This window comes from Ammospiza caudacuta, chromosome 8 (genome assembly GCF_027887145.1).
Source record: "Ammospiza caudacuta isolate bAmmCau1 chromosome 8, bAmmCau1.pri, whole genome shotgun sequence".
Classification (NCBI taxonomy): Eukaryota; Metazoa; Chordata; class Aves; order Passeriformes; family Passerellidae; genus Ammospiza; species Ammospiza caudacuta.
Window position 1 is genome coordinate 37,709,200 of NC_080600.1, and position 135,570 is coordinate 37,844,769.

General features: G+C 41.7%; 4 protein-coding genes across 5 annotated transcripts; 2 read left to right on the forward strand and 2 right to left on the reverse strand.

Moving 5' to 3' along the window:
- The first annotated feature begins 456 nt into the window (after positions 1 to 456).
- On the forward strand, positions 457 to 80,488 carry R3HDM1 (R3H domain containing 1). 2 transcript variants are annotated; one of them, XM_058809961.1, is made up of 27 exons: positions 457 to 593; positions 28,446 to 28,654; positions 29,486 to 29,696; positions 36,685 to 36,726; positions 37,173 to 37,262; positions 42,473 to 42,587; positions 44,619 to 44,697; positions 46,199 to 46,258; positions 46,340 to 46,480; positions 48,943 to 49,051; positions 49,148 to 49,243; positions 50,532 to 50,569; positions 50,652 to 50,702; positions 50,854 to 51,065; positions 54,314 to 54,571; positions 57,088 to 57,242; positions 61,888 to 62,136; positions 62,450 to 62,570; positions 67,190 to 67,344; positions 67,897 to 68,045; positions 70,472 to 70,575; positions 71,170 to 71,337; positions 74,220 to 74,383; positions 75,186 to 75,336; positions 76,599 to 76,678; positions 77,433 to 77,517; positions 79,005 to 80,488. In XM_058809961.1, the coding sequence occupies exons 3-27, from the start codon at positions 29,526 to 29,528 to the stop codon at positions 79,343 to 79,345; spliced, it is 3,384 nt and encodes a 1,127-aa protein (XP_058665944.1). In that variant the 5' UTR covers positions 457 to 593; positions 28,446 to 28,654; positions 29,486 to 29,525; the 3' UTR covers positions 79,346 to 80,488. The 2 variants fall into 2 exon arrangements, with proteins under 2 accessions (XP_058665944.1, XP_058665945.1); XM_058809962.1 differs by lacking the exons at positions 36,685 to 36,726; positions 37,173 to 37,262; positions 54,314 to 54,571.
- Positions 80,489 to 87,224: 6,736 nt separating this feature from the next.
- Positions 87,225 to 101,635, forward strand: UBXN4 (UBX domain protein 4). Its single transcript, XM_058809386.1, has 13 exons — positions 87,225 to 87,365; positions 92,713 to 92,815; positions 93,640 to 93,668; positions 94,481 to 94,599; positions 95,175 to 95,340; positions 95,781 to 95,883; positions 97,409 to 97,463; positions 97,627 to 97,791; positions 98,575 to 98,702; positions 99,409 to 99,511; positions 99,846 to 99,977; positions 100,254 to 100,462; positions 101,026 to 101,635. Exons 1-13 carry the CDS (start codon positions 87,287 to 87,289, stop codon positions 101,162 to 101,164), a joined length of 1,530 nt encoding a protein of 509 aa, XP_058665369.1. The 5' UTR covers positions 87,225 to 87,286; the 3' UTR covers positions 101,165 to 101,635.
- A 516-nt stretch (positions 101,636 to 102,151) lies between these two features.
- LCT (lactase) lies at positions 102,152 to 118,506 on the reverse strand. The gene is made up of 17 exons (XM_058809740.1): positions 117,894 to 118,506; positions 116,923 to 117,002; positions 115,602 to 115,685; positions 114,810 to 114,912; positions 114,364 to 114,439; positions 112,955 to 113,642; positions 111,924 to 112,569; positions 109,057 to 110,613; positions 108,444 to 108,712; positions 108,007 to 108,297; positions 107,010 to 107,208; positions 106,187 to 106,389; positions 105,717 to 105,826; positions 105,047 to 105,181; positions 103,974 to 104,197; positions 102,999 to 103,235; positions 102,152 to 102,363 (listed from the first exon to the last, which is right to left on the reverse strand). The coding sequence occupies exons 1-17, from the start codon at positions 118,504 to 118,506 to the stop codon at positions 102,152 to 102,154; spliced, it is 5,727 nt and encodes a 1,908-aa protein (XP_058665723.1).
- Positions 118,507 to 120,054: 1,548 nt separating this feature from the next.
- On the reverse strand, positions 120,055 to 133,108 carry MCM6 (minichromosome maintenance complex component 6). The gene is made up of 17 exons (XM_058809556.1): positions 132,957 to 133,108; positions 131,941 to 132,087; positions 131,269 to 131,379; positions 130,538 to 130,787; positions 129,701 to 129,866; positions 129,476 to 129,621; positions 128,410 to 128,560; positions 127,862 to 128,003; positions 127,447 to 127,588; positions 127,202 to 127,309; positions 126,490 to 126,645; positions 125,346 to 125,474; positions 124,330 to 124,491; positions 123,137 to 123,272; positions 122,710 to 122,877; positions 121,658 to 121,797; positions 120,055 to 121,048 (listed from the first exon to the last, which is right to left on the reverse strand). The coding sequence occupies exons 1-17, from the start codon at positions 133,067 to 133,069 to the stop codon at positions 120,935 to 120,937; spliced, it is 2,481 nt and encodes an 826-aa protein (XP_058665539.1). The 5' UTR covers positions 133,070 to 133,108; the 3' UTR covers positions 120,055 to 120,934.
- Between the last annotated feature and the right edge of the window lie 2,462 nt (positions 133,109 to 135,570).

The following is a 135,570-nucleotide window of genomic DNA, read 5'->3' on the forward strand; positions in this document are numbered from 1 at the left end:
GGTGCGGGGGCCGTGCGGCTGCGGGAGCACTGGCACGGAGACTGAGCGGAACCAGGGAGCTTCTGCTCGGGGTACACCACAGGCCAGGGATCAGGGGAGCAGCTCAGGCGCGGGTGAAAGGAAAGCGGCCGGGGTACGGAGCGGAGGCCACTAAGATCCCGCACTGCCACAGCCGCGGGATCGCTCCATCTGCCCGCGGCCATGGGCTGCACGCAGAGGGCGGGCCTTGCGGTGCCGGTGCGCCGCTCTTACTGGTGCTCATGGTTGTCTGTCAAGGCGGCCGTGCCCCCCGATTGGCCGTCGCTTTCCGGGCGGGTTCAGTTTCGCGTAAGCGCCGAGCGGCACCACTCCGCAGCAGCGCCGGGGGGAGGGCGCCGCGACGTTTATTGGTCCGCGGGACCGTCAATCAGTAGCGCTCCGCGCAGCCATTGGTGTGGCAGTCCGGGGGCGGGGCCTCTCTCCCCGCCGCGGCAGCAGCAGGAGGAACCCGAGCGGCGCTCGGCGCTGGGTTCGGCGCCCCTCGTGTGTGAGGAGCCGCCACCCGCCGGGCGCGGCGTCCCGGGAACGAGCCCGGGAAGGAGCGCTCCGCCCCGGTGAGGAGCCCGGCATGCCGCCGGGGAAGGCGCTCCGGCGGGCGGGGGTCGCAGTGCGCTGAGGGAGGAGGGGGGGGCCGCGCCCGCAGTGCGCAGAGCGGGGGCAGCGCTGAGGGAGGGGGGGCGCGGCCGTGGGGCCGGGGGGTGCAGCCCGGCCGGGGGTCACGGTCCGGCGGGGCCAGCCCGGCCCTTCCCCTTCCCTAATATAGCCAGGGCTGGCCGGAGTGGGACGCAGGGCTCTTCGTCTATTATGTTTCCATTTTCTTCAAATTTCTGCCGCATGTTGGATAATTTTGTATGTGCGTATATCTACCATGTTGTAGTGTAAAGTGTAAGTGGACTTGAGAGCAAACTACGTCACGGCCTGGTTTTTACCATGTCTTTTAAAAACGTTTTAAAATGAGTTTTCAGCACCGAAGAAGGGTTTCACTTTGTGGGGAAGATGGAACGAGGTACAAGAAGTGAGGAATAGCTGTTTCTTATATGGGGTCTAAGAATTATTCAGGTTATTCACGTGAAGAGATTTGCACACATCCTACATGTTGATGGATTTGTGTGATGCCTATAGAAAGCTGGATTAGGAGGTGATGGAAAAAAAGCAAAAAGAGTGATGCACGCTTTGCTTAGGGTGCATTGCCGCATAGTACAGCCTGCCTTAGTGTTTGTTATCTTGGCGTGGATTTGCTAATAGTCTTTAAATTTAAATTTTGATGCTCCTTTCTCACTGACCTGAAACCGAAGAGATCTTGTGTGCCCAAAGCAGAATAGGGAACGTGTTGGGTTTTTTCTCTTGCAGTGTCTGACACTGGCCTTTTTCCACTGAGGTGTTAACCTGCAATTTTTAATGGGGTTGCCTTCTCATGTCTTGTCTTCCACAAGGAGTAATGTATTTGAGACATGCTCTTTGGCTGAATATTAAGCAGCAATTTTACAGGGCAGTATGTCTTGTGAATGTTAAATTAGGAATATTTATTTACTGTTGAAATGAAAGGTAAAATAAAGTTCTGATTATTTTTCAAAATGTTTTTTTTTTCAAATAAATTGCTATTCAGGAGAAAGAAATAGCAATGGAAACACATTTTTCTTTACAGTCTTCCATTGGCTGGGCATGCACCTGATGCTAAGCCTTTGTTTTGCAGTAAGTACTGTGATGTCAAGGGTTTCAGTATTTTGTAGAAATTAAGTGACTTATTGTTTCTCAATTTACCGAAGTCCCAATGGCAAAAATAATGTTAAGACTTGTGTCCATTCAATTCTTGGAAGATCAAAAATGTAGTACTTGTAACTGCACTTCTTGACCACTCTTTATTTTAGAAAACTGTAAATTGCTGTCAAGATCAACTAGTACTTTTCTAGTGAGTAAAACCAGATTTGACTAAATATCAATAATTTTGAGGGGTGTGCAGTGTACTGGGTTAGGTTTGTCAGCAGTGCTCCAAGAATTATTTATTAAAGATTTGGGGAGGGTCAACCACTACATCTGCTGCAGTGGTTGTCTGTTTGTATTTTAATTTTGTGTGTCTGTTAAGAGGAATAAAGGAAGAGTGGAGGGGACAGAGCAGAGTAGTAGAACCATTCTCATCTTAAACACAATTCTGCCTCTGCATTTTTTCTTCTACTAAACTTTTTTGGCTTTCATTTCTTCTCCTATTTCAGTATATTTGCCTTACACCACAGTCTGTATTCTGCATTGCTTGGTGAAAGTCTGTCCGTGAACAGCTTCAAACCAGCTGGAGGCTTTGGGTCCAGTGCTCCAGGCTCAGCTCTGGTACAACGCAAATCCCTGGCTTTGGGGTTTGTCCATTGAAAGTCAGTTTGCTACAGTGGCCTCTGCTAATTCGACTTCATGTCTTTGTATCACCACTTTCACAAACCTACTTCTCCCCAGAGTTAATTTGACTGAGAGATGTAGCAACCACATCTTTTTAAATACGTTTTTGTGTTTAAAGTTTCAAGGTGCTCAGCTCCAGACCTTTAAAAGTAACTGCTACAGTTGCATTTTTTGGACACTTTAGGGAAAATCGGCCTTTTGACACCACGTTCTGTGAGTTGTAGGTAATGAAGCAACGTAAACTTTGAATTGGCTAAAATGTGGCAAACAGTCCATTTGATGAAAATCTTTTAAATATATTGACAGCATGGTTCAGATTCGGTGAGCTAGACGCCTATGCTCCAACTTTTACTACCTGGATAAAAATACGAACCACCTTGCATGTCCTGGTTAGTTGAAGTGATTGGCGTCTGAAATTTTTCAGCGTGCTCGAATTCTCATTTCAGAGATACGAGTTAAGCAGTAGCCGGTAAATACGAGGTGCTGTGATTCATGGGTGTGACAGCTAAGGAGCTTTCCATAGGAGTGGGAGAATATCTGTAATCCTGCCATCCCTGGGCTGCAGAGGTGTTGAGCCACTCAGGCTTTTAGTGGCATTTCCCCGTGTCCATCCCGCCTAGGAAAGGCCATAGGAATGACCCAGGGGGGTTTGTTAAACGCTGCATTCCACGTGGAGCCTTTCAGCGATGGAAAGAGGAGTCGTTGGCAGTGCAAGACCTGAATAAGGAGGGCATTCACACCGGATTCTTTAGGCTAGGAGAGTCAATGTGAGTGCCTCAATGTGGTGATAGGCAGCATCTTTCATGGGAGCCCATTGAAGCTGGGGTGTTCTTGGTGTGCCCTCCTTGGCTTTTCTTGGAGGTATGGACGAATTTGCTGTATAACAATGTCAGGAGATTTTGGTGCTGGAAAGCTCTTTCTGGGAGATGGTAAGTCAGCAACAGATGATGATTAAATATTGCTGGGAAAATGGCACTTTGGGCCTGCCTATAATGTTATTTTGATTTCATAACTTGTTGAAGAAGTATTTTAGAGGAAATAATGTCTGGAAACAGATTTATGAAGGGCAGCAGCCTTAATTACAGAACAGCCTGCACTGCTACTCTTGTGCACAAGTTAGTCTCCTGCAGTTTAATGCATGTATTATGAGGATCCTGTCAATGTGTCATTTTTATATGCACTTCTCTCCAATCTATAGAATTATGTTTCCAAAAATATTGGTTGTTGCATGTTCAGAACCAGATTGCTGAAGCAGTGTAGAGATGGCTGTGGGATGCTTATTCCAGGGTTTCTTTTCTCCTCCTTATCTTGGATCTCTGTGAGGAAATGGGGCATTACCTCTAAGCAGCCATTGGTTTCTGCATAAACATTTATATACTACATTGTTCCCCTGTCTTTTTTCATCTGCTGAGTTTTTGTTCTTTACTCTCCTTCCCAACATCAGCTCTTATTATTCTTTAATCTGTAACTTGAATTTGTGTATAAAATGGAATTCTGTCCCTTATTTAGCACTCTTAACTTTTCTGCCCCCTCCTCAGGTTTGTTAGCAAGTGTGTACTGCCGTGTATGAAGGATCTTTGTCCAGTAGAGCATAGAATTGTCTGAAGGCTAAAGCTTGTCAGGACAAATGCCATAAATATCTTTAAAGCTGTGACTACATAGCATAGCAGAGTTGCTGCTTCTTTTTGGAAGTATAGTTTTGGGTAGCTTTCATCTCTGAGTCAAAAAATAATCTCTAAAATACATAAAGATAAAATATACCATTGCTGGATTTGGTCTAGCAAAAATCCAGTCCTAAGTTTTGTACTTTTCTAGAAAATGTTCTGTATAATTGGTTAGCACTTAACCTGCCACAGTCGTTGAGAGAATTGTTCTCAGCCAAGTGAGGTGTGATACTTTGCTGTAGGTATCCAACTAAAGCATTTTAATTTATGTTAAGTGAAGCAAGACATAAATAGATGCAGTACCTGCTGCTGTGAAGGAGGCCATGGTGGTGCCATATCCTTGGCTTTTTGTTCCTGCCCTCTGCCACCTCCTCTGCTCTGCTGAATGAGCTGGTGCTGGGAGCACTTCCTGCACTGTTATCTGTGTAAGATGTAGGTCTCTTATTCTATCAAATTGAAGCATCCACTGGGAGACTTGGAGGAGCAGTTTTACTGGCAGATGGAGGAAATGGTGACTGGAAGTGAGATCAGTGACTTCTTTAGTGCAGCTGAGTCTGGAAAAGGCTGTTGGTGTGCAGCTGGTGAGTGAAGTTCACACTAATTCGAGTGCTCTGCCAGCAGCAGATTGAGGAGTGTTCTCACAGTCCTTTCTGCTGTCACAGCTTTGGGCAGCACAACCTCCTGCTGGTGCTGAGAAGCTGGGAGCTGCTGCATCATTGACCAGTGCTGGATCCACAGACAGATTTCCATCTGTTTTCATGTTCTAAGTGAGCTGGGAAGAATTTGGTGTTCTTGTGGAGATACAGCAGGAGTTTTGAGAGGCATTGGAAAATTGCTGGCTTAGATCAAATGCTGAGTTTTTGTACCCTAATGAGGCAGTAGCAAAATGAGTAAATCAGTTTGTGGAGAATTCCTGTCCATGTTATCACAGCGTGATTTGAAGCATTTCAACAGAAGGTACAGAAAAAAGCCTTTTTCCTTTAAAGCATTGTTAATCCCTCAGTCTTTTGGACGAAGAGCTCCATTTCAGGTTCAGTGTGCTCTGTAGGTGTTTAAAAAGAGCACAACTTGCTGCTAGGATTAGAATCCTTTTCTCCCTTTCTTTTGTAATCCACTCCATCTATTCCTTAGCTTAAAGCAAGAACTGAGCCTTCACCAGTTTGTGTCTCCCCTCAGGTTGGTTAGCAGAGTTACACACACTGGCAGTACTCAGACTCACTAAAACCTGCTTTGCCTTTTTCAGCTCATGGCTCCTTATCCTTCTTCCACTTGGGAAGTCAGACTATTTCTGAACAAGAACTTCTGCCTAATGGTTTCTAAGGGAAAACCAAGGGAAACTGAATTATTTTCTTCTTTTAGTGGTCATTGCATATGTTTTAGTGGCAGAAATTGGTAAAATGACAATTAGATACTCAAAGTATCCACTGATATTGTTTTTACTACTAGAATTGACTGTAATGAGTCCTTAATTATTACTTGTAATGAAGATGACACGTTATTAGTCTCTTAGTTTAGGTGTTGTGGTTTCTTCTTCGTTTCAAGCACATCAAAGTGATCTTTTCTGCATTTTCATTGCACTTAATCTCTAAAAAGGCTTCTAGCTGCTAGTTTGGTAGCACATTGCATTATTTTCATGGAAAAATAAACTGCTCTTTCAAGGGTTTAAAGCTGTAGCACAAAGCAGTGCCAGTAGTGCTCTGAGATGTCATCCCTGAGGTGTGGATTGGAGGAGGGAAAGGACTCCCAGTGCTTGGAAAGCTGTTAAGTGATTTTATGGAAGCTGCTGCAGTCTGCTTAGACTTGTGGGCTAACAAAAGGATATGAATCTTCCACACAAACTGTTGTGTTAACTTATAAAAATGTTATGATGTTCATCCTAATACTTCATGTGGGGATGTTTTGTACTGCTCTGGTTTCAAATATTGGCTTCTGGAGAGGAACACTTGTTTTTATGTGAACATTTCTGTTGCTGGGAGAAGGAACTGAGTCCAGACTGAGCTTATCAAGTAATGAATTAAATACAGAAGAATAAATCATACCATGTTCTGAGGAAGATTTCTGAGCTTCAAATGGTACTATTAGACTAAATCCTTAAAGCAGTAATATGAAAAGAATAAATGGTGTTACTGGGCTAACTCAGTTCATGCAATGTATGATATTCCAACAGTTGCCTGTTCATCATTGACCACGATGACATGCCATTAATTGCTACATAACCTTGTATTTCCTGACACTGCAAAGTTTGATCTGAAAAGCACAAAGAGCAGTAGTCCTTATTAAGATCTGCATATCGAAATTGTAGTGGAAGCTGTCCCAACTCAGAACACAATCAGCTTTTTTATCTGGCCTTTTCTCTTGAAATATTAGACAGTGTTAAAAACTGGGTTTGTGTCTGTCTTCCTTGGTCCATAGCAGTGTGAAAGCTTAAAATTGTAACATTCCATAAAGATCAAGAATTATAGATGTGTAAATATTCTTTCAGTAACTCTTTTTCTTGTCCTCTTTTCCAGTATGAAATGTAGATTACTTTTAAGCCAGGGAATACTTGGGGATGGGAAACCTTGAAGGTTTTTCAGCTCTGGTCAGGCAATGTGTGAATTCAGGCATGGTTTAGATCAGTGGTGATGATTCTAAAGTGTGTGGCTTGACATCCCAGGGGTCTGCTGGGGTTCTTTGTTGTCCCTGTGAATGTTTGGTGTGTGCATGCTGCAGAAGGGCAGCAGAGTGTCCTGCAGCCCTGTCACACCTGCCCAGCCTGGGGTGTGTGTGATGAACTGACTGCTCCTGATATGAACAGTAGGAAAGTCCTGGTGCATGACGTGGGCAGGCTCAGCTCTAATCCTGCTCATAACTTATTAACCTTGGGACTCTGCTGTTTGCAGAATCAGGACTTGCTTTCTGTGTCATTATTTTATTCATGTCTGCAGTTACCTCCTTGTAGTGGTGACTCTAAAACTCCTGAAAGATGTTTGACATCCATAGCTTAGATGCAGGCATGGCTTCTATAAGGAACATGGGTTCTCACATATGTTTGATGTTATGAGACAGACTCCTATATAAAACATAGGAGGACATAAAATTGACTGTAAATTATTCTTTAGAATCTTTGGAAATAAAGTACTAGTAAGTGGACTTTTTCCAGATCCTTTCAATCTTAAGGAAAAATTCTTTATCCTAAGAAGGCTTCTTAACAGGATTCTGAAAGTAAAGTCTGATTAAAAACTATTCCAGTTGTTTGCCACTGAAACTCAGCCACTCAGGTACCTTGGTATTAAATAGCAGTAATTATCAGTAAAATAATGGAATGTTTGTGGGAAGGATGCAGCTCATTGCATTGTGCACTGCTTGAATGTGCCTGAGGGCTGAAGGACAGACTCTGGGTCATTCAGTCCAGTCCCTTCTTCTTACAGGAAATAATGCTTTTATAACTGTGTCAAACTTTATTTCATGTTAATTAAATTGCTGGTTATCTTCTTGCATGCTGAACAGCAGTTGTAAAATCTGGTTGTGATATCTACTGGCCTCCAGCTTTGCTGACTGTGGAAAGCTTGCAGACACATGGGTTTGTGGTAAAGTTTTTCTCTAGATTAAGTAGCTCTTCTATCTATCTGTTATCTGCTGCAGCCACATGAAATTAAGTTTTCCATACAAGTTTTTATCAGTGCAAATACCATTTTCCATATAAGGAAATGATAAAGAATGGCATTTCTGTAGCTTTTCTGAGAATAAATTGAATGGTAGTTACATCTTTAAAATTTGAATTTTCTTAATCTTTATTGTCTCTGCTTTATCAGTTTCCTCTGTAATACTACATGTAATTTAAATAGATTAGGCCTCCTGCATTTATTTTTCCTAGGAGCTATTTATTAAATGGAGCTGTTTGGCACAATCTCTGCTACAATGTTTTTCTGTCAACTCATTTTCCATTGACTTTGGTGCCTTTAATTCATTCTTTCCTTTAAAACTTGTTTAGAAGCCAGGCATAGTTATTTTTTCCTCATATTTAGTTCAGTGCTTTTTTTCCAATGCCAAATGATACCATCATGTATTTGGTACTGTTGAGAAAAATCTCTTCTTTGGGCCTGGTGATCTGATGAGAGGCATCTCATTTTCTGTAGTTAGTGGGTATGGTGTCTCCAGCATTACTTTCTGAATCTTATTTTTCCTTTGAATGTTCTCTTTCCAATTCGGTTTCAGATGTGCTGTAGTGGGTTTTTGGTGTATTGTACTTTTTCTGTTTGTATGGGTAATGAATCTTTTGTTAGAAAGTTCTGACTCAGGGTGGAACTTGTTTCTGACTTCCAAGGCTTACTTTTTGGTTGGTCAGTATATTTCGGAGTGGATTTTATTTATGTCTGTTTTTGAGTTTTGTTTGGTTGTTTTGGTTTTTTTTTTTTCCTTCCTCTGCATTTATTCTTCCAGCTGAATTTGTGGTTATTCATATTAAAGGTCTTTCTTCCCTTCCCAGCTCCTTTTCCCTGTGCCTTGGGGAGAGCAAGTCCCATAGGTAATTTTCAGATGATTCTTTACACACATAATGTTGTTAAATACTACATAATATACATTAAAACATGTCAATGAATTCTAACAGAACTGTATGTTGTGTATCTTTATAAGGAAATGATCTGTCAAGGACTGCCTGATTATCCTCAATCCCTGGATTGTTGGAGCCTAAGACTATGTCAAAGTCCCTGTTCTGAATTGCCTGTAAAGCAAAGCCTTTTGGTCAGAGAAATGCAGGATTCTAATAATTATTAATAGATGCTCTAGTAATAATTAATAATCCTTTGCTTAAATATTCTGACTACATGAATAAGATTCTTTGGGATGTTATTCAGTAGTTGAGCAGTGTTAAAATGGCTCTCTCTTGAAACCTTCTCCCTTCCTTACCCCATCTTTGGTCCCACAGAGAATGGCTGTGGCCCTTCTGGTCTGCTCACCCTTCCAGAGTGTGCTAGGCAAAGCATAATACAAATGTGAAAAATCTGACCTTCAGAAAGATTTTCTTTCCTGTCTTTTTAAGCTTTCAAAACCCCTCTGTTCTCAGAACTGGGTGTTAGTGCCTGTGTCCAGCTTGGGAACAGTGCATTTGGAATTTGTATTTTGATGGTGAGTATTTTTCTCCTGTCTCCTTCTTGGACATGTAACCTTTGAAGTATTCTTGAACAATGGTGCTTATTTTTTAATTTCCTCATGCCTTTATACTTGTCCAAAAAAAACAGCTTTCAAGAAAATTTCTCAAAGAAATTTGCTAAGTTCTAATGTACTGTATTAATTTCTCATCTAAATTCTGAGTTAGAAAAATCCTTCAGAATATAAACTTAGTAGTGGCAGTACTAGTCCTATGTTTATACTGTTTTTAATAAAGAAAATTCCATCATACTGTAAACCAGATCTTCATTAAGTTAGGTTTTCTTTCCCCTGTCCCCTCTAAGGAGAGATGCAGTGTTTGGTTCAGGTAAGTTTCTTGTTTCAGTGGCCATGCCATGAGAAAGGAGCCTGTCCTGACAAAATCTGGCACTCAGTGTAAATGCCAGCACTGCTTCTTGCTGCCCACCCTGCTGGCTGCTTAGATGAAATGTCTTTGCAAGGCATGAGTGCCATGGTGGCACAATGTGCTGCTGCCTGGTTTTTTCAGTCGGGGAAAGGAGGAATCAGCTCTCTGTCTCCCTTTTGCCTGGGTCCAGGCAATTAGGCTGCTGATCTGATGATGATGATGATGTATTTTCAGAAGTGTTCATAAGGACATAACAAGATGCTCATTTTATTGTACTTTGCCTTGCTGCCAGGATCCTCAGTTTTGAGATCTAAGATGATGCTTAAGCAGCTGTTCCATGAGGCATCACATTAGTGAGGCAATTGTGTTCTTACCTCCCTCTGACCACAAAGTGGAGCAGAGGAATTTACAGGATTCAGCTGCAATGCAGGGAGCTGCTCAGCCCTGGCTGTTAAACCTGTTAGAACGAAGCTGCTGGGGGGGACAGAAGCTCCTTTATAAACAATGCAGAGGACCAGCTGTAAGAATCCAGTACTTTAATCTTCTGTGAGTTCAGCTGCCTCCACTGGACATTCTGCTGGAATTGCTTCAGCTGTAGCCTCATTCAAGAAGCCTTGCTGGCATGGAAGCCTTTGCTGGTAAAGCTTGACCAGGTGTCATACAGTGAGATTTCACTGGATGAACTTAGTGTAAAACCTTGTTCTAGGTGTCTGTGGGATGTCCAGGTCTGGCACACAATTTAACATGTGACTTGCTGTCACATGATGACAGCACAATTTAACATGTAACTTGTTCCAGGCCTTGTCCTCACATCAGAAGATGAGATAAACTGAAACAATCTCATGCAGTACATAACAGAATCATGGAATCATTTAGATTGGAAAAGACCTCTAAGATCATAGAGTCCAACCCTTCCCTCAGCACTGCCAAGCACACCATTAAACCATGGCCTCAGGTGCCACATCTGCCTGCATGTCTTTTAAAGAGTCTCCCTCCAGAGATGGTGACTCTGCCACTTCCCCAGGCAGCCTGTTCCATGCTTGACACTTCCCATGAAGAAATTTTTCCTAATATCCATCCTAAACCTGCCTGGACTGGTGCTCCAGACCCTTCCCAGCTCTGCTCCTTCTCTGGGCACACACCCATACCTCAATGTCTTTCTCATGAGGGCCTTCATGGAGAATTGAGAGTATTAATCAAAATTATATCAAATGATTAGGTTATCCATATTTTACTGTGTTTAGGAAGTTTTTCTGGTAATGTCAGCTGCTTGTAAAAGAGCTCTGTAGTTTATTATGTCTATATATGAACATGTATATATGAGCATTCATATACAGTTGTGAGTTTATATCTTAATACACAGACTCTGTTAATCTCTGAAAACTGGGAACTTAACTGAAAATAACTACAAATCTTACTGTTTTTTTGATATTTAAAACAGAGATCTGTGACAAAAAGCCCCAAAGGCAGACCAGGTTTGTGATTTTTGTGTATATTACAGTGTCTCAGGGAACTCACGGGGAGAAACAGTTCAGTCTTAGAGTAAGTGAAAATGGTTATTATCTGTCATTCAGTAATAGAATAATGTTACAGCTGGCCATGTCCAGATACCCAAACCTTTGCTGACCAACTAATCAGAAACTTGGAAATCCAGGTGATGGAATTTGTTAGTAGTGGTTAATAATATAATGACTTAGCGGAGTTGGAAGTTTTAAATTAACAAAAATTTTGCCAAATCTTGCTGCCATTGCTTTTCAAGTGATAGACTCTAGACTGCCCATTAGGCTTCCTTGCATGACATTTTACATCTGGCAAAACTCCTGCTGTGGATGGGCATGATGGATAAAGCATTTCCAGTTCTCTTCTGTTAGTCTGGTCCTAACTTCATAGTTGCCAAGATTTTTTCCTGTCCCTCTGGAATTATTGAATCTGTACAAGGAGAATCTTGGGTAGAAAGTTAGATTTAGTTTTGAAGTAAAAAATCTAATTTTTAAAATTGTGTATTTTATGCAAAATAACTGCTTTTACTTCTTTATGCCAGAGGTGTGAGACTAGTGATCTTGCCTTACATAGCATGTTAAAGCAAAAAAGAGATGCATATCTAGAATTTTAATAAATATTCTAGACAAGTATATATTGTATTTGTGGTGCTGGAATAAGGCTACTGCTTTTCAAAATCTCATTATTCTGGATTACATATAAATAATTCAGTCAGGAATCGAAGATCTTTGTATATTGCCACCTGCTCATTATTCAGAAATTCTTGTTACAGTCTGCTGTTGCCCTAGCAACATTCTGAAAATTAGTGTTGCATCTATGAAAAAGCTTTTGTTTATCTAGCAAAGCCCACTAGCCAATCTGTATTATTGCATGCTGCAGCTCAAGTGATGACTCCAGGCCCCAGCCCTAACTGTGTAAAAAATAATTATTTCCTTTTATGTAACATTAATTGAAAATTATTGTCTTAAATTTTTTTTCCTACCTAGTCGTAGATAATTAAACATGATGCTAGTTTTGTTTAAAGTCCCTTTGGGGTCTGATGATGCCATTGTGTCCTCTGAGTGGAGATGCTTGACTGTAGAGATATGCAAGAAAGTAAAACAAATCCCATGTTGACTCCTGGTGTTCTTAGGAGCTCCCCCTCTCTCTCCTCCCATCTCTCTCCTTGCCCTCCTTTCTCCTACCCCCTGTTGAATTTACATTAAAAGTCAGATCTTGTTTAACCTTAAGCACTTTTGGATTTAAAAAGATTTTGCTTATGAATTTGACATTAGCCAAGTTTGGGGCAGGAGTAAGGGTGGTGTTAACAAAGTCCTTGGAAGTGTCAATGCCACAGCTAACACGAGTTTCAACTGCAGCACTCACTGCTTTGAGTTGAACATGTTTATTTCAGAAGATTTACTTTTAGAACAAAACTGAGGAGGAAGACTGATAAGCCGGATCTTGTTTTCCCCAGAGACAAAAATGAGTTGAAAACCAACATTACAAATACTGCTCCTTCCAAATCCCCTGTGTTGTCATGAAGCAAGGGAAAAGCTCCCCTCTGCCCTGTGTGTTCAGATCCTGCTGGGCAGCCAAGGCTGCAGTTCCTGTCAGTCCCTCTGTGGGTGGAAGGTAAGACATGCCTGCTCTGAGGAAATCTGCCTTTCCTCGTGTCCCACTTGACCTGGTGATTTTCAGATTCACAATTCCAGAGGAGAATAAAGACTTCTGGTAAATTGACGAGCTCTAGTCCAACTTCATTTGAAAATACAGATTTGTTGAGACTCTCACATCTCCCTTGTTTAAACCAGTGTTCTTTAGTCTTTTGCCTGTGAGGTACTTAAGGATTGGAATTGAAATGTGGGATTACAACTGAATTGCTCACTGTGATTTCAGCTGAAGTCTCCTCTTGCCTTGCTTTTAGGCACCTGGCACTGAAGCCCTGTTCCCATGCTCTAATTGTTTGGAATTTTTGGGATGATAACACAAGTTGTGCTACCCAAACATGGAATTTTGTAAACACGAGTGAAGTCTTATTGTTTGGGTTTTTGTTATTCCGGGGGTAGGCTTTAATTTTGGGAACTTGTATTTCTGCTGTCCCTTTGCAGAAAACAGCCCTGGTTTAGTGTAAACAGGTTCTTACAGTTCTCTATTCTCATTTTTGTGTTCACAAAACTACTGGCCATTTTTTGCTGGAATAGACAAACCCTTTGTTTTCTTGGTTGCTTGATAGTGTCTGTACTAAAAAGTACTGTTCACACCCCCTCAGCCTTCCCATCCCCTGTTACATGTGACAGATTTTCTTATGGGGGAAAAAATATTGGGAAAAAACCAGAAAAAATAGATCAAGTGAAATAACACCAGTTTGTTCTGACTGTTGGTTCTAAGGCAGATCTGTGGTTTTAAAGAATTCCTGTTCAGCATGTGGCACCTACATATGCCTGGCCTGTGGTGTCAGTCCAGTTATGGGGTCACTTATGGAGAAGTTTTTAATGGATATTATTTTGTGTTCAAACAGTTGCTTTTTCATTAAAAAACCAAAGCATAATGAACCTCTTGGGTGAGAGCATATTACAGCTTTTGCTTTCAGACAGTGAGGATGACCTTAAACTCCAACCTCTGAGTAGCTTAATTTTCTGCTTATCTAATGCCTGGCATTTAGATGAGACTGTATAAAACAGAAGGTCTGGAACAGTCAGAATTTAAACTGCAGTTCAGAAAAAGTTAATATCAAGATATTAGTGCAAAACTGGACATGGTGTGTTCATTAGGTGTGCGTGAATTTTTCATCTTGAGACTAAACTTACAATCACTTAATTTGCTTTAATTTTTGTTCACAACAAAGTAAGATTGTGGTGAAAATGGGAAGGTTCTTGAAAGGGTTACACACCCAGTTTTTAGATGTCAGAGTGAATGAAAATAGTAGTAGGAGCAACTGGAGGTGGAAGGACAGAAATTGCATTGATAAAGCACGTGACAAAGCCAAGTAAGTGATCTTTAGTCTTTGTAATATATTCACTCCTTGGTTTACCATGAGCCATCACTCACTTGTTTGCTCTAACTGCAGAAGCAATACTTTGGTTTTCATTTATTAAACAGCAATGTTTTCTGTAGATGTCAAAAATCAGTCTGTGGCTGAATACAATCTCAGTGGTTCTTATTTCACATTATGGAGATAGGCCAGAGCTTCTACTGGTAACATTTTTTCCCCTTTCTTGTGAAACACAATTATCTAGTGCACAGAAAATTAGAAGTACAGGTTTTTGAAATGTGTGCTAATGTGCTTTCCAGAGGGAAATAAGATACTTGGTAGCTTGGGGGATGTTTTTTGCTTCACTAAGCATTAATTTAAGGACTGTAGTTAAAGGAATCAATGGCTACCTCAATACTCTAGGATCATCTTTTACTAGAATTTGCTTTTTCCTAAGTTGTTCTCACTCCTTGAGTAAGCAGGAGATAAGAGTTGCCTTGTTCAAGAGGTGAAGAATTGGACAGAATATCTCTTTTGGCTTCTGTAACTGGTCCCAAAAACATCCCTCCCACATTTTTTGTGAACTTTGGGAGATGCCAGGTTTGATTGGTGGTTTTTTCCATTTCAAAGTCTGGTCATGGGAATGTTACTCCTATTTAATTACTTAGAACTTTTTACTCCAGCAAACACCAAAAGTTTACTTATACTCTGAAATACATGGATATTTTTCTATAATGAGTACTTGTAGAGAGATCTTTAATATTGAATTGAAGCCTTGAGATATTTTTTACAGCTTGCTTTTTTACTGCTCCTCTAGAATTTTTAATTAACAGTAAGTTAATCTTTACCCAGCAATCAGCCCTACAAACAGGCTCACCAGACAGACACTTGCTCATTTGGCATCCATTGTCCAGAATGTATTTGAAAAGTAATTTCATTTATTCTTGAAGACTAGCTGTGCACAGTCAGTGTTTGAGGATTGTTTATATTTCAGGCTTTAGCTTAAAATCTCCTGCATTTAGGCTTGGACCAGACCATGGCTAAATGGTGACTGGTATCTAAACAGAAATTCATTAATACTTGTAGGAGTGAGGGTTTATTTTATGTCTTAGGAGAACAATGAAACCACCAGAGAAAGATATTTATTTCAGCTTCATCGCTGTGCTGTCTGAACTGGGCTTATGGTGCAAAGGAATGAAATTGCAGTGCTTGTTTCTGCTTTCTTGGAAATGAGAGGTTTTTATAGGGACATGATATGAACTAAATAAGAATAGACCTTCATGACCGTTCTGGACTCAGACAATTTCTCTTAGAGTAGACATAAATATTTCTGTCCAATCAATTGTTAAAGAGTTACTAGCAGAGTAATTGTTTAGAAGAGACAAATCAGTCAAGTGAATGGAACTTGGAGCAGTCAGAATATGGCTTCACATGATGCTGTTGTTAAGCTCATGTGGATGGGACAAACTCTGTAAATGTCCCCCTTTCTCACATAATGAGAAAAGCTGTTCTATTTCCTTTAGATTTATAGATAAATTTCATTTTGGAATTGGGATGAGTAGTTGAAATATCCCATTCTAGTATTTTTCAAGTGTCTCAAACTTTTTCTTAAATATCTTCTGGTTGGTCTAGGGGCTTGCTTTTTTTATCTTGTTCTTTAAAAATCTTCAAAGAACTAATTTTTGTTCTTCTAAATGGAAAGGCTGTTGTTAGTCAGAACATTTCAGTGTGTGTGTCCTTCTCCAGGAGTTTGTGTCCTGCCTTTTCAGTCCTGTAAGTCTTGCTGGGATTTGTTTTGGAGTAAAGGGGCCCTTGCACCTCAAGTGCTTGGATATTGCAGAGCCAGGAACATCTTCCTGAGTGTATCCTATGTAGCAGAGCCTTTTTATCAATTGGGATTTCTGTCTCTGTATTCCTTTTTAAGTTTTAAAGAAAATTTCATTCAGGACGGTCCAGTCTTTTCTACTCTGAATCAGGCACTGGTTTGCAGACAATTGATGGTGCACTTTTGCCTCTTACTGAATTGTGTAAGTTTGTTATGAGATTAAAAAAAAGAAAGATTCATTTTCATCACTTACATACTGCAGTTTTAAGTGCAACTATGACAGAGGGTATTGTTTGTCAGGAAAATGGCTTTGAAGAGGTGGTGTTGCATATCTTCACTTTTTTTTCTTTGGTCTAGAATTCTTCCTCCTTTGGCAAGCATCTGGTTGCTTTCTAGACTGATTTTCTTTTATCTCTTGAATACTTGGCTTGTATATTTGATTTGTGCTATGGCTTTGAAATTTAAATTGAATTTAAACTTTTTATTTGCTCATCTGTTTTTGAGCTTATGATGCCTATTCTGTTAGATGATATTTCAGCAAATGTAATTGTGTCTGTTTGATAATAGAGATACAATTTACATGTTTTGAGTTAACTTAGTCAGCCAAGTCAGGGTTGCAATTGTAAATCAGCCCTGAGTGCTCCAACTCCTCTTTGCTATAAAGAAGGCTATAAGTTTTTTCTCCTCTTAAGCATATTAATTATGTATCTGGACTGATTTAAGGGAGAAATTACAGCATTATTTTTATGATATTTCATTCCAGTTGTTTTCCTGTTTCACATATGTTAGCATGTTATGCCTGTGTTCATTTGCACGTGGCACAATCTTTGTAGAAAGGCAGCCATGGAGCTGAGCACACATCATTGGGTGTTTGTGGAGTCCATGTCTGATCCAGGAACATTCAGGTAATGAGTGCTATTCCAGTTTGTAATCCATCACTGAGAGCAGAGCAGAGCAGCACGTGTGTGTAGGGCATAAAAAGGTTTTGCTCATGAGAAAGCAAACCCAGACCAGTCTCTCCTCTCCTTTAGGATGAGTCTCCAGGACAGGAGTTACAGAAGCCCCAACTCTTCATAATGTGTGGGTGTGTGAGTTTTAGAAAAATGAACAACAATGTTCCTAGAGGCAGTGCAGAGTATAACAATAGGACATTGCTCAGGTTTTTCTCCATTGGGTACTACTTTATTTCCTGTTTGAGGCTAGCTGCATCTTGATGCTGATCCTCCTGATTATAAAAGCTCTCCTAGGTGTTCTGCTGTGGTGAATGTGAATACCAAATCTGATTATAACACTAGACATGCACAGCAGACACATTTTCCTAGTGTTGTGTGAGGAGACTGCTTAAAAGATTATTCTGACATTAATGTAATCTGTATAATGTGTTCAGAAACTGAAAACTATTCTCTTTGGCAGCATTCAGAGTGTGGACTGTGCAGTAAATGGCTTGTGCACATAGGTGATCACCTCTTTGGAATTCATTTTACAATTAGGAAAATAAAAGTAATTTTCTTGTCTAGCATCCTGCTGAGGAAGCCTTTTTCATGAGAAGTAATGCTCCCATTACAGACCAGCTGGAACCTATGTAAAAATAGCAAGGGCCTCCCAGAATTATCCCTTTTGTGTGTATTTTCCTCAAGTTTGGGATGGGATCTCAGGGATGGTCCCACGATGAGTGGGGAGGGAACTGGTGTGTAGGGGAGGGGCAGAGTCAGCAGTGACACTGAGCTCAGTGCACAAGAGAAAAGCAGGGATTCCAACAACTGCTGTCTTCAGCTGAATCAGAAAGATTGACTTCCCCCACCCCCATGTGATGGTGCTGCTCAAGGACACAGCCAGGATGTGTGGAGTGTGTGACACTGCCATGTGTGGGCAGAGAGAGGGGAGGCTTGCAAGATGGAGCACAGAGGTGGCACAAGAGGGGAATAGCAAGCATAGAAAGATTTAGATCTTTTGCAAACTGCAGCACTCTCAATATCAAATTCTTATATATGATATATATTTTTTATTTATTTATTTATAAAACTCTATTTTAGCACTGAGACTGCTGCAGTCTGTGACAGGTCTAAATCTTTACATGGTTGATTTAGATTTTTTATTTCCTGTGTTTGTTACATTGTAGAAATGAGTCTGTCTATATATATATATATATATAGTTTTTTAATCTTGTCACTGAAATATACAGGATACTGATCTCCTGTTTGGCAGGGATTGCAGCCTCCCAAGCTTGTAGTTCCTCTGTCTGGAGCCTGCAGATTAAAAACCCTGCCCCATTCTCCTTGCAGCCTGGCTTGGTGTGCAGGGTCCCTCGCAGAGGTCTCTGGGGAGCCCAGCAAGGGGATTATGGTTATCAGTGTGCAGTAGGGCTGCTGAGCATGGGGCGATGCTGCAGCTGGCAGGGACAGAGCTGTCTCACAAGCAGCAAAGTGCTGGTCTGGGCACTGCTTTTGCAAGTATGATCATTGTCATAGAACTGGCTTTTTTCTATCCCTCTGTTTTAGAGGACGTTTTTCTTCCATATTTGGGTTCTGATAGTGGGTATGTGCCAGTCCAGAAAATTATCATAGCATTCATTCTGCCAGTGACAAGTGTGTTTATCTGGCACTGAGGACTAACTTACTGATGACTTTTGGTGTTGTGTTCACAATGCCAAAGTGAAGAAATAAAGCTGTCTAGAGAGGAAATTAATATCTTTACAGTACGAATATTTTTGCCCTGCTTCTTTGTCACATCAAAATTCTCGCAGCGTGGTGTAAACTTTAATTTTAGAGCAGTCTGACTGTTCACGGAGAAAGCGATTAAGATGTGCCCAGCCATTTTCTAGCAGCCGGAGAGCTTCGGGCGGTTGTGAATTGCCGAGGAGGAGCTGCCTGGGTGGCGGTGCTGGGTGACAGTGCCAGTGCCAGTGACAGTGCCAGCTCCCAGCTGTGCCTTCCCATTGTCTGCGCGGCTCCGGGCAGCGCCGGGGGCCGCTCCAGCTCCACGGGCACCGCTGGGCCCCGGCCGGGGATGGAGAGCTGGAGAGCACGGCCCGGGGCTGAACCATGGAGCACAAAGCTGAGAGCACCAGGTGTGTGAGCCCCGCAGGTGTGTGAGCCCTGCAACCTGTGAGCCCCGCAGGTGTGTGAGCCCTGCAGGTGTGTGAGCCCCGCAGGTGTGTGAGCCCCGCAGGTGTGTGAGCCCCGCAGGTGTGTGAGCCCCGCAGGTGTGTGAGCCCCGCAGGTGTGTGAGCCCTGGAACCCGAGAGCCCTGCAGGTGTGTGAGCCCTGCAGGTGTGTGAGCCCCGCAGGTGTGTGAGCCCTGTAGGTGTGTGAGCCCCGGAACCCGAGAGCACTGAAGGTGTGTGAGCCCTGCAGGTGTGTGAGCCCTGGAACCTGGCAGCCAAACGCTGCCCAGAGGAGAAGAATAACATGTCTCAAAACAAATTGCAGTTTGCCTTTGGTTTCCCTTTTCCCACAAAAGCCATTATAGGCCTAAGCAGCTAACAGAGATCATTAGCATCCCCAAATCTCTTCCTTCTTTAAACATCGACTGGAAAAAGACTTTTTCTTACTCCTTATTTAATAATGGTGTTTTTGCTAGTTTTTATTTACTGTTTTATTTGTGCTGTGGTTGGAAAACTATTAAAAATATCTCTGCTAAAAGAATTTCCCAAGGTGGCAGAAATGGGGGAGATGCCTAAATTTTTTTTTGCCTGTGGTTTTTTTTTTGAAGTGTTACTGTTATCTCCATTCCAATGAGGAAGTACAAGAAAGCTTTTTCTTTTTTTTTGTAAAGATAAGTTTTGAACTGAAAACAGTATTTATAGTAGGCTATGTGAAAATGTTTTTTTTTTTTCCTATGCAATTGATGACTGTCTTGTGTTGTGGACCAAATGTCTTTTTGTTGAGACAACAAGTAATTTTGGATGGCTGTTAAACTGATGACATTTGATTCCATAAAGATCAGTCATTTAATTTTTATCAAATTTCTGCACTATCAGAACTGCTGACATCAGATCTGCTGTGATTTTTGTTACAAATTAAGCAAAAATACACTGCTAGAGGATTAAAGTTTGTAGGGTAGACAGTTTTGGAATTGTGATTTGGTTTTGCCTGATGTTTGGAATCACCAGATTTTGAAGCAGCCAGATGATGTTTGTGTGGATGGTGGTGGTGTGGCAACAGGACATAGGTGAGAGCATTGCTAGTGCCCCAGGGAAAGTTCTGTCTAATTTTCTTGTTTGCTTTGATGATTTTTGTCTTCATTTTATGCAGAGATAGTACAGTAATTTACTGAATTTTGTTATAAAATGGAAAGAAAGGGCCTGTTAGAGTTGGTGCTTTTGCTTCTTAATTTTTTTGAAAACTAAGTCCTTTGCATAATATCGGATGTCTTAGGGTCCTAAACAGAATCTTCACCTTGCCTGGTAACTCCAGGAGTCTGATCCTACCATCCACTGTTGAAATTCCTGTCAGTTTTAGAGACACCTTTTCATGTTACTGATGGAAGTATGATGGTTAGCTTAGATATTCTAAGAATGAAAGCTGATTTATGTACAGAAAATTGTTAGCTGCTGTATGCAGTTGTGGATGACTTTTGCTAAATGAAATGGAGATTTGTGTCTTAAGAAAGCTGCTATTTGGAGGATCTCCACTAGAAATAGTCACAGGCAATGCTTCAGTTCATTTACTTAAAATAGCTGGGGCAGAAAAATCAATCTTTGACTATTTTAAGGTTTTAGTTTGCTACTGCATCATCTGGGGACTTGTAGATTGTATGACTTTGTTTGATCTTATGTGTTTTCTATGGAGTATTTTGAGTAGCAAGATGATTTTTTTACATCATCTGAACTTAAAATATTTATGTTCTCTTACTTCTGGACTGTTTCTAATATACCAAAATTAATCAATGCTGTGCTTAAAAGATTCTTGAAGATACCTTTGGTTAGTTTACAATTGGGTAATATAAAACAAGTTTCCAATTTTTAAATTTAAAAGTCTTTTAAAGCAACTGTGAACAGCTCAGGCTATATTTTATTGTGCTATAAAACCTCTGACCTTTAGCAAGCATTGACATCCTCATAAAGAGAAAACCAAGTATTTTTCCCCAAACTATTGATTTCCAATTGACACAAAAAAACCCCATATTGTTACTCTTATTCCATTTTAAGGCCTTGACACTAGAAATGAGGCTTCAGAGAATGATGTAATAACAGGTGATTCTTCTGTTTTTAAGGATTGTTTGTAATAAGACAACTGTTGCTATTTGATAGTTAAAAACAGGGAGATAGTTTGGGTTTGGCCCTGTGATCTGACTTCATGACTTAAAGGTATTTTAAATAGATACATACAGATAAATATTGAACAGATTATGTGGTGATGCAGACTTTTGTGCTGTGTGTGCATTTCCTAGAATTGTTGGAAGCTTTCTAAAGGCATAGTTGAAAGTGAGTGAAAAATTTGTGCATAAAGAAAAGTGCAAGGTGTCCAAAGGAGCTGATAAAGGATGATGGGTGACCATGCAATATGAACCAGGTGAGGAGAGCAAGGGCAGGTTTGGGGATTGCTCAAAGGAAAAAATGGCTGGAAGTTGTGGGAGGCTGCTAGTATGGGCACATGGACACAGAATTTTCTGAATATCAGCCCTAGGGACGGCTCAAGAGCCAGGAGGAGTTTTCCTGCTGTCAGTTGGGTTTCTCTGAATGATGGAAGCTAAGCCAACAAAGTCTTGGTCAGCACAGTTGTTTCTACAGAGCTTTTGCTGGTACAGCAGTGTCATGTGAGAAGGGCATTCATTTTTCCCCTCCCAAGCCAGCAGAACTATGCTAGCAAAAACTAAAGATATGTCATGCTGTATTTCATACGCATTTCTAAATAGTTCTTTCCTCATGCCTTTGGCCAGGCGTGTTCTTTGGGGATGAGAGGCTTAGCCATTCAACAGATGGATTTTCCACTACCCTAATGCTCTGCTCTCTCTGAGTTATGGCATTTTGGAAAGGTTAATGCTCTAATAGTGTGCAAGCTGAAATGGCTTTTGTCTGCCAAGGTATGTTACCCTGTGCAGATGCTTGCCAGGAGACAATTATATAGAAAATAGTGTTCAGTGAACTGTTTTCAAGTCTGCCTGGGAAATTTTTTTTTTCTTCTCTTTCTAAAGCTACAAAAAAAAAAAGTGAGAATAGATCCTAATTGAGCTACAACTTTAAATAGTATATAAACCATTTAAGATTATTTTTGTTGCCTTAAAAAAAATGAGGGTGGCCTAGCCACAGAGCTGTGTTTTATAATAACAGTATGTGAATGTTTGCCAGGCTGGTTTTTGTCCACCACAGACTGTTCAATGCTAGAGCTGTCATTTCATCAGACACCCTGCAACTTGGACTTCCATTGTTCTTCATGTTGGGGAGCTGCTCTAGTCAAAACAAGGACTGCAGTGGGATTGTTTTTCCTTAGGTGGTATCCTAGGATGCCCAACCTCTTCCTTTTCTAAATGGTGAGAAGAGCAGTGCTGTAGTCTGCCAGATCTAGTAGGGAGCTGGAAGCACTTTATAAGAGCCCCTTTGTCATTCCACTGTAGCAGGAGCTACATCCAGAGAACTGTTTCATTTTCCTGGAGGAAACCAAAGGTGTTTACTTCCTTTGATGTACCTGGCTCTGATTGTTTGTATCCAAGGTGAAGTGCAAGAAGGGAACTAAGAGGAATGACAGTGCTCTGTGCAGAGTGGAGCAGCTGAGCCTCCTGGGGACCAGAGCACTCTGAAGAAGCCTTGGGTAGGGGCAGAGTTTTTTCAGGGTACATTTCAAGTTTTATTTTTTGAGTTTATGGATAAATGCCAACAAACTCCTGATTTCCACAGGTATTTGGATAGCTGGTATTTGGATTTCCACAGTATTTGCACTTTCCTGTCAATATGTAGAATAAAAGACTGCTCTAGTCTTGCTTGTCATTAAATATCTTATTCTCATTTATGCAGCTACATTCCTGAAGGAATTATCTTGTTATTCTTTGTCACTGTCAGCTCAGTGTTTCTATTGCATTCAGGAGTGAACTCACAGGAGAAGGTGAGCAGGATTAAAGAGCCTTAGAGTATTGCTCAGAATTTAAAATATAAAAGGAGGGGGAGGGATAGTTGCTAATAATACACCTTGGCTTCTCACATGCCTATTCCTGTGAAAGGTGTCCTCTTTAACAGCCTGTCAACTGTCTTATGAGCAGTGGTAGTGTCCTATCTGAGGCCCTGAGTGTGGAAAAGAAGGGCACTATATTGCTCTGTAAGAGAGGCTGTAGCATGCAAAATGTCCCAGTAAAGAAAAGAAGGGATTTAAGAAGACTGGGGGCAAGTTCCAGGGTTTTTTCCTAATGTTCAGCATTATTGTTGTCCAAATGGCACCCTGTGTGCTGAGTGTGCATGTCAGGAGTGGGTGTGTGACAGGTGTGTTCTGGGGCTTTAAGGCTGTCTCTGCCTTTCCCTCCTCTCTCCAGGCAGTGCCAGTGAGGGGAGGTGGGTGGTGGTGCCAGGGTGCCCAGCTGTGCCCTGGGGCAGGCAGTGCCAGTGAGGGGAGGTGGGTGGTGGTGCCCTGGTCCCTGGGGTGCCCAGCTGTGCCCTGGGGCAGGCAGTGCCAGTCCCTGTGAGCTCAGGGAGCGAGGGAGGGAGTGCAAACCTGGGCTCTGCTGCTGCTGGAGCAGCACCTCTGACAGAGGGGCAGCACAGGAAACAGGAAATCACTTCTGTAAAACTGCAGCAAGATGAACTAAAGCAAGACCTGGGACAGCCTTTTATTGGGTTCACTTTTGGGGGATTTTCCTTCCAAATTGGAGGAAACTTTGTTGAGAAAGTCTGCCAATGGCTTCTGGTGCATTTGGTTCTATTTCTGTGCAGTTAATTTTTTAATGATGTCTACACTTGGTAGCAGGACATAACGTGCACAGACAGTGAGATGCATTCAGTCCCTAATTAATTTTGGAGGAGGTAGAATAGCTGCACATTATACTTTTGTATTCTGATTTATCATACTCTTCCTTTGGAAATCTGATTACTAAGTACCTTGGTAAATTGAATCAAATAAGAAGTATCTTCTAATACTAATGGAGTAAATAGCATTTAGTTGTTAACTGATTAATGTAGAACTTCAAAATCTGTGTAAATAGCATAATCAAGAAAAGCATAAATCTTTGATTTAAGTGTATTTAAATCATTGCACATGGATTCACTTGTATAACATTTTCCAGTAAACAGGACTAGGGTATCTTTTAGATTCATGCTTCAAAAGTGGACCAATTTCTCATTTGTTTGTTTCTAATAATTGTTTTAATTAAGATCAGACCTGCACAATATCAGAGTTCAGTAGGCAGGCCAGGACTCTTTGCTCTCTAATTGGTCATTGAATGGCTCTCAAACTTTAGCCCTGACATGCAGAAAGCAGGAGTGTGTTAACTTTGCTGGAAACAGGGAACAGCTGTCTCTGCAAATTCCAGTTTATATTTCTGATAATTGTACAAAGCTGCTTTGAATTTTCTGTTAAAGGAATGGCAGTGTTAGTACAGCTGCTACATTTTTACAGGTGCTGGGTGGTATATTTTAACAGCCTGGGCCACTGAGGCACAAATTACTAGAGAGAGCAAAGTTGCGTACCCTAACCTACAGCTCCTGGATCATCCATGAGCACAGCCTGGTCTGTTTGTGGGCAGGAGAATTGTTGCTCCCTCTGGAATCCTCCCTTGCTCTCCAAGTCAGGATTTTCAAGGTTATGTGGGGCTGCTTTTGTTTGTTTTTTCTCCTTTCCTCTCCTTCATCACCTTGGGCACTTTTCTCCAGTCCTTTTCCCACCTCTGCCTTAACAGAAGTTTCCCAGGGGGAACTAATTTGTTCCAAATATAGATGTTTGCCAGGTTGTCCACCTTTTGTCTCAGGATTCCTCTCCAGGCTCTCAGCTATAACATTAATCTTTATTTATTTGCTTTATTTGAGTTGGGCTGGTGCTGTTGAGTTCTAGTCACAGGAACCCTGAGGTTATGATGTTAATATAGGTTTATTTATATAATTGATGTGAAAAGCAGAAGGAAAAAGCTGTTGTTCTGCAGGTCTCTTATATGAATCTTCAAAGATCCGTTTTCTTAAGAAAGGTCCTGACTTTTCTAAAAAAAAAAAATTGGCACTTCCACATCCAAGAAAGGTTTATACTCCTATGTCAGGGTAAGGCAAAAGTTTTCCCACAGAGTTTGGAGGATTCATCCCTCAGTTCTTCCACTTGAAGGAGGGAGCTGTGTACAAACTTGCTGGGGAAGTTGTGGGAAGAGGCCAGTGTTTGTTGGTTGCAGGAATTCTGTTGATTTATCAATTAACAGAAGCTTGTTTAAGAAATAAATTTTCACTTTACCTTTTCACGTTTTTTTTCTCACATTACCTTTACAAAGTGTGTCCACTTTGCATGTTGAACATAGATTTTTTTTTCACCCCCACCCTTCTAATCCTATTTTGTGCTCTGAATTGCATTGATACAAGTTATTTTGACAGTCATTCCTGGGGTCTTTTGACAACAATGATATCAATAATTAAAGAAAAAATATCACCTTCTTTTACTGTCTCTTTAGAAGAAAAACAATGGATTTCTTCTGTCATGGGCAGTGCAAAGCTTCCTATCTCCATCTACACTGCCAGCAAGGAGTTGGAACTCTTGATGCCTCTTAGAGAAATTGGATTAAGTGGAGTAGATCCTAGATCCTCTTCCCAGAAATATCTGTGCTCATTACAAGTCAGTTTAGTAGGTTTATATATGGTAATTTTCAAGTCAGAACCCAAAATGAGGGACCCAGTGGTTTCTCATGTACCAAGATTCAGGATGCTGCCATCATAAAACTCAGGAGGGACTTTGCTTGATCTGTTGGGGTTTTTTATGACTTATCCTCTAGGCTGTGCACAAGAAAGCAGTAAGAGCACAGCACTGACTGATTTTCTGATCTGCTGGCTGCAGAGCTCATCTGTGTGCAGTGCTGGACATCATCTCAGAGCTGATAATAACACTTCTCCCTCTGAAAGGGGAGAGTGGCTGCATAGACAAAGTGGTGAGCACTTATTGGAAAGAGGATTACCAGATTTTAGGATGAATAATAATAATAATAGGATGAATTTTAGGATGAATATTGGGGTATAATGTTGCTAATGTGATGAAGAAGAATGCACATTTCACTTCTGAGTGTTTAGATGGGGACAGCAGTCCTGAGGGTGAAGAGCACAAGTATGACATTTGTGTTCCACTCTTACATGCAAGTCCTTTTACTTCCTGTCTACTAAAGTAGGTGTCTATTTTTGTCACCTGTAAAATATACTAGAATTGGTAGATTTTCTTTCATGAGACATGTTGTGAGCTGTTTGAGTTTTTAGTTGCAAACCCAGGTAATGCTCTGCCTCTAATATTCAGTCCTTTCAGCTGTTTATATAATTTTAGGGCAGAACCTCATTTATGTCCCTCCCATTAAAATCTACAAATACTGTGTTGGTCTGTAGTGCAATCCAGTGTAAAGCCAGTGCTGGGATTTTGTTTCACTTTATCAGTTTGCTTACCAGACATGATTTTCTCCTCAAAAAACAGAGCAGCTCCTAAGGACTGCCTTCCTGCTTTTTTTTTTTCTCCTTTTACCTGTCCTACATGGGGCAAAAGAAATTATCATTAAACAGCATGGAGAGGTGAATAAGGATGGGCTGTGGTTTGCTCCCCCACTCGGTCTGCAGCACATAAAATTCCTTAAATCTTACTTTATCCAGTCTGTGGAAGTTTTGAAACTAAAACCAGATTATCTCAGCTATGAAAATTGGCTGAATTAGAGGAAACTTCTGGGACAAAAGGTTACCCAAGTACTTACACTCCCAGGTGTGGATCACCAACACAAGGTTGCATTACCAATCTCAATGAATCTATGGCTGGTATTATTAAAAAATAATCAGGCAAGCAAAGATTAATCTTTTATTCTGTGTGCTTTGCTGCTAGTGTGAAGCACAGGGTTTGGCATTTACTCATAGATGCACATATGGTGATTCCAGTTGACTCAAAATAGCTCCATTCTATGAACCCAAAGTTGAGATATTTTTTGTGTGAATTGGAGCTCCACAGCTTTTCCTCAGTTCTATGTCTTTGACAGTAGGGTATATAGCACCAAATCTGCAGGCTTTAAATCTATCTGCAGGGAAAAATCTGTTCAGAACAAGTTCTAAACTAACTTGCACTTAGTTTGTCATAGGAAATACAAGGACTTTTCTTGTGCATCAGTTTCCTGGATTGACCTAGGCAAGCAAGGATATTTGCAGGCTGTGTTTTGGTAACTGAGTATGCTGTTATGTGTTTTTAAAATGGTGTTGCAAATGGACAGGAGCTCTAAGTGTGTTTGATAGAATCAAAGAAAAACTTGATGTTGATTATCATTACTATTTTGTGATTTGTGTAGGGAGTAGCAATTAAATTACATTTACTTTGCAGTATTATATTTGCAACTGGATATAAATGTTTTGGGTTTTGTCTGCTGTCTTCAACTTGTAATGTTTTTAACATTTATCTAAATACTGTAGAAATCACATGTCAGTCAACAAAGTGAAACAGCATCTCTATTCAAGTTTTGTTTATTGTAAAGGTTCTGAGCTTCTTAGTAAATTTTATATCAGCATCTAGATTGTCTGGAAAAAACACCTCAACAACCAACAATCCAGGATATCCTTTGTTGCATTTTTGCATCTTTTTATTTCCAGTTTTTTCTTTCATCTGTAATCCTTTCCCCTCCATTAGATTCAGTAAATAGGATCTCTTACAGGCCTTTAGCATAGCCCATCTTTTATCTTTTATCTTTCTTTTGTGTGCTTTGCAGTAAATCTCAGCACTCCAGATGTCTGTAGTAGCTCATGTCTCACCAACTGTGTTTCCTCAGCTCTGGGGCAGAGGTTGTAGCCAGGCTTTGATCTCCCCTGTGAGGGAGCAGGAGGAGCTGGGCACCCCCAGGAGTTCTCAGGGCTCCTCTGCCCCTGCTCTTGGGGCTCTGGCCTGGCCTTCAAATGCTCCCTTGGGGCTGCTGCTGCTACTTGTTTCTCAACTCTGAAAAAGAGGGAAGATGGAAACTCAGCAGTTTTGTCATTCTCATTCCAGGGCAATTATTTTCTTGAATAAAGTAAAGCCATCTTCTGTGATTGCAGTTGCCCAAAATAGGGCTTATGGATTGTGCTCATAGCTGATTAACTCCAACAAAGAGAAAAACTGTTCTGCTGACAGCCATTTGTGAGCTTTCATGGCCTGCTACTCCTCCACACCTGCTGGGCTGCATATTTCTGACTCTTTGGGAAGATACCTGCTTGTTTATAGAAACAGAGTTTCAGGAATGCACACAAAATGTTTATTATGACTACTTGTTAACTCTGTAATGCAGAAATGTCTTGGACATCCAATGAAACTGTTACTGCTGCTAGATAGAGCAAATTTGACAAATGCTGATTTCTTCTTTCTCTTTTCTTAAAATGACTATTTCAGTAATTTACTGAATTTCACTATTTTAGGTGTCGTCATGTTCCATCTCCTCTTCCACAGCAAATAAAAGTATAATGAATTTTCTTTGTTGATTTTTCAGGCATTCAAAAGGGATGTTCTTGCTGATTCAAGACCAACCAGTTCTGTCCAGGACTCTACACTGGGGATAAGGACATGGGACTCCTCCTGCCAGATTCCAGCTGGTTCATCACAACTGACATCTTGGCTGACAACTGTGAAAAGGATCTTCGGATTATTCGATTTGATTTTTGTGGGAGACCACAATCCCCAAACTCTAGGGCATATCAGGTACTAAATCAAGCACTAAGCTTTTCCATAACACTCTTAGGATTGTTATTTGTTTCTTATGAGGAGTTTAGGCATTCAGATCTTACTCTTTATTTCTTGTAGAAAATGGAAAATCCTTGGTTTTACATCTTGCAGTAGCTGAGTAATGACAAGGAGTTGTGTTTCTTATTTCCTATGGAAAATTTGGAGCTTCATTTTTTATATAGCATTTAAAATTATTATTATTAATTGTAATTGCTGATCATGGTATTATCTTAATTACTAAATTGTTTGTTTCTTTCTTCTTTGTTATTTTTGAGAGAATGCTTAATTTTATTAAGACTAGTTTTGCTACAGTTTGTAGTAAGATAATTCCTGCATTCAGAACTTCTCCAGTCAACAAGGAAACTTTAAAAGTTCATGAAATTTATGAATGTTTGCACACTTGGGGTGTTATGATTCATCTATTTTCTTCTAACCCTGTTAAGATAAATCTATATGTGATTTTCTTTTCCTTTGAGAAAATCTTGCCTTGTTTCTGTTGGAGTCTAGTTTGATTTGGAGTATCTGAATGTTCAGGTGTTTTTTTTTAAATGTGGAAGAGAAAATCTGTGAGCGTTATCCAAGAGTGTAGCTCTCAATTCTTGTTTGTGTGGATGTCTGCTGTTACAGACCACTGATAAAAGTGGTTAAAAACAAATCACTCCTCCTAACACAAAACAGAAAATGTGTCATAGCAGAGGGGGGAACCTTTTTGCAAAATCTTGTTTATTTTGGGCAGCTGTTTAGGTATGGGTGGCTTTCTAATTAATTTTAAATTACTCAATAATTAACTTTTTCTTTGTCCCAAAGGTTCCATATTTCTTGTAGAATTTTAAAATAACCTTTTCTAATGAGGATGTCTGATATTCTTACTGTAAAAGATGAAACTGATACAATGAAGGGTTCAGAAGCTGAATTTAAAGATACAGACCCAGTTGAAAACCTCAAAAAATCAGGAAGTGAGGAAGAGATTCAAGTGGAGAAGGATGAAAATTGTCCTGATAACAAAAACAATATGCCGGTAAGAAACTTTTCACTTTATTCTTCCCTGTATGTCATGTTAAATAACTCTGTGTCTGGTTGTTCTCCATTCTCTTGATCCTCTTGTATGTTTCTTTGGTACAGTGAGGAAAACTTTGTTGGTTTTAGGGAAGCAAATATGATGGTTATTGCTTCCTCTCTCCTCCTTTGCCCCGCTTCTCTGTTTATACTCATATAAATATGACTCAGCCACTTTTAATTCTGTGAAGTAGAGGAGTGGTTTTGCTGGGAACCAGACAATTTGCCCATGTTTGTGTTTCCCTGAGTGTATATGTGAAGTCTTTCATTGTAGCAGAGCAAGGAACAAACTCAGGCTGGCTTTTGCTGCTGCTGAATCCTGACAGGGTTTGGAGCTGGGCTGTGTGTGCTGTGTTGCTGCTTTGGCCATGGTGCTGCAGCTCAGCCAGGCAGGGGTGGCCAGCCCAGGGCTTTTGAGCTGTTGCACTTTGCAGGTGGCTCAGGTGTGGATTTTCCAGCAGAGCTGTTGAGCACAAGGCTGCAGTAATCAGCTGTAGGTAATCCAAATCCCCAGGAGCCAGAGGGATCCAGAGCTCCTGAGGCCAGCAGGTCTGGCTGCTGCCCCAGCCACCTGCAGAGTGAGCTGGGCAGCATCATCCTCCCTGCACCTTCTCCTCTCTGATCTTCAACGCTTGACAGCTTTGGGAGGTGACTTTTAGGTAGGAAAGCTGAGGCAGCTCCTTGTGCACACACTGAAAAGCTGAGGCATATAAATGGATGGCTTTTGGAGGTGGGAGAAGTGAAGTACCTGTAAGGAAGTTGTGGCATCACATTTCAAGTGAGAAGGAGGCAAAGCAATAGTGTGAAAATACCTTGTGTCAATGGAGAACACACTGATAAGGAAGGGTTAGGAATTTGTGGCAGCACATTTAATCTAATCTGAGATTTAGGTGTGAGAGAGGGCTCACTCCTGGCTGAGGCTGCCCACCTGGTCACTGAGCAGTGTCAGCAGCTCACATGAGGGGAGGAGTTCAGGAAAGCTACTGAAAATTTCTGACACAACCTACACAACAGGCCAGATTTGTAAAAGGAAACACAGAAACTTGTGTTTGGCAAAAATTATTGTTGTCCGTAGGAATTTTGTGTCTGTGGGTTAATACTAAACAAATTTTTATAAAAATCCTGATTGGGATCCGAGTGATCTCTTGTGGGTTGCAAAAACAGGACAGTAGCTTATTAGATTCTTGTTATTGAGATTTGAGTAAGAGGCTCTTTGGGGAGTAGTTTTGTTCAAGACTAACAATTCAATATTCCACTGAGTAAAGTAAGCTTTATCTGTTCTGTTAAATTGCTTCCAGATAAATCTTGTAGACCACTGCAATAACAGTAGTTTTACACTCTAATATCTGCTGGCTTTATTAAGGCTGGCATCAGTGTAAATAGATAATTTTATGGAAAAAATAAATCCTTGAAATGAAATATTTCTTTTGCAACATGAGAAATAACTACTGCTGAAAAGCTGGGAGATATTATAGCTGAGCTGGTATTTTCTTTAATTAATGGAATATTCTAGTACTGAGCCTTAAAAATTAATCTAGGGTTTAGTTATTTTCATGCAGTTCAGTAATTTGGAAAAATCTCATTCACATTTTCTCATTTAACAAATTTTAGTGTGGAAATTTCTATGAGACTCAAGTGGCAAGTAAGAAATAAGCATTCCTGCAAACAACTGCTGCTGTCTCCTGAGAGTGCAGAGGGATGAATGAACCTGGCAGTGCTGCCAGGGGCTGTGGGCAGCCAGGGGGTTCATTGCTTGGCTGGGAGCTGGTTCAGGAGCAGGAGCTGGTGGCTGAAGTGATCATCTCGCATCCACAAAGTGGACTGGACACTGTGTGGTGAAGGCTGGTGGATACAAACAGCTCTGCTGTCAGTGTGGTGTCCTGGAGTGTCCATCAGAATCAGAACAGTGATGTTACATGAGCAGTTAAATCAAAACTGAGGCTGAGGGTGCAGATTTCCAGGGTGGCAGGAAGACAGACAGTTACCAAATGGAACCTGGCTACTGCAAGCAAATCCCTTGCAACAACTGAAATCAGCAGAAGTTAATGTCACTTGTACTGTGGAGGCTGCCAGTGCAAATATAAGCCTCATATTTGAGGATTTCCCATTTAAAGCAATCAGCATGTTTTTAACTAATGGATGGTTAAACAGTTTGAGATTTCAGTGGACATAGTACTTGTCATTAAGTGCAGGTTAAATGTTACTGTGTGGTGGGAAAAAGTGCAAAGAATTTGCTGAGAAATGTTAGAAAGGATTATCAGAAACTGACTGGAATTTGTTGTGTACTTTGTTTACTAACTGAGTGCTTCAGAGGATGGGTTGGGTTTGGCTCTCCTCCCTGGTGGCCGAATAGGTTTGGTACCTCCTGACAAACTACAGTCACATTCCTCAGTACAGTTAGCACTTCATTTTTGACTTCTTTAAGCCATGGAAAAAACAGGCTGTGGTTTTTTCCTCTGTCTGAACTTGACATTCCATCAATGGAATACTCAATGATAAATTTAATGCTTAATTTATCAAGTAGATCATCTAACCATGTCCCATCATCAACTTTGAGCTTAGCTACACCTTCCTTCCATTGCTGTGTGCTCTTATGAATGGATTCTGAATGATCAGATAGGTTCATACAGCACATTCCATCGTGGGCCATTGAATTCAGGCATGTCTCTGGAACAGCACAGTTCAGAAACTGATGGTTGTATTTTGAAATGTAACTGTGATTATAAAAATTCCAGATTATCTGGAGGTTGTGCATTAATAACTGATTGGCTGCTGTGTCTGCTGTTGGAGGTATGAATAGGAATTTAGGAAAATACCTAATTAGAGTACATGGCCAGCACTCCCAATTTCTCTAAGCAGTGCACAAGTAGTGTTACTGATGCAGAGAACATTTCTAAGCTGGCCTATTTGCAGTGAGGTTCAAGTGTCATTTAAATGGCACTGGAGAAAGAGGCACTGTTATGAAAAGTACTTTGACAGAAGTCATGTGCACATCAGCACTATGGTGGATTTTGTGATCAAAAGGGTTTTGGTTCACCAGTCACTGCTCTCCTACCTGTTCATCTTACCCAGGCCAGGTGCCAACCCATGAATTCAGAATTAGCTGGAATACAGGATCTGTGTTGCCTCTGTCTCTGGGTGGTGAGACAGGCAGTGTCATCCACTGTAAGGACAAAGCTGCAGGAAATACTGACAAATTAAAGATCCTGGATTTATCCTGCAAGATAGTCCCTTGTGTTTATTAGTAGGAAGACTTCTGTTTTAAAACCAAAAAAGCTTCATGGCATGAGTGCAGGGTTGTACCCATCTACTGTATGATAAAGGCAAGGCAAATGTTGTGTTAAATGAGGATAATTCTGGTTTTGTTTTATGCTAATTAGGCAGATATCCTTGTCCTTTGGGGTAATTAGATAATTTTTTTACTTAGCAAGTTGACATCTCTCTTCCTGCAAGTATCTTCCTTCTGTACTAACACAAACCTTGAGCTGCTCTCTCTGTTTCACAGCTGAAGTTCTCTGAAGTCTTTTTTGCCACTTCCTCAGTCTTGTCAGGATTTACCTGTCTTTGTCTCCAAAATATGGGATGTAATACTTTTGAATAGATAAATGATTGGGCACATTCTCTTATTCTTGAGCTGCCTCCATGTCCAAGGGTGAAACTATTTTTCCATCAGTCATCCTCTACTGTGTCATGGAAAATTGCTGTCACTGCTCACTAATGCAGGACAGCAAGTGACCATGGGCCACACTGTTCTTCCCTCAGCATTCCAAAGCTATCCATGGCTCTTGGGACTGCAGCACTTGACTGGATTTAAAATTGAGACCTAATTTTGCAGAAAGGTAAAAAACTGAATGTCCTTAGAGCACTCTTTGTTGAGGTTTGTCATGTTGTGCCTATCCTCAGAAATGCCCAAATGGTACTTCAGAAATAAAACCCCTTCTCACAAAACCCTTCACACGTCTGAGTTTGCCATCTTGTGCCTGACCTGTTTTTATCCAGCTTGTTTAGACAGCACACTGATGATAGAGGAAGGCATGTAACAGCTCCAGATCTTTTCTTTGCATTTAGTATGTGTGAGCTGGTGAGGTACTTAGGAAAAAATAATGTAGGCAAATACTCCTACTGAAAACCTGGTTATTTATATGTTTTTGATAAAGGCTGTCTTACTTCCCTTTTTATTTTGCAGTTGGAAATGTAGCATAGTAGCTGGTCTTAAAGGTTGTGTTGGTGGGGTTTTATCAAAGGCAAGAACCTAATCATTATTTTCATTATGCAATTATTTGAAATACTTGCTTTTAAACACTGTCTTGAAATCCTGCCCATAATGGCTATAAATAGGGCTTTCATTAACACAGTGTTTTCTTAAGGCAGTGAAAGTCTTTGAGAGCTGCAAATATAAAGAAATTGCCTAATTTGCGCTCACCAAGGATTGCATATTCTAAATGAACTAGAAATTATTTTTCATAAATGGGGAACATAAAGATGTTCTGTAGGTGCAAAACTTCATAAATGCAGAGAAATTAGGACAGAGATAAAATTCATGAGCCTGAAAAGAGAAAAAATGTGCATTAACAGCTACAGTGTACATTGGCCACCTGCTGTCCTGGAATTCCAGTGGAAGTGGTGTCATCCTCTGTCAGTGTGGCTTTATCCAAGAAAGGAATAATTGGATTGTACCCACCCATCTCAAGCTCAGAGAGGGCAGTTGCTGGTGGTGCCAGAGGAATTTGGGGTTTGTGGTTCCAGGCCAGCCCTTGCACCATTGGGCTGTGCTCACCTGAGCTGTCCCTGCAGCCCCACCAGCTTTGTTCCTGTGCTTCTCCCCTGACGTGTGTGTGGTGCTCACTGCTCACAGTCACAGCTGGCTCTGGGGGACTGGGAATCTGGGTTTTGACATCCTTCAAGTCACACAGGGAAGCCAGGAGTCCACATTTATCACAGGAATGTTGGTCAGGGCAGTGTTTTCTAGATGAGAAGTCTGAATATGATGGGTGGAGTTATACTTGTCTCATCTCTGAAGGAAAACCTCCCTCCTACAGTGGCCCTCCAGCTCTCCCCAATATTATTGGTGTTTATTCCCAGCAATCATTTCTTCCTCTTTTTTTTCAAATCACTCTTAAAAATAACTGAAATGTTTGTGATTTATCTAATTAGTGAGCAGTAGCTCAATGCCCTGTGCTGGGTTGAATTCCCTCTTGTGCCCTATCAAATCTGGATCTGGGGTGTTTCCTTCCATACATTCTTTTGGTTTATGTACTGGCTTCAAAGCTTGCAAAATTTTGCAAAAGATAATTGCCTGAGTATAGATTCTTTTGCTTCTCCACTGACAGTCCTGATGTGACTTTAAATTTGCACAACTTGATTTGAACACACCTAAGCTGATTGAGGCTGGAGTAATTGATAGGAGCTTGGGAAATCATCCAGTTTTTGAAATTTAGTAGCTTGAAATTTTGTCAGGCATATGCAGTGCCAGCTTTCATAATGCAAGGAATGCTTTCAGAGGAGATAATGGAAATGAAAACATATTTTGCACGTAACAAAAAAACTCAAAGTCTCTGTGTGGTTCCAGGTATGGAAACAGTAAAACTCAGAGTCTGAATGGCTCCAGGTATGAAAGCATTTGAACTGTGTCTGCTGCTCAAAATCTCAGCAAGCTTCCTTTAAAAAGGAAAAAAAAAACTCACTGCTGGTGAGTTCAGTTGGTTTTCAGTGCAGCTATTTAAAATTCTGTTACATAGTGAAATGAGCTCCCTTCTGCTGCTCTTCAGCTAAGCTGGTGCAACATCCAAAATAGACATGTGGGATTTGAGGAAAATGAGAGAAAAAGCAGTTTTGCTTTTACATGGTAGAGCTCTTTGCTGTAGGTGAGGTTTCCTTTTAGTGATGTTGTATGCCCTGTTAAGAAGTTCAGGTGCTTGAGAGACATCTCCTCTGAGCTAAGGCAAGGAGAGCTGCAGTTATGGAGTTTTCCAGTGGAGTTTCACTTCAGTTTCCTTTTTAAAGGAAGAAATATTGTCCATTAAACAACACTTGAAATTGCATTACTGATGTTAATTTCTCCTTACAAATATTAGGCCTGTGTAAACTAAAACCTGTTCTGTTAAAAGCTTGTCTATTCATCAGTTTTAGTTCTCCAGGGAAACCAGTACCTAAATTATGTGATGTCACTCTAAATGTTTCTATTCTTGTGCTGCTGACACTGAGGGCTGAGTTAGTTTTAACTATGCAGTTAACAAATCATTAAATGCTCTTGTTGATTCAAATGTACCTTTCAGCTGTGCATATTGTGGTAAAAGCCTGGTAATTTATTTTAAGGAAGAATTGTAATAGAAGAAGGGCTTTGGGAGGAAAAAGCAAATTATTGCATAATAAGTTACTAAAATGGCTCTGGGAGGAGAAAAAGCATATTAATTCATAGTAAATTACTAAATAAAAAAAAAAAATCAGTAGCCCATTTTAAAACATACTTGTATAGGTCCCAAGGTAAAAGAAAAAGATCCCACATGTTTTAAGCTGCTTATGATAGGTTATCATCTGTTATCTGTTCCCTTGGTAGAGGCAATGCTTTCCTTTTTTTAATATAATTTTTCTAGGAAGGTTTCAGGAGTAGGAAGAAAATGTATAAAAACCATGTCACGTTGCCAAGGAAATTAGGAAACAAGAATTGAAAGTGTAGCTGAGAGCTGGCCGAGAGAGTAAACTGCTTGGATGCCACTGAACAAGGATAATGCTTGGTTCCTGTAAAAGTGCTCTGGTATCTATTGCTGATAAATGAAGAAGGGAAATCAAGGCCAAGCCTGCTGAAAGCAGGAGAGCCCCGAATCCGCAGCACCTGTTGGTGTCCCAGACGTGCCCGTGTCGGTGCTAACTGTCCAAGCTTTCTCCTGTACAGCTGAGCATTAACCCCTGTGCCCTGAGCTAATGTCCCTTCTCTGTTGTGCCTGTCCCAGCGGCCAGCGCAGTCCTTGGCACAGACGGCCAAACGCTCCAAGGTACGGTAGCCCGGCGTGCTGGCATGCGGAGGGAGCCCTTCGTGCTTGGTGCAGCTTCGTTACTTTGTGCAAAGTGCCTTTAGTTTTGTTTTTTGGCATTGTAGCTTTGTTTTATTCTGTTGGGTTTTTGTCTTGCCTAGTTGTTTGCTTTTGTGATTTGCCTTTATATTTTTGGTGGCTTTTTATTGTAACGGAGAGAAACACTTTCCCAGCGTTTTATTTACTTTTCTTTAGATGTGCTCTATTGTGCTGGTAGTGCCTTCAAAAGCTGCAATTGCTTGGGTATTTTCATTCTAAAGGGAATTATTTATTCTGTTGAAAACATGAAAAATGCTGTTTTCAGCCATTTTGTTTTTCATATAATGAATGAAAAAAATAACGGCTTATGGTATATTTATATTATCTTTTATAAGCCATAGATTTTAATTTTACATACTTTCCTTTAGTCAAACACAAAGTTAAAGTTAGTTCGGAGCCTTGCTGTATGTGAAGAATATCCACCACCTCCCACAGCTGAAATATCCCAGGACCTCCAGGTAAAAATCACCTTACTGAAGTTTCTGGAACTATTTCAAGTAACTTCATGTTCAAAAGAAAGTCTGTTGGGTATTCTTTAAATATGTGGATACCATCTGGTTTTATTTTTTTTTTATACTGATCTAATAGAGGTGATAATATCAGGTGCAGAATTTGCTGCTTTTTTTTCCTGAGCTATATTAGTTAATATCTGTGGGCAGAAAGAGGGGGGTTGTCAGTTCTTTTAACTTGTTAGTCCAACAGTGCACTTAAGGGACTCTTAAACTGCTTAAGTGCTGTCTGCAATTAGTAAGACAGAAACATTGTGATTACTGTGGAGCCTAATTTACTGTCTTTGTACATTTTGAAAATGGAAACAGTTGTGATTTCTGGTGTTGTAACTGAATTTCTGCATATTAGTCCCAGTTGCTGGTAGCTCTGTAATACCTGCCTGAGGTATATCTGAATTAATCTATTAAAATTATAGAACACACTTACAGAAGTTCCTACATGCTGAACAAAATATGTAAAATTACTTTAGAGAATTTAAACAAAATCCATATTTCCTGACTTTACCTCCATACCAGTCTGTATTTTCAGAACAAAACCCTGCTGCTGGCTTTAGTTCTGTGCATGAGTGAGGCCCATCAAAATGCTGGGTTTGTTCATGCCTATCAAAACAGAAATGGGCCTTTGCTGTTATTGAAAAGCTTCTAAACTGTGCTTTTGTGAAAAGTCTGCCTTTGGTTAAGAAGGAAGCAGTAGAAAGCAGGATGTGAGGGGGTTTTGCTGGAGAGGTGGTAATTCAGTTCTGAGGAAAGATGGACACTGAGAGCTCATGTAGGTTTTTGTCAAGCTAATTAAAATTTTTTGAGACTGAAACAGTAGGTTAGGGCTGAAACCCTCCAGGTTTGCAGGGTTTTGTTTCTCTGGAAAAATAAGAAAGTAGTATTTTTGTAGGCTTTTACTAATATAGCAGAATTTGAAGTGTTGACTAGAGGAATTCAGAAACTGGGCCTGCTACCATGATGAAAATTTAAGTCATAGTTTGGAATAGGTTGCTGAGTAAAGGATTAAAAGCCAACAGGAGAGTTATTGATGTTTACAATGATTTCCAGTCAATTTCAAATCATTTTACAATGATTGCTTTGTAATGTTTCCTATAAGATAACAAAATAGACTGAGAGATCTGGCCAGGCTGAGTTGTTCAGTCTGAAGCAGTGGAGTTTGCCAGTCACTGTAGCAAATTACAACAAACCTGATTTGGTGGACTGATTATGAGTGGTATATTTCCAACATAAGAGGCATTTCCAACCTCCAGCACCACACAGGCCCATGTGTTGAATGGTTTAAAATCAGACATTTATAAGGTGATGTTTGTGGCCAAGTCCTCTGGGAATCTGTCCCTAGCTCTGTGCTGCCAGGTGGCCCTTGAAAGGAGTCCTTGCAGCAGCAGGAGGGATGTCAAGGCTGGCTCTGCTGAATGAATTGGATTGTGTGATAATATAAGTTTGTACAAAAGGAATACCAGAAAGCAGATTGCCTTAAGAACAAAATTAGAGTTAGCTGTGAGTTTTCTTTGGAAGCAGTAATGTAGGAGAAATGGCTTATGAATCCCAATAGCTGTGCAGAGAATGATTGCTAGAACAAATTTAGTTCTTCCCTGGAGGGTGGAGAAATGTGTTGGAGAGCTAGAAGTGGGAATCTGTTACAAGTTCTGATGCTGGAGTGCAATCCTGTGGGGCACAGGTCTCCCATGACCCTCTGTAACCACAATTTCTTCACCCATTTTGCCTCCTTTCCTAAACTATCTTTGGAAAAGCCTGGGAGAGCTCATCATATGTGCCAATCAGCTGCTGCAATTGGGACTAATATGCCTCCAGCCCCATACCATGAAGCATTAATTGTGCTTGGGATGTGTGGGAGGTGCAGTGGCTTGGAGAAGGAAGAGCCTGCCTTGCACAGGTGTCTCTGCAGCAGGAGAATCACCTCTGATGCTCCCCCTTCCTGGAAGAGTCACTGCTTTGTTGTATCTCTGATTGCAACTAAAAAGTGGTTTCCAGTTTAGTTTTAAAACATAACATAGGTTAAATTCAGGATAATGTTGCTGGTGATAGTGTGAGCTTGGGGATAACTCCATGGTGTTGTCTGTGACTTCATGAGTCACCCTTTACACCAGCAGCTCCAGCAGGGTGAAGTTCCTGACACAGGTGGGTGCAGGAGGCACTTAGCAAGGCACCACTGGCTGCTCCTCCTCAGCAGGCTGTGATGGAAGAGGGTGACAGACCAAAGAAATTGTCTCAAGCAGATGAATTTCTTGAATTTCTTTTCTGATCTATGTTTCTATTTTCAATTGCAACATGAAGGAAGATACTGCTTCTTCCTGAGAAGCCTAGATAAGAGCCTTGCATATTTTTGATACTTGTTAAAAAGCACTGGCAGCCCTTTACTAAAAGGCACTGTGAAAGTATGAGCTTACAAATGTATTGTGAGAGGAAGAACATAACTGTGATATGTTTGATCTTTTATCTTTGTAGCACTAACTATATTCTCTTGGCATCATTTGTGTAAACATCAGGTTGTTCTGACTATTTTCCAACACAAAGTACAAGCATTTGCAAAGGGTGATCCAGTTCAGCCTCTCTAAGGAAGAACTGTTTTCATATGAATGACAGTTGTTATTATGAGTAACAAGTAAATAAATCTTCAAAAGGTTGAACTTTCTAAGCAAAATAAAATAGCCCAATGGAGAGGGAATGGGAGGAGAAGGCAAGGGGATGTAATGTTAATTTCTATTGACTTATGTTGGTTTTTCTGGTAGAAAATCCAGCCTCAGCATGTAGGCCTTTGAGATATATTCTTACCTTTTCCCAAATGTGTTAAGCTGGCAGGATTTATCAGGTTTTGATGGTTTGGGACATTTTCCTGTTTGTTCAACTTTTTCTTCTTTCATCAAAATTTGGTGACAATTTCCCCTTCTGCAATGAGGGCTTGGGGTGGGTGATCAGGGTTAGGCCAAGGGGTCTGTTCAGTCCAAATGCCAGCAGGGGCCTGCTGCAAACAGGGTGGGATTAAGAGAGTTTTGTAGGGGAAGAGAAGTTAAAAGATTTTTCAGCAGCTTTCCAGTCAAGTAGGTCATATTTAATTAGATGCTACAGTTTTTATAGCATGAAATCACAAGAAAGTGCCCTTTGGTACCCAGTTCTGGTGTATCACACTTTGAAGTAGAGCTGGTGTAGTAGCAGAACTGGCTGTTCAGATGGTGATTCCTTTTTTTAGCTCTTGTTGGGGAAGGAAGTATGAAAATGGTTACTTGCTGAGATCCTTTAACTAAACTCTTGCTGTGTGCATTACTTGGAAGGAGTTTAGAAGTTGCAGTCACTTTTCTAGTGAGGAAACATCAGACTGAAAATTTCCTTAATTTCCTGATAGTTTTGTAGAGTGTTATTGTAACATGGAGGATAACACATTGGTGAATCCAACTCAGGAACAGCTTCTTAATAGGACAGCAACATTTCTTTCTCAAAGGTTACACAGCTACTTGGTGAATGGTGAGTGTAGAACACTTTGTAGTGACAAATCAATTGCTCATTTGAGTTACCCACAGGTTTATGAGGCAAGGAATGCAGATACTTGTTCTGGACTCCTTAAGATTTGTAGCCAGGTGAATTCTCAAGATAGGAAAGAATCAGATGAGAGAGTTCCTTGCTGGTGACTTGCTGGTATTTATCAGATGTGGTTGTAGATCCTGTCCAAAGCTGAGAAAGCTTCATTGACACTGAGTTGTTGTTTAGTGGGTGTTCATGAATTAGGAAATTTCATTGGAACATTTATTGTGGGGGAAAGTCCTAAAGAAAGGGAGAGCTGGTAAAGCTCTCAGTGACTCTTTCCCTCATTTGAAGAAGTTGTGGCTCTGCAGAGGGAGCTCCTGTTGGGCAGAGCCTGGTTCGTGCAGGGCTCCCCCTGTGCCGCCACAGGCAGGAGTGGCTGCGGGTGGGCACGTGAGCAGCTCCAGCCTGGTGGATCCTGGCTAAATTTAACTCTGGCTGCATTCCACGGGTGAGATCAAGGCTGGGCAATGACACAAGAGCAGAGCTTAGAGCAAGAGCCTGCATGTGGGTAAGAAGGGGCTTGAGGGAAGAGTGAGGACTTGTGTGGGAAAGGATTAAGGTGCAGGGCAGAACAGGGACAGGCAGGAGTGCGTGAGGGGCGGCTCTCTGGATTGGGAAGGATTGGATGTTGTCAGGAATGTGGAGGTGACAGCATGCACTCAGCTGGCATCTGGGGGAGCAGAACTGTCATTTGAGGGAGTTACAAGGTGACAGGGGAGTCTGGTTCTGACAGGACTTGGCCACTGCTCTGGTGGGAGTCCCTCAGGCATAGTGACTCCATTGCTCCCAAACTCCTCGGCTCTGGCTGCCTGGAGTGTCTTGGTCCTTCACTGACAACCTCCTGAAACAGGAAAGGGGCATGGAAAACAAACTGCAGTCTTGCACTGTTCAGGGTATTTAGGAAAGCATTATGCCACTAATTTCACAGGGAAACTTTTTGCTGTGTTGAGAAACAGGTTTTATAATAGTTCACCTGCTGATATAAAACCACAGATTTTGAGGTGATTGCACACAAAGCTACTCTATCAAAATACACAGGAAATTATGAAACTAAGCCTTGATGACAGGTCTGCAGACTTTGCCTTGATATATTGTACTGTAAATATTTCCCCTTTTTGTGGATCTGGAAATGCTGGTTTGATATAAAAATTTTTCTTTTGTTCTGTTTTTTCTTGGTATGAACCAAATCAAAACTTGAAACAAGCTTTTACAGTAAAGAACTGTGAAGAATGGGGAGGAAGAAAGCATTGTGGATGAGACATAACTTAAAAATATAGTGGGAGTATAAAATTTTTACATCTGAAAAACCTGATTCTTTTCTTACATGTATGGAGTAAGATACTTTGAATTCATTTTGCAATAGCATTCAGGGCCTGGAAAGTGTGTGTAAATTCTAAAATGTCTGTGATCCTTTCTATGCCTTCTCTGTACACTCTGATTTACTGATAATAATTTCATTGTATGGTAACATGGAGCACATGTGGAATCAGAAAGAATAGGTAAGCAAATTTTTTTTGTTGTTGCTTCATTATTTTTGCAGGTAATATAGTACAGAACAGTTCTCCTGCAGGTATTGTTTGAAATCATTTGTGTGGTGACTGATTTTTACTCTTTGACAGGAGAAAATTCAGATCCAGTTGTCAGAGTCTTTTGAAAAAGAAGAAAAACCTGCAAAAGATGAATCAGAAAAGGAAAAATCCAGTGATAAGCTCTCCAGAAAAATGTTATCAAGAGGTTTGCTCTCTCTCCTTGTATTATTCAATATACTGTATAGATAAGAACATATGAAAATACAGTTCTGCTTCCAGGTCTTCATTGCATAAACATGGCATTATTTTTTTAAATTTTATTTGCAAATGAAGCAAATAGATCAGACACCTTTGAGCTAGAGGAGAAGGAAAGAGCTTTAGAGACTTCATCAAACACTCCAGCAAATGTTTCCTTTCTGTCCTGACTGTGCAGAGCAGCATAAAAAACCAGCTGTGTTGTCTCAGTTGTGTCCAAGTGTTCTTTAAGCTGACTTTACAAGTCAGTGGAAGCTCCTGTCTTGTTCCTGGGCTTGTGAAATTGAAGTGTCTATGTTCTCCTTTGTTTATTTTACTTCTGATAGTATCTGGATTTTTTTCAGTAAAGTTTTGGAGTAAGGGTAGAACTACATAAATAAAAAGGACAAGTATTATGTTTTCACTTAAATATTCCTGCCTTCTGGATTAAAGTTACAGTCTGTGTGCTGAAAATCTATGGGTGTTAATCTGAAAGAGAGCTGTGAAATCAATGACATAAACTGTCAGTTTATGTCCATGCTGCCTGATGCCTCCTACAGGTAGAAGACTTTATGCATTTAAGTTGGCAAATCATTTTTCAGCTCTTCCTTTAAATATCCAGAAAGTTTACCTAAATCTCTTAGATCAGCCAGAGTATAGGAAATACCTTTAGAGCTGGAATTCTTTTTGAGATAAATGGCACTTGTCCATCTCATGTCCCCCAATTCCAGAAGATATTCCTCACGTGGAATTTCTGTGCTGCTTGTCCCAGCTGCCAGCCAGGTATTTGTGAAATAAAAAGCACTGGGATGGAGAACTTAACCTGCATTTATAAATCTCAGTGTTTGAAATGATGCCTTAAACACCACCCCCAAATACCCAACAGGTATTGATGGGGGATTGAGAGTTAAGTGACAAAATGCTTGTGGTAGAGGTGGCTGGTCGGAATTCAACCACTCTCTCCTCTGAAGGTTAATTACTTCCCAATATAGAATATGCCAAAATAGAAAATTACGGAATTTTAGCATCAGTTCTAGTAATTATCAGTAAATCATTGCTCACTTGCAAATTAGAAAAATTGAAGTAAATTATTATTGAATCTGAATATTTTTATCAGGAATAGCCTTTTTTGCCTTCTCTTCAGAATCAAAAGTAATTCCAAACCATAAATGCTCAGACTTGGCTGGTTTCACTTAAACTCTCTGTGCAGCTGGAAGAGCTGGGACATGGGCATAATAAATTTAAGTTGTGCCTGAGTTGAGACTAGGTTAACACATAAGTAGTTCTTGGAAGACACCTAGTTCCAGAAATACTGTTCCAACACCTGTTGGTTTTTATCCTAGTACCTGGAACTCAAAGGTGCTCATGTAAGGGAAGATTTGGGGTTAAATCATTCCTGTTAGGGACAGATTTTAGGGGATAGTATGTAACTGAATACTTTGCCTCACTGAAACTGGAAAGGAGGGGAAAGGTTGAGACTACTTTTGGAAAAAGTAGTCATCTAATCATGATGTTGTGCAAACAAAGCCCAACAGAACAAGGATTTTTAGTAGTGCAAAACACCACTTTGTGAAGGTTAAACTTACATTCTGAATTCCAAATTTTCTTTGGGCAACATCCAGTGGCTGAGTAGATGGGCTGCTGCTGCTCCACAGTTGTGTACACACACTGCAGCGTGGCATAGTGGGAAAATGTGGCAGGCTGGTGGAAATTGGGTCTCTCCAGGTGATTACCTGCTTCACAACAGTCAGTTGTTATTAATAGTGGTGTTACTGAAACTTCTCCTTCTGCATTACCCTTGAATTAGGGGATAGTGGGTGGTGGTGGGTTTTCTGTTTTGTTTTATGACTTGTGGGCCTTTCTCCTGGAAACTGCAAGCATTTAATTTTGGCAACAATGTACTTAATGGTTATATAGTATTGATCCATATATAGTATGTACAGCAATAATTGGAAAACAGCTTCTTCAGAGTGTAATTTTGCTCTCTTCCCCCTTCCCTTAGATTCCAGCCAGGAGTATACAGATTCCACTGGTATAGATCTTCATGAATTTTTAGTAAATACATTAAAAAACAATCCCAGGTAAGAATCAATAATGTCAACTTTCTTTATGTTTTTCTTTCTTCATTTTGCCTGAGGCATCACACTACCTGGTTTTTTTTGTTTGTGGTTTTATTTTTTTCCCTTCTTAAATGTCTAACTCTCCATGTCAGTTATTCAGGGTGAGATTCTGTTGCAGACTGTCTAAAACACCACTGCAATTGGTTTTCTTTTTGAGCAGAGGTTCAGGACACTGAAGTGGTTTAAATACTTTTAATGCTTAATATGCAAATGATGTGTTCAGTCTATGTGCAGTTCTCTCCCTGAATGGGCTTCAATACATTGTCTCTAAACTTTGCACTGTCTTGTCACCTGCTTGTTAGAGACCAAACTGCCTTCTGACCCTAATCTGTCTTGCACTGAATTTATAGATAAAGGCATTTTTTAAAGCTGTACCATATAACTGTAGTTACAGATTTTCATTTTGCACATGAGAAACCAAATCTGACCTAATCCAAGTCCATCATTTGTCAGCAACAGTGCTGACCTGGTTCTGTTGCTCTGAGGTTTGCAGTCTGTCCCTGTCTTGTTTGTTCTTTCCCTCACTGGGGTTTTGTGCTGGCTTTGTGGCATAGTGCAAGGCAAGGAATTAACCTGGTGCAATTGTGCTCTGCCACAAGAGCTGCTTCATTGCTATTTGTTATTCATTCAAATTATAGATAGGACATCCAATGTAGTAATTTATTTGAATTCCATTTTATTCAGAATAAATGTGACATGAGCCATCATATGGCCAAAGCCATAGTCCTGTAGAGTAAAATCAGAAAGCACAGACCTCTGTGAGACTTAGTAGGTGGTTCCTGTCTGAAGCCATGAAGCATCCCAGTGGAAACAAGGAACTGTAAGTGCAGAGCTCCATGTGTTTCCATGCACAGTGACTGGGAAGCTTGGTTACTTGATGTGCAGATTATGAACTGTGCATCACTGGATTTCATTACATCTTAAAAGTATATTCAAACCAATGCAAGCAGTTTCAGGAAGAGTGTTCCTTCCTACCACCTTGAGTTTTAGCTTTTTCTAATATGTCAGCACATTGCCACATGTGCCAGCTTTAAGCCCTCGGTTGTTGGTGAAGTGCCCCCACCACTTTCTCAGTGATCCCCTGATGTGCTTCACAATCCAAGGGCCAGCTGAGGCCTCTGCACACTCCCTGCCCACACCAACCAACAGGGAACAACCTCAGCCCTGCTTTTCCTGCTGGAGCCTGTCCTCTCCATGACTGTGCTTCCTGCTGAGCCTCCTGGGCAGAGACTTCTTGGAGGATCTGTGTACTCTGATATCTGAGAGCAAAACAGCATGGTTCAATGCAAAATAGCAAAAAAAGAATACCTTGTCCTAAAAATTCTGCATTTGACACCTGCTGGTCCTATTTGCAGTCTGCCATCATCCCTTGATCACAGCCCTGATCTGTGTATTCTTAAGATGAATACAACTGCAGTTATTGGAGTGTCTCATATGTGAGTTGCTGTGTTTTTATTTTCAGGGACAGAATGATGCTGCTGAAATTAGAACAGGAAATTTTAGATTTCATTGGTAATAATGAGTAAGTACTGTACTCTCATAGGAAAAAAGAATTCAAGAGTGTTCCTGTTTATTTAATAAAGCTACTATTCCTTTCTTCCAGAGTACCAAGAAAAAAGTTTCCCCCAATGACATCTTACCATAGAATGCTGTTGCACAGGGTAGCTGCTTACTTTGGATTAGAGCACAACGTGGACCAGAGTGGGAAGTCAGTCATAGTAAATAAAACTAGCAATACAAGAATGTAAGTGTCAAAGCCTTGAAAAACCCTTTTGATGCTCTAACACTGGCATGTGTGAGGCAGTGATGCTGTAGCAGGTGAGGTCTGTCTCCTCTCTGGGAGCAGGCATCAAGGAGAGGTAGTTGAGAGCTCTTTCCTGTTCGTGTTCTTGCTGTGTAATAATGTGATCTGTTAGAATTCTTTTGGAGAAAGAAGGATGTTATCTCTGGGTTAAGTTGTTGCTTTTCTGGCAGAGATGCATTGCTAATTTTGTGTCTGTGAAATGCGAATTTATAGCAACTGTTTATTTGTTTAAAGATTTACACCAGTAAAGTGTACAAAGTGCATTCTTTGTTTCTTTTGGATAGCAGAGCCAGCTCTTATCTTAGAACAGGGTCATTTCTGATTTGGTGAAGGGAGGGGACTTGCACAACTGTGGCTTTTGTATTGTAAAATTCTACTGGGAAAATTCAGCTGTTGAAGTTCTTCTGTTGGAATAATGTTGCTTACAGGTCTCTCATGGCCTTACAAATAAACATATCAGGAAAGACAGACATCAGTGAAAATGTCAACTAGGTTAACAAGCCATGGTGTGCTGCTTTACTGGGAGGGCTGGGGAGCTCTTGGAGAAACCTCCAGGAAAATCCATATTGCAGAGAAGATAGCACTGGGGCCACAGCAGCTCTGAAACCTGTGTGGAATTGAGGTTTTCATTCAAGGGACCCAGCTGTTCTCTCCATTCTCTGCACTTGCTCTGTCTCCTCATTCTCTTTCAAAAAGACAAAGGTCTAATGTGTTGACATATTTATGCCACCTAGTTTCTAGTTTTAACTTAAAGCATTTGCCTGACACCGTTTTTTGTTGGTCTTGAACACGAAAACAGGAGTTGACAGTGCCTGCATATCCTAATCTCAGTCTCTAGGTACACTCTTTATAGCTTTGGGAGAAAAAAATCTAATTATCCACCCTATTGTAGAGTCAGTAGGACTGAAATGATATGCCACACTGAAATTTCACATAAGTAAACAGTGCGTCCACAGAAATTTTAGAAATATATAGAAAGCCTAAATGTATGTTGAAAACTTGTATTATTTATGTATGTGTTTTTGCTTTGGCTGTACAATCTATATCTCAATTAACCTAGAAAGCCAAACATTTCAAATCTGTTGCTTTTGTATCTACCAGTATCTCTATACTGAAGCTTCAGTCTACCACTTCAACTGTGGAATAAGAACTAATAAAAGATTATTTCATGTATGCTTTTAAAAAAAAATTTAGACCATATTTAAATAGCTTGTGGCCTCTGGAAGCCCCTGTAGGTGTAGTTACTAATTAGCAGGCATTTCATCTAACCTGTAGACATAAAGATTCTTGATGTTTTCAATATTCTTATTTTAAATCACTTTGGATACAAAATAAGAATTTACAAAGAAAACCTTGGAGATCTGCTCCATGTGGAATAAAGCCAAACTTACCTTTTCCTCATAGGCAGGTTCGCGGCTCCCTCGCCGAGCAGGGATGTTACTGACATCAACCACCCAGTGCACACTGGCACGTCAGTGGAGTGGGAGTTGGTGATTGCAGGGCAGTAAATTCAGAGACCTTTAAAAGAAAGAGGTAAGACAGTCTAAAGGTTCTCTGAAATGCCTGCTAATTATGTTTGGGCAGCCAGTACCCAATAGGCAGGGCTGGCTGTTTCGTAGAAAAAGCTCCCCTCACTCCCTCCAGAAGTCCTAGGTAATGATAAATCACAGAAATAGAGAAGAGCATACGTTTATTCTGTCCTCTATTAGACAAATATTTCCTGGTTGTCTGAGCTCTTCTCTTACAATAGCAGTTGTTTTATTATTCAGGTACTTGGTATCTCTCTTTAATAACAAGGATTTGCAAAATACCACTTTTTCTTTCACAAAGCAGATAAAATGCCACAGCATTATTTATAATCTGTTGCTTCACTCTCGCCCTATGACTGTGTGAAGCTCTTGCTTGCCTGCATTATACTGTTCTTCTCTTACTCATTTCTGCTTAATTTTGTTTTAGAAGTTTCTAAGTTTCAGTGCTTTCTCCTCTACCTTCTTTCTTCTGTTTTCCCTTGAAATGAACTCTGAGGTATTGCGGCTCTAGTGGCAAACACCTGTCTTCACTTCCATGCATGCCCAAAATCCATTGCATGGCACCAGTTGGGATTCAAAAGCACTTCTGATTCCCCAAGGGCATGTGGTTTGCTTCCCACCTTAACTGGGAGTTGCAGCAAAAGCTTTGAAAGGAGGAAGAGGTTTTTTAAAGCAGGTTTGTTATTCCTCAGGACAGGACCTGTCAGGGGTGCACCATATATTTTCCATTGCCCAGACAGCCAAAGTCTATTTATTTCAGTTAGAATATGAAGTATATTTTAAATTACACCTGAATATATTTCAGTTTCTTCCACTGTGTGTACAGTATGTTTACAAAACGATAAATATTTTGTTTGTAACAACTTTTCTCAGACCTGACCAAAAGTTTTGTGAGCATATAAAGGATGAGAAGAGCGATGACTTCCAGAAGCGGTACATCCTTAAGAGAGATAACTCTAGTTTAGACAAAGATGACAACCAGGTAAAGCACACATGGCTTATTCCTTCCACTTGCTGTGTTTGACTGTGCATTCTCACTGTTTTGCTTTGCAAAATAACACTGTACCACTTAATTTAGATGAGAATACGATTAAAAGATGACAGAAGAAGTAAATCTATAGAAGAACGTGAAGAAGAATATCAGAGAGCTAGAGAAAGGATATTTGCACAAGATGTACGTATCAAAACCAGTCTGGCACTGTTTTCTATGAACCCTTCACACACATACATGCACAGGTGGCTTTCCAGGAAACTGGTTCTGAATGACACTGAACACATAAGAGTGAGGCCTGAGTGAGTTTTAAATGATATTGCAGTTACTGAGAAATCTGTTTTCTCTAATTGCTCCTGTATGAAACTCAAACAACCCAAGAATTATTGAGTGTTCTCTAGTGTTACCTAGTGCAATGCATATCCCCATTTTCATTGTTTTGTCCCTCACTGCAATTTAAGTCACAGATTTTTGGTACTGCAATCATATCAGTTGCTCAGAGCAATAATTAAAAGAAAAAACCAAGCAAATTAAAAACAAAAAAACTCTTTTCTCACTTGTATCTATAGCAGCCACATTATGAATGGTCACAGTAAAATGATTTGAGCTCCCATATGTGAAATTCTTGTCAGGAATCTGATCTCCTGACTGGAGATACCCTATAGGACAACATTGCAGGCTACAATTCAATTGCAAGTAATGATTATATTGAGTGAAACAGAACAAATACGTCTTTAAAAATACATTTTACTTTTAATAATCCACTTCTGACATTTATAACTCTTGCACGTCCAAAACCAGATTCCAAAGAGAGCAATGAACTCTTGAGAGGCTAATTTATATTTCTTGTTCACCTTAGTTGCAAACAAGAGTAACGGACTTTTGGATATAAAATTACATTTTCCTTTTGCATTTTAATTTACTATGTACTAAACCCTTAGAAGCTTTGTGCCAGATGTTGGGAGTCACAGTCAAGGACAACATCATTTGAGTCAGGAGCAGCCTTTTTGGTTGTGTTCCATGTGCTCTGTAGCTCACCCAGACTGGTACCCAGGGCACTGAGCAGTTACTGCAGCAGCAGTGGCCTCTCCCCCTCCACCCTTCCCAGCAGAAGATGAGGCAGCTCAGGTGCTGTGACAGCCCTGGGAATCACACACCAGCTGCAAGTGACAGAAGGCACCAAAGGCCCAAGGGAAGAACTGTAACTTCAGAAAAAGTCTGATAGAAACCAACTCAGCATTGTAACTATCCTCATGCTGACTTTGATCTCCTGCACATGGGCCTTTTTATGTTGTCTTGTTTCCTCATGGAAATTGTTCACCAACAGGTAAAGTTTTTCAGGCAGCTCTTAATATAAAGAGGGTGCTGTAGAAGTCTGAGTGCAATGCAGAAAACTCCAGATTGCTGTGTGTGCTGTAGTAGGGGTTCTAAATGCCATTCATATTAATTTCTGCACTTCTTTGCCCCTCAGTCCCTGTGTTCCCAAGAGAATTATTTCACTGATAAAAGGTAAGAAAATTTGCTGTTTAATTCTGTTTTGTCTTCCTATTTTCTTAATAAATATTAAGCTATCTTATTAAAATGTCAACAGAATCCAGGAGGAAGAAACTAATAGTACACAACAAAGACGACAGATACTTAGGTATTTGATGCTTTCTTTTAAAAAACAAAACCCAAAGTATTCTGCATGCATTTACCTTTTCTTTCTTGTTTTTTGGGGGTTTTGTTTTGGTTGTTTTTCCCCTTCTTTTGCAAGCACTGCTCGTGCTAACAGTTGAGTTTGTAACTTGCAGAATCAATAAGGAGGCATCGGGGAGATCGGCCAACAGCCACCAGAGCAGCACAGAGACGGAGCCGCGGCCCTGGAGCAGCACGGACTCGGACAGCTCCCTGCGCAACCTGAAACCCGCCGTCACCAAGGCCAGCAGCTTCAGCGGCATCTCCGTGCTCAGCCGCGGGGACAGCTCTGGCAGCAGCAAGAGCACGGGCCGGCTGTCCAAAGCAGGTACAGCAGCCTCGGGGCATGAGCTGGGGCTGAGCTGGGTGGGCTGTCCAAAGCAGGTACAGCAGCCTCGGGGCATGAGCTGGGACTGAGCTGGGTGGGCTGTCCAAAGCAGGTACAGCAGCCTCGGGGCATGAGCAGGGTGGGCTGTCCAAAGCAGGTACAGCAGCCTCAGGGCAGGCTCTGGGACTGAGCAGGGTGGGCTGTCCAAAGCAGGTACAGCAGGCTCTGGGACTGAGCAGGGTGGGCTGTCCAAAGCAGGTACAGCAGCCTCGGGGCATGAGCTGGGACTGAGCTGGGTGGACTGTCCAAAGCAGGTACAGCAGCCTCGGGGCATGAGCTGGGACTGAGCAGGGTGGGCTGTCCAAAGCAGGTACAGCAGGCTCTGGGGCTGAGCAGGGTGGGCATACCTGATGTTCCCCTCCCTGCATCCATTCCCTCGGGATACACCTACAGACCCAGCCCTAGAGCCCTAATGTGACAAATGCAGCGAATGCTTCCGGCTTTGGAAGGAGAATTTCCAAGTGTGCCAATGCCTTTCATCTCATGCAAAGGGTTTGAAAACTTTTTTTACCAGAAATATTTTAGTATAAAATATTTGGTGTTCAGGTCTCGATTTCCAATGGGGCAAAACTATGACCATGTTTGCAGGGGTCTTAGGGTGAAGGAAGAGATGAGGATCTGACTCCATGTTTCAGAAGGCTGATTTATTATTTTATGATATATATTATATTAAAAGTATACTAAAAGAACAGAAGAAAGGATTTAATCAGAAGGCCAGCTAAGAATAGAAAAAGAAGGAATGATAACAAAGGCTCGTGTCTCAGACTCTCTGCCCAAGCCAGCTGACTGTGATTGGCCATTAATTAGAAACAACCACATGAGACCAATCACAGATGCACCTGTTGCATTCTACAGCAGCAGATAACCATTCTTTATATTTTGTTCCTGAGGCCTCTAAGCTTTTCAGGAGAAAAAATCCTAAGGACAGGATTTTTCAGAAAATATCATGGCTACACAAAACTCCATTGCAACATCTTAGGAAATTCTGCACTGCTATCAAATCAGATAAAACGGCATTAAAGCATATGAATTGGTAGTTATTTTTATTGTGTTCTCTTTCTTTTGTTAAATCAAAATGAATATGGCTCAAATGCTTACTTAATTTTTAGATTGCTGAGAAGCGAGGTCAGTGGAATGAAGTTTATTGTTTAATTTTCAAATTCAAAAATACTTACAAGAGTCAGGGTTTCAGAGGGGGTTAATATGTAATTAATGTGAAAAAAAAATCTCAGAAAATATGGGAATGAATCTTCTGTGGGTCAAAAATTAAATTTAGTAAATATTTGTATTTCAAATGCCAACATAATTTGTTACAGTTGCTAATCTCTGGGGAATTTTCAGGCTTGTAATACATGGGTGTGTTATTGGTGGCTGCTTCAGAATTTGGAACAGAACTATAAAAAAACAGAATATAATTGCTTACCTTATTAGTATTGGCTTTGATCTTATTTATAAAACTGATTTTTAAAGAGGATCTATTTAAATTTTTTGCTTTTCCTTAAACCACTACTACCTTTTAGGCATATGGCCACATTGCTATATATTAATGCAGTAAAACAGTAACAAATTCTGTTTGTCCATTGTATACTTGTATAAAAAATGACCCAAACCAGTTCAAGGTATTTCTGCTGTAAAATTGTGCCATCATTTGGAGTTATTCCATTTAGCAGTGTAGTGATGTTATTTGGCACAGCTTGAAGAAAAATGCAGCCTGACAATGAAATACATTCTTAGAAATCTTTGTTGGCTAAATTTCAAGAACATAAATGGATTCTTAAATTTTTTGCTGGAGTTTTTATTTTGGCATTCTGAGAATTTGGACATTCCAGGCTGGGAATGCCCACCTTGATGCTTGTTGCTTCATGCAGTTCCAGGTTGTGGTGATGGGTACATGCTGAGCTTGGGTTTGTTCGCATTGTTCAGGGATGGAATTGGCTCTGGTTATAATGGCTTCAGCCTCACTTCTCTGCATAATCTAGAAGTGAACACACTTGGAAAGGAATCCAAGTAACTCTGCTCAGGCAATGATGGTTTTACAGAGCTGGGATGTGCTGTCTCACCCAGTTTATAATTAATCACTTTGATTTCACTTAATTCAGCAATAAAAAAGGCCAATGCTTCAAGCTATGCTCTCTTTGTAAACACAAGTTGAAGGATTACAATTAGCAACTTTTATAAGGGATTGCAGAGTAACTTCAAGCCGTACATAAATTCCATCTGAGAGCTTTTTGAGTCTTTCTTCTAGATTGTATAGAGGCTGCTAATGGGGAGTTTGTAAATTTAAACAGCTGTATTCTGTTTCCAAGTACTGCAAGTATCACACACTTCTTACAAAGTCTTTGCTAAAGGGTGTACCTAAAGCTCCAGGTGTCAGGTGATCTGGGAACAGCAGTTCCACAGACCTCTCCATACTGGACTTTTGGAATATTGATTTTAGCTGCATGTCTTGGCTTTTAGGAAGCTCAGGGTCTGGTTCTCCACTGCCTTGCAATGTTAATAGTAATTCATATCTGTAAAATGAGTACTGATATTTCAATTGGCTGTTTTATTCTCCTTTGAAATTTGAGTTGTTGCATAAAGCCAGGCTAAAGCTACCATCTTAGCCTCATTTAATTTTTTCTAGCTATATTCTTGATTTCAGCCTGCAAATTGTCAGAGGAGGAAACAGTGTTGAGGGTTTTAGTATAGTGCAAATTGTCCAGCAGGTGAGTCAGAGAAGATCTGACCCCCAGCAGTGGAAATAAACTGGTCCTTGCTTGTGCGCAGAGCACAAGGCTTTAGCCAGCAAATCCACAGGGTCAGCAGGGCCCTGCAGCTGCATTCCCTGCACAGCTGCAGGAGCTGGGGCTGGGATTCACTGCCTCACTACATCCACTCCACCATTTTGCACTAATGACCAACCACTTCCATGAATTCTGGAGGTACAAATATGCATTTTCTGGCCAGAAAACCAAGCTAGATATGAAAGCCTTTGCAGTGCAAAGCAGTGCTGAATTGCCCCTTGCTTCACAGAAGGGACCTTGTAATGGTATTCCAGGGGAGATGGAGGGGGAATCCATTGACCAGGCTGCTGTGAATAATGTGCTTAATGCTGAGCTTTCAGGTTGAGCACTTACAAGTGTATATTTAAAGTGAGCTTGATGTTACTGTCTCCAGGTAAAACCAATTTCTCATTACTCCTCTCCTAGGTTCAGAGTCTTCTAGTAGTGTAGGGTCCTCCACGGGTTCTCTCTCTCACAGCCAGCAGCCTCTTCCAGCGGCAGCTCTAAGCCAGCCCTCCCCTGGCACGCCTGCCGTGTATCCACCTGGCAGCTCTAGTAACTCTCTTTCCTTTGATGGTGGCATGAGCGGGCAAGTGGTACCTGCTGCTGGCAGTAGCTTCTTTCTGCTTCCCTTGGAAGCAGCGGGCATCCCGCCTGGCAGTGTGCTGGTCAACCCTCAGACAGGTTGGTACATGCTTGGGGGAGTCTCTGTTACACTGGGGAACGTGGAAAAATGCATGAGTGTTTGCATAAGGCTTCATGTCAGTATTGTCCTTTGTCCTTTATTTTTCTCTTTATTTTTTTAATGTGGTTGTGTTCATTCAATGCACTTTATTTAACAAGGAAACATGACTGGAGGATCAAAGGAATGAGTAAACTCACGTGATTTTCTCTAGAAGAGTTTTAACTTACATATATGAGTGACTTGCACAAAATACAAAAATCATATGAGTTACTATCCAGAACACAGAATAACTTAATCGTTTCAGCTTTTTTCAGGAGAGGAAAACCTCCTTTCCAGTGTTTCTATAACACAGTTTCAGTGAGGGGAGACAGCCTGAGAAAGGATTTATATTGACTTGAAAAAACTTATCATCCTTATTTTTTTTTTTGATGCAATGTACTAACCTCACTATGCTCAAGGCTAAGTTAATACAAGTGAAAGAAAGAAGCACATGATGAAATACTATTTCTAAATTTTTCCTTGTCAGTTTAAAACAGGATTAAATCAGTGTTGGTGTAATTGGCCAATACTGCTTTTTTAGGAAGTAGTAGGAAATTCTTACTTCATAATGTAGATGGAAGGAGATTTGTAATAACTTGTCTAGATTAAATAATGAGTGAGCACTCTCAGGGCAAACTTTCACTTAAAAATTAGGAAATACTGAAAAATTTAATTTACCTTTTATGTAAAAGATCATAATTTTAGGAAATTTTATTTTGTAACTTTGGTATAATTTATTTGTTTTCATTGTAGAAAATAAAATACTTCAGGATATACTTACCATCATTCTGTAGATGAACTTGATTATGTTTGAATATAATTGCACACGATGTTTGAAGCAAAATGTTTCTCACTGGGGTTGTTAAATGTAGTAAATAATTTCTTTCACTAGATGTATAACATTGAATAGATAAATAAATTCCTCTTTTTCCTTAATATGAATCAATTGCTAAAAATTTGGTTACAAATGAGTTGCTGTAGGACTTAATTTTTATAGATAGCCATTGGATTTGGAGGAGAATGTATTTGTCATCTTAGAGCTAAGTTCATTAGTAGTCTTTGATAATTATGTTAATGTCTAATGAGCTTCTAGCAGAAGACAAAGAACACTTGGAGAACAAGGAACATTTAGGGGCAGATAAACTTTGATTTCCAATGTACTCGAATCATCATATACTGTTATTGTTCCTCTGGCTTTACTGTTCCAATGCCAGCCAAAGCAGAGATTGGTTCCTCAGGGTTTCTGACAGAGGAATCTGTGCCTTGGTAATTAGGAAAAGACAGTTCCTAGCCAGCCACTACAAGAAATAAGTGAAGCTCTGGTGATTAGCAGGAAAGAGTAGAAGGAAATAAGAAAATTGGAGTCCCTCTTGATGTGAACATTCCCAGTTCTGGAGTGTTGAAGAGAAATCTCCTAAGCTCAATTTAGTATCACCTGATGAGTTGTAGTCCAGCTGCTGTAGCTTATTTTAGCAAGTCTGTTCATGCTCCCTCTGCCATGAATTCCTCAGTCCTTTTTTCAGTAACTGTTCCACTCTTTATGTTGGGCAGTTGCATTTAATATGATGGCACCAAGAAGTCTGGAGGAGCATTAGTCTGCTTTGACAGGGTGCAAAGGCTTTAGGCTCAGTTAAAACCTTTTAAGAAAGGATAACACCATCTTTAAATGAGGAGAGAAAAATTTACATCAGTGTTGTGCCCTTTAAGCATCAGAATAAGGCAATGCAGGACACGTGTCACTAAGCAGGTAGGCACAGGTCCTTGCCAGCCAGGCTGTTGTTCCTTAGATTTGGTTTGGTTTTTTCCAGCCCAGGCACAGAAAGAAGTCACTGGGCTTTTTTCTAATTTATGCAGTTTATTTTTCAATTATTTTTCATTGGCCTATTGCTGTAATATTGAGGTTGCAAATTATTAAATAGGAGAATAATTCTGTGTTATTTATTTTGAAAGCTAAAAGCCAATTAATCTAAGAATAGGAGAGGAGAATCCTTTATCAGTAATCTCATTAGCAGTCATGGGAATACCAGGGCAGCTATTGCTTTATATAGTTTTCAAAAAATATTTGCCTTTAAGCTCTCCTGTGTTCTGACTGGTTTTCAAATTTATTAAAGGAGGTAAATTTTTAAGATATCCTTAAAACAGTATTTTAGTAGAGTTTTCCTTTATTGCTCCTGTCATATTCAATCTACTTGGTTAGAAATCAAGTTTCAAGATGAGTAGCATATAAGAAATGTTTATCTGTGTTCACTACGTAAAGACTGGGGTATCTTTGTTTAGCTTCAATGTTTTGGGTTTTAGCTGCATGTAGTCATTGCTGTTATGGTTGTGGGCATTTGGCATGAACCTGTCATATAAACCAGTTTGACTTCCCTCATTTTTCAGTGTTGTTGTTGCATTGATTTTGCCTGGTGTAAGTAGTTTGTGCTGTCGCAGCTGAGGTGGTGCAGCTGCCGTGTTTGCTGTGTTCCCCGGGCAGGTCAGCCGTTCCTCAATCCCGATGGCACGCCGGTGGTGTACAACCCTCCCCTGCCTCAGCAGCCTGTTCGGAGCCAAGTGCCTGGAGCTGCTCCTCAGCCAGCCCTGCCCAGCCCCAGCCAGCACCAGCCCGGAGCCAACGCCGTCCTCTCACAGGTGCACTTGTCAAACACGTGCTCAGGGACCCCGGAGCTCCCACTCAGGGCTGGGAACAGGGTGGGGGTTGTTTGTTCTTCTGCACTGGGCGGGGAGAACAGTCACACACACAAGGGGAACTGGGCCTTTTCCCTCCCAGTCTTCACAAATATCAGCTCTGATCATGCCTGAGCATGGTAGGCAGCCTCTTCTTCAAAATACTGATATGAAAATAATCTGTAACCAAGAACAAGAGATTCTGCCTTCATCCCTAATTGCACTGTGGAGCTACCCAGGCATTAAAAGCAATATAGTTGGCAGCTGGGAAGAGTTAATCCAACTGGAACCTTGGGCTTCTTGTCTCAGGGTTAGTTTCTCAGCCAGATAAATTCCTGGGCTGTACAGCACAAGCAGGAGTCATGGCACAGTAGGAGTAGCTCAGGACTGGTACAGCATGAACTTCTCACGAGTAACACTACAGCAAATTCTGCTCACAAAACCACACACACAAGTACAAAATGTATTTTATCCTTGTCTTGTACATGAGTTTAGTAAAATAGGCCAGATTAAAGACTGCCCCAGCCCTAGAAGGAGAAGAAAAGCAAAATGCTTGGGCAGGAGAAGGGAGGGTTCTCCCTCTCCACAGCAGCTATTTCAGGCACCAAGGTACTGGCTGTAGTCTCCTGTGGTATTTTCAGATGGTTCTTAAATTTTATTGAAAAGTTATTTATAGAACTTCATCTAAGCCTTTTACCTTTGTTTGTTTGTTTTCCCTGTTTAAACCTGTTCAGATAGCTGGGTATGCCACAGTAGAGCTGGTCTGTTTTGAAAAAGTTCTCCTGTGAACTAGAAAGAGTACAAATAAGTGTGTATGTCATATTTGCTATTTTCTTCACAAATTCTTTATGAATTCTCTGATTATCTTCTCAATGGATGCTGGAATTAAACCTGCCTGAAATATTATGAGCAATGATAAATATCTAGAGAAAATACTTTAGTGCTGTTGAATAAATGAAAGTAGTAGGTTTGAATCCGTGGTTAGGAGTAAATTCATTCTGCCTTTAGATGCTTTGAAAGAGCTCGTGTTTAAAATGCTTGTGGAGTTTTTAGTCTCTCTGAAGGAAACAGTAAATGTTAAATAGAAGCAATTTGCTGAGATAGCTAATGTAGTGTATAACAAATAAAGCAATGGATGTCTTATGGGAGACTAAGATATTCAGAGTTATTTCTGTTTTCATTCTTTGCAGTCTTAGGCTTAAGAAAAAAGAGGTATCCATTCTGTTTCTGAGAGTGGAGCGAGTTGCTCTTCTGGAGCACAGTTGCTTTTCTCTGTTACAAAAGACTTGTTTTCACTTCTCTCACTCTGTTGTTAACCTTGTTCCTAACCCTGTTATTCCTGCAGCCTCTGCGGGCTCTGCAGCCTTCCTCCCAGCCTGTCCAGTACTCTGCAGTGTCGTACCCACCCCCGCTCCTGCCAGCCTCCTCTGCACAGCAATACTCTGTGGTATTACACCTTCTTTCTCTGCTCCTTGCACAGGCTCCTCTGGTGGCTGCTGCCCTTTGCTTGGCTGCTGCAGTGCTGTGTGGTACAGGGCAGTGACTGGCTCTCAGTGACACAGCACTTGAGTGCCTGAGATGGGAATGTTTCACATTCAGCAGGAATACCTGCAATTTATGCTATTTAGATATATCCCTATATTTTGAGATACATTATTTCCCTTTCCCTTTGTAAAGAAAGCTTTTCAGTGCTGTTTCATTAGCCAGTCAGTACCTTTTTATGTCTCTGGATTAACCTCTTTCCTTTGCTTCCTATTGTTTCCTTGTCTGCTCACTCTTCTGCTAAACCTTAATACATTCCGAGGGATCAGCTGCTCTGATTTTTTCTGGTTACCTTTTTGTAGCTTCTCTGGTAGAATTTTCAACAGTCCCACTTCTCTAGTATCTATTGTTTAATAAGTAGAAGCTGAAATGAAATATCTTAGTCTATCAAAAACCAGGGAAAAAAAAGTCACACAAAGTGAAACTGAAACTTAGTAAAGGAGAGTTGTTATCCAAGGGAGAATCTGAACCAGATTAGATTGAGCTAGGGAGATGTGAACAGGTCAAAGTCTGCTCTGATACTCTGCTGAGTGCATGTTTGTGTTGGGTTTATGTGGCAAGGTTTTGGAGCAGGGAGCTGCAGGAACCCACGTTAGACAGCCCATTTCAGGCAGCTCCAGGGCTGACCCTGCACGGCCCAAGCTGAGTCAGTCATTCACACTGGTGGCACCTCTGAGTGAGCTTGGAAAAGGGTGTGAGGGACAGGAGGGAGAAACAGCTCCACAGATACAGAGGCCAGAGGGAGGAAAGCAAGGAGGTGCTCCAGGTGCTGGAGCAGAGCCTGCAGTGTGGGAGGAGACTTGTGAAGCAGATCCTCCCCTTGAAGCCCATGGAGGACCATGGTGGAGTAGATCTCCACCCTGCAGCCATTGGAGCATCCCATGGATACTCTGAAGGAAGCTGGAGCCTTCAGGATCAGGTTTTCTGGTAGGACCCACACTAGGGCTCTGCATTCCTGAAGGACTTCAGCCTTTGGGAAGAGCCCACATTGAAGAGGTTTGTGAAGGATGGTATCCTGTGGGTGGGACCCCATGCTGGAGCAGAAGAGTAAGGAGGAAGAAACAGTAGATACATGATTGGGAACCAATCACAAGCCCCATTCTCCATCCCTTCTGATACTTGGAGGAGGAGGAGGTAGAAGATTTGGGAGTGAAGTTGAGTCTGGGAAGAAGCAGTGGGGTTGAGGGAAGCTGGTTTTAGTTTTGTTTTTACTTCTCACTATCCTACTCTGCTATTAATTGGCATAAATAAATTAATCTTCCTGTGGTGGTCATTGATGAATGATTTTCCTGTCCTTTTCTTGACCCATAAGCCTTTCATCATATTTTCTCCCCCCACATTGCTAAGGATGAGAGGAAGGGTGGAGTGACTTGGGGGACACTTAGGAGCCAGCCAAGGTTAACTCATTACAGTGTTGTACAGCAGCTAATTTTCAACATTAATCAGAAGTGTCTTACAATAAATACAGTTTAAGCTGAATTCAAAAGGGATGTTGATTCTGAAGTTAAATGAGAGTTTGAATGAGTGCTAAAGCAGAGAAGGAAACTCCTTCCTGTTTGTAGTAATTACAAAGCATTTGCCATTCAGGAAATGGGTTCCAATACTAAGTGCCCTGGCAATTTCAAAAATTTATTCCTGCTGATGGTAACTTATGTAACATAATGAAAAAGATTGATGGTCTTGGATTGTATTCCAAGTGTGACACCTCTGTAGTTGGCACCAGGAGAGTGCTTTCTCCATTTATTGGGAATGCCATGTTCCAGGGCTGAATCCTGCTTGTACCATACCTGTCACTGAAGGACAAAGTGACCAGGTCAGACTTTACTTACACTGGTAGTGTAACAGAAATCAGTGTGGTGTGGCTTGGGTTTATCCTTCAGACATATTGAAAGCTAAGATAAACTCATATCTCCTCTTCAAACTCAGGATTTGGAAAAGCAGAATGTAAAATCCAATGTAGAAAAGCATTATAGTTGCATTTAATAGGCACCATTAAGGAATGAAATACCAACGTCAGATTACTACCTAATGAAAATAAGGCTTTTTAAGATGTACTAAGTGCATAAGAAAGTTATACTATATTAAGTTTTAGGTGCAAATTCATGTTTCCGACAGTAATTAATAATACCTTTAGCCTGGAAACTAAAAAACCAAAACATCATAAATTGTGAATGTATCTAATCAGTAAAAGATGGAGCTTGCACTTATTTCTCTTGATTAATTCCTATCTTCTTAGGATGATCTAAGACCAGATGGTCCTGAAATAGTTTTAATGTACCTGCATGTTTGGAGAGTCCACTTTCAAAGTATGAACCAAATCTTCCTGTTTAGCAAAAAACAAGCAATGCTAGTTAGTGATCACTTCTAATTTTCAGGATGTTGCTAATTTGATGTTGAATTGCTTGCTAAGAAAAGGAGCTTGGGGTTACAGTAACAGAAGTTTCCGATTCCACAGTGCAGTGCAGAGTGCAATCAGTGGCATCCTTTCAGATGTTAATAAAACACAGATAGAGGATAGCCACTGGAACACATTTCTCTCTGTTGTTACTGGATTTCAGAGGAAAAGATAATTGATCTCTGCATGTAGGATAATAACTAAGTTAGAGGAATGTACCTTTTAACTCAGGATTAGAACCTCATTATGTTCAACTCTTAAACGCAAAATTTTACTTCAGCAATCCTAATGCATCCTGCTATTTTAACTGAGGTTAGATGTTTTCACTCGAGCTTTGGAGTCCAGTCAGAAAATGTTAGTGACACAAATTCTGAACTTTCTTTTTGACAAATGAATTCTCACAATAAGTAGATGAAGGCAGATGTAATCCAAAAGGCAGAATATTTGCAGTGAAAAGAGTGAAGTCCGAACATGGATTTCTCTCCTGCTGTCAGCCCTGAGGATAATTTGCTACTGTTCCATCTTCGCTGTTGTTCTTTGGCTGCTGTTGCTACTGCCCAGCAACGTGAGACGCGCTGTCCGAAACTTACTGAAGTACTTGGCTATTTAATTTCTTTTCCCTCGAACGTGCATTTGCAAATGTATTTTTCCCTGTTTTCCCCCCGGCTGCAGCCAGACAACCTGGGATCGCAGTTCAGCCACCTGAGCCTGGCGCGGCAGGCGCCGGCCGAGGGCGCGGAGCCGGGCCCGGCGCTGTTCCAGCCCGGCGTGGTGCTGCAGCCCCCGCAGCAGCCGGGCTTCATCCTGGCCGCTCCCGCAGCACCGCCCGCCGCGCCCGCCCCGCCCTACTCGGGCCCCGCGCACGCCGTGGGCCAGCCCGTGCTCCCGCAGCAGGGATTCGTGCAGCAGCCCGTGCCACAGGTACCGCCTCCCGACGGCTGGGGGGAACTGCAGCTCTGCTCTCGCGCTGGGCTTGGGCTCCTTTCTGGGAACGTGTTTTGTAACGAATGACTTCAGTTTACTTTCCTCAAGTAAACTGTCGACAAGGAAAGTAGAGAAATTGGCTGCTAAAGAGGGAATTTATGTAGTATAAGGGATTTTTGAATCGCTGAATTATTTAACATCCACTGCACCTTTTAATAAACTTTGCATCTTTGTTTTATGGATTTTGCATTTAGATGTCTGCCTTCTCTAAAGCTGCCTGCAGGCAGTGACCTCTGACTGTTCCTTGCAGATGCCACCCTGTTACTGCACCCCCAGCCAGTACCCGCACTCCAGCCAGCAGTACCGCCCTGTGTCTGTCCATTACAGCACCCAGCAGAGCCAGGCCCTGCCCCAGCCTGGCCAGCAGACAGGTTTGTTCAACTCTTTCAGCATTTCTTTAGAGCATTGGGGTGGTTTCTCTCCAACTTTTTCATTTTAAAACTTACTTTGCTGTAAAATTTCAAATAAAATACGGGATGCAATGTAAAATACAAAGTGTAGCTAACCTAAGGTGGAGAAATTTCAAGCACTTGTGCATGAAACTTGGGATTCAAGTCATTCCTTTGACTGGCTCATGCTGTAACTTTAATTATAGGGTTTTTTAAATGTAAAAGTTAATAATTTCAAAAAATTGTGACTTAATAACTAATAACTTGATTAACTTGTGAAGTAAGATAAATTAGTACCTTTAAATGATGTGACATTAAAGAGATGTCCCTTAACTGAAAGTTCTGAGCTAAAGATCCCAATCTTAGATGCTGTGGCATGAAAAGAGTGCTGTGCAGAAGATATTGGTGATACTGTTTTACCCTTTGCCCTGTCATTAAAGTATCATGTATTGGATGGAATATATAATGTGGTTACCTATTTTAGTAAAGACTTTTCAACTGCTTACCCTTCTATGACCATTAGCAAGTTTCATTTCATTTCCATCTCCTTCCTTTCTTCTTGTCTTTCTTTTCCTTACAGATTTTAACTGTAGGCTACCATTATTCTCGCAATCTGTTATAACTTCCTCAATAAGATTTGTATTCCTGAAACAAATTTACTTCTCAGTAATATCTTGACTCATGGTCAAAACATTCAGAAGTAACTAGTGATGTTTGGAGGTAGAGACCCTTAAAGACCAGGCTTTTATACCAGTTCTCAGTTGAATCCATAACATCCTTCTGGGTTTCCCTCAGGAGGGTCTTTTTAATTCCTTCCCCTGCCCCTCTATGTGCTGCTCTACAGAGACAGGATGGGAGATCAACTTTTACAAATATTAACTGTATTTATTTGTGTCCTATGAAGCAGCATGTAAGAGGGATAGCTCCTCTTCTGCACTTCTTCTAGGAAGTGCTCCAATAGTAGCAACACTTGATGGAGTTATTCAGGGTTCAGTTCACAAAGATTTTTTTCAAAGGAAAACAAATTGCTTGGTTTTGCAACTTGTGTTATCCATGTGTCAGAGATGTGTTACCCAACTGTATTACACAACCTGCTTTCCTTACTCAGTTTTTTAATTACTTAATAGCAAAAAGTCTGAGGCTCAAGGGGGATTACTTCCCACTGTGGGGACACCCTGTGTGAGCAGCACACAAACTCCCCAAATCAAGCTCATGTACATTTGTACCCAAACAAACCAGTCTGAATTGGAAAGCATGGGGTGATAAGGTGCAAAGGGATGAACTGATTGCTATTGGGTAAGTTCCTTTCTTGTATATTTTTAGCTCTTTATATTTTAACTGAATTTCACAGGCTGTGGGTGAAAAGTATCAGCAGATAAACTCCCTCTCTGTCCTGGAAGAAATAAAATAAGCAAGCTGTGCAGACAGCTGCTTTACTGCTTTGATCATGTGCCCTGTACCTGCACTCTGACATCAGGGGATCCTCTTTAGGTACTATGGGGATGGTCCAGCCAATAATTCTATTCAGTGTTGGGTTATTTGGTGTTTACCAGCACTAATGGGAGAAAGAAGGATCTTACCAGAAACTGCATAATTAGTGTTTAACTGAAAATCTCCAAACTGCTCTCCAGCTATTGCTGGTTCTCATTTAATACTTCATAGGCAAATTTGAATCAGCATTTTGGAAACTGATGGTTCCATGTCTTGTTATGTGTTCTGGAAATACCTCATAAGATGGTGTATTTGAAAATTCTCTCCCTTGTATTTTAAACCATTGATATTTGTATTCACTTGACACAAAGCTACACCTGAAGTGGTTGGTGCTTATTGGCAGTGTGTGGTTTTGAGCCAAAGGCAGCACGTTACTTGGCTCATACAGCAAAGTGGCTGGGCAAAAATGAGAGTTACAAATCTTGCATTACACAAAAGCCATGGGGGTTGTTCATCTCAGGAAGTGGTTACTAACTATGAAATAACTTTGCAAACACAAATTCAGATAAAAGATGGCAGCTTCTGAGAGCATGGCAACTGCAGCCACTTCTGGTCTAATGTTGAGGAGTGGCCTGACTTTATTGATGAGCTGTTGGATTCGGGGCCGTAACACTGTCTGAGAGGTTTACATTTCTCACAGTGAACCGGTCTCTTTTTCAGCTGCTTCCTGGCTTCCTTTTTAAAGGGGTTTCAGGTGAAATATTTTGGGGGGGTTTACTTTTAATAAAAATACTTTCGTTGTCAAAAGATGTTGGGAGAAGAAAACTCTCCTTAAGAAAAAAAGCATTTCCAATTGCCATGTTAATGTGAGCCCAGTTACCACGAGACCTAACTGCAGGTTGTTTAAAAATCCAGTCTGAACTACAGTTCCTGTAGGAACATCAGCTGCAGTTCAACTGGCTTCTGCTTCACAAGCCAGGGATAAAACTACTCCACTTGTAACAGTAGCTGTAGCTGTAATAGTCAAACCCAAGCTCATCAACTCCCAGCTCATTAACTGAGTGCTTGTACTTGCTTTTCTGTTCTTCAATACACACTGTTTCTCACTCCTAATGCATTATTCAAAAAATGTATTTCCATATTCTGTGAGTTAACTTTTCTTATCTTAACTGTGATTTCTTTTGAATTATGTAAATATTAAGAAACCTGCTCCTATTTTTACCTCCAGTTTCAGAGTATTTCTGTGTAATGGGGCAATGTACTGTGGCAGGTGTGGGGTCTATGCTGAGTGCTGCATTTCTGTCAGCCCACTCTATGCAGAGGTGAAACTGCAGCTAAAAATAGAGCATTCTTTGGAACGCTCTGGGGAACCTTCGTGGCAGCCAATTTGTATTGTTCCAGTTCCCTCTGCTTGCAGAATTGATTGGATCTGTCTCTGCAAGTGCCAGAAAAGGCTGCAGAGCTACTCACAGTCCATTGCAATTTCTGGGACATGAGGAGCTCAGACTGCAGGTGCACTGTCACAGCACAACTTCCCATTCTGCTGCTTTTTAGGGGCCATAGACCACTTTATAACAAAGTATGTTAAAGCATTTTGTATATTACAGACATGAAGGGCATTTTGTGCACAGTTCAAACTTAAGTTATTAAGAATTCTAAGTACTAATCCTACTTCAAGCATGTATTGTTCTGAAGTTTTGTCTAGTCCTCTGAAAATATTTATAGTGTTGTGTGTTTCTAATGAATAGCTGTCTTGGTTTTAACAAACTGAATCTTCTTCCCTTTAATTTTCTGAAGCAATATTTGATAATATTAACAGTCTTTGTTTGGTGTTCATTGTTGCAATTTCTATGGAGAGCCTGCTGAGGCTGTTAGTGCACAATGTTCATTGTACTGTATGGGCAAAATCAATGAACATCCGAGGGTGCTGCTCACAAAAAGGTGTTTTATGTTAACTGGATTACTTTCAGAATAGACCGAGCCTTTTTTAGCACAGTTTAAAGAAAACCCAGGGGAGTTTTTGCAGCTAAATTTGCTCTATTATAGTTCCTTGCCAAGGTAGGGAGCATGGGGAATGTCAAGGTCAGTGGGCTGTGAATGTGTCCAACTCAAACCCAGACTCTTCTTGCCGTCAGTGCATCTTGACAAGCCCAGTTTTGTTATTCTGGAGGGATAACTGGCTTTGTCTCAGAAACACTGACTGTGTTGGGGTTTTGCTGATGTGGTAAGTAGTGCACACCTGGATGATGGAACATGAGAGAAAAAGAACTTGTGTTCTGCATGTGTTTGGGTCATGGTAGCAGTTACCTGTGAAATGCTTCTTAAAAAAAGAGGAAAGGGGAGGTTAGGTTGGACTTCAGAAATGCACAAATTTCCTGTTTGCCATTCATGCTTGGGGTGTTTTGGTTTGGGTGTTGGGGTGGGGTAGAGTGGGTTTTTTTGGGCAATTTTTGAAAGACAGGAGAGTTTAAACAATAATAAATTGTTTTAGAGACACAGCATAGAGGGGTGAATATGAAAATCTTTTGTTGTGTCCCTAAGATAACTTTGAATATAAAACATCTTCCACTATGTACCAACATGGCTTGAACTTGGAAGATTTTTCTCAGTCCCCAGTTGGTTTTAGTATTACAGATTTCAGAAGAAATTGCCCCTTTGGAAAGGATTTGCACACAGGCCTTATGCAAATTTTTCTGAAGTCTGATTTAGTTTTGAATTGCAGTCAAGATGCTCTGACCCCTGGGGTACCTGAGGTGCAAGCTGAATTTTGCATATGTAGAATTTTCAAACTGAAGTACCTGGAATGGCCTTGTTGACAATAGCAGACAATGAATTGGGTTTGATCCTGTCTAGCATGCTTTGTTCAAGTGCTTCCAGCTTTCACCTGTCCAATCAAGGTGTTAATGCATGTAAGCCAGAGTGTAAATGATAGTGCATGCATGTGGGAGCAGCATTGCAAACAGTATGGATAATATTTCATGCTGAATCCAAATGAGTAAATCTGTTAATTTTAATGTTGGCTTCTTTTTATATGCATGATAAGTTCAACTGTTGTGAAGCTGCCAGATTAAACAAACCATTGGAAAATGCTACACGTGTATTTTTGAATAGGCAACTATGCTTAAAATGTGTTCATTATTTCAAAGTAAGATTTAAATGTATAATTTCAGGTTACCAGATTTTGCCCAACCAGCAGCAAAACTACCAGGGTTTAGTTGGAGTTCAGCAGTCTCAGAATCAAAATCTAGTCAGTGGCCAACATAACAACATTGGGAATCAGATTCAAGGTGTGATTGTTCCATATCCCTCAGTGCCATCTTATCAGGTGAGTAATGTATTCATAACTTTCCAATGACTTCTGTGGCTTTGAGTGTTGGGGTTTTCTTTAAGTTCTTTGCTTTATGGTAGAAATGGTAGAAAGCTGCAAGCAGGTGCCAAAGGTGACTGTGGGGACAGAAGCTAAAGATACAAACCCATAATGAAGTGAGAAGAAACAAGAACTTGTCACAAGTGCCCAAGTTCTAGTGCTGTTGAAAGCCAAGTGCTGTGTCAGTTGCAGTTCAGAGGGTGGGGAAGAAAAGCTTGGAAGGTTTCCTTCCCACCACTCCAGTTTCTATTGTAGAGAAAATAGCTTGTTAATTCATGGAGTCCTTTGGAGGCAGCATTTCCATTTAGGAGGAAAAAGATTTAAAGTTTTTTTTTTTTTTTAAATATGGCGTTGTTATTTTAGCTACTGTTACCACTCTTATTCTGGTTTTAGAGAATTTCAGATCTTTCAGTTTCTGGGGTTATTTTTAAATTCTTATATCCACTGGATGATGGTCAGGAGGCAGAAGCATTGTCACAGGAGAAAACCTCACTGTGTGGCCCATTGCAGGTTTCGGTGCCTCAAGGTTCCCAAGCAGTGCCCCAGCAGACATATCAGCAGCCTGTGATAATTCCCAGCCAGTCCAGCCAAGGACTGCCCACCACAGGAATGCCAGTGTACTACAGTGTCATTCCATCAGGCCAACAGAACAATCTAAGGTAAGCTTAACTTCTCAGCAGCTGGGTTCAGTGGCTTTGTAAGAACTGACAGGATCTGGTTTTAGTACTGCAGATATTAAAACCATTGTTTTAAAAGCAGATTTACATTCTATTTATTTTTTGCTCTTTTGCAATTAAGTGAAACAAGCAGTAGTGCTTTAACTGTGACATACTTGTTGGACTGGAAAACTTTGTCTCCATAGCACTTTCAGCAATACTTTACTGCAGTTCCACCTCTTAAATTTCCTGCATTCCATTTCTTACCCATGAGACACCAGTGTGCTCAGCAGTTCAGTCTTTCTGCAATAATATTTAAGATGACTATCCATATTCACTGGTTTTGACAAAGATACTACATGAATAATGTGCAGAGGAAAAATAATTTGAATCCCAGAAAAAGACTAACTTATTTTTTGGAACTTTGCATGGAAAAGGTTTAGCTTACTTTGTATTGTAGATGAGGCATGCTGGCACCAAGCTGGATATGAAACAAGTGTGGAAACTTGACTTTTGTTTGATAAATAACCTTTTTCCTTTCTTTTCCTTTTCCCTTTTCCTTTTCCCTTTTCCTTTTCCCTTTTCCTTTCCCCTTTCCTTTCCCCTTTCCTTTCCCCTTTCCTTTCCCCTTTCCTTTCCCCTTTCCTTTCCCCTTTCCTTTCCCCTTTCCTTTCCCCTTTCCTTTCCCCTTTCCTTTCCCCTTTCCTTTCCCCTTTCCTTTCCCCTTTCCTTTCCCCTTTCCTTTCCCCTTTCCTTTCCCCTTTCCTTTCCCCTTTCCTTTCCCCTTTCCTTTCCCCTTTCCTTTCCCCTTTCCTTTCCCCTTTCCTTTCCCCTTTCCTTTCCCCTTTCCTTTCCCCTTTCCTTTCCCCTTTCCTTTCCCCTTTCCTTTCCCCTTTCCTTTCCCCTTTCCTTTCCCCTTTCCTTTCTTTTTACCAACCTTGGTAGCAGCAAATTGGTCTGCATGTGCAGCCCTCCCTGAGTATACATCTGTGTCTATTTGAGAACAGATAGGAAGTACCTAGGAGAATTCATTAGGATTCAGCTTCTTACACATTTTTCTTTCTTGAGTTTTTTTGAACTTACAAATGTGCAGCATTTAAAAATACCTGGGAGCTTTTAAACAAGCAGCAACAGTTTGAAGCTTGTTCATCCTTTTGAGAGGGCAGAGCTCAGTTGTATTTGTGCCATCGCCGCATGGTTTCGTCTGCTTAAATCAGGATTCCTGTTCTTTGTATCTGAAGGGTTTTTAATCCTTTTCTGTTTTATATTTGAGATTCAGTGAAGTCACAGGTAGGCATAATTGCAGACTTTTCTTGAATTAAGTTTGGTTGCTTGATCTTTTGTGTAATTTAGAATGTCCCTCTCATTTATTAGGAATTCAGAACAAACTAGCAACCAATGACAGCATTTGCTTTCATCAGAATAGTTGTGCTGCAGCACTTGAACAAGGAGAGCAGAGTGCTGTTCTGCAGGAGCTGTGTCAAGCCTTCAGGTCACTGCTGAAAACTAGAATCAGTAGGCAGAGCAGAAGCTGTGTGAAAGCATCTGTGTTTTCTCTTGGTTTTGTCTGCTTTAATGGAAGGGAATCTGTAAATTAAAATTATATAAGGGACCTATGGGACAAAGTATGGAACAAACTTTCTACAACATAGGTAAAAATAGTAGGTCCAAGAGGATTAAACCTACTTTTTTTCCCCCACAATTTAAAGGAATTGTTTTATTCTCAGAATGGTTATCTGTTAGTACAGGATTCTACAGGCACTGTTCTGACTATGGTCCTCCAACCTGATGTTCTGGCTGAGCATCAGTGGTAAATAGAATCTAACTATATCTGTTACCTGGTTTTCCCCTGATTATCCTGAAAACTACCTGGCATAAATAAACTTTGCAAGTTATCCTTTTCCTACATTTTGCAAGCAGCTGAATGGTTGTTTATCCCCTGGAGTCCTGTTCAATCTCCTGTCTGGGCTGTGTCAGTGGGCCCTGGGGCAGAGCTGTCTTTGCTGTGCTGCCCCAGCTGCCCAGGGCTGAGGGACTGCACCCCAAATCCTCATGGCAGGGGCTGTGGGGATCTCATAACTGAGATCTAATTCTGCTGCAGTGAGCAAGACAACAAATTGTCTTTTTGTTGTTATTATGCTGCATGTCTTTATGCTGATCTAGAGCTGTGGACACAAAAATAGAAATCAAAATAGGTGAATTAATGCAGTTTCTCAGTGTAGGCAGGGCACATGTTTTTGCTGAGGAAGAGGTGGGAAGCTTCAGTCTATTGAAGAATGAATGAATTGAGGGTAGGTGGGAATATTCCTGATTTAAAATGAACAAAAGCTCAGTGATTTGCAGTACATGTACACAGCAAATGCAGGAGTCGTGATTAAATGAGTGCAGCATAAATGCCTGTTAGTCATGTTCTTTTTTTGTTATTACAGTTCATCTGTAGGATATTTGCAGCCTCCTGGATCAGAGCAGATACAGTTTCCTAGAACATCATCACCATGCAACTCACAGCAGCTTCAAGGACAGCAGTGTGCAGGTTGGGAGAACAAAGCTTTTATTGATAAGCTTAAAAAATGTCTGGCTATTATTATACTGGGTGATTGGATATTTGCTATTAAGGGTTTGATTTAGAATTGCTATATTCTATATCTTCTTTTGTTCCATTTTTGAATTTATTTTCCATTTTTAACCCTGAGGCTGATTAATTTGAAATCTCAAATTTTTAATCTTTGAAATACCTCAAGTTACTTTCTTAAAATCCAATACCATACATCGCAATACCTTGCATGTCTATGGGAGAGTTCAGACAGACATGGGAACCACACATTGGCAGCAGAATCACTTCCATCCTTTTCTCAATAGCCAGATGGGTCTGAAAACCTTGGGATTTGGGTCTCTGTTTGACAGAAGGAGTGAGGTACATTTTGGAAGCAGCACACTTGGCTCTTCTACTCAAGAACCATTCTAGATTTCAGTTAACAGAGTAGGAGCAGTGATTTTCTTGAGGGGAGTTTGAAAACTGAGCATTGTGGGGTAGCTTTTTGACCTGCTGGAAAGCTGAAAGAATTTCAAAGCTGTGTGGGGTGTGTTGTTTTTATGGCAGCCTTATTCACTGCTTTTACTTTCATAGTTTATAGCAACCATTCAAGTCAGAAGCCATCACCTCCTACATTATTGCCACCTTCATCCAAGTCAAAGCCACAGCAGGCTGCTTCCATTGTGCACTACAGCATAGTGTCTCCACCCTCATCATGTAAAAGTTCACCCCCTGGTCTTTCCATCATGCAGCCAAAAAAAGGTATCTTTTCTTGGGATTTTCATCTAAGCCATTCTGTCTAGAACGTGCTGTAAATTTGCAGATTGGTTTCATGGCTAACTGCTAGAACAACTGCAACTTCAGTGCCATCTCTGATTTTTTTTTTTTTTAATTCTTCATCTGTATTGCTATTATTGTACCTTTTAAAATGATGAATGGGATTTTAAGTGAAACAGTGGCTCATGGGGGCAGCCTGGAGCCACCCTCACTCAGCAGGTAAATGTTACTCAGCAGAAGCATTGAAGTCAGGTTCAGAAGGTTTTGATGTACAAAATACTTGGGTCATTTTTAGAAGGTGTGTAAACAGAAGCCTCAATGTGTTTGAAAGCAGTGCTGACATTGATCTTATCAATCCATGAAACCTTTATAAATGTTAATGTCCAGACACTTAAAACTCTGAAGGTCCAGCCATAAAATTGATGATTGACTGGTCAGGAAAATAAGAGCACTAGGGTTAGCCAGCAAACAAGGGATTACAGAGCAATCCTGTGACCACAGTGGCACAGTCTTTATTTACTATTAGGGAATTTGATGCAAAAAGGGATAATCTGAAATTCTGCTATCTCAGTATTTTGCAAGCAAGCACTAGATGAAACAACCTTAGATCAATGACCTACATTCTGCTACAGGTGTGGTGTTTTTACAAACATTTATCTTTAAAGTGCTTTTTGAACCTGTTTATTAGTAAATAGATAACATGCAGTTAAGTGGCAAGAGAGCTGGATCAGCAGTTCATGGGCAGGTTTGGTTTGGGTTCCATTTTGCTTCAAGTTTGTTTGGCTTTAATTCTGGAAGGTTGTCATTGCTGAATGTCTAAAGGGAGCCTTGCACTGGTTTGTTTTTCTGCCCTCCTATCCTGGAGTGCTGGTTTTGTGCAGTTTGGATGGCCTGGTTCAGACCTGTAAACTGGGAGTTCAGAAAGTTTCATGAAGGAGGAAGCCGTCTATGGGAGAGCAAATTCTGGGGAATAAATCAAAACTTGTGCTTTTCAGCAAGTGAGGACATTGAGGTGCTGAATGAAGGCCCCTGAGGTGGGGCCAATGGGCAGGTGCACAGACAAGCAGCAGAGTTGTGTTGCAGGGGACCAGGCTGCAAAGCTGGGGAGGCTTTGAAGGATTTCTGGGTTTCCCTTCTCATGGGATTGGACAGGTCACAAAGTGTCTGCAAACTGACTGTGTCACACTTCATTGTGCCAGGATGCTTGGTTAGGAAAAGAATTCCATTTATTTTCACTTCCTGAAATGCTGGGGAATTAGAACCAAAAGAAAAAACATGATTTTCTGAATACATCAAGTTTTCTTTTGCAGTTTAAATTGCATTTTAGATTGACACTCTTTTAGAGATGGTGGTGTAGATGTTTCTGGAAGACAAACATATTTTTGTTGGGTGTTCCATTCTTACAGAACAGAGATAAGTCAGAAAGAGTATGCTAGAGTGTTGCAGAGTGAAATACTATATATAAACCAGTAAGCTGTAAATGATTATAATCTATAAAATATATAAATATATGCATACAATATTAAAATGAAACCAGTTTTTGTGTCCTAGAGGTAGTGTGTGTAGAGGTGTTTGGCATATCTCAGGTTTACATATAGGGACTATATATAGGCTTTACCAGTGGAAAAGTGTTGTGTTGTATATTATTCTGATTATGTAGCAGTCATAAACAGAGTTTATTCTGTTGTGCAACAAAACAGAAATATTCACAATGTGGCTCTTGCAGGGACTCCTTAATTTGTATCCTCTGCTAAAGCTGGCCAGATACCTGATGGTTCAATTGCAATCTGTAACACCTGGGTAAAACTTGTTGCTATTAGAAAGAAAATATAGATGTGAAAACATTGTTAATTCAGTTAGCCATGTAATAAATATTTCCAAATACAATTTACAAAAGAATGCATAACATTAAAACTAACATTAGTTTTAATGTTTTGCATTCCTTATTCTACCTAGCTTGGTTTGGTTTTTGAAGAAGTCTCTTTCTTTTTGTGGAGCCCAGGGGTAGTGAAAACAATAGCCCATTACAAAAAAAACACCAGATGAATGCATTTTATCATCTGTACCTTGATGCTATGACGTGGCAGTAAATTTAAAAGACTGCAGAATCCTGCTTTCTGGATGATTAAATAATGTTTAAAGTGTTTTAATCTTGGTTTCTGAGAAATGTTGTAAAGCAGAGAAGGAAATTGCAAACAACCATTTACAAATAGAAAGGGCATTTATATAAATTACTTGGGGCAGAGGGGGGAGATGGTTTGTCTCTTGGGCAGCCTCTCCTCACAGCTCCTGGTGTGAAACTGCAGCAGTGCTGGATGTTGAGGTGGAGTTTCTGTGGCTGCCACAGGACCCGGGTGGGACAGGGTGTGGGGATCAGTTTGCAGTATCTGCCCAGAAAAGCATTCCAGGGAGAACCTGTGAGGGTAAGCCTGCCTAGACTAAAGGTTGATCCCAGGTCTTTCTGATATATGCCATTGTATCAGGGAAAACATTTTGAGTCTGCATTGCTGTATGTCACGTAAAACTATTTTCACTCAATATCACATTGTGCAATACAGTGCTCTGACAGAAACTGCAGTGAATGTTGAATACTGTCAGCTACTAATAAATAGAGCGATTTCTTTCAAAAATATTCTCAGCAATGCGTTTCAGTGGCTCCACTATCTCATTTCTGGGAAGCCCTCTCTCAGTTAGCTATTGCAGGTGTAGGTGAAAGTGGCAATGTAATTATTGTTCAGACGATACTGCTCCAGTTTCTCGAACGAGCAGCTCCTTTAGGGCACGTTCCGTGTGTCATTGCCCCTTTCCGGAGCGGGCAGCGCTGACGGTGCCGTGTTTCTCTCCCTCGCTCGCTCGCTGTGTGGCAGCCGCGCCGCCCGCCGGGGGGGTGCTGATGATGCAGCTCAGCGTGCCCGGCGGCGCCGCCCCGCGGAACCCGTCCCCGCCGCAGAGGAGAGCGGGCAAGTTCTACTGTGAGCCCCCCCGCGGGCACAAGGGCACGGACATCGGCACTTTAGACGGGGCTGCGCAGGTACGGGCTGATGCGTGAGTGAAATGTGCATCACTTCTGGCTTTTTCAAAAGTTCTTTCTGGGGAATGTGAAAAATACCTATTTTATGATTGGCTTTTCACAAGTATTAAAATTAATATCGTATGTGTTGTAGTAGAAAGTAATGCTGTATTAATTCTCTTAAGTACTGTGTTAAATATAGTTTTGGGTTATAAAAAAATGTTAAAATAGGAACTATGCTATGTAGGGTACTTTTTTTAAAGAAAGGACTTGCAGTGACATAGCAGCCACAGGACACCTGAATCTTTCAGAGAAAAAGAATTTATTGCTCCATTATCAGAAGAAATTAACTTCTTCCTGCCTCGAAGGCGCTCTCAGGATTCAGAGGAAGAAGTTGACAATGACCAGACAGAATCCTGTATTTAAATGGAATTTATGCATCACGTATGAGATGTATGAATATGCCACAGGCTGTTGCTTTTAAGGGTTAATCCTTTGTTAACGTGGGTCCTTTTTCAGGCTTGTGCTGCCCAGAAAAAGGTACCCGGACATCCATAACTCTTTGTCTCTATTGTCTCATATTGTCCTAATTCAAATTGTCCAAATTATTATTACTCTAATTGTATTACTATTTTTATAACCATTTTATTACTATAAACTTTCAAAATTTTAAAAACAAGTGATTGGCTTTTTTCACAGGGAATAAAAATCTTGCTCTGGTTACTACAGCTATTTTAACTTTTTGTAAATTTTGAAGGCTGTGGGTGCTGTTCAGCTTGTTCCAGTAGTACTTTTTGAACCACTAAGGTGTTGTTTATTCCAGCTGCAGCATAGTCCTCAACTGGGCAGCCCTGGCACCTCACCAGCCCAATCACCAGCACCAGCCCAGCTGTCAAACATGAAGAACGTCCGTCCCACACTGACACCTCTTTCTATCGTGTCCCAGTTTTCTAGACCTTTTGTTCCTGGACAAGGTATATTTTTAGTTAACTAAAATGTGTGTGATTCCTACTTGAAAATTTCTATTTGTTTTAAAATACAAGTTAAATGAGGATTTTCTGATGAGTTGCGACTCACTTTTTAGTAGTATTGCTGTTGAAGCAGAATCACCAAAATTATTCACTCAAACATCATTTAAAATTTCATCTTATCTCTCTGCACTGGTACTGTCCCTCATATCTTCAAAGGCTTTTCATCTCCTCATTAATGTGTTTCTCTAGCACATGGCTTTCTCATATTGTGACATTTCCCATTTCAGCATTGAAAATATTTATAAAATGTTTGCTAGAATTTAGCTTCAAGTCCTAACCATAAATCATGAGTTAATACTGCACTGAATTGCACCACTGCCTAAGCATGTATTTTTCATTCCTCTGTAGAACAACAAGCATGATGGGATGGAGCCTTTAGCCAGGACTGTACCTCAGTTAGTATTTCAGATAGGACCCACCCAAGGACACAAAAAATTCCTTGTAGAGGAATTTCAATCTTCTGCTGCCATGTCAACAGAAAACAGGGAGTTTTCACTGAGTTGGGATAGTTGATAATACAATGATATAAATCCTTTTTGTCAGTGAGCAAAAGTATCCTGCTAAAATTCCCAAACTCAAAATTAACAGGTCTGTTTTACAGAAAGATTTACTTTAAAGCAAAACTTACAGAAAATTCTGTATGTCTCTCTTACTGATAAAGCAAACTTTATTTTCTTGTCTTTGTCTCATTTGTTGCATGATCTTTGTCATTGCTTTGTGTTCTGGTGTTGTATCAATCCCAGGTGGGCTGTTTGAAGCACACCTTTTAAGCTCCCTTCATCTGCTGGGATTACTGAAAACTTCTGTGCATTGTCTTTGTGCATCCTTGCAACAAATAGGAACCTGAAGATGGACCTGCCTCTAATCAGGGCTGTAACCATGAAATGACCAAATTAGCATGCTGAGAGGAGCTTTAGACCTATTAAAGTAATTTTGAAATGAAAGGACTTATCTAAGACTGTAGTGAAGAAAAACTTTGAGTGTAATCCCTAAATAGCAGCAAGTTTGTACCTTTTCACCTTGGGATCAGGAGGTGGTGATACTGAGGGAGTCAGGGCAGCTCTGAGTTTGTCAGCCCAGGCAGACTCTCAGCTTTGTGCACAGCAGTTCTGCTTTCTCTTCTGTGTAACATTCTCAGTGTGACAGGGACTTGGAGGAAGCTTTCCTGTACCAGAAAAACCCTTCTAATTACCTTTCTCTTCAAGGAGATGCCAGATACCCATTGCTTGGCCAACCCCTGCAATACAATCCATCTTTGTTACGTGGACAAGTAACAAGCCAACAGGTATTAACAGAGAACAATCTCATAAACAATGAAAAAAAAAACCAATTTAGGACTACCATTACAAGCACCTAGAGCAGGGGAATGTGTTATTGCACTTGGAGAGTAATTAAGTGGAAGGTGCTTGCTTTGCAATAAGTTTTATTCCATGTCAATACTCCCCATTGTTTTGTTTGTTGTATTAAAAAGTGAAAAACGTTTGTCTGAATTATGGCTTTTGGTTTTAAGCAATTCACTAGCTAATTCAAAAATCTAAAGGGGACCCTTTGCTAAAACTATTTTCTTTTATTCAGTAACCATTTCTAAAAAGAAAAGTGGTAATTTTTAAACAAAGAGTGGGTTTGTTCCTTTTAAGAAAAACAAACCCAAAATATTGGTGTTAGCAAAGCTGAAAAGTCTTTGCCTCTATTTAATTTCTGGGACACACACACCCCCTGTCTCTACCTTGCTCAGTTCTACCCAATGGCAGCTGGAGGATGTGATGGCTGGGGCAGGGGGATGTTCTTCCAAGATGATTTAAGGTGATTTTTTCCCCCCATCATCGCCTCCCTTTCCTCTGTAGTGAAGGATTGAACGTGCCTGACTGTAGATTATCAAACTCAGTAACTGAAATTGGATGTGAAGGTCCTCTCTGTCCCATGGTAGTGCAGGTTATTTTCCAGACCTTGCTCTGCACTGCTTGTCACTGAGCTGACATGAAAGTTCAAGGTACTGGTGGATTGTCATTGACGTACCCTCTTTATGTCAATCTTCCCAGTGTCAGCCTGGAAACAGACATGGCAACAGGGGAAAGAAACCAGCAAAGAAGGCTGCTTCAGCAGATCTTGGTGCAGGAGAACCAGGTATGGAACGGCTGACTGACACAGTCCTCCAGAAAAATGAATTATGGTGATGGGCTGGGAATGCACAAGAAAAGCTCAGGTGAGAAGGGCCAGAGCCAAGAGAAATCAGACAGAAATGGACATGGCAGACACTGGAAACATAAGGATGGGGAGGAAAACATGGAGAGAGGGGAAAAATGAAGTTAAATGGGAAAAGTGTAGTTTTGAAGGCTGGAGAAAAGACCAGAGAAGTTCAGGATTGGAGAGTACTAAAAGAAAGAGCACGTATGTCAGTTTACTGGGCCTAAGGTCTGTGATATTGTTACATTAAATATTAAATATACACACCCCTGCTTCCTTTTACTGGCCTAACGAGCGAAATCAAACAAAAACCACAAATAACTTTGTGCTCTTTGCTTTGTTTTGGTTTTAGTTTTTCCCATTTTAGTATATTTAAGCACATGGATATTGGAAACATTTTAAGAGATCTATAGATTAGCTCGTTGGAATTGGTAAAGAGGTCATCTTTTATGACAAAAATAAAATCTGATGGCATCTATCTTAATACCTTTACTGAGAATTTTCGCTACCTGCTGTCAACTCTTCACAGAAAGTTACAGAAAAATCAGTTTTTCTAACAATTTAATGGAAAGGATTTTTTTGAGGTAAGACAGACTAGTTCTTTGGCATGGTGATGTGTGAAGTGTTACCAGGCAAGGCCAGTGAGATGCTATAGTGAGTTCTGAAACCTGCTGCAAAATGAGTTGTTGATGATTTTATTTCCCCCTCTTTGTTTTGAGGACCCTCTTTGTATTCCCAGCTTTTATTTGCACACTTGTACAAGTAAGCAGATTGTAGTTACAAGCACTGCTAAGTGTGAGACCAAAGGCTCTCTAGAATGTCAGGAAGGCAAATGCTGTGGGTTTGGTATCACCAAGTGGAGATACAAGTATGAAATAAGTAATTTTTTGTTGCAGTGTGGTGTCATAGCCTGTCTCAGTTATCCCGGTTCTTTCCCCAGGTGTGCCAATCACCTCTCCCTTCCCCCTCCCTTGCCCCTGCTGAGTGCTGTCTGTCAATCTTGGCATTCCAGAAAGGTTTCGTGTGATTGGCAGAGTTTAAAAGATGCCTCTCAGCCCTGGGGACATTGGACCATCCAGGTGTCTTTGTCCCCTGAGACTCGCCCCTCCTTGCCTGGTTGGTGGGATCCCTACCCCTTCCCTCCCCCTCTCCCCGGGGTTAAAAGACACAGCAACCACGGGGTTCCTGTTGCTGCATTCAGAGGGATGTAGGCCAGAATACTCTGGATCAAAACCCTCCAGCAGAACTGGCTCCTTTCCTTCACCTCACCTTGAAGCCTCTCCACCAGAGGCAAACCTGAGCTCCTGCATGCCTGGACTCGTCCCAAGCGCCCAGCTGCAATATCCAGCTAGCCAAAATTTTTCATTTAGGATGCTGTACCAATAAGTGCAATAACAGATTTAGATTCACCGTTTTTCTTGTTTCAGTTGTGGGCAAAGTTCTAGAAATTACCGAGCTGCCCGAAGGCATCACTCGCATGGAAGCAGAGAAGCTCTTTGGGGAACTGTTGAAGGTGGGTGCCAAGATCCGGTGGCTGAGGGACTCGCAGTGCCAGCAGCAGCAGCAGCAGCGGCGGCTCTGCGGGGACGGCGGCGGGGGCGCCGGGGACTTGGCCTCCAGCTACACGGTGCTGGCCGCCTTCCCCAGCACGGCGGCGGCGCAGAGCGCGCTCAAGAGACAGAGCGGCGGCGCGGGCGGCAAGTTCCGCCTGAGGAGCAGCAGGAGGCACCACGAGCTGCACGGCCTCGAGAGGGCCAGCTCGCAGTAGCGGCGCCGCCGCGTTCCCCCCTCCATCGGTTCGGCGTCGTGGGCTTTCCGTTCTCTCCAGAGAGACTCCTGGGATGTTTTGTCACGTGACGTTTGCCATTGAAGAATAAATAACCCGGTGAATCCAGCAAGATGAAGAAAAAAATTTACAGAGTTGCTCCCAGACGATAGCAAGGAATCATCTTTGCGACAGGCGGCTTTCTGCGAGGAACGCTGCTGAAATGCCCCCTACTTTTATAGTAGTTTTGTTTTATATTTTTGAAATCTTGTATCAGATCCAAAGTTCTATTGTACAGCAGATGTTCATAAAAATCCATATGCAGATTTGTATTTTATAATCCCTTTTCACAGCCAGCACGCAGCAGTCCATTCCAAGGCAGGAACCTGAGGATTGGTGGAGGGGAAAAGAGAACCATTCTCAAGGAATTATATTCATTTTCTAGCAAACTATCCAACATCTTCAAGTTAACCTGTTCTTTGCCCCTTGTGTGTTTTTTCTTCTTTTCTTTCTTTTTTCCTCTTTTTTTTCTTTTTCTTCTTTTTCTGTTTTTCTTTAAGAAAAAAAAGAATATCATTTTAGTAACTAACTCCTTAGGTGGTCATTGTCTTTTGCAATATATTCAAACAATGTCAAAAGAAATTACAAGTTTGTACCCTTGAAGAATTTGCTTCTGATCCAGCAAGTTTAATAATTACTAGAAGGGGATTACGAATAGGTTACAAAGAATGTTCACTGAATCACATTTTAATATTTCTTTTTAACAAAAGTGTGAAGAAACTTTATGTATCTTCATACAAGTGACAAAATGTTTGCACTTTAATTGTGTTCCCACCAGTATGGGTCTCTTTCTCTTCCTTTTCACGCTAAGATAATTGTGTTTGGTAAGTGCTGGAAACCTTTTTAATAGTTTAAGTTTTCATCATTTGCAGATGCTCACTGGACATTAAAGATTCATTGCACATAAATGAAACAAAACTTTTTTCAACTTGTGTAATTTGCAAGTCTGTACAATGTGTGCTGATGCAAGCCTTTTTCAGTTCAAAAGAATAAATGTTTACAAACACAAACTTTTTCAGTGCACTTGTTTAAGCTTCTAGGAGTCTTCTGAAACCTGGATGAGCTCATATTAATGGCTGGAATCCTTTCAAATGTGAGGAAAGATCTTAAACCTTAAAAAAACACCTGCTGTTCCTCCTCTGGCATTTATGTTATCCAGCCTTTCATAATATTTAAATGTTTCTCTATATAAGTAAAAAAGAGAAAATAGTCAGATGCTGTAAGGGACTGCTCCTGATTTTTTATTTTTACCTCAGGAACTGATTTGCTCTGTAGACAGGCAACTACTTGGTCGCTTCCTAAGGCTATCACTTTGTGCATGTGTGACTTCTGAAAGAGGAAACTCAAAGTAAACTTTGTGTTTAAAAACATTTTACAGGGGATAAAGGTGAAGAATTAAGGTGCCTAAACCAGCATTAATTTCCATTGTTTATACAAATGATTCTATCCCTGAACACCCAAACAGTGATGAAGTACTTGGAGGAAAACTTAGAAAACTGACCAGTCTGGGAATAATGTAGCCTAATGAATTAGTTTTATGGGACTTGATTCTGTGAAATGCTATAGCAACAGGGATTTACTAAAGGTCAACTTAGATGCTCCCCTAAAACAAAGGGGAGGATGTTCACTTCAAGTCTCAGATAAAAGACAAATCTACTCATTGCAGTCTGCTTTTCTACAAGGATGGTACTTGGCATTCAGGTGGTGCTTGACTGAGGATGCATTTCTTGCTGCAGTTTGCTGCACTCAAAGCCCCCGTTTATCAATAACCCCTCCTCTGAGCAGCACAGACAGCATGGCCACTGCTGCATTCTGTCACTGCCTCCTGCTGATTGCCATGCTAGTTCAGGATTATGGTTTAATCCTGTAAAAGCAGCTAAGAGATTGAAGGGCTGTAGGGACAGGTGTCTCAGCCCAGCCAGGCAGCTGCCTCCCATTGTTAACTCCTTCCACAACAAGGTTCTTCCAAGATGCAGAAGGGCAGGCAGTAGCTGAGAGCTTCCATCTCTTCTGAAAGTCCCCAGCACTAAATCTGTATCAAATCAAACCCTTTCCAAAGGATGTTGCATGGCTTGCTGCATCTCATAAACTGTCCTCCCAATAAACAGAGAAGAAAAGGTAATGTGAGGTAAGCATGGAGAATGCAGCCCAAGCAACAGGAAGGGAGGGATACACTGGTTAGGAATAAGGCACAGAAAATATTTAATTTTTATCAAAGCAGATATAAACTTGAATGCAAGTTGCCCTAGAATAAAACATTCAAACATGTAGGAAGCATGTTGTAGTCTAATCCAGAAACTGACCCTTTCCAGTCAGGTCTGCCCCCCTTTCTGAGAACGTTTCACTCTGTGTTAAACAGGGATAGTTATGTTATTTTATCTGGATGTGTTGGTATGAGCCCCACAGGTATGAGCCCCACAATTCACAGGACTCTGGCACTGCCAGACGTTTCTGATGTCTGCAGTGGGCAAAGTGTTAAAATATTTCCTCTTCACAGCTGTGTTTATTCCTGGGTTTGTGCTGTTTCATACTTCCTCTAGTAAGCAAACAGGATGCAGACTCATCTAACCAAGCCACTTTGTACCTTCCTGGCCTTTATCCCCTTCTGCCCCCTTTGGTTCCTTAAACCACACGAGCCCAGGCACTGTGAAAACCCCTGGAATTGCATTTGTTCCACGGATTTGGATCACAGTCTAGAAAGCAAATAAAAGCACTTTATGCATGTAAAATGCATTCTCATGTTCTAAAGAAATCTTTTAGTACTCCAGTGTATTTGAGCTTCCTCTCATTTACCATTAAAGCTATTTTTAAAGCAAATAGTGGCAAAAGGAATTAAGTGGGGACTTCCATTGCAACAATATAATATGTTTTGTTTTACTGAGAGCATGTCTTAACTTTTAAAACTAAAGAAAAGCACTGGAAGAATAAGCAGAAAAGCTGAACAAGTGCAGCCATTACCTACTCCACTAAAAGCTACTATTTCTTGATTTTAATTTTTAATTAACACACTTATAGTGTAAAATTCCTCCCAGGACTGTGAACACTTCATATAATGTCTGATAATTACAACTTAAGAATATAAATTTAAGCCCCATACTTTGAGGACTCCCTGAACCACCTGGGCCTGATGCTGGAATTGGGTGGCTCATTGCAGCACCCCCTAAAACACCCTCACAGCCCCCATGTGCCTGCCAGGCTGTGGCTGCTGTGTTTGGTAAGGCAGGGCTGGTTGGGAACAAGCATCTTGCATCTTCCCTGGCATTCCTCCCTGAGCAAATGTCACCTGATCTAATATGAAATGTGTTCCTTTCACTCACATACACTTAGAAAAATGACAGGAAAAGGAGCAGAGTGTGTCTGAAGACAGAAACCCTGTGCTGTGGTGTACTCAGACTGCAGAGCTTGGGTGTCTCCCCCCCAACCCTTTTGCAGGACGTGGTGTTTAAAGATCTGGTGGCACAGGGATGTTTGCAAATGGGGTTTTAGCAAAGCACCAGAACTGTGTAGTTCCATGAATCCAGGAAGGTACCTGGGTACAGGGAGTTTTTACCTATTTCCCATTTCTTGCAAGCCAGTTCCCTCTCAAGATGGAATGAATAGTTGTATTCTCATCCTATGACACTCATTTGTGCCTTAAAACTTCACACTTGACTTGGCTGTTGTTTTGAGTTAACTTTGTACTAGCCTGGATGCTTGGAAGGGTGTCAAAATCCCAACTTCTATAAATACTATTTAGCTCCATGTTATATTTTTTCCACATAAAATTGGTGCAGGCTTCAGTTCCTGTATTCAGCCCTGAAGCAAAGAATGTTTAGATGGAGCTTTGGAGAAAACTGACCAAAACACTTTTAAGTTACAGGTCATGAAAAATTATTGTAGCTGGAATTTTTATATATTTCTAACTATGAAAGGAATTATTTCAATCCCTTCAATGTTTCTACAGCTTGGTTTTCATGAAGGCTGATAAAGGTCTTTTCATGCAGATCTTCTCTATGTCCTATTCACATTTAAAACATTTTGGGTATTTTGGCTATTGATGTAAGTATAAAATTAAAGTGCACAACATTAATGTGACTTCATTTTGGAAGCTTCATTTCTTGGGTGTAGAACCCTTCAAAGGGCCTGATTTCCAGAATTATCTGAAAATTAAGCCCCTGTAAGTTATCTTATTCTGGAATCTAAGAGCAAAGTCTCCATCCACATCCAAAACCTTCAGTGTAAATTTAAATTACCTCTTGGATTACTTGAAAATGTGTGCAATTATGTTCTCACCACGATGTGTGTGAGCCTCCTCTTGCTTCAGTGTCTGCCTTGTGTCCTCAGACCCACAGGGCTGGGGTTTGGCCCTGGCTCAGCTCAGCAGCCCTCACTGCAAGGTTTAGCTTTTATCCTGCTTGCAACTACCTGATGTTCTGCAATGTCCGTCAAAGTCTGTTGGGTTGGAAGTGGAACTTGCTGAAGACCTGATCAAGCATTACAATTTGGTCCAGGACACAAACACTGCAGTGTTTGCTGCTATTTTTTCATTTTCCAGTCTCACTGGGCCATGAAAAGGGATGCTTGCAGCTGTAATGGACTGTGCCTGCACTTGGGAAGAGAAACCCCAATGTCACATGAGCCTGGTGCTGTAAACCAAAGAGCTGTAGAGGACAACCTGTGTGTCACTGGCAGCTGTATGCTTTTAAAACTGGAATAAGTTATAAAAATAAACTGTGTTGCTGTGGATAATGCTTAACAGTGAGGTTTATTTTTAATTCAGCTCCTGTGCCCCAGTTACCTGGGAATCTGAATTAGCTGGGATTGATGAGGATCCACGGTGCTGACAGCAGTGCAATGTTTCAGAGCCAGGTGAGCAGAGCTGGAAGGGCAGGGACTGACTCCAACACCCAGGGATCTGTTACACTTCATCTCCCAGAATTCCCTGGCAGGTTAAAAAGAATATTTACAAGCAATATTGCACATCATACTTCAATGACAGTGGCCTCAGTTTGAATTTGAAAGGGAGATGCTGGCATTCTGCTTTTTTCTCATATCCTAACTTCTGCCCTAGCTGTAGGGTTAATTAGCTTTGCCCTTCTTTGGTTTTCCAAGGTAGTTAATAACAAACATCATTATTAAGTGTGCCCTGATAGTCTACCACACTGATTTATACCAGACCTTGACTCCACAGTTGCTGAAATTTGCTGACTTTTTACTTGGCTTAAACTTTGATTTGTCAATTAATTGAAGGGTGAAGCAACTGTGCAATTTAAAATAGGAATTCCCTAATGAAGATACTTCCCATTTTGATCCAGATGGATGTGTTCTGGTGTTGGGGAGAAAAAATTATTCTCTTAGAATGCAAATGACTGCCTTGCTTTGTTTGCCATGCCAGTAACAGAAAACACAGAAGACATCTCCCTTCAAAGAACTGAATCCCAGTAATGCTCCAGCTGTTAAACTATTTTTTCTCAATAAAATTTTCTACTTACTGGTTAGTTATCCTGTCTTTTTCTAGGGCTACAAACTGCAGCCCTCTGTTGTTTCCAGACACAACTGTGCTAAAGGCTCTCAGCAAAGACATATCCAACAAGTCAGTGACCCTACAGTTGGAGACTTCCAAAATTGTGGTTTTGAGAATGTAATATAAATACTTCCTGAGGATGTAAGAGATTGTATAAGAGATTGTACACTTCCACAAAAATTACATGTCCAGTCAATAGTAAGCCCTTTTTAAAATTCCTTGTTTCAATGGTATCAAAGAGTTTGAAAATCATATTTGAAAACAATTTTCAAAACACACAGTGTTCAACATTTTACTCACCTGTCTCGTGAAACTTGGCTTCCAACTTAGGGTTCCAAATCAGATGCAGTAAACGCAAACTACAGCTGCTGGAAATGCCAAGAGAATTAGTGCAACACATCCAAATTTATTAGAGAATTCAAGATACACCTTACAACCTAGCCTCTTCCTCCCATGCTACACATGCAGTTGTGTAACAGAGATGTCTCTTTGTGATCTCCAAAAACAAATTCAGTTTGATACTATCCAACCTTTGGCATTGCCCTTAAATCTGTTTTGTATTGTGAAGAAAATACAAAAATGTCTGATTTTTTTTTAAATCCATCTCAGGAACATGTTCTGATGGTATTTCTTTAAGAAACTTGCAGAGGCACGACACACATGCAAAGCCTACCCAGTGAGGATTACTGTGACACCATTTCCCATGCTGCATCTTGGGAGAGGTAAAACAGATTCTGTACACTGCTGTCAACACTGATTTGCTTCCTTTTCACTGTAAGTCTGCAGGATTTTTTAGTTGGTATTATCCAGTTACACAAGGTACAACAGTGAAAGATTTCCAGACTGAGAGACTGTGTGGTTTTTGGCCTTTCAATATTTGAGTACCTGCCTTAGCAAGTTACCCAGTACACACAGTCACAGTCCTAAGGGTGTTTTAGAAGAGCTCAAGAGCAGTGTTCTGTCCAGAATGTAATCATCAGAGCACTTTGACATCAACTGTGCTGTCCCAGTTGCTGTGAAATGTCTACCAAGGCATCCTCCTGCCTTGCTGCCTGTGCTGCCAGTCCCTCACAAGGCCTGGGAGCACGGAGCATGTCCTGGCTTCACCTCCTGCCTCTCATGGAGGATCTATGCACACCATACTCTATTTTTGTTCTATTTAACAGGGATTTGTGTTGTTTCCTCCATCACTTTCCACCCACTTTGAGGGTGGGCGCTGGGGCAGGGATGGCTGTGGCCATCAGTCCTCCAGCCCCAGATACAGGAGGTGCCCCTTTTTCTGGCAGCTACCTCACAGAATCGTGGAATTGTCAGGCTTGGAAGGAGCTCTGGATATCACCCTGTCCAAGCCCCTGGCACGGCAGCGTTACCTGGAGCAGTGACTCAGGAACGTGTCCAGGTGCATTTGGAAAGTCTCCAGAGAGGGTGACCCCACACCCTCCCTGTTCCACCTGCAATGTAAAGCTCTTCCTCAAGCTGAGGTGAAATTCCTTGTATTTTAGTCTACGCCCATTGCTCCTCATCCTGTCATGGGGCACAACTGAAAAGAGTCTGGCATCATCCTCTTGGTATCTGACTTTGAGATACTTATATTCTATTTGAGGTATTTATTCTGCATTACAGAATCACACAGTCAACTGGATTAGAAAAGAGCTCTGAGATCATCGAGTTTAAACTGACCAAACACCACATCACCCACACCATGGCACTGAGTGCCACATCCAGCTTTTCTTCAAGGACCGAGAGGAACCGTGACTCCACCGCCTCCCTGGGCAGCGTGTTCCAATGTCAAAACATCCCTTCTGAGAAGAGATTCTTCCTGATGTCCAACCTAAGCTGCCCTGGCGCAGGTTAAGGCTCTGCCCCATCGTTCTGTCGCTGGTTCCGTGGGAGAAGAGCCCGACCCACACGTGGCCCACCCTCCTGTCAGGGAGTTGTAGACAGCAGCAAGGTCTCCCGGAGCCCCCTTTGCGCCAGGCTGGGACGCCCCCTCAGCCGCTCCACACAGGATGCGTATAAATGAGATCCCGTCTCAGCCTCCCCTTCCCTGGCCTAAACTCGGGCAACTCCCGCCGCCTCTCCTGACGGCCCGAGCCCATTTCGCAGCGGAGCAGCGCACGGGTCGATGCCGCCTGTGGAAACACTGCGGCCCCTGGCTACACGGCCAAGATGGCGCCGGGCTGAGGGGGCCGGACCCGCCACCGCCCCCCGCGCGCCGTCGGGGAGGGGGCGGGCGGGCGTGGCGCGTGCCGCTCGCGGCCGCCAATCAGGGGCCAGCGGCGCCTGGCGGCGCGCGCAGGCGCGCGGGGGGCGGTTGGCGCGGCGGCGGCGCAGGCGCGGTGCCGGTGTCGCTGAGGGCGGCGGGTCCCGGCGGTCCCACGATGTGGTTCGGCGGCTCCGTCCCCGCCGCCATCGCCGCCGCCAAGGAGCGCAGCTCCGTCTTCGTCGTGTTCGTGGCAGGTACGGTACGGTACGTCCCGGGGCCGCCCCGCCGCCCCCGCCGGCGGGGCCCTGCAGCGCCTTCCCGGCCGTGTCCCGCCCGCCGCCCCTCCCGCCGAGCGGGATTTGTGCTGTGTCAGCCCCAGCCCGCGGTGTCGGTGTCCGGCCCCCGCCCGTCCGAGGTGCCGCCGTCCCTCCGTTCTGCGCTCCTGCACCCGATTCTCGCCGGCGCAGCTCCCCGGGCTGCTCCTTGTGTTTTGTTTCCGTTCCTCGTCCCGACAGCGCGTGTTTCATAACACCGTAATTGGAACCTGTGGGAATTCACATCGTCTTGTGTACGCTGCCTTTCTCTATGAAAAAAATAGATGGGAAAGAGGGACACAGTCTTGAGCTGCGCCAGGGGAGGTTTAGGCTGGATATTGGGAGGAATTTCTCCCCAGCACGGGTGATTAGGCATTGGAACGGGCTGTCCAGGCGGCGCTGAGGTCCCTGGGAGTGTTTAGGGAAAGGCTGGACGTGGCACTCAGTGCCGTGGTCTGGTGACAAGGTGGGGTTTGGTCATAGGTTGGACTCGATGGTCTCAGAGGCCTTTTCAACACGATTGAAACTGTGATATTCTGTGATTATACAAGCTCTTTAACTTATTTTTGAGCTTTTGCGTATCTCTGTGTGCGTTGTTTCTTAAGATTTTACTGTTGCCTTCCGTGCTCGTGGTTTGAAGATTTTCGGGTGCTTCAAGAAACAGTAACAATGTTGAATGTGTGACTCAGTGTTGTTCCCTTAAGAACTATTGAACTGTGGGACTCACGTGGCTTCAACAAGTTCATCCCAAAGGGGATGTGAGCAGCGAAGTGCAGTTAAATTCCTTTAACACAGCTCTCCATGTACTTGGAGAACAGCATTTTCTGCTGGCTAGTAAACGTACTGATAGAAATCAAGGTCTTGTCAGAGCACAGATTGGGCTGTGTTGGAGTAAGGGACGGGGTGGAGCAGTTCATGAAGAACCTCAGCCCTTGAGAAGGAATCACATTGCACAATTTGGGAGGGACCCCATGCTGGAAGAGTGTGAGGAGTCCAACCCTGAGGAGGAAGGAGCAGCAGGGACAAGGTGTGAGGAAATGACTGCGGGAAGAGTGGGAGGAGATTTGTTTTCATTTCCCATGATTCTGCTCTAATTTTTGATTAGTAATAAGTTAAATAAATTTTTTCCCTGGTCAAATCTGTTTTCCCTGCAAAGATTACACGTGAGTGTTCTCCCCCTATCCTTATCTCTTCCCATGAGCCTCCCATTACATTCGCTCCCCTGCCCAGCTGAGGAGGGCAGTGACATAGGGACTTTGGTGGGCCTCTCAGTAGTTTCAGCTTGATACATAAATCAGGGAGAAATGCATGTTGTAACTTATGTCTAGTATTTTTTATGAAACATAAGTTCTGCACAAAATGGGGCCCATTAGATTCTGATGTTGACTAGGTGGGTGTAGGAATATGTAGATACAGAGGGCAGATACATTTATGGTTGCAGGGATGTAACCTAGTTTTGTCACAGTGTGTGCTGTGAGGATTTGTTTTGTTTGTTCTATCAGCCCTGGAGAAGGCAGAGCATGACTTAGCCAGGCACATCTCTGAAGGGGAAAAGTTGGAGAGTTCTGCCCACATCTGCTCCACCCTGGGCACCGTGGGATCAGGGCAGCTGACCTGTGCCAGAGCTGATCATGGAACTGTTCTGTTACATGTGCTGGCAAAGGCAGCTGGGAAGCCCAAGAACTTTCTCAGTGTGTGTGGAAGCAGCTGTGTTTGAAGGGTGTGGAGTGCTGGAAGAATAGTCTGGTTTTGTGTTAGCACAGATTTGGTTTGTTGTTTGGGTAGAAATGTGTTTCCCACTGCACAGTGATGGTAACTTTGAGCCTTTACACCCCACACTTCCCACTGGACACAGGCATTTGAAAGCACCTGGAGAGCAGGCTTTCAGCAGTGTTTGGTTCTGTACACTTCATCCTATCTATGGAAAAAATAATGAGAGAAATTGAAATTGTATTGTGTAGGATAGCTGTTAGGTACAGTTGACCAAAATTAGGAAATTCTGATTGGACAGATTTGTCCATCTGTGTCTGATTTCTGCCACCATCTGCCTGTCCCACTCTCCCTCTCCTCTGCACTTCACTTACATTTTCTCTAGAAAATGAAGAAATGGATTATTCTTTCTGCTTCCAGAATATTTTCTAGTCAAGCAAGGAATAATGTGGTAATTTATCTTAAAAATGAGGTGGCATTTGTAAGTGTACATTGTTCCAGCAGGTTTCTCCTTAAGCGTTTTTGCTTGCAGCCATAATCCCAGCATTTTGAGCTCAGTGTTTAAAACCCTCATGGCACATTCTGGTGACAGGATGGTGGAAGGGTATTAAAGATGAACTCATGGGAAGTTGCAGTGAAAGGGATTGCTCCATTCTCCCCAGAGAGCATGAGGTGAAGCAGGTCTGCCTCAGGAAACTGCTTTGAAATACTGAGGTGAGATGTTGGGGGCCTGTGGACACAGCAGGTGAGGGGTTGTGTTTGGGGAACACACGAGTTCCTCTGTGCCATGGAGTGACTGCACAGGGAGAGGATTCCTGGCAGTGAAACAGGTCTGGCACTGCAGGCCCCAGGGGATGGTGTGAAGCTGTGTCAGGGGAGCTGCAGCATATCAGGAAAAGCTTCTGTCCCCAGAGGCTGTTGGGCAGTGGAACAGGCTCCTCAGGGAAGAGTTCAGGGAGAATTTGGAAAATGCTCTCTCTAAATGTACATGGGAGGATTTTTGGGATGTCCTGTGCAGGGCCAGGAGTGGGACCTGGCTGGGACCTCTGGGCTGGGAGGGACCCAATTATTTTTTGGGTCCCTCTCAGCCCAGAATATATTATGATTTTATGAACATGCCTGGTATCTTGTTGGTAACTGTTCTGCAGATGATTTTGTAGCCTTTGATCCTATCAGTCACTAACCTAAACTTGGTAGTTCATTTGATACAAACCCTCCTCTGTTCTGACTGAGGTGTTGCAGATTATTTTATATCTTTCCAAAGGTTAGACATGTTCTGATCATTAAAATACCAGGCCACTCATAAAAAGTGCTTTTCAGAGTGAAAAAATGAAATGGTATGTGTGTGACAATAAAAAGGTTTGAATGAAAATGTTTGTTTTGTTTCAATAATGTTTGTAGAAACCCTCCTCCCTTTGTTCATAACTTTATTATTTTACTAATTTTTTGACAAAATGGTGATTTGCACACATAAGCTGTTTGTTAGTTATTTGTAGCCAAGATGTATCAAGGCACTTTGCAAGTTAAAGAAGTGAAATGCTGCAGAGGAGGAGGAGGTGAGTGGTTTAATGTCCTGGCTTCCTGGCATTTCCAGAATGGCAATCCTCTCTTACTGAGTAGTTATGAAATGTTGGACGTGGAGAAATAAGTTGGGCTTCTCTCTCCTTCTGAAAGGAAAACACTTCCCTGATAACTGTGTGCTGAGGGGAATTAAAATCTTCTGACAGCCTGTGATGGTTTTGAGGAAGTTCCTCATACAGGAAATAAATTGTTGCAGAAAAAGAGTCTTGTCCAGTATGTGAATCATTTGAGAAATGATCTATGTTTTCACTATGTAGATTTACCTGGTCAGGTTTAAGAGATGAGGAAGTGTGACTGAGTTGTTTACAGATCATTCCACTAAGTGAAATAGAGTGATGTTTTTGTTTGAGAAACAAGAAATCGGAGAGGTTTGGGATCTAGAATTCTAAGGCTGTTGTGCTGGCTCAATGTTTAGCAGAATTATTAATTATGTCAAATTCTGCTGCACTTGACCTCTTGACTTTTCTAATGTTTTTCCTGTCACCTGGCAGTTTTGATTTCAGGATATTATTACTGCTACAAACTGTAATAAATGAACCCTAACCCCTAAATGAGAAAGCGTTATCAAAACAAAGATGTATGAGAATAAGCAACTGTTCAGTGGGTAGTGACAATATTAATCAGTGCATCATGGCACAGAGCTTTACAAAATGTGAGCTATCAGCACTTTCATTCAGTCATCTCTCAGACTCTACTGTGAGCAGCCTCTGCTCTGTTTGTGTCTTTCAGCATTCTTTTTTCTCCAGCAGTTGGCTGTGTGGAAAAGTTAGTGTTAGGCAAGTATTTGGATATTTTTAGTAGCCTAATCAGATGAGCACATGTCCTTACAAACAGTGTGTGGTGAAGCAGCTGCCTGCCTGTGAGCACTTGAAACAGGAGAGGAGGCCGAGCTGCTCTGGGCACAACAGCTGCATTGACCACACTTGGAAGCACTGCACTTAAAGCAGGAGGAAAGTTCCCACGTAAAATAGCCTAAATATTTGCTTGCTTATGCAGAAGAATAATAATAGAGGTAGATGCTTTCTTACTTGCTCCAGGAATTACCAGGGAAAACTGAGACACGTGGTTGAAACCACTTTTCCAAAATTGTATTTTTGATACATGCCCCTGTGAGAGGCCTTGTGACCAGATAGCAGCACTTCACTGGGAGATTCCACATGTAACTCCTGATCTTGAACAAGTCAAAAATATTGCATGGAATGGCAACTGGGATGAAACAAACAAGTGGTTTGTTGTTGTCACTGAATAATGGACTACTATACTTCTATACTTGTGACTCGATTCTTTATCAAGGCTGCAGTGCATTCCAAGCTGCTAGGAATTAATACAGATTGAAGATAAAGAAATGGTTGCAGGCCAGTGTACTTGTTGAAAGATGGTTAATAGTCATCAGAATCTATTTATTAACCCACACCCTCACTAAACTGGTGTTTTAGGAGATAAATGTATGATTGATCTGTTTCATCTGATTAAAATAACACCTCTGAATCTGTGGCCCCTGAACACCTTTTCAGTTTCTCTTATCCAAGGATCTCCTCTGCATTTGTTATTCTTGTTCTGTGCTCCTCACACCTTTTCCTCCCATCATACTGTTACTGTTAATGTCAGGAAGTGGAATACAAAACTAAGTTATAAATAATTTGCAAATAAATGTTTCTTGGTTTTACACTGTCAAACTGTGAAACCTTACCTGCTGAATTATGTATTTACAGGGAGTGAAGACCATAGGTTTATCTACTAGCAGCTGATGTACTAATATATAATTAAAGTTATGAAGGGCAAGCAGAACAGTTTTTTGATAGTTTTGACATATCAAAGTGAACCAGCTGGAGTGAATTGTCTCCAGATTATTAAAAATAATAATTATAAACTGACTTGAAAATAATCCCTAGAGTGTTTTACAAAGGTGAATCCAAGGGATTGAAGGAAAGGTAAAATCAGGGCAGAAACAGCAATTTGTGGTGGGTTTAGCTCATGTGTGTGCTGTGTCTTTCAGGTGAAGATGAACAATCTACTGAGATGGCTGCAAGGTGGGAAGATGAGAAGGTGACTGAAGCTGCATCAGATGGTTTTGTTGCTATTAAAATTGACACCAAAAGGTTTGAGCCTATTCTAATTCTGTCTCTTATACAGTCTTTCATTGATGATGATGAGAGTAAGAGGCTTTTGAAGTCCTCACCTTGATAGGAGGTAGTGTAAATACAGGGTTCCAGAACAGAAGTGAATTCAGTACTCCTGGAGTCCCTAAAGCCTGAGAAAATGTCAATTCTGCACATACTCATTGAGTATTTCAGACTGTATTCCAGTACTAGCAATAGAATGCTCGAGATTGCCCTTTCTCAACTGGAAGAGACACAAAAATGCTATTAAAAATGCAAGTGCTAGAGGCAGTTCTTCATTTGCCAAGTTACATAATGAATTAAAAACCTTTCATGAATTCAGAAAGATAAAAATCTGTAAAGCCCCAGAGCAAATGTGTTTGCCTCCATTGTATGCACATAGAATGGAGAAGCATTTAAGCTCCTGGGTAAATTACTCAGCTATTTTTGTTAATGTTTGTGTTCCAGTCCATGTACACAAAGTGCACTGACATTTCGCCAAATGGTATTATTTTGAAATGCTCTATAGACATTTTATTAGATTTACTACATTATTTGTGCTCAATAGACCAGATTTCTTTTTCCTGACTTGCCTTTTAGCACTGCTTTCCTAATTTTATGTACTCAACTGTGATAACCAAGGATTGTCACCATGTCAACACTTTTGCAAAATGCTAATGATAAGATGCAGTGCAAATTTGCTTTTAGTGTTCTCTCAAGTATTTAAATAGTTTTGTAGGACAGTTATTTTTATGATGAAAGACTTAATCTGAAGTTGTTGCAAAATGATTGCTACTCCTAAATGAATCTTTTCTTTTAAACAGTGAAGCATGCCTGCAGTTTTCTCAAATTTGTATCCTTTGAGATCTGTTTAGATGCTACATTATGATTACAGATAATTGCTCTTTAAAAGTTAATACCCTTCTTAAGACAAATACTTACAAGCAATGCTACTGAAAATACTTATTTTGGCACAAAACTATGCAATAAACTATGTTAATAGATACCATCTGTGTATTCAATTAGCTGTCAGTTATTAGAGAAAGTGAGCAAATTGGGTTTTTTATGTTAATCCTATGTAATTCTCTAAATAGAAAATTATCTAAAGCTTTATGTAATCTAAATAATCTGTTGGTCCTACTAATTAGCATTAGAAAACAAACAAAAAATGCTTTAAATTATGAGCTGGGGCTCAGAGGTGCAGAGGAGGGGGAAGAAGCAGTGGGCTGGGTCTGTCACATGCACAGGTGTGGAGGCAGGTAAAGCCCTGCCTGCCTCAAGGAGGTCACTGCTTACAGCTCATTAATTCTGTGTGATGCTGGGAATTCTTAACTTGGATATCTTCATGCTCACGAGAGTTCATAACTGTCTACTTAAGATGTTGTCTGACACTAAAACAAAATATTCTCAAGTCAATGCATAATCAGTTGCCTGAAAAGTTGGAGAAAAATACTTTGGCCTAAACCAATAAAAAGAAAAGAAGAAATGCTTACCAGTTGCCTGTAATGTTTCCCAGCATCTTCTTTCTTCCTCCCTTGGCCCTGGCTGCTGGTGAGCAGTTGGAGATGAGAGCACTGGGCATGAAGCTGTAGGAAGGGCTGCTGTGCCCTGTAAAGTTACTCTGTGTCACCTCCTGCCTTCCACTGCCCTTAACTGCCTGTGCAGATCCTGTGGTGTGTGTCCCATCCAGCTTTTTTATAGGAGACAATGGAATCCCTTTGGAAGTCATTGCTGGCAGCGTTTCTGTGGAAGAGCTCGTTACCAGAATCCATAAAGTCAAACAGGTAATGCTGACAGGCTGCATCTTCAGCTGGAGCTGGGAATGCTCAGTTCAGTGATGGCCCTGGCCCTTAGCTTGTGCCTTTGGCAGTTACTGGTGGAAGCAGAACCAGTGAGTTACAACAATAAAATCTGCAACCTTGGGTTCAGTACACTCTGAAGCACTGTGAACATGTGCTGCATTCATTTTTGTTTGGTTTAGATCACCTGTGTAAACAAACCCACAGTGCTGGAGAAATGTGTCAAGAGCTCTAAACTGGAATGACAAAATGTGACAACTCACCTTTAAGGGGATTACTCTTCAGCTTATAATGTGGTTATGTAATATTGTTCTGTAATGTGGATTTATAAAATTATATACAAGTGTACATTGCTTTATCACTTTGATTTCAAGTGCAAGACTAAAATTAGAAAAATATATGAAATGCATGATTGTACCATACTAAACAATATGTGATAATTCTAGATTTGTATTTTCAATAGGGCTGATTTTTCACTAATAATTCAGTCTTGACCTTTTTTAACCTGTGAAAAATACTTGAACTTTCATAGGCTCCATTCTCTCTTCCCAATTTCTTAGATGCACACGGGGAAAGGGCGGCCTGTGGAGAACGGCAGTCAGGCAGCTGCTCCCTGTCCCTGCTCTCAGTCTGATGGTGCTCCAGAAAGTGCAGAATCCAGAGCAGGGCTTTGTGACTCTGCTGAGGCTCTCATGCCTGAGACATTAGCATCTTCTGCTGGTAATGGTTAGTGTTCTTGCCACCTCAAATGCCACCTCATTTGCTTTGGAAATGGTTTGTCTTAATTTGTTACATGATGGTACATAAAGGCCATATATTGAGCAGACTCACTGAGGAAAAATGTGGGATATTCCAGAATGCTTTGTGCAAGTCTAGAGGGAAGCATAACTTGTCATTCTGCTTAGTTTTAATAAGTGAGGAATCTATTGAGTTTATAACTCAACAAAATTGTGTATGCTTTCCTGAAAAAGGGTTCTATTAAGGAGTTTTTGGCTTAGTAACCTGAAACCAAATTGTTGAGGGGGGAGTCCAAGTAACAGAACCCTGTATGAGATATCCCAGTCGCTGCAAATTGTGCCTAGCAATGAGCCTGATAATTGTTATGATAAGAAATGCACCTTTTCTGGTTTTTTCTTATGCATTGCTTTCTTGTAAACCCCTTGAAGATGAAGCAAATTCAGCTCAAGCAAGCCAGGAAACAACTAATTCTGCAGATGAGCAAGCAAATGATGCTCAGCCTGTGAATGATCTTACACTCAAAGTAGAAAGGCAAGTCTTTTTTTGCAGACTTCTTAATGTATTGTATTTGTTTCTCAGGAGGCAGTTTTGTTGGGTTTCGGGTTGGTTTGGGATTTTTTAACAAACTTGTTTAATTACAGGATTTTGGTCCTTCATCTGTTGTCATCTGGCAAATATTTATGTGGTCTTAGTTCTGTTACATGTCTCTGACAATACTAGGGCTGATACCAAACCAGGTTTTTAATTAATATAATTCCTCATGTACTTTGAAAGAAAGAGGTAAACTGGAAAACTCTAAGTGTTCACCTTTGATATAACTTCAATAGAGAGGATATGTTTGCTGCAGGTTCTTGAATTAATTGAAACATAGAACTCAAAGCACTGGAAACTGGTGCAATAAAATGCCAACCTAGGTTTTGTATAGAGCTGTCATCTTATTTCTTCTTGTTGGTTTGGTGACTGTTTCTAGTTTAGGGATAGTGAAAAAGCCAGTGGAATCCTATTCTGAGACTCGTGTTTTGATCAGTGAACAGTAATGACTTGAGTTCAGTTTTTTTGAAGTATGGCGATCTGAAACACCTGGCTCAAAACATATTGATTCATTATAATTTTTTTAAAATATGGGATATTGTTTATAAACTTGTTTTTAGTAAGTAATTGATATTTGAAATATCTTGTCTAAAATCATAACACATGTTTAGCAAATGGGAATATTTATAATGCTAAAATATATTTTAAATCTTTTTCATACTTATTTTAGTTTTCTTCTAAAGTTATTAGACAAGAGGTATATTTTTTACTTACCACTGATAAGACAATGCAGTCAATATTTTAATATAATTATCAATGATCCTTTTAAAATAATGCATAGTTTATCTTCAGCATTGTTTGCAAGGGGGGAAAGAGGCCAAGCTCTGTGGTAATTACCACTTTCTTTTGAACAGCTACCATACATTTTTCTGATTATACAGCTTTTCACATTGGGTCATGCCTGCCCTTTCCCCAGACTTCAGTTATGTTGGGATTTTATTGCCAATCTGTATTGAGAAATTTACTTTGTTCTTTTAAGTTAATCTTTATTCTGAGGCATTTTTCTGGATAGCTGAGACAGATGCTTATGCATCTATGTCAGGGCTCTGTATTACTTGTGTTCCATTTTAGGAGGTGATGTGCAGAAGAAACCAGATGGCTTAAATAGCTAAAAAGAGATTGAGATTTAGTGTTTCTGTTACCACAGATCATAAATAGTATTTGCTTATTGTATATCTTCATAAGTTGGTTCGACAGCAAGAAAATGCAGGAATCTTCATTTAAGGAGTGGAAAAGGGACAAAAGGAATAGGTTAGAATAGCTGTAAAGTGAGAAAGGAGGTGGTGAAATCACCACTGCCCTTTGCATGGAAGGTGCACCCGCATGGGAATGAATCACTGCTGGTACAGAGCTATTAGCACTGTGCTACAGCTCATTTTCATGTGTTCTCCTGGGTTTGCAAATGCTTCATTAACATTTGAAAATACTGCAATGATAAGACTTTTGACTCTATTCTTAAATTTAGGTTAACAAAAAAGCTTGAAGAAAGACGAGAAGAGAAAAGGAAAGAAGAAGAACAGGTAACACAAAAATGTAAAACCTCTTGCTGTTGCAGGTTTGGTTTTTTTTAACCCTTATTTGAATAAATCATAAATAATTAATTTCTTCTTACACAAACATACCTCAGTCTTTTCTCTTGCCTGAGGCAATTTTGTGCTTCAATTTTTATATCTCTCTATTCAGAAGGAAATTAAGAAAGAAATTGAAAGAAGGAAAACTGGCAAAGAAATGTTGGAGTACAAAAGACGACAGGAAGAAGAACTGACCAAACGCATGTTGGAGGAAAGGAACAGAGAAAAGGCAGAAGAGAGGGCTGCTAGAGAGCGCATAAGGCAACAGATTGCAATGGTAAATTTTGCATTTTGAGAGAGAGTTTGCTGCTTCTCTCTCTCACAGTGTACTAAAATGATAATTTTTCTCATTTGCTGAGGCTTTGAAAGATTATTCATTTTTCCATTTGGAATCCTGTAGCCTTGTATAGTAATGATTTTTGTGTTTGGGGTTTATATGGCATTTCCTGTGTATAAAATGAAACTTCTGCTTTCATCTTCACAATTCTATATGAACAAACATTTCTGTCATATTGCTTGAGTCTAGTGGAGAATTATCATATAAACGTAAAAATAATTGCAATTTAGGCATGGTGCTAAAAGAGAAGCACAGGGAGTATTTAATTGTAGAAAATACACAAGAACACTGCTCTCAGAATGGTGAGGAGGATTATTTTCCAAGTTAGTATATATATGTGTGTGCATATATGGATGTAAACAGTAGATAACAACTGAAATTCTTCCTCATTATTAGGCTTTGGTATAGAACACTCAGAATTGCAGTTGTGTAACTCATTGTAAGGTTTTTGCCTGTATCTTCCCTGGAGTGTTGAGCTTGCATGGGAAGATCATCTATTAACAACTGGTTGTGGGAAGTGACTCAGTGAGAAGTGTCATCTTGGCTCATGACACGAGATTGTGCAGTTTGGCACTGAATAATTCTTTGCGGTTCCACTGTCTTTTCTCCATATGGTCTGTTTGTATCTGTGCAGTTGATTCATGAGCATAGATCACAGCTGTCTAATGAATGTTAAGCAACAAGTTATGTTAACAATTAAGGTTTCTCTTTGATCCTTCACAGGATCGTGCTGAGAGGGCAGCTCGCTTTGCAAAGTCGAAGGAAGAAGCAGAAGCTGCAAAAGCTGCAGCTCTTCAGGCTAAACAGGCTGAAATAGAGGCCAGAAAAGAGGCAGCTCAAAGGGAGCGAAGGTGAGTTGCAGTAGAGACAAAAGTGTGTATTTTGGGGGAGAGATCAAGAAACTTTTTTAAAGGGGTTAATATATCTCCTCATCTCTTGACAATATGTTGCCATGTTGAGCTGTTTAAGTAGTGACATTAAAGGCAGCTGTTTACATGAACGTGATGCTCTTTGAGAGCTTTCATCTTTTTGACATTCATGATCATGAAACACTGACCACCTTTACTGGTGTGTTATTTTAGTTAGTTAAGAGCTGTTTTGTGTCTGAGCTTTGATTTAAATACCAGTATAATGGAGCTTGGTGGGGTACTAGATAAGGTGAGAATGCCAAAGATATGCCTGGACAGAATGACTGGATAATGCCAGCACTGCTGGGGAGCTTGGTGCAGATCCAGAGGCTGTGTGTGGATGGCTTGGATTCAGCAAGGCTGCGTTGGGGCCATCAGTGCCCATGTCAGAGCTGTCTCCTGCTTTGCCCAGCACTGCTGGTTTAAGAATTATCCAAACCTATGGGAACCTTATATGGAGTTGTGGAAGAGATGCATTGAGATCAGCAGGTGGTTCTTCACTGTGAATTCCATCTTACAACCCTTCTGCACTGCCCTGGGCAGCATGACTGTCCCTCTCTGCCACATTTCAGCAGTACCAAGCTCGAGGCCCAGGAGCCTTTGTCTGTGAGTGTTCATGTCCTGACTGACCCCAATGCCTGTCCCACAGTGCAATAGCCAGGATTCAGTTCCGCCTCCCCGATGGATCTTCCTTCACCAACCAGTTCCCATCTGAAGCACAGCTAGAAGAAGCCAGGCAGTTTGCTGCACAGGTAATATGGGCATTTTGTTTCTCAGCTAGGTGCTGATTATGATTTGTTGAGCCTCAAGTAGTTGTTATGGTGGTGGAGTTGTCATCAACTCCTTTCCTTATTGGGTATTTGAAGGGAGTTTTAGCAGCTTTCTCCAGTGCCATCAAGTGCCTTTGGATTGCTGCAGTGTGTATTAGTAAGATATAGAGAAAAATGAACAATATTTCATCTCCTACTTTGAGGATGATTGATAGTTTGATACAAAACTCTTGTTAAGGTATACTCAGCTGGCAAATACGCAGTTGTTTGAAAATGAGCAGTCATAAATAAAATGTTTTCTTTATCTGCTTCACAGACGGTTGGTAACACTTACGGCAATTTTTCACTGGCAACAATGTTTCCCAGGAGGGAGTTTACCAAAGAAGATTATGGAAAGAAGTTACTGGAACTCGAGTTGGCACCCAGTGCTTCAGTAGTGCTGCTGCCGGTAGGTGCTGGGTTTTGGTGTGTCTGATTTTTCAAACAGCACTACAGTAGCTGGATACTTGCTGTTAGTTGGCCATGAATTATTTGGCTTGAATTTGGGGATTTTCTTTGTCTAAAGATTGCAAAATTACTCTGGTTTTTGTCAGGACTGATTTGGAGCAGCTTCTCTAATAAATTGTGACTTGTCTTAGATACTTGTCTAAGGATGCCTGAAATACTCTGTCTACAAGAGCAGGACTTCAATACCTGACAGCTTTGCTTGGTGTGTTCATGACAGGCGGGAAGACCTGCGACTTCTGTTGTTCAGGCTTCGGGCAGCGATCTGTGGAAGTTCTTGGGCACAATCCTTTACCCCCTCCTAGCGGTTTGGAGATTCATTAGCAACTTCCTGTTTACGAGCCCACCCCCCTCGCAGCCCTCTGTGAGATCAGCTCACCAGCAGGAGCACTCGGCTCCCTCAGCCTCGGGCAGCCTCGAGCAAAGCAGGTAAGGCAAAGTGCTTCAGGCAGCTGTTTCTCCAGCCTCTTGCTGCAATTGCTTTAATCTTGCAGTGGGGAACTGAACTCCCAATTACACAGTAGGAACAGCATTGTCTCGCCGTTATTTATGAATAGGGAATTCAGCTGTAACTACAAAGGTGAGCTTCACTTCACTGATGCTGTTTGGAAGATAAAAATGTTAAAAATGAGATATCAAACTGTTAGGGGATGGTTGTTCAAGAAACAGAAGCAGATGAAGTCTGGTTTTGACAGGTTTTGTATTGCCTAGAGAATGAGATCTCCCATGTACCAGGAGAGCTGCTCAGCTGTTTCTGGTGAAGAAGCCACTTACTGCTTCAATGACAGGGAAAGTGAGAGTCTGCCACTCTGTCTGACTGCTAAATGACAAATTTTCACCTGGGTATTGCTTGCCAAGGAAACAAAGGGTTGAAGAAAACTATTCTTGAGGATAAGAGAAGGATGGATGATTTGTGTTTATTGCATTTGCTGCTTCTCTTGTGTAATTATTACTGAGGAAACTGTCAAACCTCACTGTTCTTTGTGCCCTAGGCAAGCAGTCAGGAAACGAGTAGTGGAAAAGCGGGGGGAAGACTTCAAAAAAGAAGGCAAAATATATAGACTGAGGACTCAAGATGATGGAGAAGATGAAAACAATACTTGGAATGGAAATTCTACACAACAAATGTAGTTTTGAGTAACTGCAGTTACTATCTGGCTGCTTTTTTTTTTCCTTCTCTTATTTGATCTGTCAACTAAAGCTTCTGGACAAGTGGGGCTTATTTTCCACTGACTGAATTACTTAATTCTTATTCCTGGTGGATTATGGAATAAAGTCACTTATGCCAGAAAAATCAAGTGGGTGTAGGTGAAACCTAGTAAAAAGACTGAAAATCTCCATCAGCTTTCATAAATATTGCCCTATGCCATAGAAAGGCACTTTTTAATCTATAAATATTCTGCTACATAAATTTAAGGGCCAGATATATTCATATAAAGGTCATGGCAGACAATGACTGATTAAAATAAGGGTTTCAGAAGCACTATAAGTAGCAAATCAGGTAACTAATTTATGTTTAACTTTTTTCTTGCTTCTGCAACTGCAAGCAAAACCTTGTAGTTTTTAATTCCCTAAGCACTCAATAAACTATTTTCCAGAAAACATGACTACCTTGTGAAGTTCCTCTGATGTGCTGGTATCAGAAGGAAAGCAAGCAGCATCATTCACTGAAATTTAAAATACAGCCGACAAACATTTTGTTCCAGGTTAAAATCTGTACAGTAGCTGCAGTATAACAGTTTTCACCAGGAGAGACACTAATTTGTCTTAAAATTCTGAGAAGCAGGAGAACTTCCAGGGGCCCTTTCAGAACTGTTGATGATGAAACAAGGACAGATGCCAGCTGATGTTCAGAATCTTTATATGCAGATAGGAACAACCAATTTTATTTTGATCTTTAAGAAATCAAATCAATAATGCCCATGGACAAAAGAGACAGGTCACATAGAAAAATAATTTTCCTCCCGCTTTTTAAATTGGAAAACAACCAAATGCTGGGGAACCATCTGAGGCAAGACAGAAAGCTGCAGTACTGCAAAGCAGTAGTTCCTTTTCCTGTTGGTATAGACTTTTTTAAAGAAAAAACAAACCAAACAAACGTTTTATGAGGTGGAAATATTACAGTTTACTACTAAGTTCCATGTGTGCTTGTTTATGGGATCTTTTGGACAATTTTCCGTGTTTGTATGCAAAAAGAGCCAAGCTCAGTGCTCCAACTATAGAAAGAGCAAAAAGCACATAGAGTGCTATTTCTGCCCCTTGGGATGTCAAATCCAATCCCAAAAAGCTCACGCTGTCAGCTGCTCCTGGAGTGGGGTCTGTTGGAGTCACTGAATGGGAAAACAATGAGGAAGGGTTAGTGCAGAGCCTGTTCCATGCAGCTGTGGCACTGCTGCTCCCTGCCTCCACCAGCCTTGAACTCCTCTCTTCAATACTCTGGCAGGAGTGGGGATTGATACCATTCTAGCTCAGAGTAAAGGCACAGCTGAGGCTGACAGTGCAATTCCTGATAGCACAGGTGAGTGTTCTCATTCCCAAACCCCCACCTAACACTGGTTGCTTTTCATTGTACTGCTTCAGTGGAGAAGACACAAATGACAAAAGAATTGGTATTTCCAAAGCCTTACCCAAAATGAGGAGTTGTATAAAGTATTCAAAAATTTTTTAAACAATCTTGTGGGAATATTGCATATGTGTGGTTTGGAAACCATCCTGGGCAGTTCTCTTGGAGTAAAGTCTAATGGAGTAACTTTTGCTACATTCTTAAGACAAGCATGTATTGAGGTGCTCTTGCACAAGGCTTGGTTGTTAGTCTGGTTTTGCATAGGGAACTGACATTAACTGCAGTCTTTAAAAAACTATTGCAGAAAATGGTGGTGTCTCTAAAAACCTTAGGATTCTGGAACTCTTTTGGGACTAGGATTAGATGCAAACACACAAGCACCATTTCTGCTGTGTCACTTACCTTCTGGCTCCTCTTCCAGACAGGGATGTGGGCCCGTGGCTGGGTCTGGAAAGCCATTGCAGTTTATGATCTGTGAGTAATACTTGGCTGAGGCCTTGGGGCGCCGTGGCAAGGCAGGGTCAGAGAAATTCACATGGTAGAGCCCAAACTTCTCCTCATAACCTGCTGCCCACTCCAGGTTGTCCATCAGTGACCATGCAGTGTAGCCCCGCAGATCGACACCATCGAGCACAACGGCTGCAGGCAGGAGCAGAGAGAAGAGAGAACAGGTCAGTGGTCACCCCTTGGCCAGCCAGGGAAGGAAGGTGCTCCAGAACACCCACACATGGCACACAGCAGGTTCACTCAGTGCCCAGGACTGGACACTGCTTTTCTCTGCTCCAAGTCAGAACTTTTGTACAGGAAACAAAGGTTTAGGAATAGAGAAGAAAATCCATCAAAATGCAACCATTGCCTAAACAAGTGTTTGTGGGGCCTTTGCAAGGCAGTAAATGCCTGAACACCTGGCTGCTCTCAGTACATCAGAAAAGCAAACTGAAAAAGCCCTTTCCTGAAGTTGTTTGCTGTAACTGAAACCAGTTTGGGCATTGGGTTTTTACTGTTGTTTTTTTTTTAAATATTATGCTTTTAGACACAGCAGTAGTCAGACTAGAAGGAGTTTATCAGGTAGTTGTACCTCTCTCAGCAGGTGCAGCAAACCAAGGAACCTGCAGGATGCCCCACTAAACCCAGGGTTTGTTCTCTTCCTTTAGATCATCTTTCCTGGCACATTTGTGACTATCTATGGGCAGTTTTTGGTAAACCCCAAGGCTCTTGGAAGTGGATTCAGTAAGCCCATAGAACTGTGTAACTTGCAAGTGTGGTAACAGTGGTCTTTCAGCTCTTTACAAATTGCTTTATACACATCAGTCTTGTGGCAAAGCCAGTGCTGCTCTCCAGAGCTTTGGCTGACCAGATGTCAATATTCACTCTCACCTTTCAGCGCCTCATTAATGTAGGTCCGATAGTAATGCATTCTCCACGTGTCATTGAATTCAAAGGCTCCCCTTTCTGAGACCCCATTCTCGGTCACATAAATGGGAGGGTTGTTGTACTCTTCCCTTATCCACCTGAGGATCTTCCTGAACCCAAAGGGTGTCACCTTCAGCCAGAGGGACCCGGAGCCCAGCCAGCTGCGGTCTGTCACTGTGGCCACGCCCCTGGGGAGGAGGACACTGCTCAGGGCCAGTCCCACTGCCAGGCAGCTCTGTGCCCACCAGCCTAAAAATCCCTTCTCATGTTTTCATTTACAATTACACTCTGTGCAAATCAGCCATTGTGGCTGACAATGGGATGTTGGTTCCAAATCTTTGCATGCTACAACGCTGCTTCTGCTTTTCAAGGCATAATGCTTGAGCACAAAACTGCCCTTGACATTACATGCAGGAATGTTATGAGCCCGCTGTCCTAGAGGGTTAAGCTATAAGGGGCTGGGATGTACCAGCAAAGCAAAGTTATTTCCAGTTTCATCTATTCCCTGTGGAAACATTTTGGAAAGGAGACAATTTCATCCCCACATGTGGTCACACCATTACCTGAATTCTCATTACAAAAACTAGTAAGCTCCTACTGTTTACTTTTTGAGGTTGAGAAGTGAAATTAGTATCTAAATAAAAAATCTTGACTTAATCTATACTTAACCATGAAGTGATTTAGCTATTTAGGCTTTGAACTTACATTTACCCAATGCAGTGAGGGACCTAAACCTGTTTTAACACCAAATGGATCAGTATGCATAAACCAGGATAACACCTCACAGTTTAAACTGCAGATTGGAGGCAGGAAATATGATAAATACTGTTCATCACCTCATGTCTATAAGAAAAAGGCTGTTGCTGGACTTTTGTTAAAATAACAGCACCTCAGGTACTGCTTGGTTATATTATCCCTAGTATTGGTTTACAACAGCTTATAACACCTAAATTTTGCTATAAATTTACACTTGTCAGTTAACCCAGGCTCCAGCTGTGTAGATTTTACTTGAGCAATAATTTACATTCACCTCTTACCTATCAGAGTCATATGACATAACACCCTTAGGATAGTTTTGGTTGTATGTTAAAACTGTGGTATAATGATTTAGACCAAAGTAGTCATATGTGCCTTTAATTCTTTGTTTTTCACTCTCAGTAAATTCTGGAAGTCTGCAAGAGATAACAGAGAATACACTTTGCACACAATCCATGGGTAATGCTGGGATCTCTGGTACTAGCACCACAAACAGAAGGAGAGAAATTCCTTACTGGGAACTGGGAATGGAAAATAAGAAATGTAACTGAGAGGCACCAATGAGTTCAGTACATAGTTTTAAGAAAAGTTAAATTTACCACAAGCATCAGGTAAAGTACCGTGGCTAATGCAGGGCAGTTACTGTGTCACTGAGCTGACAATTTATTACCCCAAAGATATATTAATCAATTTAGCTTGCAAGAGAGGTAAAGACAGAGAATAGATGAAGCCCCCCTGCCTAGATTGGAACTAAATGATCTTCAAGGTCCCTTCTAACACAAACCATTCTCTGATTCTCTGAAAATATACACTAGAATTTTTCTGTGAGGATATAGTAAAATTTTTTACAGTAACATTGGAAAAGAATCACTGAAATGTATCATTTCTGTAAGAAAAGCATGATTCAGCACAGCCAGTGAAACAAAAGCAGGTGTGTGCCTGGGCACTTACCGGGACTTGCTCAGGCCCTGGGCCAGACTTCGTTCCCGAATCCTTCTTTTCATCACTTCATTATAATCACCATTTTTGAAAATGGGGTGAGCAAACCAACCTAGAAAAAACTAAATCAGAAGATAAGGGAAGATAAATCATATATCAAAACTTGGGATTTAGCCATTCTTATGTGCTGCTTTATAGGTGATACTCGAATTTACAACAGGCACATGGAGATACAAGGAGATGCCCATATAATAGCAGTAAATTTAATAAGCTTTTGTCACTGCAACCATGTTTTGTCTCATTTCTGTTGCATTCTTGATCAGCCTCTATAAGAGGGGGACACATTTCCTTGCAGTGATGCCTCTGCCTCACCATTTTATTTCAGTGAGATGCTGACCTGGGTTCTGGGCATGGGTTCAGCACCCAAGGGAGGGGGTGTCACCTGGAGCAGCAGGGAGAGCTGTGACCAGGGGTCTCTGTACCTGCATGAGCCGTCTGGCAGCTTCAACGTCCTCCTGGCTGTGTGGGTTGCGTGGTTCTGCCCAGTCAGAGTTGATGGTGATGGAGATGAGCCCTCCCTGCCTGGCCCTGAAGGTCTCGTTGTAGAGGTGCCAGACCTCAGCGTGTGCCTTGATCAGGTTGTGCCCCACCACGTAGGGAGCGCGCCCTGGCCGGACCGAGACGCCTGCAGGGACAGGGACAGCATGGGCAGTGGAGCAGCACCTCCCAGCCCCAGCAGGGCTGTTCCCAGGTTAGCACAACCCCAGGGCACCCAGAACTGCCCCTGGGAAAGGAGTGAATGTGCAATACCTGGTGCCCCAAGCCCAGCCCTGGGCTGGAATCAGTGCTAGGCAGAGGCAGCTGGAGGAGCAGCTGCCATGGGAAGAACCCTGCATTGCCCCCTCCTCCCTCTGGCGTGGGACATGGACTGCCAGCAACAGGCTGCTGCTGCCAGTTTGGAAAGCAGAAAGCTGTGTGTTCAGGTCAGCTCACATCCCCTCTTTTGGTTCTACCCTGCTGCTGAGCTGGGTCTTCCTTCAGCCCTAAATCTTCTCTATAGTCCCTGGAGCTGGTCTGGAAATAAGGTCTGCTCCAGGCAGCAAGTGTAATCCAGACTTGGAGGTGACAGGCAGAGTAAAAGAAGGACCTGTTCAGCACACCACAGCAATCTAAACCACATCTATCCACAGCACACCATTTTCCTTGTTCTACCTTTGCAAGCCCCAAGGAACTGCTCTGCTGCAGCATAAAACAGTTGTGCTGACAGTGCCATGAGGGCTCTGAGGCTATGCCCAGCAGTCTTACCTGGAGCAGCTGTGCCAGTGCCATAGCCAAGATAGGCAGTGTTGTAGGGTTCATTGAGAGTTATCCAAAATTTCACTTTATCCCCCAGCCTCTGGAAAAGGACCTCAGCATATTCCTTAAACCTCTGAACTACAGTATCATTCTCCCACCCACCAACGTCCTGCAGTGCCTGTGGGAGGTCCCAGTGATAGAGAGTTACCTGTGGGGAAAGACAGGAGGACAAAGGACTCAACCAGCCAATCTCATAGTAACTCAGATTCATTTCTCATCACAAATAAACTGTGCTTTGATCTGTAGTTACCTGTTCCTAATGTAGTGATCACTCATGCCCCCAGTTAAATACATTTTTGCCAGTTTCTTTAGGGACTGCCTAATGGTGAAGATGAAGCTTTTACCAAAAACCACCTTGTGACAGCCAGAACTCATCAGTGAAGAACTGCTGCACCTGCACCGACTCTCAGCTGAAATACAATCCACTAGAACACCTGTCTGGGCTGGTAAGGCTCAAAGTCACTAAACAGTGTTGAAGGAGCTGATTGATGCAGGGGTGAGGTCACTGTCCATTGTATGTGACAAATAACACTGACCAGTGGAGCTTCCTGACTCCCGGGAAAAAAATAAAGTTACATCCATCTCTAAGAAGGGGAAGAAGGAAGATCCTGGGAACTACATTACTCAGTCTCACCTCAGTGTCTGAAAGATTCCTGCATAGGTCCCTGTGGAATCTATTTCCAAGGTAAAGGGACAAGAAGGCCACTGGAAACAGCCAAAAGTAAGTTTACTGTGGTCCTTCTGGGTAGTAATTTCAACACATCCCTACATTCCAAGTTCATTTGCCTATGCCAATACCCCATGTTTCTTCACAAAATGTAATTAATACCCATGAAAAACAATTTCTGTGTGAATGAGGGTATGGATGGAAACACACATGTTGCTCTGAGCTCAGATTTGGGGTTTGGTATTTTTTAGTAACCTGAAAGTTACTGGGTGTAGTTACCTGAGGCACAATGTTGGCTGCCAGAAGGGCATCAATCAGCCTTTCATAGTAGTTCAGTCCCTTCTCATTGATGTACCTGGTGGTCCCATCTGGGAGAACACGGGACCAGGAGATGGAAAAGCGATAGTGAGACACCTTGAGGCTTTTCAGCATTTCCACATCCTCCTCAATCCTGTGGTAGCTGTCACAAGCTACATCTCCAGTCGCATCCTTGCCGATTCTCAAGGGAGTGTGGGCATATTTGTCCCAAATGCTAAGTCCTTTCCCATCTGCTCTCCATCCTCCTTCAATCTGTGATTGAAAATGCGAGAAGAATTATTAGCAACCCCAAATTTAGGTCTCAGCCAAGTGCAGAATTCAGCCTGTTATTCTGTCTGGTGCCATACAATAAATTAACTGTCCACAGATACTTCAGGAGTCCATCTCAGTTTCCTGACCTGGTAAGCTGCAGTTGCTACACTCCACAGGAAGTTCTCTGGAAACTCTCCATATAAAAATTCATCTTCCTTGGGCAGTGGGATGCCATTATTGCGGATGATTTCAGCATAGAACACAGCAGAGCGCTTTGGCGTCCTTGGCCTGTTGGGGTTGTCAAAATCAATCTGGTGCAATCCAAATCTTGGACCATAACCATCCACCCATTCAAAGTTATCCATCAGAGACCAAGCGTTGTATCCTTTCAGATTAACACCGTCTACCTTGTAAGCTGAAAGACCAGAAAAAAAACCAGAGGAGCATCAGCGCCATAATCACACGTTAAATGAACCCTAAGGAATTCACATGCAAGCACATACAGGCTCCTAGTTTCATACAGGTGGCACTGGTCAAATAGATCATTGAGAGAATCTTCATAGCTTCATAGGAAACAGAGTACAGCCATGCAAAGGAGATCATAAAACCAAACACTATGTCTATTTGTGTTCAGACTATTTAAAGACCGATATCAATCACTTTTTAAAAGTACTCTTCAGAGGAATTAAGTAACCAGAAATCTAGAGAGGAGACACACAACACCAGAACAAAACACAGAACAAAAGCAAATTCTGGTACCTTTTAAAGCTTCATCAATGTATGTTTTGTGGTAAAATATCCTGGCATTGTCATCAACATCTGATGTGGCCTTTTTCCCCACGCCATTCTCAATGATATAGATTGGGGGGTTTCCATATTCCTCTTTGATCCAGTTCAGTACCCTCCTCAGACCCCAGGCCACAGGCCGATGGTCAGGGAGAGCTGAGGACGGCCAGGAGCTGTCAACTGTTACTGAAACTTCCTGGTCATACTCATAAGAGAAGGGCGTGAGACGTGTTGTTGAATGGCTCACAATTTTGGTGGAGTAGGTGTTGAAGCAGAAGACGTCTGCCGTGCCCCGGATGTATTCGCGCTCCTCCGCTGTGAAGACCGGCAGGCGCGACGACGGCAGGTTCTGGAGCTCGCTCCTGTTCCCAACTTTCCACTTCATGACCTCGGGGTAGTCCCCGTTTTTGAAAATTGGGTGTGTGAACCAACCCACCAAAAACTGCAGGTACCTGTCAGCAGCTTCAATGTCCCTGGGATCACTCGGTGTCTTTGGCTCACCCCAGCTAATGAAGGGGCACAGGGCAATGACCCCTCCCTGACTCGCTCTGTATTTGGCATCGTAGGTGTGGTAGACCCTGGCATGAGCCTTCAGTAAGATGTGGGCAACCCTGTAGGGAGCGCTGCCAGGCTCCTTGACATTGGGTGGGAACAAGCCTTCGCCGTAGCTCAGCTGGGCAATGACGTTGGGTTCATTGATGGTAATCCAGAACTTCACCCTGTCCCCAAAGGTCTGGAAACAGAAGTCTGCAAAGCTGTCAAACAGGTCAATCAGCTCAGTGCTCTCCCAGCCACCAATGTCCTGGAGAGCTTGTGGTAGGTCCCAATGGTAGAGAGTGACAATTGGAGTGATGTTGTTTGCAATCAGTCCATCAATGAGACTGTTATAGTATGCAACTCCATGGCTATTGATTGAGTTGTTCCTTCCAGTGGGGAAAATTCGAGGCCAGGACAGGGAAAAGCGATAGTTCTTTACCCCTAAGGCTCTCAGCATGTAAATATCTTCCTCCACCTTGTTGTAGCTATCACAAGCTATATCTCCATTTTCGTTATTGTTTACATTCCCTGGGACATGGGTGAAGTTATCCCAAATGCTGGGGCCTTTGCCATCAGCATCCCAACCTCCCTCTATCTGGTAGGCAGAGGAAGACACACCCCATGTAAAATCCTCTGGGAAGGTCCCATAGAAATACATGTCTCTTTCAAAGGCAGTCTGGGATGAAAACTTCTGCCAGACAACCTTTGCCTTGGAGGGAACTTCTGATGCTGGTAAACTTGGCAGCTTCGCTGGCACAGGTCGGTCAAACACCACTGGTGCAGATCCGCTCAAGGCTTGGGATGGAAAACCATTTTTTTCAATAACTCTGGAATAGAAGTAAGCAGATGCCTTGGGAGTCCTTGGTCTGTTGCTATCTTCAAAGTTCACGTGATGCAGCCCAAATTTTAGGCTGTATCCTGCTGGGCCTTCAAAGCCATCAAGCAGGGATCGAGCAATGTAGGACCGGACATCAACAGCGTCCAGTTTCACCGCTGCCACAGAAACAAAACACTGTTAATTACCCACCTGAATATTTCCTGAACACAGCTCAGCACTACAGAAGCACCACAGCCAAGGAGAGGTGTGACAAGCACTTACAAATGGTTTTAAAGGCTAAAACAACTTCCTAACAATTAGGAGTATCTGGTAGGAAAAGCAACCAGCACGGTAATAGGAGCTGGTGAAATGATTAGTGATAGAAATGTGTGAGAAAAGAAGTATTTGTCAAGAGATATCTGAGGACAGGACACTTGTGCCTCTGGTATCCCTTCCCCTTTGCTCTTGTTTTCAAGCTGATTTCATCAATTTAGGTGTATGGTTCACTTTTAGATTTAACACAGTAATTAAACTGAAACATTGATTTTGAATCAGGTATTTAGTGCTTGCCCATATTCCCTGAGCACAGACAGCTTCTTTTAGCTGAACTGTGTACCCAATACCAGCAGAGGCAAGTCTAGCATCCCTCCTCACATTGCTTACAAAAAAGCACTAAATCTCTCTTATTCAAAAAAAGTTCCCTCCCATGTGCAGTCCATCCTCTTTACTTCTGCTAAGGCCTGACAGCAACACTAAATTGTGTTTTCTGTAGCTCATTCAGCACTTCCAGCAGTATGTTGAGATCTAGGTCAAGCAGATCAAATGCTGTACACACTGATCACCAACATATTTATTACAGCATATTTAATGTTTTCCTGACAGTATTGTTTAGCCTATCTAGAGAGCATCAGTCAAATTTCTATTTGAAATCTCAGCTCTCTATGCTAGTACAGAACTTGCCACTAACACTATTTTTATGTCAAAAGGTACACATCTTGCAAAGATACAAGCAGAACTTGAACATTCTACAAGCATAACCTAAACATTCTCAAAATGATTGAGGTAGAAATGTTAGGAAGACATTTCCAGGCTGAAGTGGTTGCTGCCATGTAGGTTTGATTAATGGGTAAAGGCAGCTCAGCCCCAGTTTATGAGAGGTCTACAGGCAAAAGCCTTTAGGCCAGTCATCTCCAGGAGAACTGGAGTGTATGAACAGTGTCCTCACAGAGGGACTGAACTTAGGGTCCAGGCTACATTAATCCATATATAAAAAAATGCATTCCAATATCTAAAGAGAATGGAGAGCTCCATATCTGCACACCAGACAGGCTTAAGCATATAAAGTTACACTCATTACCTACACAACAGGAGGCTGGCCTAACATCACTGTGCAAGTGGTGATGTTTTAAAGTTAACCACCATGGAAGGGCTAGAGTAACCACTTGCCATGATTAAAATAAAATAAAATTATTTGGTTTCTCCATACCTTTCAGGGCCTCATCGATGTAGTGTCGGAAATAATCCACTCGCAGAGTGTCATTGAGGAGATCCCCGGTGTCTCCTGTGGGCACACCATTCCCTGCTATGTATATTGGGATCTTTGACCCTGTGTATTCCTGGGATACAAACTTCAGCAGCCTTCTTAATCCCCAAGGGACCACATGGACCCAAGAAGAGGCAGCCTGTGGCCAGGAAGGATCTACATGCAAGGAGAAGTTCCCAATGCTCTCGTAGCCCGCTGTGCACATCCCGTTAGTGCCGGCACTGACCAGGCGGGAAGTGTAATGGGAAAGGCCAAAGAAATCTGCAGTCCCTTTCACCAAGGACTTCTCCTCCTCTGTAAACACAGGCAGTTGTGCAACTGTTGTGGAGCACTGCTGGTTCACTTCCTGGATCTGAGCCTTCAGGACATCTGGGTAATCACCATTAACAAATATGGGGTGAGCAAACCAGCCAAGCATGAACTGCAGGTACCTCTCAGATGCCCTCACGTCCTCGGAGCTGCCTGGAGTCTTGGGTTCAGCCCAGTCTGAGTTCAGCACCAGCCCCACCTTTCCCAGTTGCTGAGAACGGTATTTGTCATTATACAGGTGCCAGACCTTGGCATGAGCCTTGAGAATTGTGTGAGCAACCTGGCAAGCAGAAAGCAGAGGAAAATGTGCCACACTGCATTGCACAAAAACTCTTAAGCATTGGGTTTATTTATTGCCATGTGAAAATGTCCTCTCCATCCAAAAGAAAACACCTTGACAAAACTAATGATAGACAAGGGAGTGTAGTAAGTTTTGGAAAAAGCAAAAGAATCTGACTATCCATCCATATCAGCCTAGAATAGAAAAATAAAATAACACCAGTCCTCTGTTAACAAACCCATTTTTAACAAGTATTGTAAATTCAGCAATCAAATAGTTGTCTCAGAGGCGACATTACATTTGAACATAGTTAAAGCACAGAACCATCATGGAAAACAACCCAACAAGAGTAGCTGCAGGATCCTAATTATTCCTGTGCCCCTACCTTGTAAGATGCTGCTCCTGGGTCAGTGATTCCTGGAGGATGCTCTCCGGTGCCATGGCCAGCGTAGCTGATAACCCAGGGCTCGTGGAACGTAACCCAGAGCTTGACCCGATCCCCAAAGGTGGAAAAGCAGAAATCTGCATAGCTCACAAAAGCATCGATGGTGCTTTCATTCTGCCAGCCACCAAGAGCCTGCAGAGCCTGGGGCAGGTCCCAGTGGAACAGAGTCACCATGGGCTCAATGTTAGAGTCTACCAAGCGGTCAATTAAGCGGTTGTAATAATCAACCCCCTTGGAACTGATGGTCTTGTTGCTGCCAGCAGGGAAAATTCTAGACCAGGATACAGAAAATTTGTACAGCTGGGGGTGAAGACCCCTAAGCAGGTAAATGTCATAGCTGGTTTTATAATAGCTGTCACATGCCACGTCTGCTGTTTGGTTCATTTGGACATGGCCCCCATGCCCAAACTGGTCCCAGATGCTCTCTCCTTTCCCATCCTCTGCCCAAGCTCCTTCAATGTTAAAGGCACCTGTGGATACGCCCCAGAGGAACCCACTTGGGAAAACATCTTGCAGGAAAGAATCCCTCTCTGATTCAGACTGTTGAGCAAACATTTCCCAGACTGTTTGATAGGAGGACCGAGGGGCAAGAACAGCATCTGTCTTTTCCTGTAGAGTATTTGTTTCACTGCAAATATAATGAATAGAAGTTAAAATCTCCAAGGAGGATGTCAGTGCCATAAAACTTGCAAACACGGAGTATAAAGGAAGTTTGCTTCCCATTCAGGTCACATAAGCCATTTATAGTTCCTCTGACATCTGACCAATCTAGCACTGCTCTCTCCCAGCTGGGACATGAAGATGAGGGCAGTGGGTAACTGCAAAGCAGCTCTTTGCATGTAGAGTCTCATCATCCATTAGTTAGGTCAGAGGTGCCAACAAAATCCCTGCAGAAAGCAGCAATCTCCCATGCTATAACTGCTTCATGAGTTTCCTGCCATTGTAATCCTTAGCATCTCCCTGCACCATGACATCTCCCATATTTCCATAAGCTCAAGTGGCTTCTCCCCTAGGAAAACCTCTGGATGCGTTTATTTATAACCATTTTGCTCTTGAAAAAAGCAGAAGGCTTGAAAAATGTACTTGTTACTACTGGCTTGAAGGTACAATTTGGGTAACCAAGGATGAGAGAGTGGAAGAGGATTACATTATAGGATTAGAGGATTGCAAGTAATTGGAACAGACTGGGCTCAGCAGAAAAACAGCCCTTTGCAGCCCTTTCAGCAGCTAACAGCAGACATTACCACTAAAACATCCTGTCTCTGCCTGCACATAGGTTCCTAGAGGAAGCTGTTTTATTACTGTATCCTATTATAGTAATGTATGGTGCTACAGTATTTTTATAGTACCTTAAAACAAGAGGTAAGTAGTCCAAGAATTCATTAACGTCACACCCAATCATACGTGCTTCTTCTTTATTAATTGCTGCAAACAAACAAATGGTAAGTAATGGATACAGTCTTAGATGCCATAGACTGCACAACACTATTTGTAACAAACAATTATATCTTGAAAGAAGTTTTTCCTAATATCCAACCTAAACTTCTCTTTCTGCAATTTGAGGCTGATGAAAAGATCTGGAAAAGATTTCCTGCTTCCCCTCCCTCAACACTCACCATCCATCCTTAATTTTCCAAAAACACTATATAAAACTCTTATTTCATCTAATAGCAGCAGCCTAGATTGGATGATTTTTAATTTCTTCTACAAGTTAATTGTAGAGGAAAATTAAGTTTGAATTTGCTTTTCCTGCAGATCTTAACTAAAAAACTCTTCCTCTTCAAACATCACTCACCTGTGGCAATGGCAGCTACTGGTATGAAAGGATGCTCTTCCATGGAGGCACAGTCAAGGACCTTTAAACTAAAAACCAAGATATCTTTGTCCTTCCAAACACTCTGCAAACCAGAAATTAGAAAGTAGTGTGAAGAGAAGCATCAGCCAGCTAGTAAAACCCTGTCTTGGCATTTTTTACATTTTAAATGGGCAGCTCCTTATCCTGCTACCCAGATGCTGGATGACTCTTTCCTTATGAATTTCAAGAATGCAGTTCACTGCCAGAGATTTTATATTGGTTATAATAGGTACCAGCCTACAGCATTACTGATGTTGGTGCTGCCAGATCTGATCCTTTAATAAACTCCCCCTCAGTAGCATTTCTGGCACCTGATGATTTCTACCCCTGCTGATGAGGAATGTGAAGTTTGGTAGCACTGCTGTAGAGCTCAAGCTAGAGTTTAATATCTTTCAATACTTAGGTATTGGTCTAACAGCTTAGTTATCAAACACTTAGCATGTGAGAGAGGTTGTTCAGTCCCAGATAAAAGAATTTTGCCATTCTAATTGTTAATGCATCAATAATAAGCATTGAGCTAGATGATGCTTTCCAGCATTTTTCAATAACAGTTTTTAAGTCAGAATAACAACAGAGAAATGAGCACTTTGCAGCTGCTTCCTAATGTAGCTGCTTCCTGAGTTTTCACAGAAAATCAGAACTCTTTAGACATGCATCACAGCACATGAAATTCTGCACCTATTTATGGTCTGTTGTTTGCTGCTATCATTTTAACCCTGTGCATAACTTTACCTGGAATTCACTCATTTTCTTGTAAAAATCTATTTCATTTCCACAGTGATACTGAAGGTTAAGAGACAAAAAGTCTACTGAATCCTGGAAAAAAGAAAAGGAAAATAATCATGCTGGAGAAAAATGATATATTTTTAAAGTATTACATTAAAAATACATAAAACTGTGTAAGGTTTGATAAAGACATATTGCTGGAGCAAGAAGCCATACAGCTGTATGGGAGCACTGGACAATACAGAGAGCACAAACTGGAAACTGTATGGGAAGATGTGCTTTGTATGTCTCCTTCTAAACAAAGTACAACTTAAACAACTACGTTAAACTCTATTTTATTAATTTAAAATTAATGATTTACAGGTAATTTCTTTATGTCTGTTTATGATTTATCAGAGAAACCTTTATAACTATGCGGTTCAGGTATATAACCTCATATAACCCTTAGTTGAAAGTCCACTTCAGAAATCTTTAACCATTCTATAGCATAAGTATGGAATGATTAAATTATCCCACTAGCAGCCATCAACCTCAAGGGAACAGATGGCAATCTCTTGTTAAACCAGGTGATGAAGTTGGAATAAAACAGATAAGCTTTTAGTTTGTTTTTCAGTCCAAGGTTCTCTTCTATTCAGTCAGCTCATCTTTGCTCTCCCTACAAACCACACCTTGCTTAAATCCTACAATATTGCTTGATCTGGTTCTAAATTTTGAAGGATTATGAATACAGCAGAAAACCCTGCACTGTCATGCGTACATTATAACCTACATCAACATCCTCTGGGTGAGGACAGCTATGAACAGGGACCTGGATCTTTAAGAAAGAATGTCATTGCCTTTGCAGAGATTACATTCTCCTTGTGTTGTGCCATCCCTGTGCAACTACATCACCATACTTTTAGCACAGCTCAGTCTAGATTTTACCATAATCAGCAGATATTTTAAATAGCAGCTAATTAGGATAATGTATCCAGATCTTTGGTGGTGCACTAAGTACCCCTGCAGGGGGGAACAGGTACACTTTCTGGAGACACCTTGTCACTTAGCAAGTATATTGCTGACATTGCCAATTAGGAGAGCAAATTTGTCTCCATGTAGCTTAATCAGTGCCTACCAGCCAAGAAAGGATGCTGAAACAATTCTTAAATAATTGATTTCACATAATCAGACTAATCAAATAATTAAAGCTTACAAACTAGTCAACCTGCTAAAATCTTATTTAACTTGCAACAAGTCATTTGATCCCATACATAAAACCAAAGCTAGATCAAGGCAAATTTATATAATCTTAGAAATATTCCCTTAATGAGGAAATATTATGAGCTACCTGAAGAGAAACTGAAAGCAATTCTGATGAAGCACTGTCCAAGACATCATCCATTTCCAAAGCAATGGACAGCTTTCCACCTTGAGAAAGAAAGAGGCAGTCTGTTGATAACATATTAAGGACAAATAAAAATTTCAGTTTACTGCAGTTATTTTAAAACCAGTTTTAAACTGTTGAAACTGTGGAACACCAGGCACTGCTCCAGGTAGTTGATTTCAGGATACCCTTTGTGATTTCTATGGAGAACTGAAGAAGGTAGAAATTCAAAGGTACCATTCAAAGAGCCTTTGTAAATAAAATGCCCTTCTACTCCCTGCATAAGTAATATCTTTACTAATTTTCATGCCTTTGTGACGGTTCTACAATTTTATTTTTTTTAATCCATTCTATGCTGAATGTTTTTGAGATGTTGGAACAGACAGGAAGTTGGAGGGACAGGAGATGCAGGAGGGGATATGGGGAACTTTTAAGAGCTATCACCAGATAGTGTGAACTGTACAACAAAGTATTCCTGACAAATGCAAGAATTAAAAATTAATTAACTAATTAAAAATTTGGGAGAAGAAATAGTGACTCAGCCAGCTCTACTGGTTGTCTGTCTGGGAGAGAAAAGACCAAAGAAGGCAGACCCAAGGAGATATCTGCTTGGAAAATCCCAGCTACCCATCATGGAAGAGGTGTAATTCTGTTGCTCTGTGTAACACAGGTAGGTTTGGGATTTAATTACTGCAAACCCCAGTGTCTGCAATGAGGAAAGCCAAACAAAGGGCATCGCAGACTTCCTCACAGTTAGACTTTCTGTGCCTTGTTTTTTCAAAGTTTCAGGTACATTTCAGAAAAGTTTTGGTCTTTCCTCTGTGGGTAGGAAGAGGCACACAAAAATATCTACATAGAGACTGCACGTAGCAGTTGCCATTTAATGCAACCACAAAATATTAGCGAGTCATACAGAAAAACCCTGCTCTCCTTACCTGCTGGTGACACTTGCTCATGGAGCATGGAGTAAAACGCTTTGTGAGCAGCAGCCACGGCCTGGACTCGCTCCTGGGGCTCAGTGTAGGGCAGGCTCTGAAGGACCTGCGGCAGGTCACTGAAGGAGAGCCACACATCCACCAGGTCCCCGAAGGCACGGAAGCTGAAATCCACGTACTCCACAAAGAGCTCAGGAAAAGGCCTGGCCGTGCTCAGGGCGGGGACGGGCCCGCGGTGCAGCAGCAGCACGGCCCTGAGCCCCGCGGCAGCCACGGCCTCCAGCAGGCGGCGGTAGCAGCGCACCCGGGCTCCATCCGCAGGCACGGCCTTGCCCCCGGGAAGGACGCGGCCCCACGGCAGGGACAGCCCGCAGTGCGTCACCCCCAGCGCTCGGAGCCGCCGCAGGTACCGGGGCAGCTCGGCAGCCATCGCATCTGCCTGGCACAGGGGAGCCTGGGATTCAGGGCCCTGCTCCTGCACGCCCCAGCTCTCTGCCAGATCGCTGGGGAGAGGCCCAGCAATGGTGATAAAATTCTGAGCCAATTCTCCATCTATGCCAAGGCTGAGAGAAACCAACAGAAAGAGGATGACTGCCTTACAAATCAGGTCCATTTCTGAACCTTCCTTCAAAAACAACTACTCCACACTACTTATACACCAGTAGAAGTAATATTTAACTGAAATTATCTGTTCCATAGATAAATGTTCTCTGAATTAGCTGACACTGAAATAACAGACCAGGACTTTCATTGTAGATAAAAAAAAACAAACATGAGCACAGAATAACTTTCAATCAGTTGGAGAAAGGTCATGTGAAAACATTTTCTGAGATGCTTATGTTTCCCTTTATGTTTAAATATCAGTTGACATTCCTCCCATTTAGAGGAAGATGAAATAAATAGATAAACTTTCCCTCTCTTTTTGGCCTTTTCAGCTTTCAAAGAATCCCAGCACAGCTCTGGATGCAAAACCCAACAAAAGCAGTGTTATCTGCATGGCTGGAGCTGGGTTCACCAGTTCAGATCATGCAGGGCAGCAGGAGGCATGTTTGTGCTCTGATCCTGGGTGGATAAAGGAAATCTGAGATGTGGCACCTCACCCAGCTGGAAAGGTGACTCTGATATGAATTCAGGCAGCAGCAAGTATGTGGTTCCTCCAACCCAAAAATATCCAGGAATTTTAGTCTCAATTTTTTGCTTTTCCATGTCTAGCTCAGCTCTTCTACATTCCAGTACAGCAGAACTGAAGGAGTGAGAACAGTTTTAAACCAATTAAACACAAAATTCTACATACCTATGAAATGTTGGTTCTATCTCAGAGTTAATTTCTTTTAATAACCAAAATTTTGTCTAAAGCTTATCTTCAATCATCTAGGCAAGTTATTGCTGTCAAGCAATATTATTTTTAAGTTACAGTACTTTGACTCTATTTGATTCCCAGATTGTTTTTCAGGATGTCCTACAGAACACACTACAACATTGTGCTGAGTGCTCTGAACAAGTTCCCTCCACTCTGATGTCTGAATAGCAAGTTCAAAAATTAACTTTACAGCACCACCTGGTGCTTACTTTTCAGTAGAGCTGCATTAACTCAGAGAAAACACCTCTCAGCCTACAGAATTGGGGAAAGAAGCAGAAAAAAATACTTTCTCCTACATGAAGAGTATTTATTTTTTAAACTAAGATTGAGAGGAGGGGAGGGAGAAACATATTGAAGGCCAAACATCTTCCTATTGTTATTTTGAAAGTAAAGGAACAATATAGAATAACATGAAAGTATTGTTGCAGGTGGGTGGCTATTTTTAATGAAATGTAGAATTTGCCAAAATGTGGTTTATGAAAGAAATGAGTGGAGAAGTTACTGTAGTAGTGCCCAGTGATGGGGTAGTGCTGATGACAAATATTTATTATTCCCTCTACTCCTTAAATAGAACTGTTATTTTTAATGACATGCTTAGTTAGACCAAGTGTAACTCTTGAAAGCTGGGAGACATTAAGAGGAAAAGAATATTGTCTTACAAACCAGCTCCATTTCTGAGCCTCCCTCAGAAATAGTTATTTCACACTATTTCTAAATAAAATATGTAACTTTGATCTCTTTCATGCATTACAAACGTTTCTGAAGTGCTGGTATCCAGGAAACAAGACAAATATTCAGGTATTTTAAATTCTTAATAGATAATTTAATAATCCTGTAGTTTACAGTAAAAAAATTGAGAGTAGAAATTCAAGCAAAGTTTTCTTATAGAAAGATCTTCAAATAGATTTACAAATATAGTCTAAAAAATCTCTCACAAATGGTGGCAGGTTTTAATTCACTTACAAGTCAAGACATTCATCAAGGTAGGGGTTTCTGCCCTGCTGACTTAAAGCCTTGCTTTGGGCTTGGCTATTTGCTATTTTCTACTTGATATAAGCAACAGGAGCCTGCACATCTTTAGTCCATCTAAAAAAAAAAAGAGAAGCAATCAGTTTCTCATTGTCTATTACAGGAAGTTAAAAAAACTTCTTAAAAAAGAGCATCACTCATCCAGGAAATTTGGTCTTCCTTAAGACATTAAACATTTAGATCACTAGTTTTTCAGCCTCAAATGACAGGCATAGAAAACAGCAATCTCACATGTGAGTAACAACAAACCCACCCCCAGACATTTAATGAGCTTTTATTTATGTTAATAAGAAAAACAGTAAAAACCTATAGCATGAAATGTCTACTAAAGAAGAACAATGTAAAATCAATCTTATTTAAAATAGAAACATCTACATAGCTTGATGATGAAAATAGCTATTGGATGATTCTCCTCTGCATCCAGATGATGGCACTGAAATTCAGAGCTAACAGTGGAACTAATACATGTGTGTGATGTCTTTAAAAGCTTTCTAGGCGTGCTCAGTGTAAATGAGAAATCACATATTACTGACCACACTCTGGCACAGTCATAGGAATTTAAGCAATTAGCCACACAGCAAGCCCTGCAAGACAAGAATGCATTTTCCAACTTGTAACCAGTGATGTCTGGTTACAATGCCATTCTCAGCCCTCAGTCCTCCAGCAGATAGTTGGGGTTGACAACCAGGTATGGATCATCATCAAAAGTCTCCTCTTCTCTGGATCCTCTCAGTCCTGACTGGGACAGTTCAATCAGAATGTGGTCCTGCAACACACAAAGAGCTGTGTTAAAACCATTCACAGAGAGGTTTGTTTGTACTCTTTAGAAAGCATTTTTATATTGGTAGGACCTCTAAGGACCCTCTAAGAGATTCTTAAAAACAGCATTCAGGGGAAATCACTTCTGTGTTGTATCCTTTCTGGGATCTTTCCAGCCTAATACTTTCCACTGTAATGGTGTTGTGTCTTTAAAAGTGAAAAGTAGTTTATTTTGTCATTCTTTTTCCTCCAAAATGCCCTCATACCTCTCTGACTTTAAGCTATCCATTGAATACAAGTGTTAATTGTATTTTTGTATCCTAATGTATAATTGCTGTAGAAAAACAGAAGAACATCACACTTCTATAGTGACACAGTATAGCACTTGGAACTTTTACTTATACACATCTCTAGTTTATTTCAGTGGTTTTTCCTGTAATTACTGTAGCAGGTGTTAAACAAAGAAGACATTTATACTGCATCAATCAATGGAAGAACAAAACAGACTTCTCCAAACAGGAATGTATTCTATTAAAAAGGAAACATTTTAATATATAAGTTACAACCCTATACAAGTCAAAACCCTTTTTCACTACCCACCCATCTCTATACATACATAATGTGTAAGTCGGTGAATGACTCTCTCTATGATCTTCTTTTTATTAATTAGTTCTTGTTCAGATTCGATTTCAGATTCAATTTCCTTTAGATACCAATTAATAAGTTCACTTCTCTTTAGTGCTGCATCGTCCTCTTCTGCAGAGAAAATAATTTGCATGAACACAGCAGCAGTAAACTACCACTCAAACCGTAGGAGAAAAGGATTTACACATTAACATTCACAATGCTGAAAAGAGAAACATACTTTTAACAATGTTTAGGAAAGGTCAGACTGACGGGATTTTTTCTTAAAGCACCATATTTTGCACAGGAGGGTGCTGTGTCATGGTTTAAGTGGAGATAATTGAGAATGGAAGCTTTCAGTTCTATGCTTTCAAGTGGCTTCCAAATCCCATCAGCCTTCAGCTTCAAGAAAAACCAGTGGCAAGGACTAACACACCTTTCATCTAAGTAAGGGCTAAAGAAAAAGCACTGTCACACAAAGCCAGGAGTCATCCTTCTTACATGCACTCAGCATTTGAACAGACACTTTAATCTCCACACCCTTCCAAAAGCTTTGTAGCTTTAGTATCTGCCATGAGACAACTACTGAATTTCACTGCAGGAGTAGCCTCATGGCAACTGAAATATCTTAGCTTCTGAAGAACTAATCCAGCTGCTTAAGACAGGCTGTGGTTGTTGGCATGCATTAAAGCTTTTGCTCCAGTTTTCACTGCTACAGACTCTTCTAGCTTGGTTACACCATTGTGCACTACAAACCCTCTTCTGGCTCATTGCTACCATGAGCCTCTTCTGGCTCTCCTCTGCTGACATGCTGCTCAGCTCCATAGGTTTTGATAAATGACTACAGTAACAGAGCTAGAAACTCCAGGAAGTCCTATTTCCATCACCAGATGTAGTACTGTCATATGAGCATAGGCCTACATCTGACCTGACAAGTTTGCTATCTCAACAGGAGTGAAAATCCCATGTACAACAGCAAGAGATGCAGTAACAATTGCTCCCTGAAGTCAGGGTCTGCCCTCTTTGCAATAAAGAAATTCTTACCTTCCTCTGCTTTCCTGAGGTGCAGCACCAGGAGATTAGAAATGCGTCGGTACTCAGAGAAGCCCAGCCTGAGAGAAGCTTTGGGTGCAGCATCCTTGCTCACATCCTCAGAATGGCCATTGATCCCATTCACAAGGCCATTGACCCCAGCTGGAGCTTCTGCCTCACCTGTTTGGACACATGTCCACGTTTAAAGCTGTATCTAAAACATCTTTTAGCTATTTAATACTCTGAGCCACTGAAAAGCCTTCGCTGACCAACCAGGTGACTTGCTGAAAGAGGCTGAAGAAGCAAGAGAGTTAAGAACAGGAGCCCAGATTTCTAGAGCTCATTAGATGGGAAACTGAAGAGAAGCACATGCTCAATCAGGTAAGCTGTAAAGACTGGAAGGACTTTCCTCTTTGAAAAATTTCTCTAAGTAATTTACCATTGACTCCATCTTGGTCCTCTTGATCCTCCATTTGCTGGTCATCATCTTGGTCTAAATTGACATCAGGAGTCTCAACTCTAATGATGGACTTATTTAAAAGCCTGAAAGCTTCCTTCACATGTTTTGGGTGAACCTGAGGAAGATTTGAAAAAAAACATATATTAAATAGGCACAGGGGTGCTTCTAGTTTTCAAACAGCTCCAGAGACTCATCTCTGACTCTGACAAAGGGATTTTCTACACATCTCAGCTGATTAATCCTAAGCAGTAAATACTCTGCAAGTTAAATTATATCCCACTACAAGTACTCCAAAGTCATGCAGGGTTATGGAGGGAAAAGCAGCCTGATTAATCTTTCAGGATTTAGCAATCATGTGGAGTCAGTAAAATTTTTATTAAGCCAAAAACATTTGGGAGAAAGATCAGTGGAGCAAGAAACTTGAAAGAAATGGGTCTGAACAGAGACAATATGAAAGAGAGATGTAATTAATGATACTCTCCTCCAGAACTGAAAAGCAAAAACTGGAAAAATCATCTGTAGCTGAGCCATAACCTAAAAGCTATCTGTTTCTTTATAAGCTGAATTTAATTTAAAAGAACCCAAAGGGTGCCCTTACATAACCAGTGAGCAGGGTTCCATCCCTGCATGTGTCACATAGCCTCTAATCAACATTTCAAAAAGCCTGCTGGGTTTGAAAGCAAGGACTAGAGGGGCAGTAATCACACTACAGTTAACAGCCAGAACAATGTGCTTTTCAGCAGTGGCTGATGTGAGCAGGAGCTCAGATCACACTACAGCTACTCTTGGGGAGGTCCAGATACTTCGGTGAACTTTGGCTTTTCAGATTGCAAATGGAAGAGAGACAAGAGATTACAAACTGTGAAAGATCAGAAAGAAACTTCCAACAGCCCTGGTGACAGTAGTTGGTGACTGTCATGATTTGATGGGTAAGAGGCTGACTGCTGGCACAGCTGTGATACAAAATCATGCAAGCTCTCAGTTTGGACCAGCTGACATTAGTTTTACAAGTCATCCTTAAAAACAGTGTTTCTGGTATACAGACTGAGCATGACCATGACTCAAGCTCTTCTCCTCACCCACAGGACTACATCCAATGTGACAAACAGCAAATGCACAACTCCCAGCCAATTCCATGACCATTTACCCAGACCTCCATCACTCCCTGGTACCTCATCACAGCAGTGCATGCGGGCCATGGCCTCAGACAGGCGGATCATGCTCTCCAGCTGCCTCACTGTGATCCTCCAGGATGACTTGGCCACTCCGGAGCCATCACGCTGCCGCAGCCGCTTGTACTGCTCCACTATGAAGTCCTCAGACTCCTTGGATATCTGTGTGCCATCAAACAGAGTGCCAGGAGTTCCAGTGGTCAGAGTATTAAAGCTTTTTCTTCTTGCATTAGATTGGCAGTGTACAGCCCTTGCTGTACTGGCTGCTGCTTTTATCTGAAATATTCTATGCTATACACATTGTCTATGGAAGTATAATGGCAATCACATTATGTTGAAATTAGGTTGTAATAATGATTAAACCTATCAATGACAATGACATTACAGTAATACTTAGCTGCAATAATTATTTTACAGCAGATTTTTTAATAATTTCCTCCTTCTACTGACTTGTTTCCAGACATAATTCATGTCTGTCCCTACTAGACTGTTCTATTTAGACTTATGAAAAATCCAACACACAGCCCTTTCAAGCTGCTACTTGGATAGACCCCAAAAAATCAGTAGTAGGACCAGTTTCCCATGTTCTGTATTTTACCAAAAAGCACAGAAATAGAGGCACAATACCCTTTTAAAATAAAGACACACAAACTGATTAAGTACTAAGCCAATAAAGTACAAAAAAATCTGCAGCAGCCATGTTGAATAACCCATACTTGTGAAGTATGAGAAGGCCATGAAGTCATCCCTCAATTGTTCTAGACAAAGGTTAAGGACTGCCATGGACTATAACAGCCTCAGGTAGGCTGACTGGGTTTCTGGAGTTTAGGAGCACCAGGTTCCAAAATACACTCTGTTTCTAGGTAATAACCTGAGTTTATGGCTCCTTCCTTGAGAAAACACTACCCCAAGTGTCTTGGTGTTTGCTGGAGAAAAACCTACTGCAGAGTGATTGTTCCTTTTGACCTCCTCAGACAGAACAACTGTTCCACAGTTCACTTAAAAATTAAAATTACCTTTGGTTTAAACTGTCTTGCAAACAGTAGATATCTTCTGATATCATCCAAGGAATAGACACGGTCAACAGACTCCTCCACTCTGGAGTGCAGATCCACGATGCGCCGGGCAATGGCGTAATCTATCACCTGGGACATGGGGGCTGTGTCAGCACCAGCCAAAGAGTGAAACAACACTGCTATTCTTCCTTCCCATTCCCCCTGTTTACTGTGATCCTCATGGCTTTCCAGTAGCCAAACTCTCTGCCAGGAGGTCCAGCAGAATGCCCTGGGGGTTTTAATACAAGGAAACGCAGCAGAGGAGGGATAAAAGGCAGTTTTAGGATTTATAACCTCTTCTGGGAACTCTCCTGGGTTACAAGTTAGCCAGAGAACAGGCAGAAAGCAGCACTTTACAGCGTGGGAACTTCCTTCCTTTTCAGCCTGCTCTGTCTCTCTCACCAGTCCCTTCTCAATTAGATAATCACACTGAGCAGAACAGTGGCTGAACCAACATTAATCTCTGGATCTCATGCATTCCCAAGGCAAATAGCACATAGACAGGTGGCAGCAGTCTCAGCCTTAGTGACCAGCCATTTGTAAAAATGACTAATGGTGTTAAGTTTGCAGGTCAAACCATTACAGGATGAAAAGGCAGTATCCTTGTATTCAGCAGAGTATGTTCAAATTTGTACTGCCAGCTTTTAGCTGCACAGATAGAGCAGAAAAGCAGGAGCAAGACACTCTCATGAGATTTGCTTCAGTCAAAATTGCAGAGGGCCACCAAGATGGTCAGAGGGCAGGAGAACATGAGGTATGAGAGGCTAGAAGAGCAAGGTCTGTTCAGCTTGAAAGGAAAGCAACTGCTTTACTGGCCAGCACAGATGTGATGAAGCCAAATAGTCCTTGGATAAGAGGCAACCCATATGAACTGAACCATGAGAAATTCTGATTAGATATAAAAGTTATTCTTTTTTGAACACATCAGAGTTGTCACACATTGCAGGGGCCTGCAGAGACTGCAGAATCCCCATCCTTGGAGATACACAAAACTCACCAGGTCAAGTCTTGGCAAACTGTTCTCAATGATCTGAGTGCAAGGTTAGATTAGACACCTCCAGGGATCTTTTCAGACACAAACTATTCTACAAATCCTTAAAATTACCTCATTACACTCATCCACGAGGATGAAGAAGAGATCAAAGCGGGACATGATGGGAGCTGACAGGTTGATATTTTGTTTCAGTGACTTGGATCTGTCATAGCGGCCACCAACTGGGTTTGCTGCAGCCAAAATGGAGGTCCTGGCATTCAGAGTAGCCTGACAGTGGGAAAAAAGAAATTTAAAAAATCTGTACCTGTGACCACTTCCTAAACCAACTCATGGCAACCCAAATGGGTTAATATAACACCTTTTAGGTGGAGTCCAATGCAGGTATTACAGCAATCACCCCTCAAAAGCACCCAAACTCCACCAACAAGCCCTTTCTAACCAGGTCTCTGCCCCAAGACACAGCCTGACAATCAATATTGAAACATTGCCAGAATCCTGCCAATAATACTGAAACAAGCTCTTGAAATTGCTTTCCACAAAATTCTGTTTTTCTACAAACACACATCATTCTGTAACCTTTTTTGGGGTTACTAGGCTTTTCCCATTTTCCATTTCTTGTTCATTACTATTTAACTCTCAGTAAAATTCCTGACCTTCTTTGGGTATGTGCCACAAAAACTTTGCAACAAGTGATCTCTGTCCTGCCACAATGAGGCAGCTGCAGAGGTGACATGAAGATCTGGCAGGTGAAGCCACATCAGTACACATAACAAACAGACAGGTGATGCTACAGACTACAGAAACTCCAAGTAGTGCAAGCTACCTTCACTCCAGCTTTAGTAATGGATATTGTCTGCTGTTCCATGGCCTCATGAATGGCTACTTGATCCCGCACCTCCATCTTGTCAAATTCATCAATGCAACAAACACCCTGCAGCAGAAAAATGAAAATAAGTGACCCAGATTCAATCACTTATGAAAAAAGCATCACTAAAACAATTCAGGGCTCTCTGTCATCAATCAAACTCATTTTAGGGATGCAGGAACCTCTCCCCTTCCAAGACTCACGTTATCTGCCAGCATCAGTGCTCCAGCCTCAATGACAAATTCGTGGGACTCCTCATCCTTCACCACAGCTGCCGTCAGACCCGCAGCGCTGGAGGCTTTGCCACTGGTGTACACAGCACGGGGACTGAACTCATCCACGTGCCTGTGGAAAAGAAGAATAAAATTTCCAGTATTTCATCTATCTCTGATATTTTTAAATGTGCAATTAATCTGTATTTTTAATAGTCAACATCCTTTCAAAATATTTGGAAATTTCTACGTTGAGTTTGTTTTAGCCCTGGTTAAATACTTCACTCACATCCACACAATCTCTGAGAAATATTTTCAAATATTTTACTTTACCTTTCCTACAATTAGCACAGAAAAAGGCACAGTGCACACTGGACAATAGTTAAAGGCTGGGTTTTAATCTTACTTTAGGAACTGACTCTTGGCTGTACTTGGATCACCAACAACACAGACATTGATGTCCCCACGCAGTGAAGTGCCTTCTGAAGTGGTCTTGGGAACTCCTCCAAAGAGCATCAGCAGGACCCCGCGTTTTACTTCATCATTACCTGCCCCAGAAAAGACATTAAACTAAACATCCAAATAAAAACCACCACAATTTTCCTATTTTAAAAAAAGCTTCATACCACTAGCATTTTACAGCATTTGGACGCTTCTGCTCAGAATTCACCTATTTGCTAAGCATCCACTAAAACCTGTAGGGTTCAGTAGCAGAACACCTGACATCAAACCCAACCCTTTAGATTGGGCTTGCAGGTCTTAATGATTAAACACCACAAATACTCAAAAACTAGATTTTCCTCTTCTAGCACAACCAGTGCTGAGGGGGAAAGTCTGTGGTAGCTGGCACAGGGCTTTCAACCTTTCCCAAAAACGATAGAGACAGCAAAAGGAATTAATTAATATTTACACAAGTGAAATCTTCCCTCTCCAAGGCCACAAATGGATTCTTACCATGGATAGTAGGGAAGAGGCTGGTGCACAGATTATGGTAAAGGTTCTTATCTTGGCTCATTTCAAAAACCTTTTCCCACTCTTTCACAGACATTTGGTTTTTAATGCTTTCTGCAGTCTGTTCTTCATCTCGGAGCTCTTTTCCACCAAACTAAAAGAAGGAAATAAAACAGCATTAAAAGTAGTAACAGAGTCACTGATGAATGTGAGCAATGCAGACAGGTCAAAAAACTTGCTCTGAAATCTAGATGGGAGGAATACATTCCGAAAAGCTGCCCTTAGGCTGAGTAACCTCATTACCTTATACCTTTAAAAACCAATATCCAATTTCCTAGCAGGCAAAATCAATGGTGTAACTTTAGTTAGTGAGAAAATCCCAACTCAGTTGCTTGCACAGAGATTAAAAAAAGAGTAAAACCAATATGACTTCCTTTGCCTAAAACTGTCCTTGTAAGCATTCTTACATTAACTGGAACTTTCAATTGTCTTTGTAAACATTCTTACATTAAATGAAACTTGATGCTCTGAAATGGGGGCTAGAAACTTCCAGTCCCAGAACATACCAGATGCTCTTTTTATCCTATGTGATGGTGATGCAGTTAGAAGAATGACAGATTACAGTACCACACCATGCCAAAACCCAGATGCAGTTAGTATTAGTCACATTGCAGTAACATCCCAAGATGTCACTTGATAAACCAGAGGGAACAAAAAGGATCCCTGTCTTTCCTGTGACAAAATGCAGCAATAGGATTTCCTGGAAGAAAAGGAAATGCTGCAGAAATGGATGAAAGCTGAATGGAAATACATGTGCCAGTTGGCTGTTTAGAACAAAATGTAACACAGGTAAATAATCATTTCTGTGAAAAATGCTACGAGCAACAAAGACAAAAAAATAACCTTGCTATGTAGATTCAATGAGAATATAAAGATAGTCAAGCCAACACAGAAAGGTGGCACACACATACACTTAAAGCTTTACCCATTCCTGCTCCCTAATTTGAGGAAAAACCATACAGAACAGAAATCACCAACACCATTCAATCTCCTGTCTGTGCAGACTCACCCGTGGGTTTGTGGGTGCCACGTAACAAGCCAGAAAGACGAGTTTGTAGGAGAGCTCCCGGACGCCGAGGGCGCGCAGCCCCCGGATGCCTTCGGTTTCATATCCCTCTGACCCCGTCACCCGCGAGCCGGTTTCTGCACGCAACCCTGCCAGGGAAACGGGAGTCAGGACAGCGGCTCCCAGCACGGGAAGGACACATCACGGAGGTTGTAAGTAGGAGCAAACCTGGTGTGGCGAGCTGGGACACGTCAGGCACGACGATCAGTGAGCCGGTGAAGTCACATTTGTCACCCGCCTGGGCGGATTCCACGGCCTCTGCGCGCAGGATCACCTCCAGGCTGCGCGGGATGCTGCCGCGCGGCAGCTCCCCCTGCGTCTCCTGGATGCGCACCTGGCACGAGAGAAACTTCAACACTGAGCACCTCACCAGGTCTGAAACTGCTCCCAAAGCTACACTGCTGACAGGTGTGTTAGCTACACTGCTAAACAGCACCTGACTGTTGCTATCCATGTCAATCCCCCTCACACTACAACACACAATCAAAAATCCCCTCACTAATCAGCATCTAAGGAGCCTTGGAGCAGCTTAGAGGATGCACAGGGGTGACAGTGACAATTCTGAAAGGTAACCTGAAAGTTTCAGTTAATGTGGCTGACATAAAATACAGTTGTGGGATGTGAAGTGCTGAGAATTTGTGAGAGTAAAACAACCTGTAAGAGCAAGACACTGCAGATACCCATAAGCATCTCTTTTCATACTTGTATAAAGCACCTACACCTGGTGGCAACATGAGACTAACTCTGGCTTGAATATGTGGGGCTTCAGTGGCTTACTTAGACAATAAATGACACACAAAAAACTAATAATTTCTTGTTCTTAAACCTAAGTCTTCCAGAATAGGAAGAAACCTTTTGCATAAATTGCAGTGCCTTTTCCTTAGGTTTTTTCTTGACGTTGACAGAATAATTACCCATCTTCAATGCACAGAAGTACAAATAACACCTTCCAATTACCACAGGAACATTACTGGATGTCATCACCCCCCAACATCACCCCTGTACCTTTTGGAAATCAACAAATCTTGATTTGTTTGTGTCCAGCAGGAATCTCCTTCTGTTGGCACAGACTGGGTTTCTGCAGATGTTTGGCTGGGTGTATTTGAACTGCTGCTCCACATCTTTGATCACTGTCTGGCAGTCGAGGCACAGGAAGGTTCCACTGACCAGCTCGGGATGGACGGGGTGGGTACGAACCACCTGCCCACTGATGCGCAGCAGGGAGCCAATCTTTGCTGAAGTCAGTTCCCGAATTCTGTTTAAAGCAGAAATTCACAAGGATTAAATTACTGAGTTGACAATTTTAGGCCCAGGGTGCTAAGATACAATACAGTGTCACTCTGACTAAACAACTGCTGTAACAAACAAAAGAAACAAACTTACTACAATATATTTTCATTTTATGATTTTACATAAACTTTTAGATTAATACTAAAGGTCAAACGAATGCAAAAGTTAAATCACTGGTGCTTCAAAAGCAACACACATTAAATTTTCTTTTAACTAGAGAGGTTAAACTTGTTTGTGAAACATGATGAATTTAAGTATCTGAGTGTGATTTACAAATGAAAAACTGTGCCAAAAAATGTCCTGCACAAGATCAGGAAACTTTGTTACAACTGTATTGGCCAACTGCACATTTCACACTACATAACCAAAACATTTTCAGCATGCTTTGACACATTCTGCCCTGGCAGTGAAATAGGACAAGTTTCTGGAATTAAGAATCATCTTACTTGTGTCTGGTAGGCAGGTCCTGGAATGCAACATAAAAATCCTTGTTTGCAGGAACATTTCCGTGGTCTCTGGCAAAAGCCTTTGTTGCTCGACACAGGTAAGGATAAACCCTGAAATATGGGGAAAAAAGTTCAAATGTTAGAGAAGCTATCAAAATGCCTTCTCTGCTTTAGATTACATCAAAGGCTTGTAACAGATTTCCAGGTTCTGACTTTTAATCCTATGTTGTATAACCCAAAAAACCACTCTAAATATGCTGTGAGATCACTACATAATAATGCTATTTATGCTATTGTTTGAAAATAGACTTTTCAAAGTCTCATTTTATGACACTTTTATCTTTACGTTAAGAAATATATCTTCAAAATCAGTGACCAACTCAATAAAATATCATCAGAGCATGAAATTTTAGAGTTTATTCTGTATTCTCATACTGACCACCTACTTCTTTACCACAATAAATGCAATTATCTGGTTAACTCATGGTTTCCAAAGAGGAATCCACTGAGAAATGTTTTAGCCACTTAAAAAATAAAGTCTTAACTATTAGAGTTTTCAGGATGCAGAAAGAAGATAAGCCTCTTATATTTTTACATAAAAGCAAGACATTATGGGCCTGATACTCCAGCAGAGCTGCTTTACCTGAAAAAAAACCCCACTTTACATTTTACCTGTAAAATTCCTCCTGAATAGTGGTAGAGAGCTGCTGATTGAACTGCTCCAAATCTGCAAAGCTGACGATCAGTGTGTTCCGCTCTGGCCGGATCAGCTCCTCAGCATCTCGCAGGTACTTGACCTCCCCATCGCTGTTCTGGAACCTGAAAGTGATTCAGGAAAACGCTTCACAATCACACACCAGGCAGCAACTGAATACTTCTGAGTTCAGGAGAAAAGACAGAGGAAAGGATCACTGACATTCAGCATCACACAGTCCCTTGCAAAGCCCTTTTCCAACAGAATTTCTTTTCCTACCCCCTTGCTACATCTGCTCTATTCACACCCTAGCACAGACACACCAGATTTACTTTCATACAGTAGTAGAGTTGTCCCAGCACCAGAAAAAATTTATGTAAGGTTTAACAATGACTCTGCACCAGCAAACAAGGTTTTGTCTTCAAATCCGGGTGATGTTAATGGTTTCCTTATTTGATGCGGATGGGCCTCTCAGGAACCAAAACACAGGGAGCCAGATGTATTAATGTCTAACACCCAGGCCGTGGAATGCGTTTTTACCATAGCTGTGACAAAACTTTGTTAAAATGGACCAAATGCACCTTAAAAAAAATCATATAATTATAGAACCGTTTGATTTTTAAGAAGGGATTTTAAGATCATCTCGTTTCAATCCCCTGCCATAGCAGGGACACCTTCCACTAGACAAGGCTGCCCAAAGCCACATCCAACCTCAGACACTCCCAGGACATCCCAGATTCTCTGGGCAGCGTTTCGGCGGAAACTCTCCGAGAAGGGTTTTGCCTACCAAGAGAGAACCGGGCTGCCTTCCTACAGGTTCCTCCCGGCAGGGCCTGAGACCACAGCCGAGCTTTTCCAGCGGAACGCCAAGGGCAGGGGGCACCAGGCCCTGACAGGATCTCTCCAAATGGCGGCCCCTCCGTGAGGCGCTGCCGGCCCGCCACCCGCTGCCGACCCCGTCCGCCCGCCGCCAGGCCCGGCCCCCGGCACTCACTCCTCTAGGAAGTCCAAGAACAACTTCTGGCACTTCTCGGCCACCTCATCGCGGACCTGCTGGTGCTGCGGCGCCGCGCCCGCGCCCCCCACAGCCGCCACTGCCAGATCCATCCCGATCGCTGCCGCTGCCCCGGCCCGGCCCCACAGCAGTTCCCGCCACGCCGCGTACCACGTGGGCCGCGCGCCCGCCGCGCCGGCCAATCGGCAGCCGCTGCGCCGCAGAGCCCCGCCCGCCGCGGCCGTTTTCGCGCCAAAGCCGAGGGGCGGCCGGGACTGAGGGCGGGCTCTGAGGCGGCGGCCGGGGCAGCACCGGGCACCAGCCCCGCCCCGAGCTGCGCCGTCAGGGACAGAGAACGGGGGACGCTGTGGGCTTGTCAGCGACCTGCTCAATGCTGCGGACCGCTAGAGCTGTGCCAGAGCAGCACAAAATTTCCCACTGAGAAACAGAGCATAGAATGATAAGAGGTTGTAAGGGACCTTAAAGATCATCTAGTCCCAACCCACCTCCCACTCGACCGTGGAGCTCAGGGCCTTATATCCAACCTGGTCTTGAACCCTGTCAGGGATGGGGAATCCACAACCCCCCTGAGCAACCTGTTCCACTGTCTCACTATGCTCACAATGAAGAATTTCTTCCTAGTATCACACTTTCCCAATGTGTGTCCATTCCCCTTGTCCTCTCACTACAGCTCTTGACAAAAAGTCTTCCCTGTAGTCTCTTAAAATACTGGAAGGTTGCTGAGTTCTCCACACAACCTTCTCTACTCCAGGCTCAACATCCCCAACTTTCTCAGCCTGCCTTTGCAGGTGAAGAGCTCCACTCCTTTTATCAACTTTATGGCCCTCTTGTGGACTTGCTCCAACAATTTCATGTCCTTCTTATGATGGGGATGCCAGAACCATAGGCCTGGAGGTGTCAGCTATGGGCAGCTTCAGCACAGCAGCTGCAGTGAAGCTTCCACACAACATTGCTTTCCCCACGAAGAAATCAGCTGTGATAGCTGGAGTTAAAATTACTGTGGTGTGCCCAGGGCACCGCTGAGGAATGCCCAAGCCAGGGAATCCCCACAATGTGAGCAGGAGGCACTTGGGCAGCTGCTCACAGAGGAGACCCACGCCATGGAGCATCTCCAGCTTCTGAAGAACTGGCCCAGGTGGAAAGGGTGTAAACTACACCAGGTGAGGGTCTGGACACAGTGTGGACACTTGGCTCCTCGTTGGCACCACTGCAGGATGGTTGAAGGCAACATGTGCCAAGCGGTGCCATGGCTGACAGCCATTCCCACATGGCAGCTGCTGGCACACGGCGCCTGCCAGCAGGAACCACTTCAACATCTATGAAAAATTGCTTACAATTGCTCTGCCACCTGCAAAGTCATTAATCTCTGCCTAAACTGGGAATTTTGCTGTAATTATAGCAGTTAAGGGCTCTTTCTCAGTTTTGAAACCCTTTCAGAAGTGCCAGCAGCAGCAGCCTCCCACAGCAGTGTTTGTTTGTGTCACAGTGCACTTGCCATATAATGAACAGAGATTTAACTGCAAAATAATAAATGAGAGATTGTAGAACTAACTTGGTAATTTTTACAACACTTGTGAGTAAATTCCATTTTTTGTAAGATAATACTTGGAAAAATGCAGACAAGTTGGTTGTGAGGTTTGTTTTAAAAGAAATAATCCATCCTTCTCTCAAAAAAGAATCTACAATTACCCAAAGAAGAAAGAGTAAATAATTAAAATATGTTTGGGGAAGTTTCTGGAACCCCAGTGTGAACCCGAGTCCAGGGCAGCCATATGGTGTTCCACAATGGATATTAGTCAAGGCATTCTCCTCCATCCTTTACTTTCACATTGAGTGGTGTCCAATATGCCTGGAATTGACAGGCACCAGGTGAAAGCACCAAGTTTTCCTGCTTTTTTTCTTCCCTTCCTCCTGCCCTGGCCCAGTGGGCAGGGAGCAAGCAGCTGTGAGGTGCTGCCCACCAGGGTTATCCCAGCAGGTGTGGGCAGCCATGGGGAGCCAGGCCTGCATTTGGCTGCCAAAAGAACAGCCTGAGTCCTCTTCCCACTGGGCAGAACCAGACAGCTCAGTGAACACAGATGGGTTTTCAGAGGGAAATGGGGCAGTTAAACTTCAGAAGCAAACTGAAGCTTTGTGGTTGTTCTGAGCAGACTCCCTGGTTACCCTAAACAATATGCTTTATAGTTCCTTAAAAAACTGCATTACTGTAATTACCATCTGTATATAATGAAAGAAAACAAAACTAAAACCATTTTACCTGGTGAAGAGGCAGCAGCAATGTGGACTCCTTCTAAACTGGTAAACTTCCTGCAAGTTACTGAAAATAAAGGACAGTACATGTTTTACTTTTCCAACTACTGCAGCAGACTTGAAACCTATCAAAACACCATAAAGGTCTTCTAGACCTCTATTATTTGCAGGGTTTCAAACTAAGTTCTAGCACTGTGCAGCTCCCACTAAAGTATCCTGTTAAGATGACATTCAGGACAAATGCATTTTGTATTTTGATTTATGATCATAATTATTTTCTGTTAGCCAAGAAAGGCTGCATGAATGGATTGAGCAGACAAAGGAATCAGGGCCTCCATCCCAA

Bases quoted from the DNA above. Each gene is read 5' to 3' on its own strand.
- MCM6 (XM_058809556.1), bottom strand. From the start codon at position 133,069: ATGGATCTGGCAGTGGCGGCTGTGGGGGGCGCGGGCGCGGCGCCGCAG. The intron at 129,867-130,537 runs GTACAGGGGTGA...CTCTCGTGCCAG, and splicing joins GATTTGTTGATTTCCAAAAG to GTGCGCATCCAGGAGACGCA. The intron at 128,004-128,409 runs GTAAGAATCCAT...TTTCTGGGGCAG, and splicing joins CCTCTTCCCTACTATCCATG to GTAATGATGAAGTAAAACGC.
- LCT (XM_058809740.1), bottom strand. From the start codon at position 118,506: ATGGACCTGATTTGTAAGGCAGTCATCCTCTTTCTGTTGGTTTCTCTC. The intron at 113,643-114,363 runs GTACTATAAAAA...TTATATTTGCAG, and splicing joins TACTTACCTCTTGTTTTAAG to TGAAACAAATACTCTACAGG. The intron at 107,209-108,006 runs GTAACTACACCC...CTTTCCCCACAG, and splicing joins CAGCCAACATTGTGCCTCAG to GTAACTCTCTATCACTGGGA.
- R3HDM1 (XM_058809961.1), top strand. From the start codon at position 29,526: ATGAGGATGTCTGATATTCTTACTGTAAAAGATGAAACTGATACAATG. The intron at 50,703-50,853 runs GTATTTGATGCT...TGTAACTTGCAG, and splicing joins CAAAGACGACAGATACTTAG to AATCAATAAGGAGGCATCGG. The intron at 67,345-67,896 runs GTGAGTAATGTA...GGCCCATTGCAG, and splicing joins CCTCAGTGCCATCTTATCAG to GTTTCGGTGCCTCAAGGTTC.
- UBXN4 (XM_058809386.1), top strand. From the start codon at position 87,287: ATGTGGTTCGGCGGCTCCGTCCCCGCCGCCATCGCCGCCGCCAAGGAG. The intron at 97,792-98,574 runs GTAAATTTTGCA...GATCCTTCACAG, and splicing joins TAAGGCAACAGATTGCAATG to GATCGTGCTGAGAGGGCAGC. The intron at 99,978-100,253 runs GTAGGTGCTGGG...TGTTCATGACAG, and splicing joins CTTCAGTAGTGCTGCTGCCG to GCGGGAAGACCTGCGACTTC.